The following is a 144179-nucleotide window of genomic DNA, read 5'->3' as shown; positions in this document are numbered from 1 at the left end:
GTTTTTATGACATTTGTCGAGATTTAACTAAAATTCCTATCATTTCATACCCTCCGTTATGAACAGATTGAGACAGAGCTGACAATTCTAATTTTTCTTTTTAAGTTACCTGGTCTTTAACAAAACCAAATCAAAGCCTGTATGCACATCGGCATGAATACAGTTCCAGATAGTCACTTTAACTGGTTGCACGTTTACACGTGGTGCTTGCACGTTATGTGCATATGAACAGCAAAGGTTATCCTTTACTGTTTAATTTGACATATTTGTGTGCTTCATTTATCTGCCTGTCAAAGGTCGGAGCTTAGCTAAAAATTGGGGAAAGCGATGATCTCGCTTTTTTTTAATCCACATGTTGTTCAGGCCGTTCCTACTTTTCGAAGATTGAATCTGAGATTTATATTTCAAGGTTGGTATACCTCCCGTTGAAGGGTAGGACAAGGACTAACGGACCTTGAAGGCTGTTCTTATATTTAATTAGTTGAATAATTCTCGATGCTTTGGTTCCATCAGCTCATCTTCACCGATCAATGGAACTCTCCAACTGCCTAGAAAACTCTCCATCTGTAGCTGTCCGTTTTGTCCGTCTCACGCTTTGAAATGTTTCACTCTAAAATGTTAAACTTCAGTCCGTATCTGCAGCTACACCTCCCGCCATCAATGCTAACTAGCCTTACTTTGAGTCTGTTGTGCTCTTCGGTTTCATGTAATATCCGGACTGGGTTTCTCTCTGCTGAGATTGGTTGCTTGTTGTCGGCTGGCAAACCAACACACACACACGCACACATCTATACACATATATATGTATACAGACATCCCATCCAATTGTCCAACCACCCACTCAAAACGATATGTCGGCAATGCAATGTAAAACTTTTTCTGTCCAGAATTGCGATTGAGCATTTTTTTTCTCCTGCAGATTCTCCAGACACCGTTTCAGGCCTCAGCCAATACCTCTTAAACCTACTTGTACCTTTTGCTCAAAATCTACCAACAGATTTTACTGAGAGGTACATGATTTGAGTTTGTCCATGTGGTAGTGAATTATTTTCTCCCTGTCTTGTCTCTGTCTGTTTCCTCTTGTCCTCTCTATCTTTGTCAATATACATTTGTATATTTTATTTTCTTAATATTTGTTCGGAAATGTGGGCGTTGCTGCCTGGACCCCACACTTATTTCCTATCCGTAGCAGAAATTATGATGCTCAGCGACCTTCTTGAAGTGATGCAGTTCGTGTCTAGTCTTCAATGGTAACCGCTTCAAACCACTCAGCATCACGTTTGCGCAGTGAACATCATTCACTACTAATTTGGCTTACTTCATTCAAATCAAACATTTGGTCCTGCACACGAGTGTTGTCCACTTTACGCTTGGCTTTTTCTGTGAAGTACCTGGAACAGTTTGTCTTCTGGCTCTATTCTGGACCCCCTCATCAACTCCATTTTCTACTCCATCCTTGGCAGAATGATTCTTGTGTTCTTACCTGACAAAGAGAAATGTAATCATGCACTCCTCTGATTTTTGCACTTAAGTCATTTTTAATTAACCATCGTCCCACTTTCCCTTTTCCTTCCTTCATCTCCGTTGTCTCAGTTTTTTTCCAGGCATAGAAAGCAGCTGCACTTTCATCACAAACTCAATGTCTTTCCCTTCATCCCACTGGATTTCAGGAACTTTCACCATGTTTCATTAGTTCCTCATTTTCCATTCCCCGCCATTTCAAACCACTATTGTTGGCATACACAACCTTCCCACACTAATATTTGTCATATTTAAAGCATCACGTCCTTCATTTCCACCACGGGGAAAAAGTGAGGTCTGCAGATGCTGGAGGTCAGAGCTGAAAATGTGTTACTGGAAAAGCGCAGCAGGTCAGGCAGCATCCGTGGAACAGGAAATTCGACGTTTCGGGCATAAACCATGATTCCTGATGAAGGGCTTATGCCCGAAACGTCGAATTTCCTGTTCCTTGGATGCTGCCGGACCTGCTGCGCTTTTCCAGCAACACATTTTCAGCTTTATTTCCACCACCTCGAGCACGATGGCCCGGCCTTCATGAACCATACAATCCTCTTCTCTAATCGTCAAAGACTAGTAAATACTTACACTACAGAAGGAGGTCATTTGATTCATGTCATATTCGCCAGTCAACACGGAAATGACTGTACCGGTCCCATTTATAGCTCTTGGCCCATAAACCTGACAACACAATTGGATATGTGGCGGCATAATGGGCGGCACGGTGGCACAGTGGTTAGCACTGCTGCCTCACAGCGCCTGAGACCCAGGTTCAGTTCCCGACTCAGGCGACTGACTGTGTGGAGTTTGCACGTTCTCCCCGTGTCTGCGTGGGTTTCCTCCGGGTGCTCCAGTTTCCTCCCACAGTCCAAAGATGTGCGGGTCAGGTGAATTGGCCATACTAAAATTTCCCGTAGTGTTTGGTAAGGGGTAAATGTAGGGGAATGGGTGGGTTGCGCTTCGGCGGGTCGGTGTGGACTTGTTGGGCCAAAGGGCCTGTTTCCACACTGTAAGTCTAATCTAATATCCAAAGGCTGTTTCCACGTTGCATGGTTCTGGGAGCGAGTTCCAGATTAAAACTCCTCTTTGTGAAAAAAAAATGATCAACTGCCAGCTGATTTGTTTTCCTGTCACCTTAAATCTTCTTTTCCATGGATGAACGACACATATCAATCCCTTATATATTCCGATAATTACCTTGTAAATTTCTAAAAGATCGCCATCAAGCATCCCTTATTGCAGAAGAAAGGGCAGCTTATCCAACCTTGTCCAGTCGTGCAGGCACTGCAGCCCAGGAACCAACCTGGTAAATCTCCTATGCTGCTTCCCCAAAGCTGATGCATCATTCTGATAATATGGTGTCCAGAACGACACACATAACTCTAGTTGAGGGTGAACAAGATTTATATGGTCACGTCTTAGCCTCCCTGTTCTTGTGCAAAATGTTTCAGATGATAAAGGCAACTATCCCGTATGCCTGCCACACAAAAAAAACTTCTGTACCTAACTTGCTGCTTTCAGGAATCTTTTAATATGTCAGCCATGGTGAGGGTTGGAATTCTAAAAATTAGTTTGTGAAGAATTGGAACATACGTGACAGATAAAAAAAAATCCCTGTTTCCCAATGGGAGTTTTCGTAGTTCTCCATCGGAGGGAGTTGCATCGTTCAACCTCGTTATGTCTAAATGACGAAAATAAATGGCTCTGATGTCATCGGTTCCTGGGATGCTGCCCAACATTATTTAATTACTTGTCTTGTCAACCAACCCCAAACCCAGACCATCGCGTTACTTTTGTCTGCCCAGAAAATATTCTACTCTGCACCACACCAACAGAGCGATACCCTCCTAAAGTTTCTGACTCTCATCATTGTATTCTTATACCGCTCAAGAGTGAGCACCGACTCTCGAAAACGTATCCCATCCAGACCAACTCCGTCCATGTAATCCTGAATTCAGCATGGTAAATGCGTCTATGCTGCACATATTTGGCGTGTGGCAGTAAACCGGAGGACACCTGCAAACCCATACAATCACAGGAGAACATTCAAACTCCAAACGGAATCACTCAATGACTGGAATCGAATTTTGGTTCCTGCTGCTGTGAAACCACCATGCAAACCGCTGCACCATGCTGCTGCCTCAACGCAACGGACTGTACTTCACCCTGCCAAATTGTGTCTCGACAGTGAACGTTTTGATGAAATATTTCAGTTCACATCCCTCTACCATCATTCTCTGTCTCCTGCCTTTCAGCTTTAGTACATAGAACATAGGACAATACAGCACAGTACAGGACCTTCGGCCCTCAATCTTGCGCCGACCAAAGTCTACCTAACCTACACTAGCCCAATAACCTCCATATGCTTATCCAATGCCCGTTTAAATGACTTTGTTTGCCATGAGATCTTACTGTCGTTAGAATGTTGTCCTCACATGATCTGCGTCGAACATTAGTATTTTAAAATTGGTGCAAGGACCCCTGATGTATCCTTTCATGCCTGCCTTAACACCAGGGAAAAATTGCAAACCAAAATAGATATGATTAGATTACTTACAGTGTGGAAACAGGCCCTTCGGCCGAACAAGTCCACACCGACCCGCCGAAGCGCAACCCACCCATACCCCTACATTTACCCCATACCTAATACTACGAGCAATTTAGCATGACCAATTCACATGACCCGCACATCTTTGGACTGTGGGAGGAAACCGGAGCACCCGTAGGAAACCCACGCAGACACGGGGAGAACGTGCAAACTCCACACAGTCAGTCGCCTGAGACGGGAATTGAACCCGGGTCTCAGGCGCTGTGAGACAGCAGTGCTAACCACTGCTAACCACCGTGCTGCCCACGGTGGCACAGTGGTTGGAAAACTTAACTACCCATGCTTGGAAAACGTAACTGCCCCTGCTTGGAAAACTTAACTAGCCTGGCCGCACCTGCATAGGATCTCTCCTTTCTCTTCACAGATGCTGCCAGCTCTCTTGAATCTTGCCAGCATTTGCTGCTCTTGCTTCTGATTTCCAGAATTATTCCTTTTTTTTCAATTATTATTCAGGGCTGCATTATATCCGTGTCTGCACGTTTATCCATTTTTGAATGTAGTGAAGGTACTAGTTCCTCCTTTCTCTATTTTTCCAATAACTTGCAGTCCTCCATTCTGGTGGTTACTGCTGTGTTTTACTTTGATTGCATTGTTGGTATAATACCCAAGACTTCAGGTCCAGCCACAGATTATTTCGACGTTCCCCAATGTGGAAAGCTGTTCCTTTGCGATTTACAGATATTTCAGAATAAAAGCCCACAAACATTGCAACCGCTCCTGGTTAAGTTGAATCCAGCTTTTGTCGTTCAGAGATAGGTGCTCGAGCGCTACACAACAAAAGAAAAACCCTTTCCCCTTTATATTCCCCTTTATGAAGTGTAGTTCTGCAACCAATCTGATAGGAACGACGTGATATCAACGGAAAGTTCACAAAGATGATTTGCCAGCATATTGACTATACTGGAGAGATCCACTTATGAAGAGAGATTGGACGGATTGTGATTATTTTCCTCAGATCAGAGAAGAGTGAGATTGGACATGATTGAGATGTATAAAATTACGAGATGAATCTGTAGGGTACAAAGGAAAGAACCTCTCCGCTTCTAGGAAGAATCAGTTACCAGGGAACTATGCGTGCAACTCAAGGGAAAGAAGATTCAAACATAGGACAAAACTCTTGTTTTTTCAGAATATGTTGTAAATTTGGAATTCATTGCAGTGACTGTGCTCCAGGAAGAAATTTGCATAACATTGAAGTGATACATAGGTATGCAATTCCATGGGAATGCATACACAGTTATTGACGAAATGCGGGAACATTGATTACATTATTTTGCAGCTTGCTTTCACCAACGCGGGCGCTGTGGGCATACGGTGTTTTTCTTTTCTGTGCAGTAGATCTCTGTGATGCTGTGACTCTAATCGTTAGTTGTACCAAGGTTGCCAACGAACGTCTGTCTTTTGTAGTGCATTCATCTCACATATCAAACTTTTCCTAAGTGCTTTCATTCCACACTGAAACCCACCTGACAAAGCGAGTTGTTTAGATACTCAGCAGCAGGTATCGACAGAAAGCAGCAGTGAGCTTTTGGATATGATAATGTGTTGAATCATGAATGTCACAGTTGAAAAGTCTGGTGTTGCAAAATCACAACAAGTCACGCAGCGGCAGAAGAGCAGGAGAATAGACGTTTCGAACATAATTCTTTAATTAAGAGTGCGGCGAGGTGGTGGTGGGGACAATGGGCTCTGAAGTAAATAAGACGTTGGGTGGGGCTGGAAGAATATAGCTGGGAAGGTGATCGGTAGACGCACGAATAGGTGATTGTGTTATATCAGTGGGGAGGGTGGAGCAGGTAGGTGGGAAGGAGGATGAACATGCAGGGCAAGAGGGCGGTGAAGTGTGGAAGGGTAGGATCTGTTTGGCGGACAGAAGTTGGAATCTATTGAGGTCGATGCTGATGGCGTGTCCTTGAAGCACCCCAAGGCTGGAGGTAAAGTTCGCTTCATCCTGCTGTTGGGTGACCTGGATTTGGCATTGGTGAAAGAACAGGGCTTTCAAGCCCTAAGTGAAGTATATTGGGAAGTTGAGGTGCAGTCCTTACTTTCTCCTCATGAATGGCACACGACTTTCAAGGCTCACTCACAGTTTGGCAACTGGGCACTAGTCAGGTCCATGTTATAAGCAATTATTTAACAGATGGACAAACTATCCACAATGACTCGTGTATGTTCCAACTAAGGTAGCCTGGAAGGGATGCAAATTCAATGGTGTACACGGCCAAACGTTTTGCTGACTTGTCTATGAGTCAGTGCAGCTTTACCTTCAGCGAGTTCCTCCCAATTTTTACTCAGTTGGAAACACAATTAACAGCGGAATTTCAGGTTTACTGGAAAGCACCATGCCATTCGGCCGATCGACAACATGCAGCTGGACCACAGTGTGGTATCACAAGGGACAACGTGCAGCCCCTAACTCTGGACAATCTTATGGAGAGTGCTGCAGGCGATCTCAGAGATGTGTAGAGGCCTTGGGAGCGCAAGAGACATAAGAATCGTGAAGCAAAATGCAATAGAAAATCATCGGACAATTTCACACAGCTACCTTTCCTTGGGGTCAACTCTGATGCGACCACTGCATGATTTGTCAACAGACCGACGAGTGGAGAGGACATTTTGGATTTGGTGCTCCGCAACGAGCAAGGACAGGTGTCAGACCTCACGGTGGGAGTGCACTTTGGTGACAGTCATCAAAACTGCCTCACATTTAGCATAACCTTGTAAAGTGAAAGGAGCAATTATCGAAGGAAGATACTTAATTGGGAAAAAAAGGAAATTATGACGCTATCAGACAAGAGTTGGGAAGTATAGTCAGGGAGCAATTGTTCAACAGAAAGGGCACAGCAGACATATGGAGAGTATTTAAGGAGCAGTTCTTTCGAACGATGCACAAATTCGTTCCTCTGGGGTAGGTAAGAAGAGGTAAGATTAAGGAATCTTGGATGACGAGAACAGAGGAACTTCTCATTAAAAGGAAGAAGGAAGCTTACGTAAGGTGGAGGAAGCAAGGATCTAGAACAACCTTATAAGATTACAGGCTTGCTGGAAAGGCGCTCAGAAAAGGCCTGAGGACAACCAGGAGGGGCACGGAAAAGACTTGGCAACAAGGATTAGGGAGAACACAAAGACGCTTTACTCATTGTAAGGAATAAGAGAATGATCAAGGAGAAGATAGGGCCGATCAGGAATAGCGGAGTGAATTTGTGCGTGGAGTCTGAGCAGATAGAGTAAGCCCTAAGTGAGATTTTTGCTTCGGTTTTAACCAAGGAAAGGGAACTTGTTATAAATGAAAACTTAGAGGAACTGGCATACTGTCTTGTCCAGACCAAGATTGATGAAGATGCTATGCTAGAAATTTTGGAAAACATTAAGATTGATAAGTCCCCAGGGCCCGAATGGATTTATCCGGGAAGCGAGAAAGGAGGTTGCTATGCCGTTGGTGAGGATATTAGCCTCCTAACTCTCCACGGGAGTCATACCGGAGGATTGGAAGGAGGCGAATGTTGATCCAGTTTTCAAAAAGGGTAATAGGGAAATCCCTGGCAATTACAGACCAGCCAGTCTGCCGTCAGCAAAGGCGTGGAAAGAATCCTGAGGGATAGGATTTATGACAATTTGCAAAGCACCGTGTAATTAAAGGCAGTCAGCATGGTTTTGTGAGGGGTAGGTCATGCCTCACAAATAATATTGAGTTCTTTAAGGAGGCGTCAAGACAATTCGACGACGGTCGACCAGTGGATGTGGTGAATATGGATTTCAGCAAGGCATTTGATAGGGTTCTCCATTGTATGCTCATTCAAAAAGTAAAGAAGTGTGGGATTCAGAGAAGGCAGAGAGTGGTTGTAGATGGAAGGTATTCTGTCTGGAGGAGAGTGTTGAGTGGGGTCCCGCAGGGCTCTGTACTTGGGCCTCTGATCTTTGTCGTTTTCATAAATGACTTGGATGAGGAGTTTGAGTGATAGGTTAGTAAATTTGCAGATGACAAAAAGGTTGGAGGTGTCGTCAATAATATAGAGTGCTCCTGCCGGCTGCAGTGCGACATATGCAGAATGTAGCGCTGGGCTGAGAAATGGCAGATGGAGTTCAACCTGGATAAATGCGAAGTGATGCATTTGGGAAGGTCGAACTCGAACGCTAAATATAGGATTAAAGACAGGGTTCTTGGCAGCGTGGAGAAACAGAGTCATTGCAAGAAGCCAGGGCTCTCTGGTGGCATTTGCAATGTACTGAACGTCAATGTTCAACTGAATGCATTTCTATTTCCTCCAATTCCTGTTCTGTTATCTGGCTGTACAAGTACATAGATCCCTCAAAGTTGTTACCTAAGTGGATAGGGTGGTCAGGAAAGCATATGGCGTTTTGGCTTTCATTAACAGGGGGATAGAGTTTAAGAACCGTGAGGTTTTGCTGCAACCCTACAAGTCCCTGATGAGTCCACACTTGAGATATTGCATCCAGTTCTGCTCGTTTTACTATAAGAAAAATACAGAGGCTTTGGAGAGGGTGCAAAGAAGCTTCACCAGGATACAGCCTGGACTGGAGGGCTTGCCTTATGAAGAAAGGTTGAATAGGTTCGGACTTTTCTCTCTGGAGAGAAGGAGGAAGAGAGGAGACCTGATAGAGGTGTACAAAATAATGAGAGGAATAGATATATTCAAAAGCCAGAGAGTTTTGCCCAGGGCAGAATTGACTGGTACGAGAAGTCATAGTTTGAATATATTACGAGGAAGATATAAAGGAGATGTCAGAGGTAGGTTTTTTAACCAAGAGTGTTAAGAATACATGGAATGCGTTACCAGCGGTGATGGTGGAAGCAGAGTCATTGGGGACATTTAAGGGTCTGCTGGACATGCACGTGTGGATAGTAGTGAGTTGAGGGGTGCGTAAGTTGTTACTATATTTTACAATAGGATTAAATCTCGGCACAACATCGTGGGCCACGTTCTGTGCGAGAGCGTTCTATGATTTCCACCATGCCAGTGCACACTCCTCTTATTTACGATTTTTACATCACGAACAGCATGAGTTAAACTGATTAGTACTTGTGCCTTTATCGAATCAAAAATTATTCAACTCGGATAAAACCATTTTTCGGCACCTGCTTGTAGCTCCAGAGGATACTGGGTGCCAACTACATTTGCAGACAATGTGCCAATTGTTGATAGCAACTGTGAGTACTGAAATATCAAGCAGCGATTTAAATCCTTCATCGTCATCCAATTCGCACCCCAACACGAAAGCATTTGCTCGTCATTAGTCTTGTCATTCTTCAAGGATTTTCTATAAACCTGCAAGTTCCTATCCAGACTATCCAGGCCTCTCTTCATGTGTGTCTCGGAATTGCACAAAATATTCTAGCTTTGGCATTGCTCTGTGGAAAGTAACGAGAACATCTCCCTGTTCCGCATCTCCGTTGAGAAAGTCAAGTGCTCTCCCTTCAGCTTCACAACGATGTTTTCAATCGACCTCTCCAAATCACTCCTCGGCTTCGTGAGGTCATTACGACCGCAGTTTATAATATCGTCTCTTGTGGCCTGTCATTTTCCATGATTAACTTAAGATAAACCCCATTAATGTTCTCCAACTACTACTCCATCATTGCAAGAAGCCAGGACTCTCTGGTGGCATTTGCAATGTACTGAACGTCAATGTTCAACTGAATGCATTTGTATTCCCTCAAATTCCTTGATGAAATGAGTACCAAACAAATATTTGGATCATTAGTTTTCCTTGATATTATTGCCTTGCTGTTATGCATTGCTTAGATATCAGCTTTTGTATTTGCTCTTCCACTTTCATATTATTGTTTCAGGGTCTAAAGGGCAATGTGGCGCTGCGGAATGACATTTGTCATTTCTGTGCTCAACTCTTATTTGTTCACACGTCTCGCATTGGAACTGCCATTGCTGATAGTAAACTATCAGTAATGTGATAGTTTACATCAGTAATTAATCAGTAACGTGCGAGTAAACTGTGACGAAGCTTGCCGTCTAATCTTCCTCCATTATCAATTTAGCTTTTGCTTTTGTACGCAATGTTCTTCATCAGGATGCGCTCATCTGTCATTTGTCTCCTCTTTCAGCCAGGATTATACTTCAATACAGATTTGCCGGCTCAGGGAAAGACCATTGCGGCTGTTTGGAGGTAGGGACCACATCAGGGGCAGAGCTGAGTAAACGGATGGAAAGATAAGATAAAAGGTCAATCAAATGTTTCAGCAGAAGCCTTGTGATCCTTTGAGAGGAGGCGATGTAGCAGCTCGCGACCTTCAGTGATAAACCTGAGGAAATAGCTTCCTCAATGTTTCGTGAGTTGGGAGTTCCCTGTGATGTTCAAGGGGACTGGAGCATTGACATCTGAAGCCTGCATCAAAATATGAGCAGTGACAATAGACGTGAGTATGAAAACCACGAGATTGTTGGAAAGGCAGGTTCTTTATTTCAATTTGCTCATGGGACAATGCTAAAGCAACATTATTGGTATTGACGAAAAAAGCTTCAAGATGCAACTGCACCCGATAGTAAGTAGAGGCAAGACCATGTTATTGAATACAACGGGACTGGTCATCTGATATGTATTTAATACTAATACAAGGAAAACAACGTGTAAGATATATGTGATTGGTGTCTGAATTAGTACACGAGACAACGTTGTGATAGTCTTTGCAAAAACATGGTAGACAATATGGAAGGATTGGCAGTTCAACTTCCCAGTGTTTGTGCGTTTCACGCAATTTCGAAATCGATGCAACGGTGGTCGGAGAGTTACAGAAACCATTGAAGTGGAATGCCATTGTAAGAGATGACATCTTGCAAGTCTTGTCTAACAAGACCACATGGGTAGAACTCTGGAATAGGAAAGGTACAACACTAATGATGTAGTTATTTCACAGACTCTCAATAATCAGTGCAAGGTAGGGGAACGTGTATATAAGCAGGTCATGCAATGATATAAAAACAAACCTGGTGTTGACCTGGGTAATTTTTACTACCCCAACTTTGACTGAGGCTCCCTTAATGCGACGGATTTTCATAGGCTTTGATTTGATAGACACATACGGGAGGCGGGTTGGGAGTTTGTGGTGGTTCTTGAATCAGCTCGGAGATAGTCTAATTGGGTCAGGTACCACAGTACATCTTGTACTGGAGACTGAAAAGAATCTGATTGTTGGTGTTTCTGTGGTGGGGCCATTTTGAAAACAATTTTGTAAGTTTGAAGCTACTTATGGAATATGATAAGACTGACACTTGTATAGAAGTACTCAGTTTAGGCATTTCACCAAAAACAGCAACAGACAGGACCTCGAGAAATTAGATGGGTGACAACTGTTTAAACGGAGATCACATCAGATAACGTTGAATTCTTGTGAAGGTAATTGATTCCTATTTTCTATAGAAGAAGAACCATTTGATCAGTTCAACAAGCTAAAACAAGGTCATCGCGGCATAAAAAGGAAAGAGAGAGGAAGTTAGGAGGGCTAAAGGGGGCAATGAAATGTTTTTTGCAAATAGGATTAAGAAAGAAATCAAAACATTACATAATACTACAACAAGAAGAGTGAAGCTAGGACTCAAGATAGGTCTACTCAAGGAAAAGGGAGACAATTCCTGTATGTAGCCAGGAAAGTGGGTGATGTTCGTATACAGTATTTTGTGCCAGTATTTAATAATGAGATGAACACGGATTTGTTGGGGGAAGTCAGTTGCTATTAAATGGGAATACTGATGTTCAGAAAGGCACTTTTCGGGTGTATTTGTAAACATTCGGTTGATCAATTAAGATCTATCTTCGAATGCGAAGTGAGGCAAGAATGCAGGGACATTGATCAAGATATTTATATTCCCTTTTTCCGATTGCGATGTCCCAGGATACTGACAAATAGCCAGCGTTGTTCTGTAGTACAAGAAGGGAAAAAGCGGCTAATCCAGGAAACTTTAGGCCAATGAGCGAACCAATGACCATCAGTGGTTGGGAAATTATAAGCGAATATCTTTATGGTCACGATTTATTCGAACATGGAAACTGTTAGATCTATTACAGATAGAATGTACTTATGCATGACAGGATTTGTCACAAATTTGATTGATATTGTTTAAAAAGTGACAAAGATAATTGATGAAGATAGGGCAGAGGATGTTACCGACATGGACTTCACAAAAGCATTTGACAAGATCCCTCATGGCAGACTAGTCTAGAAACTTCAGAAACGTGAGACCTTCTGTTTATTCATCAATTGGATGCAAACTTGGCTTGAACAGGTAGTTGTGGAGGGCTGTTTTTCATTTCTGATTGGAGGTCTGCGGCCAATGGTACGCAGCAAGTGTCAGAGTTGCGACCTCTTGTTTGCTTCACAAGTAGAAAGTAGACAGTAAATCACAGAACTCTCAGAACATTGATCTGCAGAAAATGTTTGTGGCCCAAGTCCACAGCTCCATGAAAATAGAAACATGAGCGAATAAGGTTGTAAAGGGGGCGTATGGTATGCCTGCTTTCTTTGATCAAGGTGTTGAATATCAACAAAGAGAATTCGTGCTGCGTTTGTATAAAACCTTATTTCACGCACATTTGGAGAATTACATGCTGTTCCACTTGCCACGCATCAGAATGGATTGCGAGACTTTGGAGATTATGCAAAAGAGGCTTACAAAAATTGGAGTGAATTAGCTATAAGGAGAGTTGAGACAAACTTGGGTCGTTTTCTTTCTACAGTTGTAGGCTGAGGGGCGACCTGATAGAATTATATGAAATGACCAGAGACATAGATTGGACGCACAGGCAGAGTTTTTCTCCCCAGAGTGAAAATGTGAAATATTAAGGAGACAGAATTTCGAAGTGACACAAAACTAGCACGAAAGAGGGTTATGAGGCAAAATTTCACACAAAAGATGGTATGTGGTGATTATGCTGCCGGATGATTTGGTAGAAGCAGATAGTCCAGCAACGTTGAAGATGCGTTTACACAGATGCATGAACATGCTAGGATTCAGTGACATGGCTGGTTCAGAATAGTATCATAGAAAGCACAGCTACGTTAGGCCAACCCGCCTATTGCTGTGCTGTCCCATGTTTTTAGATCAAACAAAAATTACATATTTCTCCCCCAAACGGATTTAGTGAATTAACGAGTATTTTCGCTGTTTTGTGGCCGCCATGAATATTGTTATGATGCAGAGGTCGAAGGTCTCTGCGAGTAAAGCCTAAAATACCGAGAAATACTCACTGCACTTCGTAAGGTGTTAAAAGTCTGATTGAGCGAAAGAAAACCCCCACTTTTCGCAGTTTAAAGAAAAAAGTACGAATTTATTTTCCAAATTCCAAAAGTGAACATGAAACAAAGGCTATAGAAAAATCCAAGCCCCCCTCTTTTCTTCTTTAGTCACTACCTCACCCCAACACAATAAAATGTTGCTCCAATAACAGAATTGTAAAACATTGAATGAACTGAATCTCTCAACGTCCACAAAGTACTTTATGTTCTCTTCATTCTGGTCTTCTGAATCTTTTGCTTCCTTCCACCCTTCCGAATCTGCTGTCTTCTCCTTCCGTAGTCTTCTTACTTTTTACAACTTTAATGGAAAATATATCTTTCATTACCGATGCTGTCTGAGAGATTTGAGTTTATTTTTAAAGAAGCCTTTAAAATGATGTCCTCTCCAGTCCATTGGACAGTTAGCTCTGGCAAATTTTCAAAACGTCCTGTCTTTTCACATCATGGACAGTGTATCCTATCCTTGATCCGATGATCTGAATCCCATAAAATCAAATTCAATTGGGTGTTGGTATTCTGGGCATGACTTAAATTAATTGGTTAAGTTCAAATGAGGGTGCGCAAACATTAAAACACAACTCCAAACTGATGAGATAGTATCAATCCTCTGCACATTCTGAACCTGTCAGTTCGTCACAGGCACATGTATTGTCACAATCTGTCAGCACAGAAAAGGCACATTTTGCGTAAGCTGACTCTTTCGACTTCGTAACAAAATCATCCCTAGTGAGATTTTAACCCGTGCTCCACAGGTGAAATGCTTGTGATTGGCGATTGCTCATGAGCATTACATTTTCAACACTTCTGTTTACTTGCTCCCTCATTGCTCGTCTCTCAATTCTCACGAAAGGAAATATTTCCTTAAAACCCTGTCTCCCTGTACATGTGAGTCTAGACGGACATCAGACTTGTTTATTCTTCATAGAGTATTGGAGTTGCATTGTAGATCAATCAGATTTTGACATTCATCTCGTGGTAAGGATTAAGAACATCGAAAACATGACCAGAAATTGAGTTAAATGTCAAATTTCATGAAGACACAATCAACAGTGTTGTCTCCTTGAAAATCTAGTTTATTAAAATAAGAAGTTTTGTGCTAAGGTTGGGACTTCGTTTTCTAGTGACAGATTTTGTCACTGACGTTCTTGCTGATTAGACAGCATGCGCCCAATGTCTCAGATTTCCCAGTTTCTCTTGGTGGACGTCTCCTTTAAAATAGTAATTACGAACTCAGCTGACGAGACAAGACACGGTGGGGGAGGTGTTCCCCTTCAAGAACAGTACATCAAGTCCGTATCCACGGAAAGGTCAGATCATCAGGGCTAACGCTAGGAAAGGAAATCCCCACTGAAACATCGTGTGGAATGTCCAGAATATGCATCGTAATCAGTTGCCAAGGCCAATCTGTTTGCACCTTCCAAACTTATGCTTGCTGTATCTCAGCAGCGCAAGGCCAACATGTGAAGAAAGAAAAGATGGGTCCCTCTGAGCTAAGTACCATCTTAATTGGACATGTGTTTTTGTTTCCTTATCAGCCTGGATCAATATTTAAAAATGTCCCTTCCATTCTCTACAATGAGTGAAAGGGCAGTGGTAGTTCGCTTTAAATGAATGCCCGTTCACCTGAGAGGCATTACAAAAGTTAATATTTTGACAAAAACAATTTCAAAATGCCCAGATGACCGTCTCTTCTCATTTCCCGTTGACAAGAAGCATGAATTATGCTTTAGTTCTGAAAAAAGAACTTTCTTTTAAAAAAAATCAAACAGAGATTCACGCTGTAAGCTATAATTGTTAACGTTGGCGTTCACCTCTGCCAGGAAAAATAATAATCCCCTTAACGAGACCATACCCCACCATCATCACAATTTACATGTACAGCCAAAAACTGAGTGCTTGGAGATACGGAAAGCTTTGTAACGCGTTCCGCCGAGTCAATTTCTTCAGCAGTCCCATTGAAAGTCAATATTTCATTGGTTAAACGTCACAGCTTTTAACAGAGCTGGTAAGCGAAAAGAGTTTAGCTTTCTACAGTTTATTTCTTAAACTGCTGAGAAACGGAATCTTTTGCCTTCTGGGATGACTGGCCACTCGTTCACTAATTGTGGAGCTATCCAATAGTTGCAACTTGTCTGTAATGTCGTGCTGTCAGTGCAGTAATAAACAGTAGTGTAAACAGTGTCACAATGAGTACCACGTAACCTGCCTTGAAACGTGTGAGAGAACTTGTGCTTCTCCCTTTTAAAGTTAAACAGTTACTTTCCTAATTCAATCCAAAATAAATAAAGAAAGCTTTCAACAAAGAAAGGATGCAATCTTTACAAATGTCTGTGACTCCTCCATTGATTAATAATTCTTAAAACTTCATCACGTCCGGGTACTCATTGCCCCGCTTTCCTCCATTTGATTGAATTCCAGTTTTTAACTTCTGCCCGATTTCTTCCGATATGTCTCTCTCCCCCATTCGTCTGATATTTTTGTTCACATTTGAGATTTACATCTCACAATTTGTCTGACGTATTTTTGTTTCTGTTTTTGTCTTCATAAGTCCTTATTTCCTGACTTCAACTCGAATGTTGTGTGCGTGTCTGTGTGGTTGAGTTTGCTTGTATGTGTACGAGAGAGAGAGATAAAGGGCGAGAGACGTCATTGACTACATCTATGTGCATGTATTTTTGTGTGAGATAGAAAGTGAGAGACTTTGTGTGTTTTTGTGCGCCTATGAGTAGATTTATGTTTTGGGGGTCTATGCCTTTGTGTGAGTTTGTCCGTGTGTGTGTGTGTGTGTGTGTGTGTGTGGTTGTGTGTTTGGGTGTACATGTGTCTGTTTATGTGCTTGTGTCTGCGTGCATGCCTATCTTACCTCTGTGTATTTACGCATTGCATTTCTTCTGAAAATCTATCGCGACATTTTTTTGTCTAACAACTTGAATCAGAAGCAGAATCACAACAGCGATCATGTTTTGTGGTTTGTCCATATTACCAATACTGTAGTATCGAGCCGAATTTGAAGTGTAGTGTACCTTTGAGAGGCTTTTTGTCTGACGTGAACAGAGTGCCTTTAGTCTCAATTGAAGACATTTATCACTAAATTGATTTCATATCAGAGTGTAGCAATTTTGTACGAAACGTCACGTTTATAACCAGTACTGACTCCTGCATTACCAATCTGAAATTATTGCCCATTGAAGTATTTCAGGAAGGCGACAGACAATTCAAGTAGAGTATAGAATTTCTGAAGTGTATGGACAGAGTTTTGCTTGAAAATGTTTATTTCATTCTATGATTTAATTAATTTCACGATAATTGCAAGTGGATACTTAATTGCATTTTTCAGCTCCTCTCTAAATTTACCCTGGGTTAGGACATAAATGCATGTATTTGTACACGAACTGAGAAGTTGCAGCATATTTGCAGCAGCTTCTATGAAAGAAAGAGGATCTGTGGTTGAGTAAGAATATTGCTTAATAATTCGCTGGTAGATGTGAAATACGACCTGAGTCACCCATAACAACAAAAAACTGCCAGATATACTGAAGAGTAGAATGATGGATTTCCTTCGATTTTTTACCGTTGGGTCATTTTGGTGCGTCCCATTTTGGAAACCTCTGATTCTCCTGCGGATTCGACTGGATGCCAGTATGCGCCTGACGGTCAGGATATTGAGAAACAAAATCAGAAAGAATGGGAGGCATGACGTCAAAATGACATAGAAGAGGACAAACGCTGTCCACCCAGTAGAAGTATAGAAGCTCTTTTTGGTAACACAATGCCAAGGGACATCATTAATTACAGACTCGGATTCATACCTGAAATACCAAGGAACACTACATAAGCATCCCAAAGCACTTATTGCCCCCAGAACGAGATTTGCCATTTTCACTGTGCAATGCTTTTCTTTCAACTGCTCACAACAGATCGCCACAAAACGATCAAAAGTGAATGCAACTGTGAACCATACAGAAGTTTCAGTAGATGCAAAAATCATGACATCAATCAGACTGCACACGGGAGTATAGGAGAGGAATGAATCCACGAAATAAATTTGACCAAACCACTTTAACACTGGTTCAGAGATGACGACCAGAAGATCAGCCACTGCCATTCCCAAAAGATATCGAGTGATACACTTGGAGAGACAGCACCTGCCCCGGAACAGGATGACGATCGCAGTTATATTAACTGGAAAACGAGAAACACAGAAGAGATGAATTATGGAATAACCTTGGGATCAAATCAGCATTTCAACAATTTCAGGGGTGAAAGTGTAAATTTTAGACAGAAAATTTATAGAATTATTGTTATTTTTATTATATGGTGAAAGAACTCTAATAAATAAATGAAAGACATGTGTTGGATATTCTTTTCAAGTTCTCAGAGAAACAACACTTGCCACAGTTAATGGATGTATGGTAAAATATTCTTCAAGGGTAAGTCTCGTTTTAATATTCAACCAATGGCTTTGAAGATGACCGGATGAAATAACTTACAGATAAGAAGCATGAAGATTTTATGTCACCTTCAATGAATCCATTGGGATTTTCATGAAATGACATTAGTAAAGGACAAATTTTGGGCAAAATCCATCGTGCCAAAGTGAGTGTGAGATTTGATAGGGGATCAGGAGTGAGAGAATAACACGAAAGCGTTGGAGCTGGACATAATTCAGGGCAGGATAAATTTGGAATCGAGAAAATGTATGCAGCAGACCATTGAGTACAATGAACAAGGAAACTAGGATTAACATAAAATACTGAAATTAGCCCACAATTAAATGTGCAGCATTTATCTCAGCAAAACACGGTCATTAATTGTCGTGGAACATGCAAAAATACGAAACATTAGAGCCAGCAGAGTCACTGAGTATTACTAATAAGGCACAAAATAACCATTAACTGTTGGCATTCGATGGACTCAGCATCACTGAATCTCAAAGTCTAATAACCAAGTGCCTGTACCAGCTGTATTGCTATCAACAAGAAGTACCGCATAAATTCACCAATGATAATCAGTCACTACATTATAAAACAAAGGGCAACAGATGCATAGGCAAACCAAAATCTGCAGATCTAAGCCACTCCCCACTCTGAGTTAGACATGTAACAGCCATTCACTCAGTGTTCCCGAGTCAAACTCCGAGAATTACCTCCCAAAAGACAATGTTGTGTATCTATCAGACATGGACCACTTCAGTTTAAGGAGGCAGCTTATCATAACATTCTCATAGAGGCAACCAGGGACAGCAAATAATGCTGTCCCAGCTAGTGACATGCATGTCTCACCAATGATCATAAATTCATTGAAGCCGTCAATTCAGCTTTAGACTCTCCATTATGTTAACCTCTTTGTTTCCTGAGATTCATGTTGGAAGCAGATTTCCACACTAAATATAATCAATTAATATGTGTGCGCTAGATTTGACGAATACGCCATTAAACGTTTCTTATATGAAGACAATCAAATGCATTTCAAAAGTGAATTTCACTTCTGTACCTTTCTGTTAAGTTATACTATACCCGGCTGCCAAGGAGATAGAAGTGTGCATGTCTCATTGTTGATGCAATTGTATTTGCTCTTTCAGTTAATTCTCAGAATTGCAAAGCAGTGATTGCATACCGTCTTCCAATTAACTGATTCACTTCTGAGGAACTCAATTTATTTTGAAAAGAGCAGACATGGGATACTTATCTCGATGAGCCAAAAGATAGTGTTTGAGAGCATGGAGCAAACGCTGAAACCTTGTCAAGCATTGTTTAGACCACAGCTGAAGCATGGTGTGCAGTTCTGTAATCCACATAAGAAGACGAATATAATTGCTTTGGAAAGGGTGCAAACGTGATTTGCCAGGTTATTGCTTGGACTGCAAAATATAATTCTTAATAAAAATTGCATTCGAGCAGTGGAAATTGAAATATTTCATGACTGGCCATAATTGCCGGGGTTGCAACTGGAGTATTCAGTGCAGTTCTGATATCCATATTGCAGGAAGAATGCACGGTGATGGAGAGAGTGCAAATATAACATGCCTGCATATTGCCAGCGATGGAACATTTCCATCAAACAGAAAAGGCTGGCAGATGAGCTACATGAAATTTTGTGAGATAGAGTCAGAGTAGAAAGGAAGAACCTGCTTCCCATGGCGAAGATTTCAACAGCCAACTGGTAAAGATTCAGGTTAAGTGGCAGACTGATAAGACGAGACGTGAAGAAAAGCTTTCATATGCAGAGGGTTTTGCGAGTCGTGAATTTACTGCCTGAGCTGGTTATGCTTACCTCCACAACATTGTAATTTAATTTGTCTCCATTTTCAGATTGCAGCTGAATGCAGGTTACAATCTACATTGAAATTGCATCAAGAAAGCCTCATTTTTAAATCTTCAGAAGAGGAAAGTTGAGGAATTTCTTTGACAAAAACAAAGCATACAGCATTCAGGCGCAAGACATTACAAGTAGCTGTATAAAGCAAATTTGCAGTAAATTATTGTCATACACAGAAGCACTCTCCCCGTAGCATCACGTCAGTAACAATGGATGTCATGCCTTACCAAAAACTCCAAAAACAGCAAGAAATGTATAGTAAATACGTTCTATCTGAAAGATGAGTGAAAATTCCATTGCTGAGCGGAGGAGTTACTTCTGCTTCTCTGTAACACGCATTCTGTTTAAAATACTGCACAATCACAATGTATAACAAGACGCTGAAGGGTGAATAATGATAGGAGAGCGTGTTACATGCATGAACTAGTCAAGTGTCCTGAGGCAAAAGCTAAGCTGAAAAACTTGTGTTTATACCTGTAAACGAAGCCTCAATGAAGCATTGGGAAATTATCCAGAGACACAGTTGAACTCCTGATAACAGCTGTTAGTTGAACTCACTAATTGAAGTTCGGAGAAAAAAAACCACAATGCATCATCAGCTTTGAATTTGATGTCAATCACATACGGATTGAGACATTTGACACTTCTGCAATGCCAAATGTAAAGTTAAAATGCCATGAGCTGCAAAACTGGAACTGCGATAAAATAGTGTTCGATTGTTTTTCAGCTGGCAATGGCGCGATGGGCTGAATGGCCTTTTACTCTCCAGCAGCTTTCCCTGACTTTGTAACTCAAAGACATCATTAGATTTCAAAAAGAAATACAAGGGCACTCGCAGAATATATAAAAAAAATTAAAACAATGAAATACAAGGTGTTGATTGTTATGATGTTTTAAAAAAAACAATATTGATTACGGCCAATCATGTTGATGAATTGCTATCTGACACATTTGCATTACTTTTCAGATTGCATTAATAAACAGCATCAAGTTGATATCATCATATTCAACAGTATGATCAAGACTCCTTCAACAGCCAACTCGTCTCCACTTCCATCTCGAAGAACAAGGGTAGCAGATGAATGAATGCACATTGCCTGCAAATCCGCCTCTAAGCAGCTCACCATCTTGACTTGGAAATATGTCACTGTTCATTCAGTGTCGCTTGGTAACTCTTGGAATTCACTACCCATCCCCACTGCGGGTCTTCTCACAGCAGATGGAATACGGAGATTCAACAGTATAGATCACCTACACGTGCTTTACGGGAGAAATTGGGACGGGCAATAAAAGCTGTGCCCAGACAATTACACCTATGTCCCACGTGTAAATTTGAAAAGGAAATGTTCCTAGACGTTGCCTCTTATCTGGCAGTGTGGAAGCCTTGAGTATTTACTTTCAGGTTGGTTCGAAAGAGCCTCAGAATTTCAGTTGATTTTCGCCATATTTGATTCAAGGCTGTGGTGAGACCTGTAGATAACTTGCATTGCAGAAGTAAACTCTGTGACTGCCCGGGCTATTCCTTCCTCTTTCATATTTCAGTAAAAAGTGAGCACAGTTGCGTCACAGTGCCAGAAATGTTGGTTCTATTCCAGCCTTGCCTGACTCTCTTTGTGTAGTTTGTCAAACAGCGTGTTACTGGAAAAGCACAACCGACAATTCAGCATTCAATGAGCAGGAGAATCGACGGTTCGAGTATACACACTTCATCAGGAATGAGGGGGAGACCCAAGGACATTGAGAGATATGTAGGAGGGGATGAGGCTAGAGGGAAGGTGTTGTGGTTCTGTTCGCTGAGCTGGTAATTTGCGTTGCAGACGTTTCCTCCCCGTCAAGTTGATATCCTCAGTGCTTGGGAGCCTCCTGTGAAACTCTTCTGTGATGTTTCCTCCGGCATTTATAGTGGTTTTGTCTCTGCCACTTCCGGTTGTCAGTTCCAGATGTCTCTGCAGATGCCGGTATATAGAGGGAAGGTACCTGAGAATACGATAAGTGGATGAAGTTAAGGGTAAAGTCGTGAGATTAGCGAAAAAGGTGGAGCAGAGAGGTGGGAATGAAGATGGGCAAGTAGGACAGGCCAGAAGGGGTGTCGAATTGAAAGCTTGATTCTGGGGAAAGTCGGGAAAAGGGGTCGTGAGGAAACTGGCGAAATGCATACTGATCCTATGTGGTTAGAGTCCGCCAGGGCAGAGATGAGGCTTTCTTCCTAGAGGCGACGGGCAGTGCACTTTTGGAGGTGACGAAGGCCCAAGACCTATATGTCCTTGGCTGTATGGGTGGAGTGTTAAAGGTTTCGGCCATAGGGCAGTGGGGTTGTTCCAGAGATGTTATCTGAAGTGATTTGCAAATAGGCGTCCTGCCTTCCCAGTGTAGAGGAGACCACATCATCAACAATAGATGCAGTGTCGATGTGGTAGGCACCGTTCTGGCGTCAAATGGAGGGAAGCTGGGAGGTGTGTGCACAGGGTTTAAAATTCTGGTGGTGGCTTGGAAAGGTGTCCGGAGGGGGTGTGTGGGTTAGTGGAGCACGTGGACATCACAAGTGATTGACGGATGTAATGGACTTTACAGAACGCAGATAGGAATGGGGGATATATCCCTAGTGGTGGGGCCTGTTTGTAGGTGGCGGAGGATAATGCGATGTATCCATTGGTGGGGTGACAGGTGAGAACCCGGAATATCTGTTCTTGTTGTGGTTGAAGAGGTAGGGTTCGAGGGCAGATGTCTGGGAAGTGGATGACATGCAGGATAAAGCGTTATCGACCACGTGTGCGGGAAAATTGCACTCTTCAAAGATGGGGGGCTATCTAATGTGTTCTGTGATGGTATTGGTCCTCCTGAGAGCAGTCATTTTATTGGGTGTTTTCTTTCGATCTCACAATATGAGCTGAGAGATGGAAGCATAGAGTAGCCAGCAAATCTTGAGAATGTGCAGATCTAAATGGGCTGTTGTTATGATTAACTTCAACTTCCCCAATATTGATTGCAACCTCCTACGTGCAGATTGTTTAGTTGTAACTGATTCTATCTTGTTGCCCAGGAACGGTCCCTGACTCAATATGCAGTTTGGCCGATTATGGGGGAGGCAATATTGGATTTAGTGCTCATCAACGAGGCAGTCAAGTTCTCCGATCTCTCGGTGGGAGACAATTTCAGTGGCAGTGACCACAACTGCCTCACCATTACTCAGGCCATGGAGATGGAGAGGAACAGGCAGAATGGAAAAGCGTTTTATTGGGGAAAGACATTTATGCTACAATTGAACAGGAACTTTGGATTAGAAATTGGGAGCAATTGTTCTACGGGAAAGGCCAAACAGAAATGTAGCCGCTGCTGAAGGAGCACTTCTTGCGAATGTTGGATAACTTTGTGCCACTGAGGCAGTCAAGGAATATTAAGGTGAAGGAGTATTAGGTGACAGGAGAATCGGAGCTTCTCGTCAAACGAAGGAAGCTTACTAAAGGTTGAGAAGCCAAGTGTCTGGCACAATTTCACTGGATTACAGCGTAGTTAGGAAAGAAATCAAATGTACTAAGGAAAGCGAGGAGGGGAGCATAAAAAAAGGCTTGGCGGGAAGTATTGGGGAAAACTCAAAGGTGTTAAACACGTACGTGCTGTCAGTCACAAGAGTTAAGCAAGTTTCCACATGAGCTTTTTGCTAGAGGGAGAAACCTTTTGATCGAACAACGTGGACCATTTTAATGGAATTGAACAGATTAAAATTACGAAAGTGGATGTTCTGGAAATTTTGAGGATTTCCAAGTATATTATGGGAAGTGAGTAGTGAGTATATTACGCCTCTGGCCCTGATCTTTGCATCCTCAATCTCCACGGGATGATTTCAGGGAGCCGAAAATTGCACCTCTGTTCAAGGAAAGGAATAGGGAAATTTATGGGAATTACATACCAGTCAGTCTTACATCTGTGGTAAGCAAGGTCTTGGAAAGGATTCTGAGATGAAGATTTATGACTATTTGGTAAAAATTATATTTTGATTAAACAGAGTCAGCATGACCTTGTGAGGGGCAGGTCCTGCCTCACAATTCTGACTGAGTACTTTGAGGATGGGATGACGCAAGCTGATGAAGGTTGAGCAGTGGATGCGCTGTATATGGATTTCAGTAAAGCATTTGATATAAAGTTCTCCGAGGTTGGCTCATTCAGAAAGTTAGGAGGTATGGGGTAGAAGGAGACTGGCTGTCTGTGTACAGAATTAGCTGGCTGAAAGAGGGCAGCGCGTGTACCACTTGGAGGTCTGTGAATGGTGGTGTCACACAGGAATCTGTACTTTGACCTCTGCTGTTTGTAGTTTTTAAGAAATGAATTGGTTGATGAAGTTTGAACAGTGGGGTAGTAAATTTGACCATGATATAAAGGTGTTGTAGACAGTGTCGATGGTTGTTGCATGTTACAACAAGACATTGACAGGATGAAGAGTTTGTCTGAAATGTTTCAAATAGATTTCAATCTGGATAAATGCGAAATAACGAATTTCTGAAGATCTAATTCGAATGCAGCAAATGCCGTAAAGACAGGGTTCCAGAAGTGTTGAAGAAAACTGCAGGATCTTGGGATCCACGTACATAGATTCCTTAAAGTTGACATACAAGTGGATAGGCTTTGAAGAAGGCATGTGGTGTTTTGGCTTTCATGAACAGGGGGATTGAATTTAAGAGTCACAATGTTTTGCTGCAGTTTTACATGACCCTTGTTATACCCCACTTGTCTATTGTGCCCAGATCTGGTCGCCTCATTATAGGACCGATGTGGATGCTTGACAGGGGCTGCAGAGGAGATTTGCCAGGATGCTGCCTGGATTGGGGAACACATCTTATGAAGATATGTTGTGTGATATAGGGTATTTAAACTGGAAAAAAATAATGAGCAGAAGTGATTACATCGAGATGTACAAGATAATGGCAGGCAGAGATAAAGTCGTTGGCCAGAGACGTTTCCTCAGGGCAGAAACGGCTGTCACGAGAATTCATAATTTTAAGGTGATTCGATGAAATTATAGGGAAGATGTCATAGGTAGGTTTTGATGCAGAAGAGATGAGTGCGTGCAATGCACATCGCGCAGTGGTAAGAGGTCAGAGAGATTAGGCACATTTATACATCTGCTGGACAAGCACTTAGACTGTAGTAAATTGAGGGATGTGCATGTTAGGTTGATCTTAAATTAAAATAAACACTTGGTGCAATATTGTTGGCTAAAGAGTTATTACTGTGCTGCACTGTTCTATTTTATATGTTGAACATTTGGATGTTCATGAATTTTCTGCTTTTGGTCTCTATGATACTTCATCCCTCATGAGGAGGCAGGACCGAATACCCTCCAAAAACACCAGCAGTAGATTCACGTAGATATTTCTGTTGTCTTTCGCACGAACGTTGTGGGTTCCGTCGGCCTTAGGGAATATATACATTTGGGTACTGTTCCGAATGGCAAATGTTTAATTGTCCACTGCCATTCAGAACTGGATCTGGTAAGAATGCAAAGTCTTAATCTGATCCATGGATAGATTGAAGCTGGGAGCAGGAGTAGGTCATTCCTCCAGTCAAACCTAATCAAACATTCATTGTAATCATTGCTGACCATCCAACTCAGGACCCTGTCAGTGCTGATATACAACAATCTTGCAACCTTGTATCTCTCACTTTCGAAATCAGACTTCAATTTCTTTCAGTGACAGGCTCAAAACACACTGCGTGAAACGATTAATCTTCATCTCCATTCTCAATTATTCACCGTGTCTTTGTTAACTCTGACTGATTTTTCGGGTATGTTCTGTCATCCTTCTTGCGTCTATTCTGTCGAGTCCTGTTTGAATAGTCTTTGGTTTATATGAAATGCACATTATTTTACTCAACTGCATTGAATACTCATAACCGATTCGACCGCATCTCATGCCTCAGTACGACCATTCCAGTCATTAAGTTGATAAATGTTCACAGCACATCCTCCATTTGCACAACACCCGTCTTCATTCAAGGAAATTAGAACTGTGCACAATTCTCTAGGTGTGGCCGCACCAGGACCCTGTATAACTACTGGACGATGTATTTGTTCCTATGCTTCAATAGTCTCACTATTTTCACCCTGCTCAGAGGATGTGTCATGAACGCAAGAGTACAAAATGGTGAGGGTGCCAGCTGAATGTGAATGTCGTTCATCTTATACAGAATTCGCACAGCAGATTACAGGTAGACAGTTCTGAATTTTTGCAGCTGTTTACAAACTGTCCCACTGAGCAAAACAGTACCCTTTCATAAAACAGTGGCAGATATCCTCAAAGTCAAGAAGACTCGTTGTTTCGAAAGGGAATGCGCATTTCCCACTCCTCCAGTTACTTTCATGGATGAGTTCATCTAATAGCTGCTGGTAATAACATCATCCAATAAATGTATCTCTCATGGACTCTTTCCCCCTCACCCATTGTGTACCACAGATTATACCAATAGATCTAACACTATCTTATTGCTTGATCTGATCTCCATCAATTTTCGTTTCGGTTTGTTTCAGAATTACAGGAATTTCTCTTTGCTTTTGTTTGAGACTGTCAACAAATTTTGTTTATGCATGTTTCATACCTCTGCAAATATATTATCCTTCTGTTTATTTCTGGTCTCCATCAATTCTGGTTTCTGTTTGTTTTATGTTTGCAGCAACATCGGTTTGCTTCAGATTTATTGCAATTTCTGATTTGATCGTTTCAATCTGATCTGTTGAGTTTATCCGGTATTTTCTGCTTTTATTAGTTTCAGAAGTCAGGCATCCACAGTTCTTTGTTTTATGATACCGCAGCAGAATAATTTAGCTAAACCTTTGCTGGCGTTGGAAGGGATTTTTCTTATTGATGGACATTGAAGACCCATTCCCAGAATATATTGTGGCTCTTAACGTAAATATACACCGATTTGTATTATGCAGAGTAATGCTCCGTGGCATTCGTTTCACGCGAGTTTTCATGAGGCCAGGGATCAATTTTTTAGATTCCTGGGGAAACTGCCTTCTTTCTGCATCCCGATGTGCCAGGTTCTGATAATTGTCTGTCGCTCAGTTGGTCAGAAAATGTCCAGGCAGAAATTCTGGTGCCAGTGACATTGACTGAATAAGCTGTTTGTTTAAATATAAGTATGTTCACCTGATGTTTGATTGATCGATGGGAAAGCGTTCCCAATTTTAGAATTAGTGATAAGAAGATACTTGATAGTGCTGGCTTAGTGTTGTAATTCTCAGCACCTCGATCAATGTTGGGTGATTAGTGTAAATTTCATACAATATTCAGATTTTCTTAAGAAATAGGAACATGAGTTGTTTCATTGTTTCTACAAGGTCACTCACGCCTGTCCTGCCATTCAATGGATCTTGACTGATCCAAAATTCCTCACGTTCACTTTCCTGCCCATTGCATGCAACTTCGTTTTCCATACTGATCAAGAATCTTCTATTGCAACCTTTAATAAATATAACGGCTCCGTCCTCAAACCTCTACATAGAAACGAGTATCAAAGGCTCCAAACCATCGATGAGAAGAAATTCTTCTCATTTAAGTCGTAATTTGACCCATTTAAATCTGAAGCAATGTCCTTTTGCCTTCATCTGTGCCATGAGTGGTAAGATTCTCTCAGCACTGAACTGCCAACACCCTTAAGAATCCTTTATGTTATAAGAATAATACATCACATTCTTCTCAACTCCAATGATGGAGTCCCAAAATGTTCTCCGTCAATACGTACAGACCAGAGATCTTCCTGATGAACCTCATCTGAACTGCAATCTATTAAATATTGTATTTCCTCAAATAACCCGACAAAAACTCTGAGTACTCCAGATGAGGTCTCATCAGCACCTTCACCAGTTGCAGTCAGCCTTGTCTATTCGTACACTTCATCGTCCTTGAAATAATAACCATTAGGTTCCAGCTTGTCTCCTGCACCAAGTCTGATAGTTTTCGATGTTTAATGCAAACGTGGCATGAATTCATTTTTACGTGCAGTATTTCGTTGTTGCAAGAAGAACAAAGAACAAAGATCCTTGCAGCACAGAAGCAGACATTTTCGACCCTCCAAGCATGCGCTCATTTTCTAAGTAACTTTAATCCTTCACTCCCTGCCCATTCATTTGTCTGTCTCGATACTTCTTCATTGACCCGATCATTCCCGACAACATCTGCTGTCAACGCATTCCAGGCGCACACCAATTTCTGCGTGAAAAGCTTTTCACGTATATCTCCCTTAAACGTGTCCCATCTCACTTTGAACTCCTGACCAGGAGTGATTGAGTCTTCCACGATGGGAAAATCTTTCTTGTAATTCACAGTATCTACACCACTCGTGATTTTGCAGACCACAATCAGGATCCCCTCAACCTCCGCCTTCCCAATGTAAATATCCGAATCAACTCAACCTCCGCTCATATCAAGCAAGCTCCATACCAGGTAACATCCCAGCGAACCTCCTCTGCACCGTCTCCAAAGCATCTGCATCCTTTTCGTAATGTGGTGACCAGAACTGTATGCAATATTCCAAATGTGGCCTTACGAAAGTCTTATACAACTGTAACATGACCTGTCAACTCTTGTACTCCGTCTGATGAAGGAAAGCGTCCCGTATACGTCCTTGACCGTTCGGCTGGCCCGCGTTTCCACCTTCAGTGAACAATGGACCTGAACACCCAAAACTCTCTGTACTTCAAGTTTCTGCAGGACTTTTTCATTCACTGTAGATTTCGGTTTTGAAATTGCATCTTCCTAAATGCATCACCATACATTTGTTTAGATTGAGTTATTTCTCAGCCCAAATCTTCAATCTCCCTGTATTCTGCTCTATTGTCTGTCAGTCCATTTCACTAACAACTGCTTCACTAATCTTAGATCCATCTGCAATGCCTATAGCTTTTGACGTTCACATTGTGTCACAAAAAATGGATGAAATGCTACTGTCAGGCACTACTGAAGTTAATAATGTTTTAAATCTTTGGTTTCTTTATTGTGTTGATGCAATGACATCTCAACAACACTTCATTCATGGAAGTTAAAATCGCAGCTCTTTCACGGCCACTTGTACAATTTCTACTCTAATTTAGACTGCGGCCTAGTACAAAGGCAAGACTAGTTTTGCAATACAGCAACTGGTAACTCACCTCCTGCCTCCACAAAAACTAGACGCTGCCAAAAGCATAATTATCAAGTGTGTGATGGAGTACGCCCTATTTTCCTGGAAGTGTGGAGTTTCACAGCGCACTCAAGGCTTCGACAAATTTATTCCTGTTCCTTCAGCGTGGCTGCATCAAACCCTCAGAATTGCCTCTCTCAGGGCACTGCAGTCTACCTCCGTGAATGCATGGGTGAAGAAGGCAGCTCAGCATCACCTTCTCCCTGGTTCAAGGAGAAGCAGGCAATATTCGGACAGTCATTGCCATCCATGTTCAACTGAATGAAATAAACATATTAACATGCCAGGAGGCAGAGGACCGAAAGATTTAAGGTTCATTTGGCATTGCGCAATTCCAAAAGGGTGTTGCTCGACAAGTCTAACAGAGCAAGCACATCGGGCATGAGCACTTCGTTCCTGGGGAAGGGCTTATGCCCGAAACAGTGAGTCTCATGTCCCTTGGGTGCTGCATGACCTACTGTACTTTTGAAGGGCAATACTTCTCGACTTTCATGAGATCATTTCTGTACTAGTGTTTGAGGAGGTTATAACCGTTACTTCATGGAAAGCAGTTTTGTTTTGTATCTTCAGGAGGCCAGTCCCCATGATAGAGGCAGTGCCTTCTGGGCGTAAAATAAACAGTTTGGGATTCTATTCTCTGCACTGTCGAAGAAAGAGAGGTGATCTCATTTGAAAAGAGAACTTCTGGTGGTTGGTAAATGTCAATAATAAGAATATGTATCGCGTTCATGCAAGAATCTAAGACCAGAGAACGTCGCCTTAGAAGATAAGGAATACTATTTTTGACACAGTAGAGGAGGAATTTCATCTGTCAGAGGAGTGTATGTCTTTTAAACTTCGTACAGAGCTGCAGGAGTAAAGTTCTTGTGTATGTTTAAGGCTGAGATGATTGATTCTTGATTGTGATAGGAAACTGAGACTTGGTTTGAAAGGCTGAGAAAGTGAACCTGAAGTATGTCAGACCATCCGTACTCATATTGAAAGGTGGAGCAGACACAAAAGGCTTTCTGCTCCTATTTCCCATGGTCTTATTAACATGGCTGCTGACTCATTAGAGAGGTGACTCAGTGTTGAGGCTATCTAGAGAGCCATCATATTTCAGATGAGTGGCAATATGGTGACAGAACACTTTGCCAGATAGCCCTAATATCTCTGAACAATTGAACTTGTTCTGCTGCTATCACCCTGCATTGCAAGCCAGCTGTCCAGTCAACTGAGCCAACAAACTCCTCACCCGCAACCCACCGTTTCGCCCTTTACTTCCACCACGGCATTTGTGGTCATAGCAACACGGTCCGGCCGTCTGAGTTAATTAACTGCATTAAGCTTCAAACTGCTTTGCTGCAGAGAGATTTGGGTGGCCATTTGTAAGTATCAAACACAACTTGCATGCTCAGAAATTAGGAAATAAGGAAGACAAATTAGTTTTTGTCATTAACTGAGAAAGGAACAGAGCGTAAAAGTAAGTCAGTCTCACCGCATCTCTGTAAGACATTAGTGAGACTATACTTGGATTATTGCAAAGTTAAAATCACACAACACCAGGTTATAGTCCAACATGTTCAATTGGAAGCACACTAGCTTTCGGAGAGACGTTCCTTCATCAGGTGGTAGTAGAAGGACCATCGCTCCAACAGCTGGTGTGCTTCCAATTAAGCCTGCTGGACAATAACCTGGTGTTGTGTGATTTCTAACTTTGTACACCCCAGTCCAACACTGGCATCTCCAAATCTGGATTATTGCATGTAACCTCTCTCCTCTTATTTGAGCTGGTATGTAATTGTATTGGAGACAGTTCGGAGAAGGTTAATTCGCTTTATTTTAGAGTTAAGAGGTATGGCCTGCATTGTGGAGTATGGCAGAATGCGAGCAGATCACATTAAGATCAGTACGATGCTACAGAGATCGACACAACGATGCTTCACCTTCAGTGGAAATCTAGAATGAGACATCACTGTTTAAGGATAAAGGGTATTAGATTTAAAACAGAATTCAGGAAAAGATATTTCTCTCAAACGGTCGCGACTGTGTCGATTTCATTACCCCAGGGTTCAGTGGATGCTTGCACATTGAATATAAGTATTGGAAAGACGTGCTAATTTCTAAATTGGAAATCTGTTGAAGGGCGTGTGCAAGACACTGGAGTGAAGGATGAGATGACATTAGCCATAGTCACATTACATGGCAGGAGAGGCTCGAGGCCCTGAATGGCTTTCCTCTGTTCCTATTGATTTGGTTCTTAAGCTTTTCCTGAATAAAGGAGGCGATGGTAGGTAGGTGGAATACTAATTGGAGAGTAGAGGCGAGAAAGGGTGGAGGGGACGATTCTAAATCAAGCCTTCTAATATGGAAAGTTAAACTGCACTTCCGCCCCATCTGTCCAACTGATCAAATTGTCAACGCCCATTTCGACATCCATACTGTCATCCGCACAGTTGTAAATAATTCTGCCAAATTTATGGACAGCGAAAAACATTGACGTTGGTGCCTCCGCAGCAACTGCCAGGTCTTTTATGTGAATTGCAATTGTGCATGCAGAAAAGCCAGAATTAGAAGACTGAGTCTTGGCATGGGCAGTAATATAAGGACACAATAGTAGAATGTGGAAGGCGAGCCAATGCTGTTTACAATCAGGAAATCGAATGTGACATTTGTGGAGTCTGATTTCTGATCCAAGGAAAGGTTTATTACTGATGGGAGACACTCCAGGCATCCCTTCTGCACTTCTTTTCAATATTATGTGGGGCAGCACAACTCCCATTTTCTGGTGGACAATTCTTACATGTAGTGTTGGATCAATATCTGTGTTACAACTATTTGTTTTGAAAGCGTATGGGTAAATGCAATGTTCCTCTGGAGGAATTATTAACAAAATGGAAACCCACTCTCAGTTGCATTCTGCACAAATCCTTCCAAATCCTTCTTTCTCTGGTGGACAATCCTTACATTCACTGTTGGATCAATAATCTGTGTTAGACCTAATTCTTTTGAAAGAATTGAGGGTAATAACGAAGTTGCTTTGGTAGAATTGCAAAAAACATCAACCCACCCTCCATCCAAGATGATCAGGGAGCCTGAATTTAAATGGTAATGTGAGATAATGTCCATTCGGTTGTTTGATTTTATTTTTATAACAAATACAGGGAATTACCACAGGACGTAGGAGCAGAAGTAGGCCATTCGGCCCAGCGACATTGCTTCGGCTTTCAATGGAAATGATCTGATCATCTTGAACTCCAAATTCCTGCCTCTCCCCACAGAACATGATTTCAAAGTGAATATACTGCAAAGCTCTGTGGCGTAGTGGGATATGTATGTCCTTGGGTGTGAGTCGCCAATACGTGGAGGCAAAGGAGCCGTTGAGCCACAGATTCAGAGTCCGACAGCATGGCGACTGTGACGTCGACCCAAACTGGTCCACGCCGAATAAAATGACGATCTACACTAATTCTATTTCCCTGCACTTGGCCCATATCCTGCCAAACCTTGCCAAGCCATGTATGCGTCCAAATGCCTTTTAAATTTTGTAAAATACCCGCTTCAACAACTTCCACTATCAGCTTATTCCACATGCAGACCACTTCCTGTGCAAAAAAGTTGCCCCTCAGGTTCCCCTTTATTCTTTCCCCTCTAAACGTCAAGTGATGCTCTCTAGTTCTTGATTCATCACTCAATGGAAAATACTGAGAGCATTCACATTGTCAATGCCTCTCCTGATCATATAACATAGAACGTAAGATTAGATTAGATTACTTACAGTGTGGAAACAGGTCCTTCAACCCAACAAGTCCACACCGACCCGCCGAAGCGCAAACCACCCATACCCCTACATTTGCCCCTTAGCTAACACTACGGGCAATTTAGCATGACCAATTCACCTGACCTGCACTTCTTTGGAGTGTGGGAGAAAACCGGAGCACCCGGAGGAAACCCACGCAGACACTGGGAGAACGTGCAAACTCCACACAATCAGTCACCTGAGGCAGGAGTTGACCCCGGGCGTCTGCGGCTGTGAGGCAGCAGTCCTCACCAGTGTGCCACCGTGCCGCTCACAAGCATAGAACAATACAGCAAAGAACAGGGCCTTCCGCCCACGATGTTGTGTTGAACATTTGTCCTAGCTTCAGCACCTATCCATGTACCTATCCAATTGCTGCTTAAAGGTCACCAATGATTCTGACTCTGCCACTCCCACAGACAACGCATTTCATGCCGCCACCACTCTCTGGGTAGAGAACCTACCCCTGACATCCTCCCGATACCTTCACCTTAAATTTATGTCCCCTTGTAACACTCAGTTGTACCCAGTGAAAAAGTCTCTGACTGTCTACGCTACCTGAAAAGCTGCAACATCACCTCACGACTCTTGATTTCAATCCCTCTGCTAATGAACGCTAATACCCCATAGGCCTTCTTATAAACTCTATCCACCAAAGTGGCAACCTGCAAAGAGTTATGAACATAGACCCCAAGATCCCTTTGCTCCTCCACCTTACTAAAAACCCGACCGTTAACCCTGTATTCTGCATTCTTATTTGTCCTTCCAAAACGGACAACCTCACACTTGACAGGGTTGAATTCCATCTGCCACTCCTCAGCCCAGCTCTGCATCATATCCGAGTCCCTTTGCAGCTGACAAGAGCCATCTTCACTATCCAAAACTCCACCAATCTTCGCATAATCTGCAAATATATTTACCCACCCTTCGACTCCCTCTTGCAAGTCATTAATAAAAAATACAAACAGCAGAGGACCCAGAACTGATCCCTGCGGAATTCCACATTTTACTGGGCTCCAGGCTGAATATTTACCATCTACCACCACTCTCTGACTTTGACCGGTTAGCCAGTTCTCTATCCAACTGGCCAAATTTACCACTATCCCATACCTCCTGACTTTCTGCATATGCCTACCATCGGGAACCTTATCAAATGCCTTACTAAAATCCATGTACACTACATCTACTGCTCTACCCTCATCCACATGCTTGGTCACCTCCTCAAAGAACTCAATAAGACTTGTAATGTAAGACTTACCCCTCACAAATCCGTGCTGGCTGTCCCTCATCAAGCAGTGTCTTTCCAGATACTCATAAATCCTACCCCCAGTACCCTTTGCATTACTTTGCCTACCACTGATGTAAGACTAACTGGCCTGTAATTCCCAGGGTTATCCCTATTCCCATTTTTTAACACGGGCGCAACATTCGCCACTCTCCAGTCCCCTGATACCACCCCCGTCGACAGTGAAGATGAAAAGATCATTGCCAACGGCTCTGCAATTTCCTCTCTTGCTTCCCCTAGGATATACCCCGTCAGGACAGGGGGACTTGTCTATCCTCAAGTTTTTCAAAATGCCCAACACATCTTCCTTCCTAACAAGTATCTCCTCTAGCTTACCAGTCCGTTGCATACTCTCCTCTTCAGCAATACGGTCCCTCTCATTTATAAATACAGAAGAAAAGTACTCATTCAAGAAACATCGCAAAGAACAAAGAACAAAGCAAGTTACTGATCCTCTATCTAAACGTTTTGGCTATTTTCCAAGGGTCCGTTTCTCTTTGTTCCCTGTCCATTCATGTATCTGCCTGGAGACATCATAAAATTATGCTATCGTTTTTCGTTCACTGGCACCACATTCCGGTCAGCAACTGAACTTTGATTAAAGTGCTTTCCCCACATATCTCCACTAATTTTTCGCCTCTCCCCTCATGTTTTTCTGAGATTCCTAGTAATTGCGTCCCCTAAGCTGTGAAAAAACTTCTTGTTTTTCACTATGTTCATAAAACTCGTAGGTTCCTCGACCTTAATCAGGATTCCCCCCCCCCCACCCCCGCAACTCAACATGAATCTTTCTGACGATAATAATCCAAATCTGCTCAACCTGTTTTCGTAGCTAGCACCATCCATACCAGGGAACATCCTTTTGAACTACTTCTGCACCGTCTTTAATTCATCCATGTCCATTTGGTACTGTTGTGACCAGAAATGTATGTGGCATTCCAAACGTGACCAAACCAAATTCTTGTACACCTGCAACATGACCTGCCAACTTTCTAATCATTTCCCCAAATGATGTAGAAAAATATGCTGCATGCCATTTGATCACTCCATTGACCTGCGTTGCCACAATCAAAAGTTTCTGTACATCAATTTTCCACAGGACTTTTCCATTGACTTTATAATCTGCTCTTATTAGATCTTCGAAAATGCATCACCTCGCATTTGCCCAGATTGAACACCATCTGCCATTTCTCTGCTCAGCTCTCTAGTCATTCTATATACTGCTGCATTTTCTGACCGTACCCTTCGTTACCTGCTACTCCACCAATCTTAGGGTGATGTGCAATCTTCCAAATGTTAACACCTAAGCCTTCCTCCAAATCATTTATGCATATCATAAGCCGTAATGGTTTCAGCAGGGATCCCTGTGAAACATCATTGTTCACAGTTCTCCATTTTGACAAACTGCAGATGCTGGAGACAAGAGCTGTTGCTGGAAAAGCGCAGCAGGTCAGGCAGCATCCAAGGAGCAGGAGAATCGACGTTTTGGGCATAAGCCCTTCATCAGGAATTACGAAAGTGTGGCAAGCAGGCTAAGATAAAAGCTAAGGAGGAGCGACTTGGAGTAGGGGCGTTGGAAATGCGATAGGTGGAAGGAGGTTAAGGTGAGGGTGATAGACCAGAGTGAGAGTGGGGGCGGAGAGGCCAGGAAGAAGATTGCAGGTTAGGAAGGTGGTGCTGAGTTCGAGGGTGGGGGGAGGGGAAATGAGGAAACTCGAGAAACCTGAGTTCATCCATTGTGGTTAGAGGCTTCCTAGGCGGAAGATGAGGCGCCCTTCCTCCAGCCATCGTGTTGCTACGGTCTGGCGATGGAGGAGACAAAGGACCTGCATGTCCTTGGTGGATTTCGAGGCGGAGTTAAGTGTTGAGCTACGGAGTGGTAGGGTTGATTGGTCCTGGTGTCCCAGAGGTGTTCTCTGAAACATTCTGCAAGGAGGCGGCCTATCTCTCCACCACATCTCCTCCACTTCCCGCTCCTCCGCCCTTGAGCCCCGCTCCTCCAATCGCCACCAGGACAGAACCCCACTGGTTCTCACCGATTCTCACCCACCCATCTCCATATATATCGTATCATACGTCGTCATTTCCGCCATCTCCAAACGGACCCCACCACCAGGGATATATTTCCCTTCCCTCCCCTATCAGCATTCCAGAAAGACCATTCCCTCTGCGACTCCCTCGTCAGGTCCACACACCCCACCAACCCAACCTCCATTCCCAGCACCTTCCTCTGCAACCACAAGAAATGCAAAACTTGCGCCGATACTACCCCCTCACTTCCCTCCCAGGCCCTAAGGGATTCTTCCATAAACGTCACAAATTCACCTGCACCTCCACATACATCATTTACTGCATCCGCTGCACCCGATGTAGTCGCCTTTACATTGGGGAGACAGGCTGCCTACTTGCCGAACGTTTCAGAGAATACCTCTGGGACACACGCACCAACCACCCCAAACTCCTGTGGCTGAACACTTTTACTCCCCCTCCCACTCTGCCAAGGACATGCAGGTCCTTGGCCTCCGCCAAACCATGGCAACATGACGCCTGGAGGAAGAGCGCCCCATCTTGCGCAGAGGAACCCTCCAACAACAAGGGGTGAATACAGATTTCTCCAGCTTCCTCATTTCACTTCCCCCCACCTTATCTCAGTCCCAACCCTCGGACTCAGCACCGCCCTCTTGATGTGAAATCTTCTTCCTGACCTCTCCACCCTACCCCCTCTCCAGCCTATCACCCTCCCCTTAACCTCCTTCTATTGCATTCCCAATGCCCCGCCCGCAAGACCCTCCTCCCCAACTTTTATCTTAGCCCGCTAGGCATACCTTCCTCATTCCTGAGGAAGGGCTTATGCCCGAAACGTCGATTTTCCTGCTCCTTGGATGCTGCCTGACCTGCTGCACTTTTCTAGCAACACGTGTATCTGCTCTGATCTCCAGCATCTACAGACCTCACTTTCACTTTCTATACTCAGTTCCCTGATTGATGAAGCCCTTTGTGACAATATCCTTCTTCATTGTCCTCTCTCCCTATGATTGCAAATTTCAAAAAATCGTTCACTTTATCTCCGACATCCCTCTGCTCTATTAAACGCTTTCTTATGTTTATCTGTCTCGTCGAATTTTGTGTCCAGTCAGTCTCTTCTTCATGAAGCATGCTTGGAAATTGAATAAGATTAACATTATAATGCCGGTATGATTGAAATGTTGTCAGTGTGGTCCATCTAAATGTGTTGTCCGATATCTGGTGAACATGGCTGTGACGGATCTACTCGTCAACATTCTTGACCTGATACTGAGACATATTCCAATTGTTTATAAGAAAGAATTTCTGTTTGTGAAGTCTCTCCCAGTGTGCAACTTCCATGCCATTTTTGTCCATGCAGCGACGGACTGTTCTGTGTCGTTCACTGTTGCTATCACCTTTGATCGATATGTGGCTATCTGTTGCCAAAAACTGAAGCATAAATATTGCAACGAGAAAGTTGCATCTGTCGTATTGGGAATAGTAGCAATACTGAGCTGTTTAAAGAATATCTTGTGGTATTTTATGTTAACAGGTCAGTATCGGCTAAAGAACATTCCTTGGTTTTGTGAAGTAAGATCACGTTTAAAATTATCTAAGTTCTGGGGAAGACTCGAAATCAGTCATCATCTTCTCACACCATGTTTGGCCATTCTCTTGACTGTGCAGTTGAATGCTTTATGTGTCAGGCATATCCTAATGGCCAACAGAGCGCGCAAACGTCTAAAGGCATTGAGTAAGAAATGTCACAGACTCAAAAATGGAGAGTCGAAGAAAATCCATAAGTTTATTGTTTCTCATTTCAGCCAATTTTGTACTATCATGGGCAGTCATTATGTTCTATTTAATATGGAACCGGGCTTGGCGATTGGGACAGAAGATTATGTTACTACATTATTTTGTCCGGGAAATTGGATATATCTGCCAGCTCACAAGTCATTGCACAAATATTTGTATTTATGCTGGGACACTGACTAAGTTCAGGAATCAGGTGAAGGATGTGTTCAAATATCCAATTACTCTATTGATAAAATTGTTTAAGTAATGAAAAACAGCTTTAAATAGAGAAATTAGTTCCAAATGAAGATCACTGCAATTCACGTATCCATGGTGGCAGAACGAAAGGCCAGAGCAAGCCAATGAATGCGCACTGGCAGGTGATAAACCCATACATTGGGGTCAGTTTATTCTCTCATCGGTATCAGTGATAGACATACATTGGACTCCGTCTACTCTCTGCCAGGGCTTGTTGATACGCCAGTGGGGAGAGGAGTCAGACAGATGAGTCCTGGGATCAGTGACACACACTCGGTGGGGTCTTTCTGCTTCTTCACTGAGTTCAGTAACACACATACAGAATCATTCATCTGTTGTCTCAGTCGTTTACATCATACAGATCAGTTGGGTGAGTCTGCAGACACCATTGGGTCAGTGATACAAAGACAATAGTGTCAGTGATGCATACACAGTGGAGTCGGTCTGCAGTCTCCCCGACGTCAGTGAAATACACATGGTGGACTGAGTGATGCATAGACAATGGGATCAAACTGCTCTCTCCCCAGGGTCATGAAACTCACACAGTGGAGTAAGTCTGCCCACGTTCTGGACTCAGTGATATTGAAACAGTGTGGTAGGGACAGTGGCGGTTGATATCCAATCAGCAGTCTCCCCGGGAGCAATGCTATACATACAAAGCGTTAGTCTGCTCTCTCAGCAGGGTCAGTGCTACACACTCACTGGTGTCATTCAGTACCCGCAACAGGATCCGTGATACAATCACAGTAAGGTTGGTCTGCGACTCGTTGAAGTCAGTTAAGCACACAATGGGGTCATTCGGCTCTCTACCTGTGATCAGAAATCCACAAACAGGGGGGTCAGTCTGTTCTCTAACCATGATCGGCGTTTCACCCACACTGGGATCAGTTGTTCTCTCCCGTAGTCGGTGATACACACACAGTGGGATTTGTCTGATCTCTCGCCGGGATCAGGCATAGAGACAAAGTACGTTCAGTCGGCTTTATCACCAGAGGCAGTTGTAAACATAAAGTATGGTCGGTCTGCTATTTCCCCGCGGTCAGTGATGTGCAGGCAGCAGAATCAGCTTTTTCTCCCCCCGGGCTCAGCAATACCCATCGAGTGAGGCCAGTCTGCATTCTCCACAGTGTCCATGATGCACAGATGGTGGAATCAACCTGCTTTCTCCGCGGGCTCAGTGACCAACACACAGAGGGTTCAGTTTGCTTTCTCCACAAATCCAATCTCACACACACACACACACACACACACACACACACACACACACACACACACACACACACACACACACACACACACAATAGGTCAGGGTGCTCTCTCCCATCGATCAGTAATACAGACTAAGTGCTCTCAGTCTGTTCTCTGCCCAGGATCAGTGAGACAAACACAAATGGGTCATTCTGCCCTCTCCCCATGGTCAGCGACACCGACTTACTGAAATCATTCTGCTATCATCCGGGGACATTGATGCACACAAAGTGATGTCAGTCGGCATGTTCCATGGTCAATAGGACGCACACAATGGTGTTGTTCTGCTGTCTCTCCCCCGGGTCAGTGAAACACGGAAAATGGAGTCGGGGACTGTCTCTCTGGGATCAGTGATATGCAGACATTGGCATAAGCTTGTTCCATCCGGGGTCATTAATGCACATTGATTGAGATCAATCTGCTCTCTCCCCTGGTACCATTCATTCAACTCAACTTGTGGTTAGTCTGCTGTTATCCAGGGATCAATGATGCAGACACAATGGGTTCCTTCTGATTACTCCGTGGGCTCAACGAAACACATATTGACTGGTCAGTCTGTTCTCTCCCAGTGGTTAGTGATATAGACTCAGTGGGATCAGTCTGCAGATGCCACGGGTCAATGGGGAGTTCTTTTTCCCTCCCGGGTCAGCACTGGACGCACAATGACGTCAGCTGCCTGCTACCTGTGGTCTGCAGCAAAGATACATTGGAGTCAAACTGCTCTGTCCCCTGCGAAGCCTCTTCTAAGGCTGGCTACGTTGAAGACATTCTCCTCCTCTCTCGAGAAGGACCTCAGTGAATCCCTCTCTCACTGTATCCCCCAAGCACTGAGTCTTCAGCAACGTCCTAAAGCAGAATCACTACCACAGCCGTAACTCCTTCTTCGATGCCTGCAGACGGAATGGATTGATCCTTTGTGGACTCCAGACTACATCCAAACCAACTGAATTTGGAAGTGAACGAGTCAGCCCTGATGAAGTGTTTTTGCACTAAACGTGGATTCTCCTGCTCCGAAGATGCCACCAGACTTTTTGTACTTTACCAGCACCACACTCTCGACATTCTCTATCCTCATGGTCAGTGATACTGACATAATTGTGTCAGTCTAATGTCTCCCAGGAGATAGTGTTACATATACATTGGTGTCAATCTGGTCAGTGATGCACACACAGAGGGGTCATTCTGCTCTGTCTGTGGCATATTTGATAAAAATTGGAGTGGTCAGTCTGGTCTCTTTCAGGATCACAATTAGAAACAGACAGAGGTGTAAGCGTGCTGGGTCCACAGATTCAGTGATATCCATGCTGTCGGGTCAGTCTGTTCTGTCGCCAGAGTCAGTGACACACACACACAAAGAGGCTAGCCTATTTTCTCCCCAGGGTTAGTGATAAGCGTATAACGGGGTCAACGTGATCAGTGATGCACAAATGGAGGAGTGCGTCTTCTCTCGCCCCTGGACCGTTCATGCACGCACTGTAGCGTCAGATCGCTCTCTCCGTTTCTGAGTGATACACACAGAGTAAGCAGTCTGCTCTCACCCCAGGTTCAGTGACATACTGACAGTGAAGTAAGTGTGATCTCTTCACGGGATTACCGACACACACATTTTAGTTCAGCCTATTCTCTCTTTGCGGCCAGTGACAGACATGCACAGTGGAATCAATTTGTTGTCTGCCAAGGTCCAGAAAAACGGGCACGAAGACGAGTCAGTCTGCTCTGTCCCTGGCGTCCTTGATACCCACATAACGAGTTTTCCTTATGATCTCTGAGATACATATGCAGTGGGGTTAAGTCCGCCCTCGGGCTAGTCACTGTATGCGTGTTTCTGCTCTCTCCCCAGTGTCAGTGATGCACACACAGTAGTATCAATAAGATCTTTCTTCAGGGTCAGTGATGTCATGCAGTTGCGTCATTCTGCTTTGGATATCAAACTGGCTGGCTGAAAGGAGACAGTGAGTGGTAGTGGATGGAAAGTATTCAGCCTGGAGTTCGGTGACGCGTGGTGTCTTGCAGGCATCTGTCCTTGGGGATCTGCTCTTTGTAGGTTTCATAAATGACGTAGATGAAGAGTTTGAAAGGTGGGGTAATATCTGAATAATGACACAAATATTATTGGAACTGCAGATAGTCTCGAGGAATTTTCAGGCTACAACAGCATATTGGCAGGATGCACAGCTCGGCTGAGCAGTGGCACACAGAGTTCAACCCGAATAAATGCGAGGGATTCATTTTGGAACGACGAATTTGAATGATGAATACAGGGTAAAAGATAACATTCTTTGCAGTGCGGAGGAATAGTGGGGTCTTGGACTCGGCGAACATAGATCCCTCAAACTTGCCACCCAAAGTAAAACGGTAATGAAGAAGGGGTATAGAGCTTTGGCTTTCATTAACTGCGGGATCCACTTGCAGATCCATTAGAGGATGCTTTAGAGGGGTGCACAGGAGATTTACCAGGATGCTGACTGGTTTGCAGGACATGCCTGATCGATGGAGGTTGAATGTGCTCGGGCATTTTACGTTGGAGAGAAGGACGAGAGGTGACTTGATAGGCATTAACAAACTAATAAGAGGCACAGACAGACTAGTCAGCCAGATACTTTCCCCAAAACAGAAGTAACTGTCATGAGGGGTCATATTTATATGGTGTTTGGAGGAAGGTGCAGGGGACATGTTAGAAGTAGGTTCTTTTTGCAGAGGGTGGTGTTTGCGTGGTATGTTCTGTAAGAGATGGAAGTTGAGTCAGAGACATTTTGACAACTGCTGGATAAGCACATGGACGTTCTTAAATTGAAGGGTGAATAGGTTCGGTTGATCTTCCGAACCTACTCAACATCCCTTCATCAGGCATGTCCTGCAGTCCAGCCTAAAAAGTTAAAATCCCCTTCCATAACCACCATATTATTCTTACAGATAGCTGAGATCTCCTCACAAGTTTGTTTCTCAAATTCACTCTAATTATTGCGAGCTCTATAATACAATCCCCATAAGGTGAGCATCACTTTCTTATTTCTCAGTTCCACACAAATAAATTGCCTGGAGGTACTTCCAGAAATATTCTCCCTCAGCACAGCTGTAACGCTATCCCTTATCAAAAACGCCACTCTCCCTCCTCTCTATCCTCCCTTTCTGTCCTTCCGAAACTGGGAGTAATCCAGATATTACTACTCTCGAGAACCTCCTTTTTAAATTCATCCGTAATCCCGTGTCTCCTCATTTTCTCCAGAAGCCTACCATGATTGACCTTATCAACGGCTTTACTGAAGTCCATGTACATCACGTTAAGTGCCCTACCCTCATCTATATGATTGGTCATCTTCTCAAAATCCTCCATGAGGTTTGTGACACGCGATCTGCCCTTGACTAAACTGGATTGACTACCTCAAATAAAATTATTGTTTGCTGCATGATTACAAATCCTATCTCTTAAAATTCTGTCCAAAACTTTTCCTACCACAGATGTAAGGCTAACTGGTCTATAATTCTCTGAGTCATCTCGGCTGCACTTCTTGAATTTGGCTACAGCATTTGCAATCTTCCAGTCCTCTGGTACTAAACCTTCATGCAATGACGACTCAAAGAACAAGCCAAAGGCTCCACCATCTAATTCCTAGCATTCCAGAGATTCATCTGATAAATCCTATCTGGCCAAGGGAACTTAGCAACTTCCACTCCTTCTAGAATTGATAACACCTCCTCCTTACTAACCTCAATTCTTTCAAGCCTAACAGCCCGTATCTAAGTCTTTTCCTCGACAATATCCTCCTTTCCCTGAGTGAAAATAAATGAGATATATTGGTTTAGCAGTTCTCTGAACTCCCCAGGGTCCGCAAACAGCGTTACACTTCTGTCTTTGACTGGCCTGATTCCTACCCTTGTCATCTTTTTTTTCCTACATACCTGTAGAAAGCTTTAGAGTTCTCCTTTATTCTGCCTATTGAAGGTTACGCATATCCCCTCCATGCCCTTCTTAACTCTCTCTTTAAATATGTCCAAGCTAATCTGTAAATCTCCATCGCCTCACCCGAATCATCTCGTCTCAACGTCACATAAGCCTCCCTCTTCCACTTAGAATTTCTTTGGTAAACCACGGTTCCCTTACAATATCACTTCCTCCCTGCCTAACAGGGGGACACCTATCAAGGACAAGCAATATGTTTTCCTTCAACCAGCTCCACATTTCGAATGTCCACATTCCCTAAATTTTGCTTCCTAATTCTATTGCTTCCTCAGTCTTGCCCAATCGTATTATAATTGCCCTTCCACTTTCAATAATTCTTCACCGGTGACATGTACCTGCCCCTTCCCATCGATCAATAGATGGAACTGAATTATGGTTACTCTCTCCTAACTGCTCACCTATCACTAAATCAAACATCTGGTCTGGTCCATAACCAAGTATCACATCCAGACGTTATGAACAAACAAATTTCCACTAAAATCTCGTTCACCATAGAATAGTCTGGAAGTGGAGTGATTTTCCTCTCTCCATTAAATTTTGCGTTAATTGATGGTTGACAAATAGAAACATAACCTTTAGAGCCCGGGTGTCCCTGTAGATGTCGAACTCAGTGTCCACCAACACCCTTGAGCTGTTCAGCGAGAATTGGGCGCCACAGGCCGTGGAGTGCATTATTTCCACCTCCAACTCTATTTCAATTTAATCCCTTCACTGTTTGATCATATAGCATTGCCCTTTGATGTGAAGGGCACTGCTTGTCACTGGCCACTTGTGTGCTTTCTTTTCTTGCTGGTGGTGGAAATTTGAATAAAGATTCATGCACTTTCTATCTTTCACGGTGTCTCACACCTCTACACACACAACGTGGGTGCGGGGGAAAAGAAGCACTACCACAGTTAGACAGTAGTGTAGGGAAATGAAGAAAAAGAAACATAACTTCAGACTGCCCCAATAGTAGACAACGGAATTAATTTTCGTCTCACTGATTAATTCTAAATTATTCCCTTTGCGACACCAATCTGTACAGTGGCTCATGAAATGAAACATGAATAGAAATATCAAAGTATGCAGATGAAAATAGATTGAGTGGTCGAATAATGTGTGCAGGAGATACTGAAATTTCACAGAGTTATATAAATAGATTAAGCAAGTGCCAAATGTCTAGCAGATGGAGTCGAATGTTGGTAACTGAGACGTCAACTATTTCGGCAGGAATATCAGCAAAATGGACTATTACTTAAAATGTGGAAAATCGCGGAAAGCTACTGCACAGAGGGACTGGATGGTCATGTGCATGAATCACAATAAAAAGGTTTACAGGTGCAGCAAATAATTAAGAAGACAATTTTCCTTCGTTGCTGGAGAGATGGCATTTAAAGGTAATGAGGTTATTCTATAGCTGTATCGGTTGCATTTTAGGATACACCACAAGTACACAAGTACAAGTTTTGGTCTCCATACTTGAGAAAGCATGTCCTGGCAGTTGAGGGAATGTTGGAGGTGTTCACTCAGTTTATCCAGGAATTGGGAGTTTTGGGTTATGAGGGGTTGAACAGATAAGAATTTTACGAATTGGAATTTCGAAGAATGAGAGGGGACCATTAAAAAAAACTTAGATATCCGATGGGAATAGGTAGAAGCAGAGAGATATCCAGTGGTGGCTGATACTAGGAATCGGGGGCATAGCATCAAGATAAAAGGAAGCGTGGTGCAGATTTAAGACTGAGTTGAGGGAAGAGTTCTTCACCCAAATGGTTGTGAATCTGTGTAAGTCCCTGCGCCGTGTAGACTACCTCTTTGAATGGTCTTAAGGTGAAAGCAGGTTTTTGAACAGTGAAGGAAGTATGTGTTCTGGAAGGCAAACATATAAGTTGAGCTGAGTGCAAGAAAATGTCAGCCATGATCTTATTTAATAGCGCAGGAATGTCAATGGATCAGATGGTTTACTCCTGTTCCTGTTTCTGATGTTCTTCTATTTTTGCTGTTCTCACAGCTGCTGCATCAATACAACTAAACTCACAATGTCCACATAAATTTTGGGATACAATATGCGAGCCTCTTCACAGACTTTTATCAATCCAAAGTCCAACAAATTTGGTCTTTCCTAACAGGCACTTTGATCCAGATAAATTCCAAAGCCTTCTCTCTTCATAAACTGCACTCAGTCGACATTTCCTCCTTCCTTTGCAACACTGACAAGATTGCAAGGATCCCACTCACAATTTCGTTTAGTATAAACTGTAAGAATAAATGTGACTTATTCACTCTCCCTGAAGATTTAGAAATTGAAGTATAAAATTAAATCTGTTCCTGATGTTCATCAAAATTTCAAAACATTGAAGCAGTACAATTTCCCTTTGCACTACACCGTAAATCTCACGTCAACGATCAAAATCACTTACAATGTATACTTCAGCCACACAATTTCTTTTTTTTTTCAAAAATGATGTGGATGAATCCTGATATGTTTCCGCTACCGCATGCCATCTCTTCGGGTCTAACATGAACTTACTGAATGGCAGAAATGACTTGAAAGATGGATTGAACTACTCTCCTCCTATTTCATATTCTTGTGTGCCATGAAAAGAGGCAGCAGATAATAAACCAAATTGCATAACTGCTCCCTAAACCTACTCTGAGTCACGGCATAAATAAAGGCGTTTGTGCAGCAGCTTAAAAGCTGAAACATGTCTCCACTTTCTCGCAGAATGAAGAGTGGACCAGTGACATCACTAATATTATATTTTTTCCTAAATCTGTCGACGAAGAACTGAGCAATATATCTCACCCACAGAAGATCAAAACTGCCAGAGATGGAGAAGAGTAAAATGTAGACTTTCTCTTGTTCTCCACTTCTGGATCACGTTGATTGTGTTGAAAACTCCAAATTTGAAATGTCCTGCGGGCTGTGCTGGCTGCCAGAATGTTCCTGACTGTCAGGGTATTGAGGAAAACTATTAGAAACAAAGGAAGACAAGGAGTAAGAATGCGATCAGTCCATTAAAATGTTCGCCACATTATTGAAGACTAATGGATTTCCTTCGGTCAACATTACCACGGGATATGATCAATTAAGTAAATGGATTCATGCAAGAAATACCATGGCATATTCTTCAAGCAGCCAAGAACACTCACTAATACAGTGATCACTGATGCCATTTTTTGAGTGTAATATTTTACTTTCAGCTTTTGACAGCAATGGCCACAAATCGATCGAAAGTGAATGCAACTGTTAACCAGACAGAGATATCTCTGGCTGCATAGATTAACGTATTGCTGAGACGACTCACAAGGGTAATGGAGAGGAAACTACTTGGAAAATAGATTGCAGGAATCCGGTTCAAGAGAATCGCACTTGTAATCTGCCACTGCCATTGAGACCAGATACTGAGTGATGCACTTGGATAGTCCACATCTTCCTCATTGTTGGACTGCAATCGCCAGTAAGTTAACTCAAACAATGAAAGCGAGAAAAGTTAAGTATCCTTTTCCACATAAATAATGAATGAATTTGAGTAGATAGCAAACTAAGCAAAAAAATGTAGATTTTCAATCACACGCTTCAAATTTTAGATTTTTCTTGCTTTTGAGAGATGCTGGATAACATCAGCCATTGTCAATATTTTCCATTTTCCTGAAAAAGTATTCACGGGGGTCTGTTTATTTTATGACAAACCGATATAATCTATATGGTAGACCGACTCGCCTGCCCTCAGTATAAAGATCAAACAAAAAATATTGCACATGCTGGAATCCAAGGAAGACACATAGGAAGTTTGGAAGAACACAGCAAACCAGGTGGGATCAGGAGTTGGAGCAGGTAACGTTTCTGATATCACCCTTCTTCAGGACTGGTATAAGGAGAGCTGCAGAGAAGCAGGGAGTGGTGGAGGAGGCGGGGTAGTCAGGTAGTTATCTCAGTATAAATGCTAATACTTTGTTAACTACCTAATTTAGATTTCATCATAATTCCTTTTATATAAATATCCATGTCATGCAAAACTCTATCTTTAAGTAAGTTTGAAGAATTGAGAGAGTTTTGCATGGCATGGATATTTTTATAAGAAGAATTATCTTTAACTAAGTTTGAAGAATTGAGAAAGGACATAAATGAGGTGTCGAAATGGTAATTCTTGCTCTGGCAGGTGGAGAATGACTACCATCAGATTAATAAATGTGCAATGTTGACAAGAACGCCCACTGAGATTAATTGCATGACCTTTTTCTGAGCTCTCGGTCGATACTTTAAACATGGCTTTCCAAATACTTGCTTGGAATAGAACCATGTATCATAGATTAAAAAGTGAGGTCTGCAGATGCTGGAGATTAGAGCTAAAAATGTGTTGCTGGTTAAAGCACAGCTGGTCAGGCAGCATCCAAGGAACAGGAAATTCAACGTTTCGGGCTAAAGCCCTTCTTGAGGAAGAGAGCTTCTTCAGGGAAGGCATCCTTGCAAGACTTGTTCAAGGAAGGCATCCTTGCAGGAAGGGCTTTAGCCCGAAACGTCGAATTTCCTGTTCCTTGGATGCTGTCTGACCTGTTGTGCTTTAACCAGCAACACATTTTCAGCTCATAGATGAAATGTTTGGTTTGCAATAGGTAATGTACAGCAACATGGCAATGTCAGACATTTAAAGAAAACTATCTGCTGCAATTGGAATTGAGTTATTACAAGTTTCAGGCTGATTTCAGGATAGGACGGGCACCTGCCGTGAACGGAATTTGTTTTCGACAAAATGGGAATGGCTCAACGATGGAATATGAACAATGTTTATATCATGTCAATCAAAGTAACATCGGGAGCGTCAGATATGCTTATACACCCATTACCTACTAGTACTCCCATAACCCACTAATACCCCATGAGGCTTGGAACTCAGTGTGTCCACAAATGAACTACCAACCCGGTGTCTCACATCCGGGTTCACAAAGTATGATACTTGCTACACAGCAAATGTGATTAGGGGCCATTGGTGTCCATGTTGACTGACAATGATTAATTTATTTTGGATTCTGGATTGATTTAATTAAAAATCATACAACGCCAGGTTATGGTCATTTTAAGGTTCAATTGGAAGCAAGAGCTTTCGCTGCTCCTTCACAGAACTTAGTGCAAACACTGCGGTGTCATGGAACTTTATTGAGACATTGAACAAACCTGGCCTGCTAAGTATTTCATCTTTTAGAATGTGGTGTAAGTCGCAGTTCATTAATATGTAAATCCCAGAACTTCTTTCAAGTCGAGATGCTCTACAGACAACTTTAGATTTTACAACAAAAGGTGACATCATAGCTCAGACAAAGGTCTGAGGTCAGAGACTGTCTGTGTCCCCGTCTTGAGTCAGACTGTTTATTTTCCAAAGTGGCATTTACAAAATATTACATGCAATGACTGAACGCATCTGCAATGATAATTTTATAAAAACACATTCACTCAATCGACTTATACGTATGTGAATGTTAATGAACAAAGACCTGCATCCTATTTTAAAAGAGGAAACAATTAACAATTCAGGTTTGTTCAATTTATCATTTCATTTACATGACATTGTAATCTTTTGCAATAAATTATGTCTCTTCACATCTTAACTTTCACTACCACACGATGAAGGAGCAGCGCTCAGAAAGCTAGTGCCTTTGCACTAAAATCTGATTTTGTGTGATTTTTAAACTTTGCTCACTCCAGTCCAAGTCTGGCATCTCCGCATTTTGTTTTTTTTTGGCAGTCTCTCTCAGTGTCATTGCAATATATATTACACAGATGAAAATAGCCAGAAACTTTTGCACAGGGCAGAATTGGCTGTCACGAGGGTGACATAAATTTAAGGTGATTGAAGCAGATCTCAGAGCTAGGTTCCTTATGCAGAGAGTGCTGGGTGGTAGATTGCAGTGTCATCGGTTGTAGAAGAATCGGAGACATAACGGACATTTCAGCGACTGCTGCACAAGCACTGAACGACATTGAATTGAAGATTATGTCGGTTAGATTGAACTTAGATTAGGATAAATGTTCGACACTACATTGTGGACCGATTGGTCTATACTGTGCTGTACTTTTCTATATTCCATCTTCCATGTTCTATGTCTCATATTCTATTCCTAGCTATTGAATTTGTCGAACATCAGCAGGTCGTATTCATTTCACAATTTCAAATTACCTTATCTCTGGTTTTCTCATCGTTTGAACGAATAAGACAGACGCACCAGCTGTACTGAAGCTGAAATATTAAATATGCTGCTATTCATTGCCTGTTCGAGCAAGCTATTAAGTATCAGCCACGTAATGCCTACAGAATTGTCAGAGTGCACAATAAATTCATGAAATCTATTTATTTAATTCCGATCTTGGCTGCAGGTGTAGGCCATTTGTCCCATCGAGCCTGTTCCACCATTCAATAAGATCATGGAGAATGTTTTCATGGAAACAGCGCCACTTAGATGCCCGCTCACTGTAACTCTCATGTCGTTTACTGTTCCACCTCATTCTTCTAATTTCCAAAGAGTCCAGTCCCAGTCAACTCAATCTCTCCACATAAGCCAATCCTCAATTCGGGAATAATTTTTGTGAAACTCCTCCTGTGTTCATGTAAGCTTTCTTAATTGAGGAAAGTAACACTGTACCTAGTACTCCAGATATAGCCTCAACAGCACCCTAAACAGGTCCAGTATGACCTCCATGTTTTTAAACTCCATACCACGAACAATGAAAGGCAATATTCCACCGGCCAGCGTTCAGGGTCAGAGCTGTAGACAGGGTGGACAGAAGACCTCGTGTTCAACCGTTAAAGTGAGAGAAGGCTAATTGAGCACGAACTTCAGAAATTTCTCAAACTGGCAGTTAGGTAGTAAATCCATATCTGAGAGGTGGAATCTTTCAAAGTCCCTTGATCAGAGTTCAGGAGTTGCGTGTTCCTTGAAGTCAAAGAAAATACTGGTAAAATTCGGGAACATTGAATGATAAGACATTTTGAAAAGTGAGTCAAAAAGCAAAAAAGGAAGCAAATGCAAAGTTTCGAAAATTAAAATCGCATAAAGCCTTGCAGAGTTCCACAGAAAAAAAAACTTTAACAAAAACGAACTTGGCAGGAAAAGATGGAGCCAAGAAATGATTTATTAAATAGGCTTAAGGGTAATTCAAGGTATTTTCTGCATATATTAGGAGCTAGTGTGCAACAAGCGGAAGAGAAGATCAGCTCAAGCACAAGGGACAGAATTCATACAGGAAGTCCGAGGATGTGGCTGAAGTTCTTGATGAATACGTCGCATTTGTATTTACTAAGGAGAAAGACATTGATGATGGTAGGTTTATGGCGGAGTATGTTAATAGTCTGGGGCATGTTAATTTTACGAATGAAATGGTGTTGGGTTTCTTGAATCGCATTAATTTAGATAAGTTCACAGCTCTTGTTCGAATTCATCGCACAATACTGAAGGAGGCAACACGGTGATTGGTGGAACCTTGACAGAGATTCTTCTGTTCTCGTTAAGCCAGGCAAGGTCACAGATGATTGGGGAATAGCCAATGTTGTTCCTTCATTTTAAGAAGGGTAATAGGCATATGGAGGGTATTATATGACGCAAAACATTCATCAGTTGTCGAAAATTTATTGCAGAAGGTTTTTAGACACAGGATTTAAAGAATAAGAATTGACATTACAGCAAAAAAAATGTGGCTTGTTGCAGTGTCGACACAAAATGAGATTTTTGAGAAAGTAACAAAGATGATTAGTGAGGTTGACGCAGTGAAAGTTGTCTTCATGATTTTTACGACCGAATTTGAAACCGTCCCTCATGTCATCCAAAAGATTAAACCGCGTGTGATCCACAGGGCTGACGACATTTCGTTCCAAATTGATTTGGTTCCAAAAAAAAGCACAGCTCTGGAGGAATGTTATTCAGACAGGAGGTTTGTGACCAGTGGTGTTCCCCGCAGGTCAGTGCTGGGATCTCCTCACTGACTTAGGCAGGTAAATGAAGGATGGAGTTTAATCTGGACAAGAGCGTGGTGATGCATTTTGGGAGATCAAAAGGCAAGAGAAAAGTATACAATTAATATTACGACACTCGGGTGCATTGCTGCAGAGAAGGGCATTCTGGTTCATGTTCTAAGCTCTATGAAAGTGGGAACACAAGTGCAAAGGTGATAAAAGTTGTCGACAGCATGTTTCTCTTAATCAGGCAGGAATTTGCGTTTGAAAGGTGTCAAGTCATTTGGCAGCTGAAGAAGTGAGGCCACGTTTAGAGTATTGTGTGCAGTTCTAATCGTCGTACTTTAAGAACGACTTGGGGGCGTTGGTCAGTGTGCAAAACAGGTTTATGCAACCTGATTTGGAGTGGATTAGATTTCAGAAGAGGTTTCCGAAGTTGGATTGATTTCACGAAAGCATTGGAGGCTGAAGGACAACCTGAGAGAAATACATAATAGATGACATGCATGGATAGGCTTAATAACCGGAGGCTTTTCCCCAAGATGGAAACGCTAAACATTCGCTGGTACAGGTTTAAGGTGACAGAGGTAAAGTTTAACGAAGACGAGAGTGGATCGACTTTTTAAAAAGTACACAGAAAGTGAGAGGTGCTTGAAATTGCAACGAGGGGAAGTGGGAGAAGCAAATTAAACAACAATATTTAAGAGGCTTGTCAACAAGCAGAGAGTAGAGGGATATGAACCATGTGCAGGCAGACGGAATCAAATGACAATAACTTCACAATTGGCACAAATATGGCAAGCAGAAGAGCCTGGTTTGGTGCTGCACTGTTATGTGTCCTATTTCCTCAACATTTACTGGAGTGTGTGACAGATTGAAATTTAACTGAGGGTTCAGGATTAGTTTATACATAATAACACATGCTGAAGAGTGAGGTGAAAATGGGAATTTGATTGAGACCTTCATATTTGACAGTTGACCCTTATCCAGCACAACAGTTTTGTTCCAGATTCCAGCCATCCATTCTGCAAAAGATATACAACAGAACATTACGATCACTCCTTCCAAGTGGCTGCGAGACAGAAAACGTAATTGACAGTGATGTCCTGATGTTTGGGTCTTTGCCTTTATGACGCAGGTTTTGCCTGCCACATCCCCACACCCCAGCCTCTCCCAATGGTAATGACCTGGACCAGGTTTCTCTCCACTCCAGATATGCAGGCACACATTTTGTCCTAATGGCCAGCGGGCTGTGTGGGGCATGCAGAAATCATAAAGCGATCTGAAATCAGAGCACACATTCAATTCGGACAGTGAGTGTCTGTACACCCACACACAAATGCATGTGCATGCCTGGCTGACTTTGAACACATAGCTGTTTCCTATCTGACTAGTGTGCGTGCACGCCAATGTCTGCTTGCATAAGTGTGCTCTCACGGCAGGCACGTGACTGGTTTGTGCCAAACACTCACTACAGAAGAGGCCTTTCTGCCCATCAAGACCGTACCATAAAATATACACCACTACCCGCACGACTCCCACTTTTCCGCACTATGCCCTTTTACTAAAATGTTATGACACTTCAGGTGGCTCATCCAATTATATTTTAAAGTTTGTGAGGTCTGCTGTCTCAACCACTCTCTCAGGCAGTGCATGCCAGACCCCTCCCCTCCCTCTGCGTGAATTTGTTTCCTCACATACCCTCTCAACTTCACGCCTATCACTTCAGAGTTATCCCCCTTTTATTCTTATTGACGTTTTGAATAAGGAGAATGTAGCTTTGCAATCATCATGTCTATGCTCCTCATAATGTTAAATACCTCATTAGGTTCCCACTCAATCCACACAATCATGTCCCACCTCTCGTCATAGCTCAACCTTACCATCCCATGCTATACATTGGTGTGTTTCCACTACCGTGCGTTCACATCCTTCCTGCAGTGCAGTGGCCAGAATTGCATTAAGTAATCGAGCTGTGGCCTAATCAGTCCGAGACAAATACAACCTAGCTTCTTGCTATTATAATCTATACCATGACTGTAGTGAGCAAGGTTTGTTCTTAACAACTCTATTAATGTTTTCACTGATCTATAGACGTGTACTTCGAGGACCCTTCGGTTCTCTGAGTTTCCATGTGTAATGCCATTCTTTCAGCACCTTTGCCTATGTACAAGGGGACAGCCTTGTGCGAAAGGTTGTCAACAGGTCATTTCAAAACACTTACCAGTTATCATTTTTGCGCCGCAGCAAGGGGATGATGCGTTTAGTGCTGCTAGAACTGTTTGAAATCTCTCAGAACTGAGCAGAGTGTGATGTATCGCACACCACAGTGAAGGACCTATTCGACTCTGAGATGAGTTCCTGCACCCATCCACACCCAAACCCCACCAACACAACATATCGAAGTAAAGTCGTCCCGTTTAACTCAGTCCATTACCCTCCAATCATTTTTCATTCATGCAATTCTCTAAATTCCCGCAGCCAACAAATCCTCTGGACGTTCATACACACAACAGCTACACTGTGCATAAAGTTTGCCCCATATCATTTTGTACATTTCTCCTGTCCTGTTTACAATATGTCCCCTTGTCTTAAAATCCCCCTCCATAAGGAAAAGACATTTCTCATTTACCTCATTTCAATATTTGCAGATGATACCAAGTTGGGTGGGAAGGTGAACAGTGACGAGGAAATCCTCCAGCTTGATCTGAACAGGCTGGCTGAGTGGGAAAATCAATGGCAGACACAGATTAACTTGAATAAATGTGAAATTATTCACTTTGGACGCAAAGGTGAAAAGGCAGATTCTGATTTCCATGGCTGGAAATTCAGAGAAGACAGTGTGCAGCGGGACCTGGATGTCCTTGTGCACCAATCGCTGCTGGCAAGCATGCAGGTGCAGCAGGCGATAAGAAAATCACATGGTATTCTGGCCTTCATTGTAAATGATTTCGAGTACTGGAACAGTGGTGTGTTATTAAAGTTCATGCCACATCTAGATTATTGTGATATTTTGCTCTTCGGGCGTGGGGCGCGTGTTCAACTAATGCAGCAAGGAATGGGAACCTGAATTTTAATTCCAGTATTCAGAAGGTTGAGGTCAGGGATAGGTGGACAAGGTTGTGATAGGGAACCAGCAATCCAGACGTTGGTTTGATATGTGTGTACTTCAATGACACGGGTATCCGGAAATAGGTAGGTGGATTTGCAGCATGGTTTGGTACCTGGGACTTCAATGTTGTGGCCATTCGAGAGAAATGGCTCGAGTAGAGTCAGCAATGGTTATTGCAGATTCTGTGATTTAGATTCAGATTTTTCAGCAAGAACAGAAAAGATGGCAAAAGAGACGTGGGTGTGGCATTGTGAATCACAGATAGTATTATAGCAGCTAATATAATATTTGAGGACTGGTCCACTAACGGAGATTGGACTGATGTTATAAACACGAAAGGAGAGGTCACCCTGTTGAGAGTTTTCTGTAGGACTCTGAATTGATCCAGGATAACGAGAGTAACAGAGTAGTTGTTATGGGGACTTTGACTTCCCTAATATTGACTGGGAATAATATAGTTCAAGCAGACGGGTCAGTTTTTTTTTCAATGTGTGCAGGAAGGTTTTCTGACTCAGTATGAAGACAGGCCAACAAGGGACCTTGCCATATTGGATTTGGTACTGGGAATCAATACAGCTGTACTGGGGATTCAACCCACCCAGGTGTTAGATTAGGAGGTAGATGAGATGTTGGCGATAGTGACCATAATTTGGTTATGTTTTTAAAAAACATCAATGGGGAGGGATAGTTATAAATACAGAGTAAGAATTATAAATGGGGCATGGCAATTATGATGCGATTAGGCAAGATTGAGGATCCACAGGGAAGGAAAGTGCAGGGCTTGGACACTTTTGAAATGTAGGAGCTAATTGAAGGAACAGCGAGCGTGGGTCCTTCTTAGATGTATAGCTACCATGCAAGGAGGAAGTTGTCGTGGGAGGGAGCCGTGGCTGACTAAAGAAGTTGAAGCCGTTGTCAAGAAATAAAGGCGGCTTATGTGGAGGTGAGGCGTGAATTCGCAGTTAGGGGTCTTGAGGCGTTATAAGTTAGCCAGAAATTATCGAACGAGAGGGCTGAGAAGAGCCAGGAGAGGACATGGGAAGTTTTTGGCGGATAGGACCAAGGAAAACCCTGAGGTCTTCCATAGATATTGAAGAAATAAAAGAATGACGAGAGTAAAATTCGGGCCAATCAAAGGAGGTAGTGAAAAGTTGTGCATGGAATCTGAGGACAGGGTAAGCGCTTAGTGGATATGTTTTGTCAGTATTCATATTGGAAAAGGTGCAAAAATAGTGAGAATGCTAAGATACAGGCTACACGATTAGGTGGAATTGAGATCGTCAAAGTGGAGGTTTTAGCAATTTTGAAAGACCTGAAAGTAGATAAGATCCCGAGGCTGGGCGGGATATATTCTCGAGTTCTCTGGGAAATCTGGGTGGAGATTGCAGAGATTGGCTTTGATTTTTATGATATCAGTGTCGACAGGAGCAGTGAGGAAGACTGGAGGATAGCGCAAGTTTCTCCCTTGTTTAAGAAGTGGAGACAGTTCAACCCAGGTAATTATAGGCCGGAGAGCCTGACTTTGTTTGTAGGTAAGATGTTGGAAATGTTTATAAGATTTATCAACATCTGGCAATGAATAATTTGATTAGGGATAGTCAACAGGGTTCTGTGAAGTGTAGGTTGTGTCTCACTGACGTCATTGATTAATTGGAGAAGATGAAAATACAGATGGATGAAGCTAATCCAGTTATTGTGGTGAATACGGACTTCAGCAAAATATTTGGAAAGATTAAACATGTTACAGCATTCCACAAAATAAGTTTCTGGATAGAAGGCAATATAGCTATTTGGATCAGAATTTCGCTATTTGAAAGAAGACAAAAGATTGTGGTTGATGTGAAATGTTCAACCTGGAGCTCAGTTACCAGTGGAATGCCACAAGGATCTGTTGGGGCCACTGCTGTTTGTCATTTGTATAAATGATCTGAATGCGGGTGTGGAAGAATGGGTTCGTAAATTTGCAAACACAAAAGTAGGCAAAGTTGTGGATAATGCTGAAGGATGTTGTGGGTTACAAAGGGACGTACATAAGATGCAGAGATGGGCTGAGATGTGGCAAATAGAGTTTAATATGAAAAAGTGTGAGATAGCACACTTCAGAAGAAAATTAAAACAGGAATGCAGAGTACTGGGCTAATGGTAATATTCTCCAACGAGTAACCAAACCAGATCCATTCCCCTACCCTACTATTCCACATTTGCTCCTGACAAATATACCTAAAATATACTCCCCTGAACACTTTAGACAAGTTAGCATGGCAAATTCACGGAGACTGCACAACTTTGGATTGTGGAAGTAAACTTGAGCGCCTGGAAGGAACCCATGCAGAGACATGGTGAATGTACATTCTCCACACAGACAGTCGCCCAATGCTGGAATCAAACCCGAATCCATGGAATTGTAAGGCAGCAGTGCTAACGATTGAGCCACCGTGTAATGCCAAATTCAAATAAACTTACAACCTCATTTCGATTTTCTGTCTTTTTTCTGAAGGCATTTCAAGTTTCTGTAAAATATTGCAATCGATCTTTGAAATGGATTTGAGTGAACAATTTTGCAAGAAGAGAATGCCCTTGTGGCTTGTTCAGGGACATTTTCTTGTGCAGCAATATTATTTGCTTCAATAGAGCTTCCTCTTTAGTATAAATACCAGGAGTATGGGTTCATATTGACTTTGAGCAGTCAGCATCACCACTTCCACACCAAAGGTTTTCTATTGAAGAAGATGATGTACCCATTAATATTTCAGATTGAACGTATTTACTATCCAATTCTGGCAGCTATTGGCGTTATTGGTAAGGTTTTAAATCTAATAATTTATCTCAATGTGTAATTGCTGTTGGTGCTCTTGTCTTGTATTGATATCCACTATATGTATTGAATGTACATGTCATATGTTGCTGACAGTGATTGAACCAACGGCTCAATTGATTATAATTCTGAGGTGTCCTTATTTTGAACATAAATTATGTTTCTTTACATATAATGCAATTTTTTTTAAAAACAAGGAAACTTGGTTAAAATATGCAAGACCGTTGTCAGACTTCGTTGGAATATTGTGAGCAGTTGTGGAACTGTTATGTGAGGAAAAATAGATTATCATCTCAGACAGTGTTCATTCGACTGATAGCAGATATGAAGGAGATGTAACATGAAGAAATGCTGAGTAGATTGGTCCTGTATCTGTTTGGGATTGAGAAGAATGAGATCAGATCTTAAAGAAACTCTCAAGATTCTGAGGGAATTTGAACTGAATTCAATGTGTTTCTCCGTGTGAGGGAGTCTACGACAGAAGGCATGATCTCAGAATCAGGGCTCTCACAGTTCAGTCAGAGGTAAGGGCGAATTTCTTCTCTCAGAAGACCGTTCAAGTTGGGACATTGAATAGACTTAAGGCTCAGATTTCAAATCAGAAAGTAACCGAGTGTTATGATGAAAGGGCAGTTAAGTTGGAAGGTGAGTTATTGGATCAGTCAGGTTGATGGACAGAAAGCCTACTGCTGCTTCTATGTTTTATAACCTATAACTTCAATAAATATAAACAATTTGTAAATTTTATTGATGTGACCCTAAAAATATGATTCATGATTGACTTTATAGTTTTTTCGAACTTTTATTTACAATATTTGGCTCCTTCTTTGTTGTTTATTCGGGTTTTTATGTTTCTTGAAGAGAGATAATTACTTTTACATTCGAAGATCTCCCAGCATTGGAAGCAACGGAGAAAATACTAACAAGATGCATTGAGAGATTCATGAATCCCTGCTATGACAAATTGAACTATTGAGAGTTTTAAATATTTTCAGAAAATGTAAAGATTTATATGCCATAGTTGGATAGAAATATGTCTTTGTAATTTTAGCCCTCACATTAGAAGTTGTTATCCTTCACAGATTGACAATGGGAAATTTAAATATCAAACTTAGTTTGTGAAACACTCAAGGAATTATGTTTGTTATGCAATTCAAATCATTACATTTTATTTACATGATATATCACTTCCTCTGATTGTTTAGATTTCGGTTTTGGTTTATTTTGATTCGGTTTGACTTGTTAAATTGACTAGACAATTGTTTTCCACTGGCCAATGTTCGAAAATATTATTACGCTTCATGTTGAAATAAAAACACTTAACAGATGGTCTGCAATTGCAATCCTGAATTTGATAATGCTAACGATATATTCACTTAGAGTTCGCAGCTAAGGTTTGCCGAATTTCTTGCCTTTCTTTCAGTTAATTTAGTGGCGATTGTGATACTTAATCGAGGAAACTGTGGCCTGTCCAAATGCATTACCCGTTACCTGATGGCGATTTCAGCAGCAGATTTACTACTAGTCGTTATTAACATTATACTGAATCGAATTAATAACATTTATTTCCCGCCGAATTTCCTATTCATCACCCCTGTGTGTGCTGTGAGAATTGTCTTGTTGCTTGCAGCTCTCGACTGCTCTGTTTGGTTCACAGTAGCTTTCACGTTTGATCGATTTGTGGCCATTTGTTGCCACAAGCTAAAAACAAGATATTGTACTGAGAAAACTGCAACTGCGGTGATAGCAATCGTGGCGGTCATCAGCTGTTTGAGGTCGTCTGTCTGGTACTTTCTGTATGTTCCATCAATTATCATTGACAATGTCCCATGGTTTTGTGTTCATAGACTAGACTATTATACATCGTCTTTCTGGGCAGCATGGGAGAGGATCGACAGTATACTAACACCATTACTTCCCATTTTCTTGATTATGGTGTTCAATGGTCTGACTGTCAAGAATATTATAAGAGCCAATCAACTACGAAGGGGATTCCGATGTCATGGAAGTGGAAAGGGTAATTTCGATCCAGAGATGGAGAACCGAAAGAAATCTATTATTTTGCTTTTTGCCTTGTCTGCTAACTTTATACTTTTGTGGATGACGTATGTTACACATTCACTGAACTGGCAAGTAATGAATTATAATTATTCAGACAAAACAATTAGTGGTCCAGTATATGTTGCTCAGCAATTTGGATTCATGCTTCGTCTTTTGAGCTCGTGTACCAATACCTGCATTTATGCACTAACACAGTCTAAATTCCGAAAGGAGTTGATGAACGGGATAAAATATCCTTTTAATCTCATTATTACATTGTTTAAATAAAAGCACAGAATTGATCTGCTGTGGGAAATGCACTTCAACGACTGCACAGTACTTTTAGATCAGAATTCATCCTATGACATCACGGTAAATCTTTGGCACTGCAGAATACTGTTGAATTCTTTGACTGCCGTATCTTCAAGCAATCGAATGCTAATCTGTTTTCATTTCACTAACAACTTATCTGCTTACCGCAGTTCCTTACGTTCTCAAAAACATTGCAACTTCAACCCTCATTTGCATTCTGTAGTACTTGATCGTGACCATTATTTGTTGCTTTGTCCTTTCTTCAGTGGTCTTTTCACAGCGAGTTTCCTGAGCTTTCCTCTCAGCCTCACAGCAGTACTTTGTTATTTTATCTGAGGCTTGAAACTGTTTACATCACCAATGGTTAAGACTTCATTCTTCTCAATGTACTTCAAATGGCTTCCTGTAACAAATTGTATTAACTTCCACTCTGCAGGTGAATATCAATGCTTTATTAAAAATTCCACTTTGCTTTGCTTTTTTAAAAAAAATCCTATCTCTTTAAATGAACAAAATGGTCTAACCTTCTAGTACACAAGATATTTCCATGCCACGTCTGGTTAATACGGCAGGGACTAATTGGAATTATATTGCTGACTTGTTAGCATACCTCACCAAAATGCCACGGTTTTTCGCTGTTGAGTCCATGCTACAATGTGTTGCGGGGCAAGATTCCTTGTCTGGATTTAAGGCTGAGATATTGAGATTCTGGATGAACACGGGAATCAAGGATGATCAGGACAACATAGGAATGTGAAAGTGAGGCATGTCTGTTCAGTCATGATCTTATTAAATGGTGGATCTAGCTCGTAGTGAGAAATTGCCTATTCGTGCTCAATTTCTTTGGATTCTGGGTCTGTCAGCTCTTCTGCCTCATTGTTTCATATATAAAAATGAGTTTCCTGCACATTTCTGTGGTTAGAACGGTCATCCATTGTTTTCTTTTAACAACGGGCTTAACTTTATTCCTACATGCAGAAAAATGGTATGGACTGATGCTTTAAATTTATTAAAAAATCATTCCTGGGAGACGGGAGTTACTCACTCGTTAAAATTTATTCTGACCATTGAGATCATGATCGTGAGCTTAATCCCACCTGCTGCAGATTGAGTTAAGTAGGATTTTCAGTCAACAGCACTGCAGGAACCGAGGGATATTTCCTAGTAATGATGGTGAATGCTTCGGAAGCGATCTTCCAAGTGATGGCGTTCCTATTTATCCACTGCCCTTGTCTTTTGGCATGCGATTGGTTGTTGGGTTGGAAGGTACTTTCGAAGGATCATTCGTGAATTTCTGCAGTGTATCTTGGAGATGGTTCACACTGCTGCTGTGGAGTGTCAGTGGAGCCAATCAAGCGAATCTTATGTTCTGCTTGGTGTCAAGTGTTTACGTGTTCTTGGACATACACCCATTCAGGCAAATGTTGCAATAAAATAGCATACCTCAATTCTAGAAATGGATGAAATTTCAAATATATTTAATCAACAAAAATGAACGAATAACCATGAATATTCGATGCATTTTGAATGTTCCCATAAAGTTGTTAATTTTGTACTTCTTAATATTGTTCTACAGAAGAAGAAGAAAGTCCAACCAATGATTGCATTTACTCCGGCATATTCCTGCGTGTATGTGTGTGTCAGGGGCAGAGTATGAGTAGGGATGCTGGTTAGATAAGTATGGGGGAGGGGAGATTTGCATAATCTCTTATCAGGAATATACTCGCACAAACAGCAATATGCTGAAATTATTGTTTTTTTCAATTGTTCTGCTTTTGTTACATCAGAAGTAATAAAATGAACGTCTTCGAGAAATACTAACGGAAGCAAAGAGATCGACAGTACTGAACAAGGTTCTTTAGCTCATTTGTTCCAAACCCTCATCTAATTAAACTCATCCCATTTTAGAACATAGAACATAGAAAAATACAGCGTAGTACAGGCCCTTCGGCCCTCGATGTTGCGCCGACCAAACCCTACCTAACCTACACTAGCCCAATAACCTCCATATGATAATCCAGCGCCCGCTTAAATGACCATAAAGAGGGAGAGTCCACCACTGCTACTGACAGGGAATTCCATTAACTCACAACCCGCTGAGTAAACAATCTACCCCTAACATCTGTCCTATACCTACCACCCCTTAATTTAAAGTTGTGTCCCCTAGAAACAGCTGACTCCATTAGCGGAAAAAAGGTTGTCACTGTCAACCCTATCTAAACCCCTAATCATCTTGTACACCTCTAACAAATCTCCCCTAAACCTTCTTTTCCCCAAGTGCCTCAGCCTTTCCTCATGCGATCTTCCTACCATGCCAGGCAACATCCTGGTAAACCTCCTCTGCACTCGTTCCAATGCCTCCACATCCTTCCTATAGTATGGCGATCAAAACTGCACACAATACTCCAGATGAGGCCGCGCCAGAGTCTTATACAACTGCAACATGACCTCCGGACTCCGGAACTCAATTCCTCTACCAATAAAGCCCAGTACACCATATGCCTTCTTCACAGCACTATTTACCTGGGTGGCAACTTTCAGAGATCTCTGTACATGGACACCCAGATCCCTCTGCTCATCCACACTACCAAGTAGCCTACCATTAGCCCAGTAATCCATCTTCTTGTTACTACTACCAAAGTGAATGACTTCACACTTAGCTACATTGAACTCCATTTGCCACCTTTCTGCCCAGCTCTGCAACTTATCTATATCCCGCTGTAACCTGCCACATCCTTCTTCGCTGTCCACAACTCCACCGACTTTCGTGCCATCCGCAAACTTGCTCTCCCAGCCTTCAAGCCCCTCCTCCAGGTCATTTATAAAAATGACAAACAGCAATGGTCCCAAAACAGATCCTTGTGGAACACCGCTAGTAACTGCACTCCAAGATGAACCTATACGATCAGCTACTACCCTCTGTCTCCTTCCAGCCAGCCAATTCCTAATCCAAACCTCTAATGCTCCCTGAATGCCATACCTCCGTAGTTTTTGCATTAGCCTGCCATGGGGTACCTTATCGAACGCCGTGCTAAAATCCATATACAACACATCTACTGCTTTACCCTCGTCCACTTCCTTGGTCACCTTCTCAAAGAACTCAATAAGGTTTGTGAGGCACTACCTGCCCTTCACAAAACCATGCTGACTATCCTTGATCACATTATTCCTATCCAGATGTTCATAAATCCTATCCCTTAAAATTTTCTCAAAGACTTTGCCAACAACAGACGTGAGACTCACTGGCCAATAGTTACTAGGGCTATCCCTACTCCCCTTCTTGAACAAGGGGACCACATTCGCTATCCTCCAGTCTTCTGGCACTATTCCTGTAGACAACGACGACATAAAAATCAAGGCCAATGGCTCCGCTTATCTCCTCCCTAGTTTCCCAGAGGATCCTAGGATAAATGCCATCAGGCCCAGGGGACTTATCTATTTTCATCCTTTCCAGTATTCCCCAGACCTCTTCCTTACATACCTCAAAGCTATCCATTCTAATCACTTGTGACTCAATATTCACATCAGCAACAGTGTCCTGTTCCTGAGTGAACACTGACGAAAAGTATTGATTTAGTGTCTCTCCAATCTCCTCCGCCTCCACGCACAACTTCCCACTTTCCTGACATACTTATAGAAAGCCTTTGGGTTTTCCCTAATCCTACCAACTAAAGACTTTTCATGTCCCCTTCTCGCTGCTCTTAGCTCTCTCTTTAGATCGTTCCTGGCTATCTTATAACTCTCACTCGCCCCAACTGAACCTTCACGCCTCATCTTTACATAGGCCGCACTCTTCCCTTTCACAAGGGATTCCAATTTCTTATTAAACCACGGATCCCTCACAAGACCCTTTACTCCCTGCCTGACTGGTACATACTTATCAAGGACACCCATTAGCTGTTCCTTGAACAATCTCCACATATCATCTTTGTTCTTCCCTTGAAGCCTATTTTTCCAATCCACGCATCCTAAGTCATGCCTAACCGCATCATAATTTCCCTGCCCCCAGCTATAAGGGAGAGAAAAGATGCGGTGTGATAGAAGAAAAGCAGGGAGTGCTGCTGGGAATGGGACACCGCAGGAAAGGTGCAGAACTAAACAAAGTTACCAACAGCACTTGACAGAATCCCAGGATGTCTCATTGTTGGACAGACATGTAATGACTAACCAGTGTTGTCACTGGATTAATAGTGGATACGGGGCAGCCAATTTTCATGCGATCAACTCCCTATGTAAGCAACTATAATAGGGCTAGTCTACTCGACGGATTGTCACTGGTTCGAGAGCACTGCAGGTGAGCATCTTGAGGTCCTATTACAAGAATTAATCGCGTTTATGGAGGTTTAGTACCTGGTCGAGATACACCAAAGGGAAATGGGAAAAAGCTGAATTGAAAAATCAGGAAAATTGCTTTCCAGGTTGGTTATCTGTAACCTGCCAAGCAAAGGGGAGCTGGAATTTGACTCAGTTGTGACATACAGCGTTTGAAGTAGATTGGCAATTGAAAAGGAAAGTCACAGCTGACGCATTGGGAAATCAGAGGCAATGATGCGGACATAATCTCCCAGCCTGTTTGAAAGATCCAAATGAATCATTCTCTGCAGAATAGCAGTGAGTTTAAAAATACACAGTTGCTGCTTTCACTTATGCCAATCATGGCCTCAAAAAAACAGCAAGCCATTCGTCATCATGAACAAAACATTGCTGCCATTATAAAGTTGGAATTAATCTTTCTAGGTCTGTATAGACAATGGGGTACACGAACTTAGACCTCTTCACTTAAGGATAGGGGCACTGCCATTGCATGTCAAGAGCCCGCAGTAGGTAAATTGTTATTGTTATGCCTTTGAGTAACCTAGTTGGAGAGAATCAACTGGTGACTAATCTATCCTCAGGGATACAAAAACAAAATAAAATCCTGGAAGAGGACATAACTGAGAGAAATAATCCCACTTCAGGAATGTGAGATGAAACAATCCTTGATACTTTAGGACAGTCGATTGACCTGTTGATTATTTGGCTCTAACGCTGTCCTCAATGGCCATGTGGCATTACTCAGTGTGTCAGATTTCTTTGAAAAAGCTTCATTGTTCAACACTAAAGACTGGAAAATATCCAGCATCCATTGTGTGATCGGATGTTCAATACACAGGGTTACTATAGCTGAATGTCCTATTATCAGTTCCTCGTACGGTAGATAGCACATGACGAAAGCCAATACACAGGCTGCTCACTGTGCAGTGTCCACTTATCTCTTGTCCAACCGTCCTCACTTCACATTGTAGGTGTTGTAAACGTTACATTATTGGATACAATACACGGGCTGCACAAATTTGAGTCCAAATACCTACACTTTGGACATTGTATTGCTGTAAACGGTTGATGCATGCACACTGCTAAATGTCCACATATAAGTCCGCATGGTCATGTTATTTGAGATGGTATTCCCACTTCCAATTGTTCTCTTTACATTGGACAGTATTCCCACTTCCACATGTTATATGTGATTTTAGACAATATTCCCAACTTAAAATCTTCTTTGAAATTTCAGAGTCTTCCCATTTCTTGATGTTGCCTTTATTTTAGACTATACTCCAAAAATCAATCGGTCGTGTATTCCTGTGTTAGACAGTATTCACACCTCTATTATTTTGCACAGTATTCCCACTTCCATGCGTTATTTTGCCGACAATCGCAACTTCCACATGTCTCTGTTACTGTGGAGGTATTAAAACGTTCACGTTTTCCTTTTTAATATTCGAAGGTATTCCCACTTCCACGTGTGCCTGATCTTTTAGGATGCATTCCCACATATTCGTAATGCATTCTTCCTGTTGTTTTTGGGAGTATTCCAAACACCTTACATTTTTTAAATTTCATATGGTGTTCTGACATCCACATTTTCCTTTTATTGAATATAGTTGACCCCATTCCACACATTCACATATTGTGCAATATGATCTTCGATATGTCCCAGTTATTTTAGACAATACGCCCAGTTCAACACATTCCTTTCATTTAAACTAGTATTTCCACTTCGATATGTTTCCTGCTCTTTGAGATAGTACTCCCACTTGCACAGGACCATCTTATTTTAGACAATATTCCATTACTGATTCATCCCTCCAATTTGGTACAGTGTTACCACTTCCATACGTTCCCTGCTAGTTTATGCAGTATTCGCATTTCCATATATTCCCTGTCATTTTGGACGGTATTTCCACTTCCTCATGCTCCTGTGCTGTTTGACTCAGTCAGATAGATATTTTAAAGCAGAATCTTGAGACCTGTGCGCAGCAGCATAACTCCTTCTTATTCTGAGCTCCTTACCCATGCAACGTCAAAGAAGATAATGGTGAGAGACTTCAGGTCGCCACCCTTCCCAAGAAGTACTGGACATTTACACATTCCATGATACAATGAGTCTATGCAACATTTCATTCCTAAGTGCCCCCTTACTGTTATTAACCTCTACAGTCATTTAGTAGCTGCATCATACTGAGCGGGTGTTGTCTGTTACTTGGTGAAACTGTGATTGCTTATTTTCTCAAGGTCATAGTGACTCCGAAATGTTTTGCAATTTACAATGCTATCTGTCATCCCATTTATCTTTTCCTGAGGTTAACTGTTTATACCACTCATTGCATTCGTTCTGTCCTTCGTGTTGTTATAGACCAGGCCAGATTCCAAAAAACAATTCAATAAAGTAGGTCAGACCCTAATGTTGGTCATTGTTGTAAGCAGGTGTAAAGCGTGTATTTCAGGAGAGAATCAGCTGGTCAAACCACTTACTGTCGAACAAAAGATAATTTATTTACAAGATTACTGAAAGTAACAGAAAGAACAGAAAATAGAACGCCGAATAATGTATCCTAACTTAATGAGGTTGTTCCAGATAGCTGCACCAATCCACATAAACACCCCTTGGCACAAAAGATAAAATCAAACATGCTCTTACAGAAAATAAGTCAAAGGGATCAGCATGGAACTGCATTCAGGGTCCAGCAGCCTTTCTTCACACGACTGCTAAAACCAAACCAAACCAGAGAGGGCTGAGCTGTGAGAACTGGTCACTCCCCTTTCATTGTACAAGTGTTTTTTTTAACTTGAAAACTTTCTGGCTCATGCAGTAACTGTTAGCTGTAAACAAATTGGCACTAAATCCTTTCACTCTTCAGATTTTTCAGCGTCTGTCATTTACAACAACCTTGAAAAAGAAATGGAAAGGGCAGCATACATAATGAAAGGAACAGATTCGTCACACCCTCTCCACTTAAAAACAATGAACCATCAATATCCAAGGATTCCATCGTTTTAAAACCCTTTAAAAGTTGTTGGCTCTTTAGCACACATATCAATTACATTGGCTAAAAACATGCAGACATGCACAACTACATTCGGTTTCAGTCTGTGTACTCCTGCCACCGAATGTCTCTGTTTCCCATTAAAATCTTGACAATGCGTTGGCAATCACGTTTTCTTGACCTACCACATGCACAATTTTCAAATTGAATACCTGTAACAGTAAGCTACTTCCAAACCATATTCCAAATTTCAAAGGGTTATGATCAGTGCATAGGATTGTCTCAGATGCGTCACTGGTAACATAAACATTGATATGTTATCATGCCAACACCACGCTCAAAGACTGCTTCTCCAAAGTCGAGTCTTTCTGCTGATGAATGTTCATCTCCCTGTAAAAATACCTGACAGGTCTTTCTATCTTCTCCTCATCTTCTTGCAACAGCACAGCACCGACAATCAGATCATTTGCATCGATAGCCACCTTGAATGGTTTTGCACAATCGGTGTGGGGAATGCCGGGGCACAGCTTAACATAGCCATCAGTCTGTCAAATGCCTTGTGACAGTTCACTGTCCACTGAAATCTTTAGCTTTTCTTTAGCAATTCAGTGAGTGAAGCATCCACATTGATAAAGTTTGGTACAGATTTTCGATCAAATTCAGTGCTCTTTTTGTCGATGTTATGGGAAACTGCCCAATTTTCTTTGTTGTTGCATCCTATGGGTTTATTTTTTCGAGTCCAATGCATGGTCCAGGAAGGCGACTTGGAATTTGACAAATTCACTTTTAAACAGGTTTTTCACCAAGCCTCCCTTCCAAAGTAGATCAAACATATCTGATAAGTGTTGTAAATGTTCCTCCCATGTGTGTTAGCGACAAAGTTGAGTACTGCAACAATGACCACATTGGTTTGTCTCTGAAATGTGGCTGGCGCATTTTTCCTATGAAATGTCATGAATTTAAACTGATACGATCCATTCGGTGTTGTGAAAGCCGAAGTTGCCTTCACTCATTCTGAGAAAGGTGCCTGCCAGTATTATCTGACGAAGTCCAACTTAGTCAGATAAGTTGCTTGTCACGCCTCCTCAATACAATCTTCCAAATGCAGATTCGGATATACATAAGTTTTTTGAAACTGCATTGACTGTATGACAGTTCACACATAACCATTGACTACCATCTGGATTTGGCAGAATAACTGTGGCTGAGATCCAGTCGCTGTAGCTCATTTTAAATATGTCATCTTTTAAACCTGTGTGAAGTTTAGTGGGTTACACCGATAAGGATGTTGCTTGATCGGAATAGTGTCTCCGATATCTACATCATGCAGAATTAAGTTAGTAAATCCAAGCTTATCTCCACTTATCGCCCGATGTAAGAGTAATCACTCCTTCAGCTCATTTAGACTTTCCTCTAGAAGTTAGCACAATAAATTAGCCAATTATTTTAAACGTCCTCATTGTCCAATTTAAGTTGAGGAATGCCCAATTCAAAATTCTGTGAGGGAAAGTGAGGACTACGGGTGCTGGGGCTCATGGTCAAGAGTGGAGTGCTGGAAATGCAGAGTTGGTCAGGCAGCTTTCGATGAGCAGAAGAATCGACGTTTTGGGCTTAAACTGCTGAATGTTTCCTGATGAAGGGCTTATGCCTGAAAAGTCAATTCTCCTACTCCTCTGATGCTGCCTGACCTGCTATGATTTTTTCAGTACGACAATCTAGACTCAGAATGCTCGGAACTTGGTTCTTCCCATTATGTTGTAATCAGTAACACATTCTCCTCTTGCTTTCCTTCCCTGTCGAAATACCTTTTGAGTCTTTTCACATGACACACTCTGTGAAATTTCTCTTTCTGTGTGGAGTCCCTATCAAGGAGTAAACCTCATTCAATTTCCTTTCGACTTGGCAAAGTCTATTAAACTTTGCTTTTAAAGGTTCAGGTATCACTGGAAGTATCAGTAATACCTTATCCCTGATAGCAAAAGCACGAACGTTTGGTTTATTGTCTGCTTCTTCTTTTATTGTATGCTGTGATACCTTTAAAATGCCATCTCGCTAACCCCCTAGCTCTAGTTAATCGTTCTCTAAAAACTTACACATGGTCTAGGTATGTGGATTCTGAATTCCCACTTACCAATGTCTCCTTAAACAAGTTTAACAGTCCTCTCACTACATGCCCCAAAATGCATTCAAATGGACTGGATTTGGACAATTCATTTGACACATCTTTGATCGCAAAAAAGCACAAACAGAATTCCCTCCTCCGAATCACCTTGATAGTCTTGAGTATACGCCCTCAACGTGGTCTTTAGTGTCTGATGCCACCTTTCTAAAGCTCGCTGCGATTTCGATGCTGCTCAGTAGATTTGAGTTGTTTCATTCCTAAGCTGTCACAATTTCCTTCAATAATATTGATGTGAATTTAGACCTGTGAACTGATTGTATCTCTGTCAGTAATTCATACCTATTAAAAGAAAATTGAGTAATTCCTCCACATCCTTTTTTCCTGTGGTATTGCGTAATGGAATGGCCTCTGGATTCTCGTCCATACATTCAGTTTGCTGACAACAACCAATTCCCAATTTTTATTTGAAGTATGAGATCTACGCAATCAATTGTGACACTTGAAAAAGGTTCCTCAAAAACAGGAATAGGTATTAAATGTGCATGTTTTATTAACATCGGTGGTTTTCCAATTACCTGACACATATGACAATTCTGGCAAAATTCAATACATACTTGTGCAGTTCAGAGATGTAAAAATGTTGCTGTATTTTAGTTTGTATGTTACTCACTCATAATGATGCCCAAGTTTGTGCACCACTTGCAACACCCCCTTCCTATATCCCACTGACAATACGATTTGATGTTCTTCTGACAATTTTCATTTGTCTGAATATGTGATGGTCTCCATTACCTCATTAAGGCATAATTTTTTAAGGTAATAACATTCGGAGATATACTTAGGTCCCTTTTCTGTGTTATTTGTTTTGATAGAATTGTTTCAAGTTTCATCATTCTGCTGTAACTCAGATAATCTGAGTCAAAGATGTCTGCATTGTCATCTATCTGTTCCTGCTTTGCCTCCACCATCTGATCAACTAGGATCTCTGCCAATTCCACTTCGATTTTCTTACCTGTACTCTTTGATCTCTCCTGTTTTGTGACCTCGTTACCACACAGTCAGAAAACATTCCAGGGTATGTGTCCTGCAACAGTTCTGTTGCCTGAGTTTGTGCTTGCTTTTTAACCACAGTAGGAAGCACTCCTCCTGGTGAATCAAATCCTTAGTTATCAAGTACAGCTTTCTTTCCTGGATTTGAGAGTTTGCCCAATACTCCTACCACGAATTCTCCACTCTTCTCTGGATACTCAAACCTCACTTTATATAATTAAGCGCTTTTTATCATTGCTAATTCCTGTTACCAGTAACATTTCTGGGAACTTTTCTTAGAAGTTCATACCTTCCCATGTTCCAGCATCACAGACTGAGAGGATGCTGTGTCTCTTAATATGTTAACCTCTTTACCTGTTGTTCCAGGTTTCTGCGAAAGAAATTGACCTTCGCAGTTATATGGTTTAAGAAGATCTGGCACTTCCTCCATAACCAAACTCCGACTAGCTTGTATATCGTGGGTGCAGCTTTTTAGCCTCCACTATACTTTGCGTTACCACTCCAACAAAATTCACTGGCTTATCCTTTTTTTCCTACATCTGGCTTCCCAGTGCTTCTTAGAACCTACCAACACTGACTTCATGTGGCCTACTTTATTGCAGTTAAAACACCTGGCTTTTTCACATCTCTGTCCCCTTCAAGGGTTTCTTTTTTATCCTGTGGCAGGTTATCCTTATGATACTAACTGAGATCCAGCTTTGCCTTTCCACGTAATGATTTCTTTTTTTCCCCCGTTTCAATCCTTCATGGATTAAAAGTGATTCTTGAAGAAAATTTGCTTTGAGAAGCCAATTATAATCATCTGCCATTTCAGCTGCTAAACGTGGCGTTTTAACTCCCTGCTCTTCTGCTCGAGGTCTCACTACTTCAAGAAGGGAATTTTTGAACTCCTGTCTCAGTGGCAATTTCTGAAGTTCAAACTCGATTTTTCTCTCTCTCTTCTCTCTCTTTCTTGTTGCTCTGCTTATAAACGTATTTTTTTCATCTAACTCAATCTGCTTCATTTTCAATTGACTTGTAGCCATCTATAAAGGTTCTGATGGTGCTTCCAACACATGTAAATGCTGAGCTATTGCTGAAATTACCTCTCCTTTCCTCACGGAAGTGGACAGCTCCAACTCCAGCATGTCTGCTAATTCTTTCAGCCATAATGACCTTTTGCAAAACCAAAACGTCACTTCTTCCAGCCCCAGAAAACTCTTGGTGCCTGAAAGAGCCACTGCTATTCCAAGTACTGTTTAAGACAAACAAAACCACCCATAACAAAAGAAGCTTACACCTACCACTCGCCCGCTTCGAGTGCAACAACACAAACCCACAACTTGGAACGACAACCAAACGCCGAAAAAAAAACGCAATCTCTTGTGGATCAGGCCAACTCCCTCAAAACATTGCAGAAAGGTAGCCCAGGCTTGATTATGCTGTTTGTTTTAAGCAGGTGAAAAGTGGGTATTGCAGGAGAGAATCAGCTGGCCAAACCAATTGGTTATAAACAAAATAGAATTTATTTTCAAGATTACCGAGTGAAACTTAAAGAGTAGAAAACAGAATACCCGAATAATTTATCCGATCCGAAAATGCAACAGACTACCCCAAATTAATGATGTTGTTCCAGATACTTGCAACAATCCACATAAACACTCCTTGGGACAAAAGGTAAAATCAAACAAGTGATGAAAGCTAGAAGTCAGAGACAGGTCAGCATGGACCTGCTTCTGGGTCCAGCAACCTTTCTTCACTCTGCTGATAAAAAATAACAAACCAGAAAAAAAGCTGAGAGGGGAGTAATGACCATTCCCCGTTCATTGTATAAGGGTTTTTGTTTTCCCAAACTTAGAAGTTTTCCACTTGAGGCAGTATCTGTTAGCTATAAACAAATTGGATCTAAAATCTTTCAGTCCTCCGAATTTTCGGTGTCTATCATTTACAACTTCACTGAAAAAAAGAAGCTAAGGACAGCACAACTTGATAAAGGAGCAGCTTCGTCATTGTTCTTACACCATTCGTCATAAACCTTCCAGTCCTTGCTATTTACACCATTTGCCATTCAATCCCACCAGTCATTGATTGGAGGTTTCTCTCGGCTATGTTTCACTAGTTGTCTCAACGCATTCTGCGAAATTGCTTAACATTAGTTTGTTTGTCACACTCATAATTTCAGCATGCCAACGCGTATAATTTGTAACTCCTTAAAAAGCCGTTGAAATATGGTGAGACCAGACCTTCCTTTTGCTCTTTACAAAACAACAATATCTTCTTCCTCACTAAGATTTGTACGAGGCAGGCACTTCATTATCTCATTTGTTTGTCATGCACATGATGGCCAGGATGCAAACTGAGTAAACTCTTGCTTCAGGTCACAATTCTCTTTCGCCACGGACAACTCCATCAGACTATTCTCACTTCCATATGTTTCCTGTTACTTCAGACAGAATGCCTACTTCCACATGCCAACACCCCCACACCAACATTTTGAAAAATCCATAGTTCCGCATGCCCTGTAATTTAGGGTTTGTACTCAGTTCTACTCCTGCATAATGGGCCTTCAGCCAAGACTACTCACTTCTGCTCTCATCCCTTCCCCTCCATTTCAGAACATGTCATTCATCAATACTGCTGAACATACAATATTTGCACATCTCAGAGAAAGAATTGCACACACTAGAGATCTGAGATAAAATCTCCCCTGCTGAGGAATCACCAGAATTGAAATGACAACTCCTTTCTTCTTACATATGCTGTCAGATTTCTGGAGTTCCATCAGCAATTTCTCTCCTTGGCAGATGAATTTTCTGTTTATAACCTGCATAAACTGCGGTTTTGTCTCCAGTTTATAAATTCAATCAACATTTGCTTCCCGTTGCTGCTTCTAAGCTCCACTCAAACTGTGTGGATTCTGGTCGATGGCAAGTTGTCTGTTGTGTTCGTCGAATCTTAGTTGGTGTCACTGCCTCTTGTTCATTCTTCACAAGTGGAACAGTTCGATTCTCACTCGGAATCCTCTGAACCTAATGGAAGAGTAAGATGAGAAAGGATCACCATAAAGTGAGAAAGGAAACAGGAGTACAATGATCTCATTACCTTATTGAGCATTCCTTCTGATGGTTGAGTCTGTTCTGAATTTGGAAGGCTGTGTCAACCGTTTACAGCAATACAATGTCCAAAGTGTAGGTATTTGGACTCAAATTTGTGCAGCCCGTGTATTGTATCCAATAATGTAACGTTTACAACACCTACAATGTGAAGTGAGGACGGTTGGACAAGAGATAAGTGGACACTGCACAGTGAGCAGCCTGTGTATTGGCTTTCGTCATGTGCTATCTACCGTACGAAGAACTGATAATAGGACATTCAGCTATAGTAACCCTGTGTATTGAACATCCGATCACACAATGGATGCTGGATATTTTCCAGTCTTTAGTGTTGAACAATGAAGCTTTTTCAAAGAAATCTGACACACTGAGTAATGCCACATGGCCATTGAGGACAGCGTTAGAGCCAAATAATCAACTGGTCAATCGACTGTCCAAAAGTATCAAGGATTGTTTCATCTCACATTCCTGAAGTGGGATTATTTCTCTCAGTTATGTCCTCTTCCAGGATTTTATTTTGTTTTTGTATCCTTCACAGATTGACAATGTGAAATTTAAAACATCAAACTTAGTTTGTGAAACATTCAAGGAATTATGTCTGTTGTGCAATTCAAATCATTACATTTAATTTAGATGATTTATCACCTCCTCTGATTGTTCATATTTCGGTTGTGATTTATTTTGATTCGGTTTGACTTGTTTAATTGACTGGACAATGGTGTTCCAATGGCCAATGTACTAAAATATTATTATGCTTCATGTTGAAATGAAAACATTGAACAAATGGTCTACAATAGGAATCCTGAAGTTGATAATGCTAACGATACATTCACTTAGAGTTGGCAGATAAGGTTTGCCCATTTTCTTGCCTTTCAGTTAATTTAGTGGCGATGGTGATCCTTAATCGAGGAAACTGTGGCCTGTCCAAATGCATTACCCGTTACCTGATGGCGATGTCAGCAGCAGATTTACTACTAGTCATTATTAACATCATACTGAATCGAATTAATAACATTTATTTCCCGCCGACTTTCCTATTCATCACCCCTGTATGTGCTGTGAGAGTTGTCTTGTTGGTTGCAGCTCTCGACTGCTCTGTTTGGTACACAGTAGCTTTCACCTTTGATCGATTTGTGGCCATTTGTTGCCAGAAGCTAAAACCAAGATATTGTACTGAGAAAACTGCAACTGCGGTGCTGGCAATAGTGGCGGTCATCAGCTGTTTGAGGTCTACTGTCTGGTACTTTCTGTATGTTCCAGCAATTATCATTGACAATGTCCCATGGTTTTGTGTTGATAGACCAGACTATTATACATTGTCTTTCTGGGCAGCATATGAGTGGATCGACAGTATGCTAACACCATTACTTCCCATTTTCTTGATTTTGGTGTTCAATGGTCTGACTGTCAAGAATATTATAAGAGCCAATCAACTTCGAAGGGGATTCCGATGTCATGGAAGCAGAAAGAGTAATTTCGATCCAGAGATGGAGAATCGAAAGAAATCTATGATTTTGCTTTTTGCCTTGTCTGCTAATTTTATACTTTTGTGGATGACGTATGTTACACATTCACTGAACTGGCAAGTCATCAATTATAATTATTCAGACAAAACCATGAGTGATCCAGTATATGTTCCTCAGCAATTAGGATTCATGCTCCGTCTTTTGAGCTCCTGTACCAATACCTGCATTTATGCACTAACACAGTCTAAATTCCGAAAGGAGTTGCAGAACGGGATAAAATATCCTTTTAATCTCATTATTACGTTGTTTAAATAAAAGCACAGAATTGATCTGCCGTGGGAAATGCACTTCAACGACTGCACAGTACTTTCAGTTCAGAATTCATCCTATGACATCACGGTAAATATTTGACACTGCAGAATATTGTTGAATTCTTTGACTGCCGTGTCTTCGAGCAATCGAATGCTAATCTGTTTTCAGTTCACGAACAACTTCTCTGCTTACCGCAGTTCCTTACGTTCTCAAAGACATTGCAACTTCAACCCTCATTTGCATTATGTAGTACTTGATCGTGACCATTGTTTATTGCTTTGTCCTTTCTTCAGTGGTCTTTTCACAGCGAGTTTCCTGAGCTTTCCTTTCAGCCTCACAGCAGTACTTTGTTATTTTATCTGAGGCTTGAAACTGTTTACATCACCAATGGTTAAGACTTGATTCTTCTCAATATACATCAAATGGCTTCCTGTAACAAATTGTACTAACTTCCACTCTGCAGGTGAATATTAATGCTTTATAAAAATTCCACTTTACTTTGCTTTTTTTTAAAAATTCCTATCTCTTTAAATGAACAAACGGCCTAACCTTCTGTTACACATGATATTTCCATGCCACGTCTGGTTGATAAGGCATTGAATATTTGGGATTATTTTGCTGACTTGTTAGCATACCTCACCAAAATGCCATGGTTTTTCGCTTTTACGTCCGTGCTCCAATGCGTTGTGGGGAAAGATTCCTTGTCTGTATTTCAGGCTGAGAGATTGAGATTCTTGATGAACATGGGAATCAAGGATGAGCTGGACAACATAGGAATGTGAAAGTGAGGTGTGTTTGTTCAGTCATGATCTTATTAAATGGTGGAACCAACTCGTAGTGAGAAATTGCCTGCTAATGCTCCATTTCTTTGGATTCTGGGTCCGTCAGCTCTTCTGTCTCATTGTTTTATATATAAAAATGAATTCCCTCCACATTTCTGAGATGAGAACGGACATCCATTGTTTTCTTTTAACAACGGGCTTAACTTTATTCCTACATGCAGAAAAAGGGTATGGACTGATGCTTTAATATTTTTTAAAATTCATTCGTGGGAGACGGGAGTCACTCACTCGTTAGCATTTAATCTGATCACTGCGATCATGATCGTGAGCTTAATCCCATCTGATGTAGGTTGAGTTAAGTTGGATTTTGAGTCAACAGCACTGCAGGGACCGAGGGATATTTCCTAGTTATGATGGTGAGTGCTTTGGAAGCGATCTTCCAAGTGATGGCGTTCCTATTTATCCACTGCCCTTGTCTTTTGACATGCAATCGATTGTTGGTTTGGAAGGTACCGTCGAAGGATCATTCGTGAATTTCTGCAGTGTATCTTGGAGATGGTTCACACTGCTGCTGTGTAGTGTCAGTGGAACTAATCAATCGAATCTTATGTTCTGCTTGGTGTCAAGTGTTTAAGTGTTCTTGGACATGCACCCATCCAGGCAAATGTTGCAATAAAATAGCATTCCCCAGTTCGAGAAATGGACGAAATTTCAAATAATTTTAATCAACAAAAGTGAACGAATAACTATGAATATTCGATACATTTTGGATGTTCCCATAACGTGGTTGATTTTGTACTTCTTAATGCTATTCTAAAGAGGAACAACATTGATTACATTTACTCTGTCATATTCCGGCGTGTGTGTGTGTGTGTGTGTGTGTGTGTCAGGGGCAGAGTATGAGTAGGGATGCTGGTTAGATAAGTATGTGGAAGAGGAGATTTGTATAACCTCTTATCAGGAATAAACTCGCACAAACAGGAATATGCTGAAATTGTTTTTTTTTTCAACTGTTCTGTTTTTGTTACATCAGAAATAATAAAATGAACCTCTTCGTGAAACACTAACGGATGCAAAGAGATCGACAGTACTGAACAAGGTTCTTTAGCTCATTTGTTCCAACCCCACATCTAATTACTCTCATCTTATTTTGCACTTAATAGGGAGAGACAAAAGACGGTGAGGTAGAAGAAAAGCAGGGAGAGCTACTGGGAATGGGACACCGCAGGAAAGGTGCAGAACTAAACAAAGTAACCAGCAGCACTTGACAGAATCAAAGGATGCCTTAGTGTTGGACAGACATGTAATGACTAACCAGTGTTGTCACTGGATTAATAGTGGAGACGAGGCAGACAATTTTCATGCGATCAGCTCCCAAACTTAGCAACTATAGTAGGGCGAGTCTAGTCGATGGATAGTTATTGGTTACAGAGCACTGCAGATGGGCATCTTGAGGTCCTATTCCAAGAAATAATTGCGTTAATGGAGTTTTAGTAACTGGTAGAGATACACCAAAGGGAAATGGGAAAAGGCTGAATTGAAAAATCAGGAAAATTGCTTTCCAGGTTGGTTATCTGTAACCTGCCAAACAAAGGGGAGCGGGAATTTGACTCGGTTGTGACATACAGTGTTTGAAGTAGATTGGCAACTGAAAAGGAAAGTCACAGCTGACGCATTGGGAAATCAGAGGCGATGATGCAGACATAATCTCCCAGCCTGTTTGAAAGATCCAAATGAATCATTCTCTGCAGAATTGTAGTGAGTTTAAAAATACACAGTTCCTGCTTTCACTTATGCCAATCCTGGCCTCAAAAAACAGCAAGCCATTCGTCATCATGAACAAAACACTGCTGTCATTATAAAGTTGGTATTAATCTTTCTAGTTCTGCATAGACAATGGGGTACACGAACCTAGACCTCTTCACTTTAGTATAGGGGCACTGCCATTGCATCTCAAGAGCCCTCAGTAGGTAACTTGTTATTGTTCTGTCTTTGAGGATAACCGAGTTGGAGAGAATCAACTGGTGACTAATCTATCCTCAGGGATACAAGAACAAGATAAAAGCCTGGAAGTGGACACAACTGAGAGAAATAATCCCACTTCAGGAATGTGAGATGAAACAACCCTTGATCATTTTGGACAGTCGATTGACCTGTTGATTATTTGGCTCTAACGCTATCCTCAATGGCCATGTGGCATTACTCAGTGTGCCAGATTTCTAAAAGAAAAACTTCATTGTTCAAAACTAAAGACTGGAAAATATCCAGCATCTCATTGTGTGAACAGATGTTCAATATACAGGGTTACTAAAGCTGAATGTCCAAATTTCAGTACCTCATACTGTAGATAGCACAACACAACAGCCGGTACACAGGCTGCTCACTGTGCAGTGTCCACTTATCTCTTGTCCAACTGTCACTCACTTCGCATTGCAGATGTTGTAAACGTTACATTATTGTATACAATACACGGGCTGCACAAATCTGAGTCCAAATATCAGTTGTCCTACACTTCGGACATTGCATTGCTGTAGACGGTAGACACATGCACACTGCTAAATGTCCATGTTATTTGAAATCGTATTCCCACTTCCAATTTTTCTTCCAATTTACTCTTTACATTGGACAGCATTCCCACTTCCACATGTTTCCTGTTATTTTAGACAACATTTCCAACTTAAAATCTTCCTTGAAATTTAAGAATATTCCCATTTCTTGATGTTGCCTTTATTTTAGACGATATTCCAAAAATCAATCGATCCTGTATTCCTGCGTTAGACAGTATTCACACCTCTATTATTTTGCACTTCCATGCGTTATTTTGCTGAGAATTGCAACTTCCACATGTCTCTGTTACTGTGTACGTATTGAATCCTTCATGTTTTCCTTTTTAATGTTCGAAGGTATTCCCACTTACATGTGTGCCTGATATTTCAGAATGTATTCCCACATATTTGTAATGCATTCTTCCTGTTGTTTTGGGGAGTATTCCAAACACCTCACGTTCTTTTCATGTCATATGGTGTTCTGACATACATATTTTCCTTTTATTGAATATAGTTAACCCCATTCCACACATTCACATATTGTGCGATATGATCTTCGATGTGTCCCAGTTATTTTAGACAATACGCCCATGTCAATACATTCCTTTTATTTTAACTAATATTTCCACTTCCGTATGTTTCCTACTATTTGAGATAGTATTCCCACTTGCACAGGACCAAATTATTTTAGACAATATTCCATTGTTGATACATCCCTACAATTTGGTACAGTATTAAAACTTCCATATATTCCCTGCTTGTTTATACAGTATTCGCATTTCCATATATTCCATGTCATTTTAGACGGCCTTTCCACTTCCTCATGCTCCTGTGCTGTTTAACTCTGTCAGATAGAGATTTCAAAGCAGAATCTTGAGACCTGTGTACAGCAGCATAAGTCCTCCTTATTCTGAGCTCCTTACCCATGCAGCGTCGAAGAAGATAATGATGACAGACTCCAGGTCGCCACCCTTCCCATGAAGTACTGGATATTTACACATTCCATGATACAATGCAACATTCCATTCGGTACTTCCTAACTGCCCCTCACTGTTATTACCCTCTACAGACATTTACTAGGTGCATCATACTGAGTGGGTGTTGTCTGTTACTTTGTGATGCTGTGATTCCTTATTTTCTCAAGGTCACAGTGACTCCGAAATGTTTTGCAATTTACAATGCTATCTGTCATCCCAGTTATCTTTTCCTAAGGTTAACTGTTTATACCACTCATTGCACTCGTTCTACCCTGAGTGATAGTATAGACCAGGTCAGATTCCAAAAGGAAATTCAAGAAAGTAGGTCAGATCCTAATGTTGCTCACGCTTTTAAGCAGGTGGAAAGTGAGTATTCCAGGAGAGAATCAGTTGGTTAAACCTCTTACTGTCGAACAAAAGATAATTTATTTACAAGATTACTGAAAGTAACAGAAAGAACAGAAAATAGAATGCCGAATAATGTATCCTAACTTAATGATGCTGTTCCAGATACCTGCACCAATCCACATAAACACCCCTTGGCACAAAGGATATAATCAAACATACTCTTCCAGAAGAGAAGTCAAAGAGATCAGCATGGACCTGCATTTTGGGTCCAGCAGCCTTTCTTCACACTACTGCTAAAACCAAACCAAACCAAACCAAACCAGAGATAGCTGAGCTGTGAGAACTGGTCATTCACCTTTCATTGTACAAGTGCTTTTTTTTTAAACTTGAAAATCTTCTGGCTGATGCAGTATCTGTTAGCTATAAACAACTTGGCCCGAAAGCCTTTCACTCTTCAGATTTTTCAGTATCTGTCATTTAAAACCACTCTGAAAAACAAATGGAAAGGGCAGCATACATTATAAAAGGAACAGCTTCGTAACACCCTTCCCACTTTTAAAAAAATGAACCCAAATATCCAAGGATTCCATCGTTTTAAAACCCTTTAAAATCTGTTGGCTCTTTAGTACACATACCTATTACATTGGCAATAAACATGCAGACATGCACAACTACATTCGGTTTCAGTCTGTTGTACTCCTGCAACCGAATGTCTCTGTTTCCCATTATAGTCTTGACAATACGTTGACAATCATGTTTTCTTGTCCTACCACATGCACAAGTTTCAAATTGAATAGCTGTGACAATAAGCTCCATCCAAACAGTCTCCCAAATTTCAATGAGTTATAATCAGTGGATATGCTTGTCTCAGATGCGTCACTGGTAACATAAACATGCCAACACCAAGCTCAAAGACTGCTTCTGAAAAATCGAGTCTTGATGCTGATGAATGTTCAACTCCCTGTAGAAATACCTGACAGGTCTTCCGATCTTCTCCTCATCTTATTGCAACTGCACAGCACCGACAACCAGATCATTTGCATCGATAGCCACCTTGAATGGTCTTGCATAATCGGTGTGGAGAATGCCAGGGCACAGCTTAACACAGCCATCAGCCTGTCAAATGCCTACTGACAGTTCACTGTCCACTGAAATCTTTTGCCTTTCTTTAGCAATTCAGTGACAGAAGCAGCCACATTGATAAAAATTGGTACAAATGTTCGATAAAATTCAGTGCTCTTTTTGTCGATGTTATGGGAAACTGCCCAATTTTCTTTGTTGTTGCATCCTATGGCGGTATTTTTCCAAGTCCAATACATGGTCCAGGAAGGTGACTTGGGATTTGAGAAATTCACTTTTAACCAAGTTGTTAACCAAGCCTCCCTTCCAAACATATCTGATAAGTGTTGTAAATGTTCCTCCCATGTGTGTAAACGACACAGTTGAGAACTGCAACAGTGACCATATTGGTTAGTCTTTGAACTGTGGCTGACGCATTTTTCCTCTGAAATGTCATGACTTTAATCTGATATAATCCATTCGGTGTTAAGAAAGCCGAAGTTGCCTTCACTCTTTCTGACAAAGGTGCCTGCCAGTATTATCTGACGAAGTCCAACTTAGTCAGATAAGTTGCTTGTCACGCCTCCTCAATACAATCTTCCAAATGCAGATTCGGATATGCATAAGTTTTTTGTAACTGCATTGACTGTATGACAGTTCACACATAACCATTGTGTACCATCTGGATTTGGCAGAATTACTGTGGCTGTGATCCTGTCGCTGTAATTCATTTCAAATATGTCATCATTTAAACTTGTATGAACTTTAGACGGTTACACCAAAAAGGATGTTGCTTAATCGGAATAGTGTCTACGATATCTACATCATGCAGAATTAAGTTAGTAAATCCAAGCTTATCTCCACTTATCGCCCGATGTAAGAGTAATCACTCCTTCAGGTTATTTAGACTATTGTCCAATTTAAGTTGAGGAATGCCCAATTCGAAATTCGTTGAGGACTACGGGTTCTCTGGCTCATGGTCAAGAGTGTAGTGTTGGAAAGGCAGAGCTGGTCAGGCAGCATTCGAGGAGCAGGAAAATCGACATTTTGGGCTTAAACTGCTGAATGTTTCCTGATGAAGGGCTTATGCCTGAAAAATCAAATCTGATACTTCTCTGACGCTGCCTGACCTGCTATGTTTTTTTCAGCACGACAATCTAGACTCAGAATGCTCGGAACTTTCTGGGTGGCACGGTGGCACAGTGGTTAGCACTGCTGCCTCACAGCGCCTGGAGACCCCCAGGTTCAATTCCCGACTCAGGCGACTGATTGTGTGGAGTTTGCACGTTCTCCCCGTGTCTGCGTGGGTTTCCTCTGGGTGCTTCGGTTTCCACCCACAGTCCAAAGATGTGCGGGTCAGGTGAATTAGCCATTCTAAATTGCCCATAGTGGTAAGGGGTAAGGGGTAAATGTGGGGGTATGGATGGGTTGCGCTTCGGCGGGTCGGTGTGGACTTGTTGGGCCGAAGGGCCTGTTTCCACACTGTAAGTAATCTAATCTAAACTTGGTTCTTCCTATTATGTTGTAATCAATAACACATTCTCCTCTTTCTTTCCTTCCCTGTCGAAATACCTTTTGAGCCTTTTCACATGACAAACACTTGTGAAATTTCTCTTTCTGTATGGAGTCCCTATCAAGCAGTGAACCTCATTCAATTCCCTTTCGACTTGGCAAAGTGTATTAAAAATTTATTGCTTTTAAAGGTTCATGTATCACTGGAAGTGACAGTAATACCTTCTCCCGGATAGCAAAAGCACGAACTTTTGGTTTCTTGTCTGCTTCCTCTTTCATCGTATGCTGTGATACCTTTAAATGCCAGCTAGCTAACTCCCTAGCTCTAGTTAATCCTTGTCTAAAAACGTATACATTGTCAAATATGTGGATTCTGAATTCCCACTTCCCAATTTCTCCTGAAACAAGTTTAACAGTCCTCTCACTACATGCCCAAAAATGCATTCAAATGGACTGGATTTGGACAACTCATTTGACACATCTTTGATCGCAAAATAGCACAAACAGAATTCCCTTCTCCGAATCATCTTGATAGTCTTGAGTATACGACCTCAACGTGGTCTTGAGTGTCTGATGCCACCTTTCTAAAGCTCGCTGCGATTTCGATGCTGCTCAGTAGATTTGAGTTGTTTCATTCCTAAGCTGTCATAACTTCCTTCAATAATGTTGATGTGAATTTTGACCTGTGAACTGATTGCATCGCTGTCAGTAATCCATACCTATTAAACTAAAATTGAGTAATTCCTCCACATCCTTTTTTCCTGTGGTATTGCATAATGGAACGGCCTCTGGATTCTCGTCCATTCATACATATTGCTAACAATAAGTAATACCCACTTTTCATTTGAAATGTGAGATCTACGCAATCAATTGTGGCACTTGTAAAAGGTTCCTCAAAAGCAGGAATAGCCATTAATTGTGCATGTTTTATTAACATTGGTGGTTTTCCAATGACCTGACACATATGACATTTCTGGCAAAATTCAATACATACTTGTGCAGTCCAGAAATGTAAAAATGTTCCTGTATTTTAGTTTGTATTTTCCTCACTCATAATGATGCCCAAGTTTTTGCGCCATTTGCAACACCCCCTTCCTATATCCCATAGCCAATACGATTTGATGAACTTCTGTCCATTTTTCATTTGTCTGAATATGTGATGGTCTCCATTACCTCATTAAGACATAAATTTTTAAGGTGATAACATTCGGAGACATACTTAGGTCACTTTTCTGTGTTATTTGTTTTCATACAATTGTTTCAAGTTTCATCATTCTGCTGGAACTCAGATAATCTGAGCCAAAGATGTCTGCATTGTCATCTATCTGCTCCTGCTTTGTCTCCACCATCTGATCAAATAGGGTCTCTGCCAATTCTGCTTCGAACTTCTTACCTTTACTCTTTGAGCTCTCCTGTTTCAATTGGCCACTTTGGGACCTTGTTACCACACAGTCAGGAAACATTCCAGGATATGTGTCCTGCAACAGTTCAGTTGCCTGAGTTTCTGCTTGCTTTTTAACCACAGAAGTGTGCACTCGGCCTGTTGAATCAGCTATTTAGTTATCAAGGACAGCTTTCTTTCCTGGCTTTGAGAGTTTGCCCAATACTCCTCCCACGAATTCTCCACTCTTCACTGGACACTCAAACCTCACTTTATATAATTAAGCGCGTGTTGTCTCACTGCTAACTCCTGTTACCAGTAACTTTCCTGGGAACTTTTCTTAGAAGTACATATCTATCAATGTTCCACCATCACAGACTGAGAGGATGCTGTGCCTGTTAATAATTTAACCTCTTTAGCCGTTGTTCCAGGTTTCTGCGAATAAAATTGACCTTCGCAGTTATATGGTTTAAGAAGATCTGGCACTTCCTCCTTAACCAAACTCCGACTAGCTTGTATATCGTGGGTGCAGCTTTTTAGCCTCCACAATACTTTCTCTTACCACTCCAACAAAATTCACAGGCTTATCCTTTTTTTCCTACGTCTGGCTTCCAAGCGCTTCTTATAACCCACCAACACTGACTTCATGTGGTCTACTTTATTGCAGTGAAAACACCTGAGCTTTTGAACATTTCTGTTCCCTTCGAGGGTTTCTTTTTTAATCCTGTGACAGGGTATCCTTATGATACTCACTGAGATCCAGCTTTGCCTTTCCACGTGAGGATTTCTTTTTTCCTTCATGGATTAAAATTGATACTTGAAGAAAACTTTGTTTTGAGAAGCCAGTTATAATCATCTTCTCTTCTGCACGAGGTCTCACTACGTCAAGAAGGGAATTTTTGAACTCCTGTCTAAGTGGCAATTTCTGAAGTTCAAACTCTATTTTTCTCTCTCTTTTCGTTGCTCTGCTTTTAAACATTCTCTTTAGCCATGGACATCTCCAACAGACTATTCCCACTTCGCTTTGATTCCTGTTATTTCAGACAGAATGCCGACTTCCACAAGCCCCCCCTCCTCCCCCCCTTTTGAAAAGTCCATAGTTCTGCATGCCCTGCAATTTAGGGTAGTATTCTCAGTTCTACTCCTGTGTAATGGGCCTTCAGCCAAGATTACTCACTTCTGCTCTCATCCCTTCCCCTCCATTTCAGAACACGTCATTCATTAATACTGATGGACATACAATATTTGCACACCTCAAGGAAAGAATTGCACACACTAGAGATCTGAGATAAAATCTCTCCTGTTGAGGAATCACCAGAATTGAAATGTCAACTCCTTTCTACTTACATGTGCTATCAGGTTTCTTTAATTCCATCAGCAATTTCTCTCCATGGCAGTTGAAGTTTCTGTTTATAACATGCACAAAATGTGGTTTGTCTCCAATTTATAAATTCAATCAACATTTGCTTCTCCTTTTTGCTTCTAAGCTCCACACAATCTGATTGTGTTGTTTCTGGGCTATGGCAAGTTGACTGGTGTGTTCGTCGAATCTTAGTTGATTTCACTGCCTCCTGTTCATTCTTCACAAGTGGAACAGTTAGATTCTCACTCGGTTTCCCTCGAATCTAATGGAAGAGTAAGGTGAGAAAGAATCACAACAAGGTGAGAAAGGAAACAGGAGTACAATGATTTCATTAACTTATTGAGCATTCCTCCAGATGGTTGAGTCTGTCTAACTTTGGCAGGCTGACATATTCTGGCAGCACGCCCTTCATTCCGGGCCCTGGGTGAGATGGAGTTCCTCCCTGTGTGGCTCACTATCGTTAAGGACGTCCATGCAATGCAGGGTGAAAGCGCAAAGTTCTCTCGTTGATGAGATATGACACATTCTGATAAATGTTTTCGTTCAGTCTTTAAACCATTATTCCTTTCCATAATGTAGCCTTAAATTCAAAGTCTGACTGACCAAGAACCAACCTGACATCATCAAACCAACAGAATGACTATGACAGACAATGTCTCCACAAACACTGTAACAATTCCTGTGTATATCCTGTCCAATCGTCAGGACAAGTCCGTTATTGGTGCTTGGTCTGTGGTATTGAGATACACTGGGATTACTCAGGTTGGACACCGGAATTATAACAAGCTCATGGTTACAGTTCAAAGAGTATCATGGAAACTTGCTGCTGATAGATATCAACTACCCGCCCTTGCACCTCTCAGTGATAAATTGGATAATGCACTAAAGTTGACAAGGGCACATACTGTATTCTGGGTGCAATACTCCAAGTTTCATTATTAATAACACAGCGTGGCGGCTAGCATGGCCGCCTGACAATACCAGGGACCAGATGTGATTCCAGCCTTGGGCGTCTGTATATGGAGCTTGCGCATTCCCCCGGCGTCTGTGTGGATTTCATCTGGGTGCTCCGATTCCGTCCCACAGTCCAAAGATGCGCAGGTTAATTGGCCCTGGGAAATTGCCAAGGGTGTTCAGGGATGTGTCGGCGATGTGTAGTGAGAATAGGGGGATGGATCTGGGTGGGATTATCTTCAGAGGGTCGTTGTGGACATGTTAGGCCAAATGGCCTGTTTCCACACCGTTGGGATTCCTCCATTCTATCATCAACAGTGTCTCCACAAGTCAACAATGGACTGAGCAGACAGAGGCATAAAGGGCTCAGCAGGCAGACTGTGGAAAAGGATGAGCGAACCAACAAGATACAAAAATCCTAAATGAAGTGTCTCTGAAACAATCGACCTGTCACAGATGCATTTGTCCATGATACTATCTCGAGCAGTGTCAAACTCATAGACCTGGTGGAAATGAAATGCAAAACATCACAGAAATACCGCCGAGCCCGTTATATGCTACTGCTACTGGTGAAGTATTACATTCTTCTCAAGGATGTAGTGAACTAAAAGTGGACACCCAGGAGGCAAAAGTGGCATTTGTAGCAGAACAATAGTTAACCACAATCCTGTAAGTTAGAGATGTTGAGAATTTTCTTACATTGGAAAGTGTTATCCGGAATCTTTGCTGCAGTAGCTTCTCAAGGCTTGGTCATTGTGGGTGTTCAAGGATGAGAGGCATAATTTTTAAAAACAATGAACTTGGATTCTGAATCTGAGAATTATTGGAATAGTCACGATTTTCTTTACTGACTGGAGAAGAGTTATTGGGTTAAATGGCCTTCATCCAAACATATATCTGTGTGGTGATGTGCCATGTGTTTGACTGTTTCATACAGAAGAGGAGTCAGAATGGAGTAGAGATGCTACTTTTGTCGGAAAGAACGACCAGAAATTCAAGGATTGGTACAAGGTGTGAAAAGAAACAAGAGTGAAGAATTCCAATACAAATCAAGAAAGATTGAGTTCAGGAGTCAAGAGAGTCTGTTGGATTGTTCTGAGCTTTGTCCACATAGACTGTTGAGCTGGTTGTTGTCTTAGCTGCAGGATGGAATTTCTGACTGGCTTCAGAGATGTGGTCCTCCCAGTGTCACTCTTGTCTCACAATTTCCCTCCTTGTTAGTCATTTTGCTCCAGCCCTCCACGTGGCAATCATATTGCAGTCACTATCATGTTTAAGTTCAAATGCAACACCAAATCATCGAAACAGCGGACAGTTGGAGTCATAGAACCATACAGTATGGGAACAGCTTGTTTAGTCCAAAGCGTTCAGTCCCATGAGTTCTCCAAACTAAACTCGTCCCACTTGGTTGCATTTGGCCCATATTCCTCTAAACGCTTCCAATTCATGCAAGTGTCCAATTTAACTATACCTGCAACGACAACGTTCTCCGGTTAATCGGACACGTGAATCATCCTGAATGAGAAAACCTTGTGCGTGAGGTCTCACAGAATTCTTTCCCCTTGTATCTAAAAATAGGCGCCCAATTTTGAACTCATCCACGCTTGTGATTAGACATTGGCTTCGATTTGATCTATGCCCCTCATGATTATACACACTAGTGTAAGGTTACCCCAAAACCCCTGCGCACCAGTGACAAAAAAAGTCCCAGCCTAACCTTAGAACTCAGGTTCCAATCCTGGTAAGACCCAGTTATTTATTTTCTGAACATTTTCCTATTTAATAAACATGCTCCCTACAGCTGGGCAACCAGAACGGGGCAATGTACTCGAAAAATGGCCCCTCCAAATGCTGTACAATCTCAAGAAGACGTTTCAACTCACACTAGTGAGAGCAATGAAGAGAAGCATGCTTAATGCTTTGTTAACTGCCATCTATCTGCAATGCAAATTACAAAGAGAACTACGTACCTGAACCCTTGGCGCAGCCTCGTCGACAACACTATGCTGGGTCCTATGATTAACTGGATAATCTTGCCCTTTTATTTGTGTTTTACCATCTAACATTAAGAAGATTACCACTCAGTACAGGTCCTTCAGCCCTCGATGTTTCACCCAATGTGGAAAAAGTCTGAAAGCTATCACCCAACACTATTTAATTTTCATATATATTCCTTTACACCGGCCATCAACAAAGGGCGAGGCCACATTAGATTTGGTACTCGGTAATGGAAACAGCCAGGTGTTAGATTTAGAAGTAGGTGAGGACTTTGGTGATGGTGACCAGAATTCGGTTCTGTTTACTTTAGTGTTGTACAGGAATAGGTAGGGGCAAGTGGTATAGCTGGGGAAAAGGCAATTATGATGTGATTAGGCAAGATTTAGAATTCATAGGATCGGGAAGGAAACTGCAGGGGATGGGTCTAATTAAAACGTGGAGATTAATCAAAGAATAGCTACTGTAGATCCGTGTTAAGTATGTACCTATCAGGCAGGGAAGAAGTTCTCGAGCACAGGAGATGTGGCTTACCAAGGAAGTTGAATCTCTTGTCAAGAGGAAGAAGGCTTATGTTAGGATGAGATGCGATGGATCAGTTAAGGCGCTTGAGAGTTCCAAGTTAGCTGGGAAAGACCTAAAGAGAGATCCAAGATAAGGGAACAGGGGACATGCGAAGTCGTTGGCAGAATGGATCAAGGAAAATACTGAAGCTTTCTATAGCTTTATTATGAATAAAAAATGACAACAATCAGATTAGGGCCATCAAGGACAATAGAGGGAAGTTGCGTATGGAGTCAGAAAAGATAGGGGAAGCGCTAAATGAATACTTTTCGTCAGTATTGACACTAGAAGAAGAAAATGTTGTCGAGGAGAATACTGAGATAGAGACCACTGGGCTAGATAGGATTAAGGTTTACAAGAATGACAAGTTAGCAATTCTGCTAAGTGTAAGAATAGGAATGTTCCCTGGGCAAGATGGGATTTATCCTAGAATTCTTTAAGAATCCAGGGAAGTGATTGTCAACCCTTTGGCTTTGGTTGTTACGTCGTTATGGTCTACCAGCAAAGTAGCAGAACTTAAGATTATAGCAAATGTTGTCCAAATTGTTCAAGAAGGGGATCAGAGATAATCCTGTTCATGCTAGGCCAGTGAGCCAGACTTCAGTTCTGGTGAAGTGTTGCAAAATGTTATAAGAGTCTGGATTTATCATCATCTGGAAAGGAATAAGTTGATGAGGGATACTGAACAGAGTTTTGAGAAGGGTAGGTGGTGCCTCACATACCTTGCAGGTTCTTTGAGAATGTGACCAAACAGGTTAATGAAGGTAAAGTGGTTGATCTGGTGCACATGGATTTCAGTAAGGCTTTTGATAAGTTTCCCAATGGTACACTGTTGCACAAAACATTGAGGCATTGGATTGACGGTGATTTAGCGGTTTGGATCACAAATTGGTCAGCTGAAAGAAGAAAAGAGTTGGTGGTTGATGGGAAATATGCATCTTGGAGTTCAATTACTATTGGTATACCACAAGGATCTGCTTTGGGTCCATTGTTGTTTGTCATTTTCATAAATGACTTCGATGAGGGCAGAGAAGGATTGGTTAATAAACTTGCAGAGTACATTAAGGTCGGAAGATTTGTGGATAGTAATGAATAATGTCATTGCTTACAGAAGTATATGGATAAGCTGGAGAGAATGGGCTGAGAGGTGGCAAATGAAGCTTAATTCGGAAAAGTGTGAGGTGATTCATTTTGGAAGGAGTAACAGGAATGTATAGTACTTGGTCAATTGTAAGATTCTTCATAGAATAGATGAGCAGGGAGATCGCGGTGTCCATATGCTGAGACCCTTGGAAGTTGCCAAACAGGTTGATAGGATTGTTAAAAAAGCATCCTTTTTTTAATTTTATTGATGAAGGAATTGAGGTCCGGAACCACGAGGTCACGCTGCAGCTGCACAAAACTCTGGTACAGCTGCACTTTGATTTCTGAGCACAGATCTCATCACCACATTGCATGAAGAACAGGGAAGCTTTGGAAAGGGTTGAAGGAGATGTCTTAGTATGTTGCCTGGTTTAGAGGGAAGGTCTTACAAGGAACGGCTGAGGGACTGAAGGCTGTTTTCGTTAGAGAGCAGAAAGTTGGGAGGTGACTTAATTGAGACGTAATACAATCAGACTGTTAGATAGAGCGGACAGTGAGAGCACTTTTCCTCAGATTGCAATGTAACCATATAGTTGCATAAGGAACGAGAATGGAATAATGTAGGTTAGATAGGTTCAGATTGATTTCACAGGTCGGTGAAATATCAGGAGCTGAATGGCCTGTACTGCTTTGTAATCGTTTATGTTCTATTTGTATTCAATGTCAATTTAACTGTCCTTAAAGTTGGTGAGTCGAATACTGTTGCATTCAATGTCACTACTACTCTGAGTAAAACAACTACCTATATACTATATCTATCAGCCCTCAATTTAAAGCTGTGTCCCCTCTTGCCAACCGTCTCCAACCAAGGAAAAAGGCTCTCACTATTCACCCTGTCTCATCCTCTGATTATCTTACATGTCTCAATTAGGTCATCTCGCAACCTTCTTCTCTAATGAAAATAGTCCCAGGGCACTCAGCCTTTACTCATAAGACCTTCCCTCCACAGTAAGCAACATTATCATATATCTTCTCCGAAACCTTTCCAAAGCTTCCACATCCTTGATATAATGTGGTAACCAGAACTGTACAAAATACTCCAAGAGCAGCCTCACCAGAGCTTTGCAGCACTTCAGCGTGATCTCGTGACTCCGAAAATCAATCCCTCCACCAATAAAAGCTAACACATCGTATGCTTTCTTAACAACCCTATCAGATTGGGCTACCAACTTCAGGGATCTATTCACATGGGCACTGAAATCTCTCTGCTCTTCTCCACTCCCAAGAAACTCACCATTCGGCCAGTACTTTGCATTCCTGCTACTCCTTCCAACGTGAATCACCTCATACTTGTCCGCCTTAAACACCACTTGCCACCTTTCAGCCAGACAATATCTGATCGAAACAGCAAAACCACCCTCAATCCCTGCAATATCTTACCGTGGAGAACCGTGTCAAACACTTTACTAAAATCCACATGCACCACGTCAACTGCTTTCTCCTCATCCAACTGTTTCGACACCATCTCAATGAATTCAATAATGTTTTTGAGGCACCACTTACCCTTCCAAAAACCGTGTTGAATGTCCCTTGTTGACTTATTCCTGTCTGGAAGTATTTATTATCAATGCCTTCTAATATTTTCCAAACTTTAGCCACAACCGAAGGAAGGCTCACTGGTCTATAACTCCCGTAAGGATTATAGAACATAGAACACTACAGCGCTGTACAGGCCCTTTGGCCGTCACTGTTGCGCCGATCCAAGCCCTCCTAACCTACAGGAGCCCACTATCCTCCATCTGTCTATCCAATGCATGTTTAAATGCCCATAAAGAGGGAGAGTCCACCACTGCTACTGGCAGGGCAGTCCATGAACTCACGACTCGCTGAGTAAAGAATCTATCCCTAACATCTGTCCTATACCTACCAAGACATTTCTCTATATGAATGAACAATATATTGTGTTGATCAAAGCACTGTGGAATTAATTAGAAGCAGAAGAATTCTGACTGAACGCAACACTTTGGGAGCCAAAGTATGGTTGCCACTTGACTGCAGGAACCATCATAACTGGGACATTATGAGGGTTAGATGTCAATATGTACAATGTTCGCCCCCGTCCCCACTTCCACTGGCAGAGCACCCTTTCTTGATATTGTTCAGGAGGAGCATAACTGGATATTGATCACATCGCTGCTCTCCATCTCACTGTCCTCGAGGGGTGTGCTGCTCTCAAACAGTTTAACACCGTCAATGTTGTTGTGGAACAAGCCTCTCATTTTCAGCCTCCATCAGTGTCTTCAGGCGCTCTGTCTGTGTCAGAACAGTGAGCGAACAGACTCACAAACAGATCTCTGATTGACGGGTTTATATACAAAACATCACAAACTGGGAAACGCATGACAGACTGCACTCTCATCGAGGGGTTTATATGTAAAACAACAGACTGAGGGGTGAGTTGCACATTGAACGCTGATCGAGGGGTTAACATGTAAAATAACAGAGACCTGAGAGCGAGTTGCACACTGCACTGCGATCGAAAACACAACATTCCAGCAATTGAGTGGCAAACAGCATTCTATTCGAAGGATTTGTACATAAAGACAAAATAGACGAACGAGAATAATATACTGTACACTGATGGATGTCGTTAAATATAAAAGCTAAAGAAATGTAGATTCTGGAAAAGAGAAACAAAAATAATAATTGCTGGAAAAGCTCAACAGGCCTGGCATCACCTGTGCAAAGAAGACAGACTTAACGTTTTCGTTCCAGTTCTGTCGGCGGCTCATGGATCTGAAATGGCGACTGTGCTTCCCCCTCACAGACGCTGCCAGACCTGCTAAGAGTTTCCAGCACCTCGTGTTCTTCAAACATATCCAGAAGTGTGCAATACAGACTGTAAGTAGATCGGGGGATTAAATAGCTAGAAAAAGTTCTGTTTGTTTAACGCCGATTGAGGAATTTATCATTAAATCAACAGAGAAGGGGGAGCAATACTTTAATTGACGGATTGATGTTGTAAACAACAGAGTGGCCAGAGCTAGACTCGGTTATGATCAAGGAATTTACATCTAAAACCACTTCTGCTGGGAAGTCTGCTACAGTCTGCTGTGTCTGGAGAGACAGTTACACACCGTAGTCTGTTCTAGTGTTTTATATGTGAAACAACACAGACTGGGGAGTGAGATATATGCTGCACTCTGATCAACGGCTTCAAATATAAAACGAACTAGGCTGAGGAGAGAGTTATACACAGTACTCTGATCGAGAGGTTGACATGTAAATCAACACAGGCTGGGCAGAGTGATACAGATTGCACTCTAATCCAGGGGTTTTCACGTAAACAAAACACAGACTGGGAAGTGGGTTCCACCAGGAAAGAAGGTCCAAGAGCTTACCTGGAAACAAAACATGAGAGCAAGTAAGTTATACTTTGCACGGTATTTGCAGGGTTCATACATATGTCAGCATAGACTTGGGCAGGTCGCACTGTGTTTAACGAAGTTATACAAAACAATCAAAGATCTGCAGATGCTGAAATCTGAACCACCTGTGGAATGAAACCAGGTTTAACATTTTGGCTCCTGAAAGAGGGTCACTGGTCACGAACTGTAAACTGTTTTTGTTTCCTACAAATGCTGCCAGACCTGCTGAGCTTTTCCAGAATTTATGTTTTTATTCTTAAGCATATACTGGAGAATGTGGTACACACTGCACTCAGATCAACGGGTGCATGGAGAATGAATTATACTGACATGTGAAGTACAGACTGCACTCTGATTTAGGGTAATATATCTAAAAGAGTACACTCGGGGAATGGGTTAGAGACTGCACTCCGATCAAGGATTGTTTATTTCAGATATATCAAAACTGAGCAGTCTACTGCAGCTGCCTCAAATGCGTGCTTTATAGAATAACCAAAACCCGGTAATTTTCGACAGCCTGCTCTGAGACGGAAGGGTTTATATCGAACATGTATGAAGAAGTTTGCTAAAAACTGCACTCTGACAGAGGGATTTCTGGATAAAACAACGTATGTCGTGAGTAGTCATGTGCACTGATCAAAGAGATTATGTTTTAAACCACATACACTTGTGAATGCACAACAAGCTGTAATCTAATGTCTTTTTGAAGATAACAGCACACTCTGTCTGCTCCGACCCTCCAACGTAGACCCTGACCATATCCCTGCATGTGTGTCTCTGGCACTGTGAACATCTGTGCAAAATGGTGAGTCACTGTTCCACCCCTGAAGTCTCAGGTGAGTTTACTTTAATTCAAGGAGTGCAACAAGTAAGGGAGAGATAAGCTTTATGAACAGATGAGATGAAAAGATGAGATTACAACGTGGTCGCTATTGCAGAAACAAGGTTGCGTGGGCAGGACGAGCAACTCAACTTCCTTGGTTTAGATGTTTCAGACGAGAAAGGGAGAGTTGTAAAAGCCATGGGAGCGAAGTGTTACCGATTGACGAGAATGTCACAGTTGTACTAAGAGAGGATGTCTTGGATTGCTCATCCGGTGAGGCCATATGGCCAGTAATCAGGAATGTAAAAAAGGTGCAGTCACTATAATAAGATTATACTGTGAGCCTCCCAGTAGCCAGGTGGAAATAGAGGAACAGATACGGAAACAGATCACGGAGAGACGCAAAGAAAACAGCAGAATTGTTGTCGTGGATAATTTTAATATCATAAATATTCACTCGGACTTCTTGAGATTCAGCCTTTCTAATGGTTAGAATTTGTTTTGTGCATCCAGAAGAGTTTTTGAAACAGTATGGAGTTAGTCAAGCCAGTGAAGGTGCTGTACTGGACAGTGTGCTGGGGAATGAGCCTGGTCAGGTGATGGAAGTTTCCCTGGGGAAGAATTTTGGGAACAGTGAGCATAATTCCGTCCGTTTTAAGGTAGTTATAGATAAGGTTAACACGATATTCTCGTGTTAAAGAATTAAAGTGGGAGAAGGCTAATTGGACAGGAACTTCAGAAATTTCTCAAACTGGCAGTTAGGTAGTAAATCCATATCTGAGAGGCGTAATCTTTCAAAGTCCCTTTGATCAGAGTTCAGGAGTTGCGTGTTCCTCAAAGAAAAGGCTGCTAAAAGTCGGGAACATTGCATGACATGACGTATTGAAAAGTGAGTTAAAAAGCAAAAACGGAAGCAAATGCAAAATTTAGAAAATTAAAATCGCATAAAGCCTTGCAGAGTTCCACCAAAAAAATTGACAAAAACGAAATTGGTAGGAAAAGGTGTAATCGAATAGGCTTAAGGATAATTCAAGATGTTTTCTGCAGATATTAGGAGCAAGTGTGTAATGAGCGGAAGAGAAGATCAACTCAAGCACAAGTGACAGAATTCATACAGGAAGTCAGAGGATGTGGGTGAATTTCTTGATGAATACTTCGCATTTGTATTTACTAAGGAGAAAGACATTGATGATGGAAGTTTCATGGAGGAGTATGTTGATATTCCGAGGCATGTTAATTTTAAGAATGAAATGGTGTTGGGTTTCTTGAAACACATTAACTTCGATAAGTTCCCAGCGCCTGATAGAATTCATTGCAGAATACTGAATGAGGCAACACGGTGATTGGTGGAGGCTTGACAGAGATTCTTCAATTCTCTTTAAACCAGGCAAAGTCTCAGATGATTGGGGAATAGCAAATGTTGTTCCTTTATTTTAGGAAGGGTAATAGGTATATGGAGGGTATTATATGTCGGCAAATCATTCATCAATTGTAGAGAAGTTATTGGAGATGTTTCTTAGACACAGGATTTAAAGAATAAGAATAGACGTCACAGCAAAAAATGTGGCTTGTTGCAGTATCGACCCAAATTGAGATTTTTGAGAAAGTAAGAAAGATGATTAGTGAGGATAACGCAGTGAAAGTTGTCTTCATGGTTTTTATGAACGAATTTGACACCGGCCCTCATGTGAGATTGATCCAAAAGATTAAATCGCATGTGATCCACAGGGCCGTCGATATTTGGTCCGAACGTGATTTGGTTACAAAAGAAAGCACAGCTCTGGAGGAATGTTATTCAGACTGGAGGATTGTGACCAGTGGTGTTCCATGCAGGTCAGTGCTGGGATCTCTGCACTGTCTTAGGCAGGTAAATGGAAGGATGGAGTTTAATCTGGACAAGAGCATGGTGATGCATTTTGGGAGATCAAAAGGCAAGAGAAAAATATACATTTAATATTACGACACTGGCGTGCATTGCTGCAGAGAAGGGCATTCTGGTACATGCACAAAGCTCTATGAAAGTGGGAACTCAAGTGCAATTGTGATAAAAGTTGTCGACAGCATGTTTCTCTTAATCAGGCAGGAATTTCCGTTTGAAAGGTGTCAAGTCATTTGGCAGCTGAAGATGTAAGGCCACGTTTAGAGTATTGTGTGCAGTTCTAATCGTCGTACTTTAAGAACGACTTGGGGGCTTTGGTCAGTGTGCAAGACAGGTTTATCAGGGTGCAACCTGAATTGAAGTGGATGAGATTTCAGAATAGGTTTCCGAAGTTGGATTGATTTCACGAAAGCATTGGAGGCTGAAGGACAACCTGAGTTACATACAGAAAATGATGCAATGCATGGATAAGTGTAATAACCGGAGACTTCTCCCCAAGATGGAAACGCTAAACATTCGCTGGTACAGGTTTAAGGTGACAGGCGTAAACGAAGTTGAGAGAGGAACGACTTTTTGTTTATTTACACAGAAAGTGAGAGGTGCATGAACTTGCAACTAGGAGAAGTGGGAGAAGCAAATTAAATAGCAATATTTAAGAGGCATCTGCCCATATGTGTCAACAAGCAGAGAGTAGAGGGATATGAACCATGTCCAGGCAGACGGAATCAGATGACAATAACTTCACAATTGGCACAAACATGGCAGGCAGAAGAGCCTGGTGTGGTGCTGCACTGTTCTATTTTCTATTTCCTCAACATTTACTAGGAGTGTGTGACAGAATGAAGTTTAGTTGAGGGCACAGGAATGGTTTATACAAAATAACACATACTGAAGAGTGAGATGAAAATGGGAATTTGATTGAGACCTTCATATTTGACAGTTGATACTTATCCAGCACAACAGTTTTGTTCCAGATTCCAGCCATCCATCCTACAAAAGATATACAACAGAATGTTATGATCACTCCTTCCAAGTGGCTGCGAGACAGAAAACGTAATTGACAGTGATGCCCTGATGTTTAGATCTTTGCCTTTAAGACGCAGGTTTCGCCTGCCCCATCCCCACACCCCAGCCACTCCCAATGGTAATGACCTGAAACAGATTTTTCTCCACTACAGATCTGCAGGCACACATTTTGTGCTAATAGCCAACGGGCTTTTATGGGCATGCAGACATCATAAAGCAATCTGAAAACAGAGCACTCATTCAATTCGGACAGTGAGTGTCTGTGCGCCCACAGACAAATGCATGTGCATTCCTGGCTGACTTTGAACACATAGCTGTTTTTTATCTGACTCGTGTGCATGCACGCCAATGTCTCTGTGCATCGGTGTGCGCTCAAGGCAGACACGTGACTGTTTCGTGCGAACCATTCACTACAGAAGAGGTCTTTATGCCCATCGAGATTGTGCCATAAATCATACACCACTACCCGCACGAGTCCCACTTTTCTGCACTATGCCCTTTTACTAAAATGATATGACACTTCAGGTGCCTCATCCAATTATATTTTAAAGTTTGTGAGGTCTGCTGTCTCAACCACTTTCTCTGGCAGTGCATCCCAGACCCCTCTGCGTGAATTTGTTTCCTAACATCCCCTCTCAATTTCATGCCTATCACTTCAGAGTTATCTCCCTTTTATTCCTATTGGCGCTTTGTATAAGGCGAATGTAGCTTTGCAATCATCATGTCTATGCTCCTCATAATGTTAAATGCCTCCATTAGGTTCCCACTCAATCCACACAATCTTGTCCCACCTCTCATCATAGCTCAAACTCACCATACCATGCTATACATTGGTGTGTTTCTGGTACCGTGCGTTCTCATCTTTCCTGTAGTGCAGTGGCCAGAATTACATCGAGTACTCAAGCTGTGGCCTAATCAGTCCGAGACAAATACAACCTAGCTTCTTGCTATTCTGACCTATACCATGACTGTAGTGAGCAAGGTTTGTTCTTAACTACTCTATTCACGTTTTCACTGATCTGTAGACGTGTTCTCCAAGGACGCTTTGGTTCTCTGAGTTTCCACGTGTAATGTCATTCATTCTGTACATGTGCCTGTGTACAAGGGGACTGCCTTGTGCGAAAGGTTGTCAAAAGGTCATTTCAAAACACCCACCAGTCATCGTTTTTGCGAAGCGGCAAGGGGGTGATGCGTTTAGTGCTGCTAGAACTGTTTGAAATCTCTCAGCGCTGAGCAGAGTGTGATGTATCACACACCTTAATAAGAACCTATTCGACTCTGAGATGAGTTCCTGCACCCACCCACACCCAAACCCCCACCAACACACCATACCGAAGTAAAGTCGTCCCGTTTAACTCAGTCCATTTCCCTCCAATCATTTCTCATTCATGCAATTCTCTCAATTCCCGCAGACAACAAATCCTCTGGACGTTCATCCACACAACAACTACACTGTGCATAACGGTTGCCCCATATCATTTTATGCATTTCTGCTGTGCTCTTTACAATATGTCCCCTTGTCTTAAAATCCCCCTCCAAAGGGAAAAGACACTTCTCATTCACATCATTTCAATATTTGCAGATGATACCAAGTTGGGTGGTAAGGTGAACAGTGACGAGGAAATCCTCCAGCATGATCTGAACAGGCTGGCTGAGTGGGAAAATCAATGGCAGACGCAGATTAACATGAATAAATATGAAATTATTCACTTTGGACGCAAAGGTGAAAAGGCAGATTATGATTTCCATGACTGGAAATTCAGAGAAGACGATGTGCAGCGGGACGTGGATGTCCTTGTGCACCAATCACTGCTGGTAAGCATGCAGGTGCAGCAAGCAATAAGAAAATCAAATGGTATTCTGGCCTTCATTGTAAGTGATTTCGAGTACAGGAACAGTGGTGTGTTATTAAAGTTCATGTCACATCTAAATTATTGCATGCTTTTGCTCTTCGGGCGTGGGGAGAGTGTTAAACAGGTGCATGAAGCTAATCCAGTTAATGTGGTGTATATGGACTTGAGTAAGATATTTGGAAAGACTCAACACGTTACACTATTCCACACCATAAGTGTCTGGATAGAAGGCAATATTGCTACTTGGATCAGAAATTCGCTCGTTGAAAGAAGACAAAGGATTGTGGTTGATGTGAAATGTTCAATCTGGAGCTCAGTTACCAGTGGTATGCCACAAGGATCTGTTTGGGGCCACTGCTGTTTGTCATTTGTATAAATGATCTGAATGCGGGTGTGGAATAATGGGTTCGTACATTTGCAGAACACAAAAGTAGGCAGAGTTGTGGATAATGCTAAAGGATGTTGTGGGTTACAAAGGGACATACATGAGATGCAGAGATGGGCTGAGAAGTGGCAAATAGATGTTAACATGGAAAAATGTGAGGTAGAACACTTCAGAAGAAAAAGAAACAGGAATGCAGAGTACCGAGCTAATGGTAATATTCTCCAAAGAGCCCAACCAGATCCATTCCCCTCCCCTACTGTTCCACATTTACCCCTGACAAATGTACCTAAAATATCCAACCCTGAACACTTTAGACAAGTTAGCATGGCAAATTCACGGAATCTGCACAACTTTGGATTGTGGGAGTTATCTTGAGCGCCTGGAAGGAACCCACGCAGAGACATGGTGGATGTACATTCTCCACACAGACAGTCGCCCAATGCTGGAATCAAACCCGAATCCATGGAATTGTAAGGCAGCAGTACTAACAATTGAGCTACCGTGTCACGCCAAATTTGAATAAATTTACAACCTCATTTCCATTTTCTGTCTTTCTTCTGAAGGCATTTCAAATTTCTGTCTAATGTTGCAATCGTTCTTTCAAATGGATTTGAGTGAACAATTGTGCAATAACAGAATGCCCTGGTGGTTTGTTCAGGGACCTTTTTTGTGCAGCAATATTATTTGCTACAATAGAGCTTCCTCTTTAGTATAAATACCAGAAGTATGGGTTCGTATTTACTTTGAGCAGTCAGCATCACTACTTCCACACCGAAGGTTTTCTGTTGAAGAAGATGAAGTATCCATTAATATTTCAGATTGAACGTATTTACTATCCAATTCTGGCAGCTATTGGCATTATTGGTAAGGTTTTAAATCTAATATTTTTTTTCTCAATGTGTAATTGCTGTTGGTGCTCTTGTCTTGTATTGATATCCATTATATGTATTGAATGTACACGTCATATGTTGCTGACAGTGATTGAACCAACGGCTCAATTGATTACAATTCTTAAGTGTCCTTATTTTGAACATAAATTATGTTTCTTAACATATAATGCATTTTTTTCTAAAAAAGGAGACTTGGTTAAAATATGCAAGACCGTTGTCAGACTTCCTAGGAAAATTGTGAGCAGTTCTGCATCTGTTATGTGAGGAAAGATAGATTATCATCTCAGACAGTGTTCATTCGACTGACAGCAAGTATGAAGGAGCTGTATCACGAGGAAATTCTGAGTAGATTGGTTCTGTATTTGTTTGGGATTGAGAAGAATGAGATCAGATCTTAAAGAAACTCTCAAGATTCTGAGGGAATTTGAACTGGATACAATGTATTCCTCCTTGTGGGTGAGTCTACGACAGAAGGCATGATCTCAGAATCAGGGCTTTCACAGTTCAGTCAGAGATAAGGGCAAATTTATTCTTTCAGAGGACCGTTAAAGTTGGGGCATTGAATATACTTTAGGCTCAGATTTTAAATCAGAAGGCAACCGAGGGTTATGATGAAAAGGCAGTAAAGTTGGAAGGTGATCTATTGGATCAGTCACATTGATGGATAGAAAGCCTACTGCTGCTTCTATATTTTATGGCCTATAACTTCAGTAAATATGAACAATTTGTAAATTTTATTGACGTGGCTGTAAAAATATGATTAATGATTGAATTCACAGTTTTATCGAATATTTATTTACAATGTTTGCTCCTTCTTTGTTGTTTATTGGAGTTTTTGTGTTTCATGAAGTGAGATAATCACTTTTACATTCAACGATCTCCCAGTATTGGAAGCAACAAAAAAAAGTAACAACATGCATTGAGAGATTCATGAATCCCAACTATGGCAAATTGAAGTATTAAGAGTTTTAAATGTTTTCAGAAAATGTAGAAATTTATATGCCATTGTTGGATAGTAATATTTCTTTGTAATTTAACCCTCACATTAGAAATTGTTATCCTTCACAGATTGACAACGTGAAATTTAAAATATCAAACTTAGTTTGTGATACATTCAAGGAATTATGTTTGTTGAGCAATTCAAATCATGACATTTTATTTAGAGGATTTATCACATCCTCTGATTGTTCATATTTCAGTTGTGACTTATTTTGATTCGGTTTGACTTATTTAATTGACCAGGAAATGGTTTTCCAATGACCAATGTTCTAAAATATTATTACGCTTCATGTTGAAAAGAAAACATTGAACAAATGGTGTACAATTGCAATCCTGAAGTTGATAATGCTAACGATACATTCACTTAGAGTTCGCAGCTAAGGTTTCCCATTTTCTTGCCTTTCTTTCAGTTAATTTAGTGGCGATTGTGATCCTTAATCGAGGAAACTGTGGCCTGTCAAAATGCATTACCCGTTACCTGATGGCGATGTGAGCAGCAGATTTACTACTAGTCATTATCAACATCATACTGAATCGAATTAATAACATTTATTTCCCGCCAACTTTCCTATTCATCACCCCTGTGTGTGCTGTGAGAGTTGTCTTGTCGGTTGCAGCTCTCGACTGCTCTGTTTGGTACACAGTAGTTTTCACGTTTGATCGATTTGTGGCCATTTGTTGCCAGAAGCTAACTCCAAGATATTGTACTGAGAAAACTGCAACTGCGGTGATAGCAATCGTGGCGGTCATCAGCTGTTTGTGGTCGACTGTCTGGTACTTTCTGTATGTTCCAGCAATTATCATTGGCAATGTCCCATGGTATTGTGTTGATAGACCAGACTATTATACATCGTCTTTCTGGGCAGCATGGGAGTGTATCGACAGTATACTAACACCGTTACTTCCCATTTTCTTGATTTTGGTGTTCAATGGTCTGACTGTCAAGAATATAATAACAGCCAATCAACTGCAAAGGGGATTCCGATGTCATGGAAGTGGAAAGGGTAATTTCGATCCAGAGATGGAGAATCGAAAGAAATCTATGATTTTGCTTTTTGCCTTGTCTGCTAATTTTATACTTTTGTGGATGACGTATGTTACACATTCACTGAACTGGCAAGTCATCAATTATAATTATTCAGACAAAACCATTAGTGATCCAATATATGTTGCTCAGCAATTTGGATTCATGCTCCGCCTTTTGAGCTCCTGTACCAATACCTGCATTTATGCACTAACACAGACTAAATTCCGAAAGGAGTTGAAGAACGGGATAAAATATCCTTTTAATCTCATTATTACATTGTTTCAATAAAAGCACAGAATTGATTTGCCGTGGGAAATGCACTTCAACGACTGCACAGTACTTTCAGTTCAGAAGTCATCCTATGACATCACGGTAAATCTTGGCCCTGCGGAATGTTGTTGAATTCTTTGACTGCCGTATTTTCAAGCAATCGAATGCTCACCTGTTTTCATTTCACAAACATCTTCTCTGCTTCCCGCAGTCCCTTACATTCTCAAAGACATTGCAACTTCAACCCTCATTTGCATTATGTAGTATTTGATCTTGACCATTGTTTATTGCTTTGTCCTTTCTTCAGTGGTCTTTTCACAGCGAGTTCCCTGAGATTTCCTTTCAGCCTCACAGCAGGACTTTGTGATTTTATCTGAGGCTTGAAACTGTTTACATCAGCAATGGTTGAGACTTGATTCTTCTCAATATACTTCAAATGGTTTCCTGTAACAAATTGTATTAACTTTCCCTCTGCAGGTGAATATTAATGCTTTGTTAAAAATTCCACTTTGCTTTGTTTAGCTCCACCTTCTGTTACACATGATATTTCCATGCCACGTCTGGTTTATAAAGCATTGACTATTTAGGATTATTTTGCTGACTCGGTAGCATACCTCACCAAATTGCCACGGTTTTTCGCTTTTAATTCCATGCTACAGTGTTTTGCGGGGAAAGATTCCTTGTCTGTATTTAAGGCTGAGATATTGAGATTCTTGATGAATATGAGAATCAAGGATGAGCGGGACAACATAGTAATGTGGAAGTGAGGAGTGTCTGTTCACTCATGATCTCATTAAATGGTGGAGCTAGCTCGTCATGAGAAATTACCTACTCGTGCTTCATTTCTTTGGATTCTGGATATAGGTCAGCTCTTCTGCCCCATTGTTTTATATATAAAATAGTTTCCTCCACATTTCTGTGGTTAGAACAGTCATCCATTGTTTTATTTTAACAACGGGCTTAACTTTATTCCTACATGCAAAAAAGGGGTATGGACTGATGCTTCTAATTTTTTAAAAAATCATTCATGGGAGACTGGAATTACTCGCTCGTTAACATTTAATCTGAACATTGAAATCATGATCATGAGCTTAATCCCATCTGCTGTAAGTAGATTTAAGTTGAATTTTCAGTCAACAGCACTGCAGGAACCGAGAGGTATTTCCTAGTTATGATGGTGAGTGCTTTGGAAGCGATCTTCCAAGTGATGGCGTTCCTATTTATCCACTGCCCTTGTCTTTTGACATGCAATTGGTTGTTGGTTTGGAAGGTACTGTCGAAAGATCATTCGTGAATTTCTGCAGTGTATCTTGGAGATGGTTCACACTGCTGCTGTGGAGCCAATCAAGCGAATCTTATGCTCTGCTTGGTGTCAAGTTTTTAAGTGTTCTTGGACTTGCACCCATCCAGGCAAATGTTGCAATAAAATAGCATACCTCAATTCTAGAAATGGACGAAATTTCAAATAAATTGAATCAACGAAAGTGAACGAATAACCATGAAAATTCGATGCATTTTGAAGGTTCCCATAATGTTGTTGATTTTGTACTTCTTAATACTGTTCTAAAGAGGAAATAGAAAGTCCAACCAATGATTACATTTACTCTGGCATATTCCTGCGTGTGTCTGTGTGTGTCGGGGCAAAGTATAAGTCGGGATGCTGGTTAGATAAGTATGTGGTAGGGGAGATTTGCAGAATCTCTTTTCAGGAATATATTCGGACAAACAGCAATATGCTGAAATTATTGTTTTTTTTCAACTGTTCGGCTTTTGTTACATAAGAAGTAATAAAATGAACCTCTTTGTGAAACACTAACGGATTCAAAGAGATCGACAGACCTGAACAAGTTTCTTTAGCTCATTTGTTCCAACCCCACATCTAATTAATCTCATCCCATTTTCCAGCTAATAGGTAGAGACAAAAGACGGTGTGGTAGAAGAAAAGCAGGGAGAGCTGCTGGGAATAGGCTACCGCAGGAAAGGTGCAGAACTAAACAAAGTAACCAACAGCACTTGACAGAATCCCATGATGTCTCAGTGTTGGACAGACATGTGATGAATAACCAGTGTTGTCACTGGATTAATCGTGTAGACGAAGCAGCCAATTTTCATGTGATCAGCTTCCAATGTTAGCAACTATAGTAGGGCTAGTCTAGTCGACAGATAGTTATTGGTGACAGAGCACTGCAGGTGGGCATCTTGAGGTCCTATTCCAAGAAATAATTGCGTTTATGGAGGTTTAAGTACCTGGTAGTGATACCCCAAAGGGAAATGGGAAAAGGCTGAATTGAAAAATCAAGAAAATTGATTTCCAGGTTGGTTATCTGTAACCTGCCAAGCAAAAGCGTGCTGGAATTTGACTCAGTTGTGACTTACAGTGTTTGAAGTAGATTGGCAATTGAAAAGGAAAGTCACAACTGACGCATTGGGAAATCAGAGGCGGATGATGGAGACATAATCTCCCAGCCTGATTGAAAGATCCAAATGAATCATTCTCTGTGAGTTTAAAAAATACACAATTGCTGCTTTCACTTATGCCAATCATGGTCTCAAAAAACAGCAAGCCATTCGTCATCATGAACAAAACATTGCTGTCATTATAAAGTTGGTATTAATCTTTCCAGTTCTGTATAGACAATGGGGTACACGAACCTAGACCTCTTCACTTAAGGATAGGGGCACATCCATTGCATGTCAAGAGCCCTCAGTAGGTAACTTGTTATTGTTATGCATTTGAGGTTAACCGAGTTGGAGAGAATCAACTGGTGACTAATCTATCCTCAGGGATACAAGAACAAAATAAAAGCCTGGAAGTGGACACAACTGAGAGAAATAATCCCACTTCAGGAATGTGAGATGAAACAATCCTTGATCATTTTGGACAGTCGATTGACCTGTTGATTATTTGGCCCTAACGCTATCCTCAATGGCCATGTGATATTACTCAGTGTGTCAGATTTCTAAAACAAAGCTTCATTTTTCAACATTAAAGACTGGAAAATATCCCGCATTTCATTGTTTGATTGGATGTTCAATACACAATGTTACTATAGCTGAATGTCCACCTGCAAAGATGAAAGTTACTCACATATGTCAGTCTCAGGGAATAAAGTGTTTCCAAATTAAAGAGGTACAGATCCTTTTAAACGGCGATGCTGAAATATGAGGAGACATGTAGCTCAGCGGGATTACCGCCAGTAAAGGTACATGTAACGGGAATTTATGGTGATACAGGAAGCGCTTAATTATGTGAACTGAGTTTTGAGTGTCCAGTGAAATGTGGAGAAATAGTTTTAGGAGTACTGGAAAAACTCTCAGCTCCGGTAATACAGTATGCTTTTGGTAATGATATAGCTGGTTCACGGGTGGGAGCGCAGCCTACTGTGATTGAAAAGCCAGTGGAACCGCAAGTAACTGAACATATGTGCCTTCTGAGAAAGGCACATATCCTAGGACCTTTCTGAGTTTATGATAACCAAATCATAAAATCACCAGTTGAAACTGGAGAGACCAAAGAGTACAGATAAGAACGTTGGCTTGGAATTAGCAGAGACACAGTTTGATCAGGTGCTGGGCTCAACCAAGGAACAGAGAGATGACACAGCAGACGTATTCAGCGGAGATGACTGAGTTACAGGAGAGAGACAAAAATGTACAGCAACTGAACCAAAAGGCAGATCCAGAATAAAATATCGGAATGTATCCCTGGATATTATAATGTTTAAAATGGCGTCTTAATGAGGAAATGGAAACGCATTCTCCAAAACAATACAGTCAAAGAGAGTTCCAGTGAAAGGAGCTCGCCTATAGTCACAGTGCCAAAACCAAGTAGCACCCTAATGTTTTATATTGACTATCGTAATATCAAGTGCTGTTACAAAGACTGATGCAGATCTCTTTCTATGTTTCGAAGAATGTGTTGGAAAGGTGCATAGACTTTCTCAACCAATTTTGGAAAGTCGTCTTGGTGATAAGCCTGCCAAAAACATTATTTGCCAAATCCCAAGACACGTTCATTGGCCGTACTATTGGAGATGGAAATATTGCCCCACGATATGCAAAAGCCAAGTTTATTGGGGAGTATCCCTTTTCATCCACGAAAGTAACAGTGCTGTGATTCCTGGGATTGGTTAGATTTTATTGTAAATTCTTAGCACATTTTAGCAATGTGGCTGCTTCATTACGAATTGTTGAAGAAAGGGTTTCAGTTAATAGCTGACTGTCAGAAGGTATTTGACAACTTGAAAGCCGTCCCAGTATTAGCCATACCTAAATGTGCAAACAATTCAATGTGGCTATTGATGTCGGTGTCGGTGCTGTGATGTTCCAGTAAGATGATGAGAAGATAGACAGACATTTCGGGCAATTCTACAGGCAATGGAACAATCATCAGCAACACTTTAGAAGTAGACTTCAAGTTTAGTGTTGGAGTTGCAACATTTCACTGTTTATTACACCAGGAACATAGCTGAGACAATCATCTACACTGACAGCATCCCACTGCAGTTAGGCGAAAGATGTACAGACAAAAAAGCCAGATTGCTTAGAAGAAGTCTACTACAGTCATTGAATTTGAAAATTATGTATGTGTCAGGACGGGAAAACATGATTACCGATGCATTCGCAAAGCTTGAATGAGAAATAGAGGCATTTGGTTCGGGACTATAGCGGACTGAAACAAACTTTAGTAGCGCGTATTTGTATGAATATTGTCTGTGTAATGTATTCCTGTGGTTTATATTAATAAATGTTTAAATGTTAGGTGTTTTAAACATGAAACTATTAATGGAAAATGATGTTTTTTTTCTAGGGTGGGAGGGATGACGATGCTGCTCCTTTAAGAATGTTATGTTGTCCTTAGAATGTTTTTCAGGAGACCATGGAAGACAGAGTGCGAAAGGTTTGGGCATTAAAGACTTTCATGACGGGTTTGATTATACCTAATAGATACCTCTGATGAACGGCGTTTAAGTTTTAAGGAACAAAAGCGCTTGTACACTGAAAAGAGAATGCCCAGTTCTCTCAATTGAGCATTTTTGGCTATTCTTCACCGAGGTGAGCAAGCAGACTCATTAATGTGGTGTGACCGATGGGTTTTTGGATTGGTTAATTTGTTTGGAATTCTGTTCTCTATTATTTGTGCTTCATTCGGTATTATTGTAAATAAATTCTGTTAATTGCAAACCACTAAGTGGTTTGACCAGCGACATCTCTCCTGGTTCGTCCACGATACACTAATTTAAAAAGCTGGAAAAGTTAGAGTCTGGCGCAATTCCTTGAAATGCTTTGAAGGGATCTGACCTGGTTCCAAACACGACATTGCTCATCAGCAAATGCTCATCAGACCCGATGGTGCAATCAACGACAAGAGCAAACAGGTTGACATTTGGGATTGCAATCAGGCTTACTAATACTTGCTTCGAGCGATATATATTAACATACAGGTTGCTTCCCAACCTCGGAAGCATTAAGAACAGATGAAGCATTATGCTTGCAATAACTAACAAGATTTATGGAGACAGTCGTAGGCCATGACCAACCGGTGTCAACTTGCCTGTATCAATTTGGCTGGTTAAAACTTAAAAAAAAATCATTCTTGCCTAACTGCTTTCCTGATAGGTTATCTGCTGAAAGGTTTCACAGGCTAATTTTCGGATAACTTCGTCAGACATTAAAACTGCCCTCGGCCCAACCATCTTCACCTGTGTCTAACCTAGGGCCTTGTCTGCATCGTTTGCTCATGACTACGCAGCAGTATTCAGATACTGATCAAGATTGCGAAAGGCAACAACACCTGGACCACATCCAGATATGGGTTGACAACTGGCAAGCAGCATTCACCTTTCAAAACTGCCAGGCAATGACTATCTTCGAAAAGAGAGCATCTAAACAAGACCTCGTGACATTGAAAAACGCTGCAGTCACTGAATTCCCCAGTATCTACAGCTTGGGTATACCATTGAACAGAAATTGAAGTACTCCAATGCAGTGGTTAAACGTACAGTTCAGAGGCTTGGAATTCTGCAGCAACTATCTTGCATTCTGTAACTGCATACCCTGTCCACCATGTACATTCCAAATATATGCAGTGCGATGCAACGCTGTTAAACTTTGTTACATGGATGCAGTTCCTGTAATACTCGAAAGGCCTAACAGTATCCATGACAAAGCAGACCATTGATTGGCACTACATCCATAGCCATTCACTCTCTCTAACACTGACGACCAGTCGAAGTGTACTGTCTGCAAGACATTGTTCAGCAATTCATCAAATGTTGTTTGATAGCATTTTGGAAACCCACAACCACTACAATGTAGAAGCACAAGGCAGAAAAGAGACTTATGATCAAACAGGCGACAGAGGGATAGAAACCAGATGCAATAACTTTAGAATAGCATGATGGTTGGTCCAAACATGACTGCCTCAAGGGCATGCTTCTCTGGCGTACTCATGTATGTTCCATGGGAATACAATCCCTTTGGAGTTCCTCATCTATTCGTTCAACTTTCTGAATCGCAACTGTATTGCTGTTCCTTCATTGTCTCTGGATCAAAATCCTGCAATTTCCTCGCTCTTGGTCTACCTATAGCCCGTGGCACTGCAGTGTTCAAGGAAACAGCTCAACCACCACGTTCTCGAGAGACAATTATGGATGAGCAATAAATGCTGGGCCCAGGCAGTTCCACGACTGAACTGACTGAAAGTGCAGCTTTCTGAGGCCTTGCTGTTTGCTAGATGATGTGTGAGCCTTGCAGTCGCGTTTGACATCTCACACGACAATTTGACTGCAACTAGGTTGACAATGAGGTCTTGATATTTACAGACATTCTGCCCTTTCTATCCTTTCTCGTTAAGGAGTAATAAGATTGAAGAGGAGGCCATCGTTCATGCAATAAATTTTATTCAGGTAGTTCAGGAAGCAATCTGCCAGCTCTCATTCAGATAGACGGAAATTCTGTCGCAGAAAATAGATTTTAAAAGATCTGTCTCTTTGATTCTAATTAAAGTTTTCAAACTAGACTAATCTTGCAGCAACTGAAAATTTGCGAGTATTTCCGGGGCATCACATGCGCATCTCAAAGGCAGAAGCATGTTCTGCAGTTTGTGTTTTTGTATTTCACATGCTTCAAATCAAAGAATTAAAATACATATGTGAAAGCTTGCTAATTGATGCCTCCAGTCAATATTCGCTAATGATCAGGTCTGTCCTTGACAGGACTTGCAACCAGAAACACAGCTCGTGCTTCCGTCTGCTCTCTGGGGTAGCAAGCACCGATACGAGTCTAATTACATAGAACATAGAACATACAAAAATACAGCGCAGTACAGGCCTTCGAACTCGATGTTGCGCCGACCGAAGCCTACCTAACCAACACTAGCCCAATAACCTCCATATGCTTGTCCAATGCCCGCTTAAATGACCATAAAGAGGGAGAGTCCACCACTGCTACGAGCAGGGCATTCCATGAACTCACAACCCGCTGAGTAAAAAATCTACCCCTAACATCTGTCCTATACCTACCACCCCTTAATTTAAAGCTGTGTCCCCTAGTAACAGCTGACTCCATTAGCGGAAAAAGGTTCTCACTGTCAACCCTATCTAAACCCCTAATCATCTTGTACACCTCTATCAAATCTCCCCTAAACCTTCTTTTCTCCAATGAGAAAAGCCCCAAGTGACTCAGCCTTTCCTCATATGTTCTTCCTACCATGCCAGGCATGGTAAACCTCCTCTGCACTCGTTTCAATGCCTCCACATCCTTCCTATAATATGTCGATCAAAACTGCACACAATACTCCAGATGAGGCCGGACCAGAGTCTTATACAACTGCAACATGACCTCAGGACTCCGGAACTCAATTCATCTACCAATAAAGCCCAGTACACCATATGCCTTCTTCACAGCACTATTTACCTGGGTGGCAACTTTCAGAGATCTGTGTACATGGACACCAAGATCCCTCTGCTCATCCACACTGCCAAGTAATCTACCATTAGCCCAGTAATCCATCTTCTTGCTACTCCTACCAAAGTGAATGACTTCACACTTAGCTACATTGAACTCCATTTGCCACCTTTCTGCCCAGCTCTGCAGCTTATCTATATCCCGCTGTAACCTGCCACATCCTTCTTCGCTGTCCACAACTCCACCGACTTTCGTGTCATCCGCAAACTTGCTCACCCAGCCTTCAAGCCCCTCCTCCAGATCATTTATAAAAATGACAAACAGCAATGGTCCCAAAACAGATCCTTGTGGAACACCGCTAGTAACTGCACTCCAAGATGAACCTGTACCATCAACTACTACCCTCTGTCTCCTTCCAGCCAGCCAATTCCTAATCCAAACCTCTAATGCTCCCTGAATGCCATACCTCCGTAGTTTTTGCATTAGCCTGCCATGGGGTACCTTATCGAACGCCTTGCTAAAATCCATATACACCACATCTACTGCTTTACCCTCGTCCACTTCCTTGGTCACCTTCTCAAAGAACTCAATAAGGTCTGTGAGGCACGACCTGCCCTTCACAAAACCATGCTGACTATCCTTGATCACATTATTCCTATCCAGATGTTCATAAATCCTATCCCTTACAATTCTCTCTAAGACTTTGTCCACAACAGAAGTGAGACTCACTGGCCAATAGTTACTAAGGCTATCCCTACTCCACTTCTTGAACAAGGTGACCACATTCGCTATCCTCTTCTGGCACTATTCCCGTAGACAATGACGACATAAAAATCAAGGCCAAGGGCTCCGCTATCTCCTCCCTAGCTTCCCAGAGGATCCTAGGATAAATGCCATCAGGCCCAGGGGACCTGTCTATTTTCATCCTTTCCAGTATTCCCCAGACCTCTTCCCTACGTACCTCAAGACCATCCATTCTAATCACTTGTGACTCAATATTCACATCAGCAACAGTGTTCTGTTCCTGAGTGAATACTGACGAAAAGTATTGATTTACTGTCTCTCCAATTTCCTCCCCCTCCACGCACAACTTCCCACTACTATCCTTGACTGGACCGATACCTACTCTAGTCATCCTTTTATTCCTGACATACCTATAGAAAGCCTTTGGGTTTTCCCTAATCCTACCAACTAAGGACTTTTCATGTCCCCTTCTCGCTGCTCTTAGCTCTCTCTTTAGATCCTTCCTGGCTACCTTATAACTCCCAATCGCCCCAACTGAACCTTCACGCCTCATCTTTACATAGGCCGCCCTCTTCCCTTTCACAAGGGATTCCAATTCCTTATTAAACCATGGCTCCTTCACAAGACCCTTTACTCCCCGCCTGACTGGTACATACTTATCAAGGACACCCATTAGCTGTTCCTTGAAAAATCTCCACATATCATTTGTGTTCTTCCCTTGAAGCCTATTTTTCCAATCCACGCATCTTAAGTCATGCCTCACCGCATCATAATTTCCCTGCCCCCAGCTATAACTGTTGCCCTGCAGTGCACACTTATCCCTCTCCATCACTAGAGTAAAGGTCACCGAGTTGTGGTCACTGTCCCCGAAGTGCTCACCTACCTCCAAGTCTAACACCTGGCCTGGTTCATTACCTCGAACCAAATCCAGTATAGCCTCACCTCTTGTTGGCCTGTCTACATATTGTGTCAGGAAACCCTCCTGCACACATTGGACAAACACCGATCCATTTAACGAACTCGAGATATAGCTTTCCCAGTCAATATCTGGGAAGTTAAAGTCCCCCATAACAACCACCCTGCTACTTTCACTCTTCTCCTGAATCATCCTCGCAATACTTTCCTCTACTTCTCTTGGACTATTAGGAGGCCTGTAGAAAACTCCTAACAGGGTGACCTCACCTTTCCTATTTCTAACCTCAGCCCAAACTACCTCAGATGGCAAGTCTTCCTCCATCACCTTTTCCACCGCTTTAATACTATCCTTGACAAGCAATGCCACACCTCCCCCTCTTTTACCCCCATCTGTGACCCTACTAAAACATTTAAACCCTGGAACCTGCAACATGCAATTCCTGTCCCTGTTCTACCCACGTCTCTGTAATGGCCACAACATCGAAGTCCCAGGTACCAACCCATGCTGCAAGCTCACCTACCTTATTTCTTATAATTCTGGCATTGAAGTATATACACTTCAAGCCACCTTCCTGTTTACATGCACCCTCCTTCGAGATCGATGCCATGTTCCTAACCTCCCTACACTCAAGGTCCTGTACCCTAAAGCTACAGTCCAGGTTCCCATGCCCGTGCAGAGTTAGTTTAAACTCTCCCAAATAGGACTAGCAAACCTCCCCCCAAGGATACTGGTGCCCCTCAGGTTCACGTGTAGACCATCCTGTTTATAGAGGTCCCATCTTCCCCAGAAAGAGCCCCAGTTGTCCAGAAACCGAAATCCCTCCCTCCTGCACCATCCCTGTAGCCACGCATTTAACTGTTCTCTCTCCCTATTCCTCGACTCTCTATCACGTGGCACGGGTAACAAACCAGAGACAACAACTCTGTTCGTTCTAGCTCTGAGCTTCCAACCTAGCTCCCTGAAAGCCTGCCTAACATCCTCACCCCTCTTCCTACCTATGTCGTTGGTGCCAACGTGGACCACGATCTGGGGCTTCTCCCCCTCCCCCTTAAGGACCCGGAAAACACGATCAGAGACATCAAGTATCCTTGCACCTGGGTAATCTTGATAATCTCAAAGTTAAACAATTTCCAATTTGAAACAGCAGGCTTTCCCTGTACACGAAGTTGTAAAAGTTACAGAAATAAAAAGTGTTGACAGACTGGTTGGAACTCAAGCAGTCGGCCAGTCAGTGCCCTCAGCATCTTCAACGGTTCAATGAGACATGTATCCATACCCCATAAAATTACTTTAGACATGTATCTCTAAAAATACTTTCTTAACAAAAGAAGAGCTATCAAAGATTTAAGACTAACACCTGCCCAGCAGCCATTGCTAATAGTAGGAATGTTGAGGAATGCCTGCTCTGGTCCTTCCGAAGATTCATATAGATATTTTAACCAGTGAGCATCCCATTTGCATTATATCCCACTCGAGATGTTGTCAACAAATCTAATAATTTAATCCCTTTGAGCTAAAATTCGAACATGAAGTGAAAGTAAGTGCCCTTTGAAATTAATTAAAGAGAAATTGACACGACCGAATTCAGAGATCTCATACCGAGATTACATATCGGATTTGAGGGAGAGATTAATTTGTGTCAGCGAGTTAGTTAAACGGCACCTCAACAGGGCACAACATACAATGAAGCAGGGGGCAGTTCAACTCGGACTCTTCCTGTGGGGATGACCTATGATGATTGTTACCAGTCATCGGATATACCTTAAAAACCAGGTTAAGTTGTCTCTATCGAATTGATAAAGGATTGGGTCAGGTGAACTATCTGGCTAGATAGAAAAATATACTGCATCAGTTACATCATGTGAATATGCTGAAACGTTATTATAATGGAGAGAAAGAACTTGAGAAACTGGTGTTAGTTACTGCCCCACGGAGTAAGGAATCAAATTCAGATGTTGAAGAATTTGATGTGTTTCAAAATATGTTAAAAGATGAGGAAGTCCTTGAGGAGTGGGAGAGGTTAATAAACTATCCGTCGCAGAATCAAAGAACACAGTTGAAAGGTTTGTTACAGCAGTATGAGGACATATACTGGCACACCATGGGAAGGACTAATGCTATGTTGCATGAAATAGTCGTAGGGAATACTGTTCCGATAAAATAAATACCAAAAAAGGCTTAATCAGTTCAAAGTCAAAACGAAATGGAGGCGATGCTCAACGAAGATATTGAACCAAGCCAGAGCGAATGGAGTTCGCCGATCGTGTTATTTTCCAAACCTGACAGGAGGTCCACACTGCAACAAGATCAGACTCATACATAATACAAAGATCGGACAACTGCATGGAAAATGTTGGACAAGCCAGTTACATCACGAAGTTAGATTTACTGTCTGGTTATTAGCAGGTAGCTTTATCAGAGCCAAATGGGCTATAAAGATCCAAACTTATGCACTTTGGAATGAAGAATGCACCTGCGACTTTCCAAAGACTCATGAACAGAGTTGTGGGTGGTTTAACAAACCATGCACTCGATCCGGATGATGTAGTTATCTTTATTGAGTTCGAGGAAGATCACATGATACAGTTGGCAGAGTTCGTTGAACGATTATAGAACATAGAACATAGAACAGTACAGCACAGAACAGCCCTTCACCCCACGATGTTGTGCCGACCGCTGATCCTCATGTATGCACTCTCAAATTTCTGTGACCATATGCATGTTCAGGAGTCTCTAAAATGTCCCCAAAGACCCTGCCTCCACAACTGCTGCTGGCAACGCATTCCATGCTCTCACAACTCTCTGTGTAAAGAACTCGCCTCTGACATCCCCTCTATACTTTCCTCCAACCAGTTTAAAACTATGACGCATCGTGTTAGTCATTTCTGCCCTGGGAAATAGTCTCTGGCTATCGGCTGTATCTATGCCTCTCATTATCTTGTATAGCTCAGTTAGGTCCCCTCTTCTCCTACGTTTCTCCATTGAAAGAAGTCCTAGCTCAGTCAACGTCTCCTCGTAAGATAAGCCCTTCAGTCCAGGCAGCATCCTGGTAAATCTCCTCTAACCCTCTCCAAAGCATCCACATCGTTTTTATAATAGGGCGACCAGAACTGGACGCACTATTGCAAGTGCGGTCTAACCAAAGTTTTATAGAGCTGCAACAAGATCTCACGACTCTTAAACTCAATCCCCCTGTTTACTGAAAGCCAAAACACCATATGCTTTCTGAACAACCCTGTCCACTTGGGTGGCGATTTTAAGCGATCTATCTACCTGCACCACAAGATCCCTCTGTTCCTCCACACTGCCAAGAATCCTATCCTTAATCCTGCACTCAGCTTTCAAATTCGACCTTCTAAAATGCATCACCTCGCATTTATCCAGTTGAACTCCATCTGCCACCTCTCAGTCTATCTCTGCATCCTGTCAATGTCCCTCTGCAGCCTACAGCAGCCCTCTATCATGTCAACGACATCTCCAACCTTTGTGTCATCTGCAACCTTGCTGACCCATCCTTCAATCCCCTCATCCAAGTCATTAATGAAAATTACAAAAGATAGAGGCCCAAGGACAGAGCCCTGTGGAACACCACTCACCACAGACTTCCAGGCAGAATATTTTCCTTCTACGACCACTCGCTGTCTTTTGTTGGCCAGCCAATTCTGTATCCAGACAGCTTTGTTCCCCTAAATCCAATTCCTTCTGACCTTCCGAATAAGCCTACCATGGGGAATCTTATAACATTCCTTGCTGAAGTCCATATACACCACAGCTCGACACTCATCAACTTTTCTAGTGACATCCTCAAAAAACTCAAAGAACAAAGAGGCATGACCTGCCCCTCACAAAGCCGCATTGACTGCATTTAATCAAGCCATGTTCTTCCAGATTGTCCTAAATCCTATCCCTCAGAATCCTTTCTAACACCTTGCAGACGACAGACATTAGATTTACTGTTCCGTAATTTCTGGGGATTTCCTTATTTCCTTTCTTGAAGAGAGGAATTACATTTTCCTCTCTTCAGTTCTCAGGTACGACTCCAGTGGAGAGCGAGGATGAAAGGATCTTCACAAGTGGCGAAGCAATTACATTTCTCAAAGCAGCCGAGGATAAATCTGGTCCGGCCTGGCGACTTATCAATCTTAATGTTTGACAAAATTTTCAGCACATCAGCTTCCTCTATCTCTATCCATATCAACATGCACACCGGCTCTTCAAAGGTTTCATTCACTACAAAGTTCATTTCTTTCGTAAAGACAGAAGCAAAAAACTCAGTTAGGGCTTCCCCTACCTCCTCAGACACCACACACAAATTCCCTATGCTATCCCTGATCGGCCCTACTCTTTCTTTGACCATTCTCTTATTCCTCACATAAGTGTAAAATGCCTTTGAGTTCTCCATAATCCGTTCTGCCAAGCATTCTCGTGCCCCCTCCTGGCTCATCTCAGGCCATTTTTAAGCTCCTCCCTCGCTTGCCTTAAAAAGGTTTTTTCCCCCACACCACAAATTTGGTGTCAGATGAAGTAATTTGGATTGGATTTGAATTACTGATCCAGATCAAGATATCATCCGATAGCAAGTCACAGCACAGACCTATATACACAGTTTGACCTACTAGTCAGCAAAAACCAATCCAACAATGAGCAGTTTATTTACAGTTGGTACATTCCATACTTCAGATTCTATAGATCTCATCCATAGAAAAAACAAACAACAAAGTCTTGCTCCCTGCAGTCAGTTCAGTCACTCTTGCCCAGGCTGAGCCTGTCAACCCGCTACTCTCCCAGGCCATTCTCAGGGGCTCCCAGTATGTTCAAGTTGGTGATGTGATCTCCCAGCTTCTTGATCAACTTCACTTGCTCACCCAAGTCGTGCCTCTCCAGGAAGTCACACAGATGAGGTCCATGTGGCCATAGGAGAGTTTGTGCAGATCCAGCATACTCTGGTTCACATCCTTCTCCATCTGCAGAGCTCTCTGCATTGCCTCCAGACCATTGCCCCACTCATCCTGCTCTGGCTTCTTGACACCCTACAAGAGGACTCGCCCCCACGTTTATTCTGGAATTACATCAGTTTCTTAGCGTGTTCCCGTTCCTCATGGGACTGCTCCTTGAAGAACTCAGCAAAGTGACGCAGGGCAACATCATCCCGCTCAAAGAAAGAGTACATGGAGAGGTAAACATAGGTGGAATAGAGCTGCAAGTTGATCTGCTTGTTGACAGCATCCTCACAGTCCTTGTCGTAGTTCTGACACACCTGGGAGGCCATCTTCACTATTCCCACACCCTATCACCTAGACAACTGATTATGTGAATCAAAACTTGTAATGGAGCTAAACAAAACTGAATTCGCAAAAGTAGAGGTGACGTTATTAGGACATAACAACGATCATGAAAAGTTGACACCAAGCACCAGTCATCGAGAAATTTCCAAAACCAACCTCGAAGAAATAGATGGGCTCTTTCGGACAAAGCAGATTCTACCAGAAGTTTTTTTTCCAAACTTTAGCAGAGCAGTGGCAGAGCAGATTTACAAAAGAACACACAATTTAGGAGGACGGAACAATGCAAGGAGGCATTTGACAACTTAAAAGCAGTAACTCAAAGTTACAATCGATGCCAGTTAGATTGGAGTTGGAGTTGTCCTGTTACAGTTATATGATGATGGAATTGAAGTGCTTTTCAAAGAAACTTAACACCCACCAGAGAAAACACTCTGCGATTGAAAAAGAACTATTGAATTTGGTACTGACCTTACAATATTTTAATGTTTATGTCATGAACAATGTGTCATAGACGGTTTGTGTACACGGTTCGTAATAGTCTTTCATTTTTGGAACAAATTAAAGACAAAAATATGAGACTAGATCATGGCAGTTTTATGTTACAGACTTAATTTACAAATCATACATACGAATGTGATGCCAGATGCATTCTCGCAAATTTTACGGATAAAATATCAATAAGATTGAAAAGGCATCAATCTTTTATTTAGTGCCGTTCCATCGCACCTTTCAGAGAGAGTGAAAGCTGAAAGCTGCAAGCAAGTGTCACGTGACTGTCAGCAATCTCAACATTTGGAAGTATATAACATTTGGCTGTGAACCAAAACTTAACTTGGTTGCTATGTTTTCACAGCAGTTTGAATTTAACAAATCAGTTCAAACTATGCCACAGACGCTAAAAAAAATTGTATTTGAATTTTAGTATTTCAGCAACATCAAAAAAAATGATATGAAAAGCAGGATTTGTGTACTGTAGCCAGAGAAAATGCACCACCTGCCAATATCATACAGACTGCCCACAACCTTTCTCTCTAAAAGGCACCTTTAGGTTTTATCTCACAAGTCTGTGCAGCAGAAATCCTAAGTCGACACATGGATATCTCTGGGGGTGGCTTAATTTGCTGTAAATTTAATATGGTTTCATCTGATCAGTATATTATTATTCGGGGATTGGGATATGAATCGATAAGATACAGGAGGCTTGGAATTGCAAATAGTTGTTCATACTTTAGCAGATTATATGGTGAGATGAGCTTTTCTGTGCCTTTCGTTGAATTAGCAGATGGGGTTACCTTGTATCATAGCACAATATTCTACATCAGAATGCCTCATTTTCTCTCAATCTCTCTCTCTCTCTACGTTTTCTATTACTTTACCCCAGAGTCACGCTAAGAACACACAAAAACCTAGTTGCAGCCCATTTAACTTCTATAGGTTACTCCACAATTTATTATGATCATGATTGATCTAATATTGGCTTCAACTCCAATTCCTTTTCCGTTCCCTCAACTCATTAATAATTAAAACCCTGTCTATTTCCTCCAAAGACTTATTTTGTGCTCTTGCCAAACACCACACTCTGTGAATTCTACATATTTATTGATCTTTGAGAGAAGCAAATCCTCCTCATCTCTGTTTTAAATCTGCTGCTTATTATCCTAAAACTATGGCCTTTCGTTCTAGGTTTCCTCACACGAGGAACCATCTTCTCAACATGTCCTTTTTCAATTCTTGTAGAATCTTGTGCACACATTGTCTTAGTGGTTCGCAACGGATGGAACCCGCTTTCGATTCCAGCTTCGTGCGAAAGAGTGTGTGGAGTTTGTATATTCTCTCCGTTCCTGTGTGGGGTTTCTCCTCATGCTATGCTTTACTCCCACAGTTCAAAAATATGCAAGTTAGATGAATTTGCCATGCTAAATTTCCCATACTACTCAGTGATGTGTAAGCTAGATTAATTAGATTCTGCAACTTTTGGGGAGGGGATTTGGTCTCGGTAAGATACTTTTCCAAAGGTTGATGATCTGTTGTTGAGCCAACTGCCCTGTTTCCACTCTGTAGTGATTCTATGATATTTTGACCTCAATTAGACATTCAAAACGTCAGAGTGAGTGTAGTCAGAAAACACTCATTTTTTATACATAAGGAAAACCCGTCACCTCTGGTACTTATCGACTGCTCATTTCACGTTAATTACACAAACAAACACGATTTTTAGTGAAAAAAAATACAAGGATTATCAGGCGGTATGCGTTAATGAGCTTGACACTTCTCCAACAGGTCATATGATTATTCAACAAATGTGTTTCCTTTGTAAACATCTGCACGGAGATATTACGTGACATTTCTGCTTCATTTTTCTACAGGTTATTTTTGTGCAAATGCTGGCAAGGCTCTGAGTGACAAATTGTGTTAGAGATATTCAAACGCAGATTTGGGGAAATGTTACACAAACAAAGATGCCATCACTGATAACCGTCTAGCTCTGCTGCACTCTGCTGCACTCTGAGTACACTTATGCACAAGTGCACACTCACACGCGTTCACTCTCACACACACATTCATACTCACACAAACACATAGACATAAACTCACGCAATAATTTGCTTCCACACACATCACATACAAGCACAAAATAACACAGAAACACATTAACACACTCCCACAGAAGTATATACACATGCACACCTACACAGAATGTGTACACAATCACATGCAATCACACTGACGTATGTACATGTGCACCTATACACTGATACACGAACACATAGAGGTGCACATTACTGCACACAACAAACACTCAGTGAGACTCACAGACACTGAAACACCCATGCATTCACATTCACACAATCATGCACCACCTGTTCAGTTCTGCTAATGTCTCTCAATCCCAGATCTCATTTCCCCAGACTTTGACAGTTCCAGAAAAAAGATGTCCAGGACTCTATCAGCACTGGAGATCATTTTCCCTTACTGTGTCAATCTACAGTACATGTTCCAAGTTTTATTCTCGGCACCAATGGTCATTGTCCCAGTTTCATTCTCTTTCACAAAGCTGACTGCTTTATTTTCATTTAGTGTAACAGCTCACTGTCCCACTGCGCTCTGGCCAAGTCTATCTCTCAGACGCAGAGATTGTTGTCCGAATCTGTGTCAGGACCTGATCAGGTGCACCCGAGAATTCAGTGGGAAACTAGATAAGTGATTGTTGGACCTCTTACTGAGGCATTTGTATCATCGATAGTCACTGGTGAGGTGCTGGAAGATTGGAGGTTGGCTAACGTCGTGCCACTTTTTAAGAAGGGTGGTAAGAAAAAAACATGGAACTATAGACCAGTGAGCCTGACGTCGGTGGTGTGAAAGTTGTTGGAGGGAATCTTGAGGGATAGGACGTACATGCATTTGGACAGGCAACGACTGATTAGGAATAGTCAACATGGTTTTGTGAGTGGGAAATACTGTCTCACAAACTTGATTGAGTTTTTTTAAGGAAGTAACAAAGAGGATTGATGAGTGAAGAATGGTAGATGTGATCTATATAGACTTCAGTAATGCTTTCGAAAAGGTTCTCCATGGGAGACTGGGTGGAAGATCAGATCTCATTGAGTACAGAGAGAACGAGCCAGGATACATAACTGGCTCAAAGGTAGAAGACATAGAGGGTGGTGGTGGCGGGTTGTTTCCAGACTGGAGTTCTGTGACCAGTGGAGTGCAACAAGGATCGGTGCTGGGTCCTCTACTTGTTGTCATTTACATAAATGATTTGGATGTGAGCATAAGAGGTTCAGTTAGTACGTTTGCAGATGACACCAATATTGGAGGTGTGGAGGACAGCGAAGATGGTTACCTCAGAGTACAATAGGATCTTGACCAGATGGGCCGATGGGCTGAGAGGTGGCAGATGAATTTTAATTCAGATAAATGCGAGGTGCTTCATTTTCGAAAACGCAAATCTTAGCAGGACTTATACACTTAATAATAAGGTCCTAGGGACTGTTGGTGAGCAAAGAGAACTTGGAGTGCAGGTTCATAGTTCCTTGAAAGTGGAGTTACAGGCAGATAGGATAGTGAAGATATGAATCAGAGTACTGAGTACAGGAGTTTGGAGGTCGTGTTGCGGCTGTACAGGATGTTGGTTAGCCACTGTTGGAATGTTGCATGCAATTCCGGTTTCCTTCCTTTCGGAAAGATGTTGTGAAACCTGAAAGGGTTCAGAAAAGATTTACAAAGATGTTGTCAGGGATGGAGGAATTGAGTTATAGGAGAGGTTGAATAGGCGAGGGCTGTTTTCCCTGGGGCGTCAGAGGCTGAGGAACCTTATGGAAGTGTACAAAATTATGTGGGGAATTCATATGGGAAATAGACAAAGTTATTTTCCTGGCATAGGAGAGTGCAGAACTAGAAGGGATAAGATTAGGGTGAGAGGGGAAATATATAAAAGATATCTAATGGGCACCTTTTACACGCAGAGAGTGGTAAGTGCATGGAATGAGCTTCCAGAGGAAGTGGTGGAGGCGTTTTGGAGAAAATATAGAGAGCCACCAGGAGACGCAGAGTGTTCTTCAAGAAGGACATCTTTTATTTGCAAACAAAAAAAAACCGCGACACTGAGAAAGCAGGTTCCTGAATGTCCACGAACCTCAGGGTCTGTGGATTATTACATTTTTAAAATCATGTTTCTATTAGCTTATCAGCATGTACAACTATATTAATCAATGTACCTCACTCTAGCTACACAATAAACAAGTGATGTTAGTTCCCATTATCTCTTTAGTTGTATATTCTACTTAAAGTCAAGGCATCACAGTATCAGGGTATCACGGTAAGATATTAGTGGGCGGCACGGTGGCACGTTCTTCCCGTGTCTGCGTGGGTTTCCTCCGGGTGCTCCAGTTTCCTCCCACAGTCCAAACATGTGCGGGTCAGGTGAATTGGCCATGCTAAATTGCCCGTAGTGTTAGGTGAAGGGGTAAGTGTAGGGGTATGGGTGGGTTACGCTTCGGCGAGTCGTTGTGGACTTGTTGGGCCGAAGGGCCTGTTTCCACACTGTAAGTAATCTAATCTAAAAAAAAAATCATTGTTAACTCTGCTGCAATTCCAGACCGTACTTAATATTTTCTTAATATCATTATTAGATATTTATTATCACTTCTGCTAAAGTGATCTTCCATTGTAGACTATCCTTTGACGATAGATATTTAGTTATCCCATCTATTCCAATAGTCTCCTGTCTCAAGTTGAGTCTACGAACTATTAATTAGATACTTTAATGCCATATCCCAAATATTTATGAAACCAATCTTCTCATAATAACACTTAACAGAGGAACTTGCTTTATTACTTGTGTTATCTCATACCGCCATCATGACCTTACAACCTTAACCCTACTCTACTAATTGGTGCAAGAATGTTCCACAATTCTTATTCCATCTTGCCTTTCACAGATCACAAATTGCCAGTCGTATTCATGCTTTAACCCTTCCCATGCTTTCTTGTTCTTTATTTTCCATATTACCCTCTTTGAGACCTACTGGTCTCAAACAGAGAAAGAAGACAATACTCTCAGCCTCTCTTGTGCCGAATACAATCAATATAGATTCCAACACGGACTACACATCTTTCGGAGTCTGACACTTACAAAATTCTTTTTCCATTCCTGGCCTCCTTTGGGCCAAATACCTGTCATCCCGTAACCAGAACAGGACAAAAGACCCAAGATCCCACACAATCTAGGACCCGCGCATTCTTCAGAATTATCATCGACCTCCCCACGTGGACATGTTCCTTGCACTGTGACAGTTGTTAGATCATAATAGTTGAGTGGTGGGGTTTCATCAGAGGAGTAAGCACTTCCTGCGTTCGCTGAAATTGCCACAAGTTGCCATGTTGTGATGCGGACTTGAAATGACTGAATACAAGGTAAAGTATTACAAAAAAATAAAGGCAGCAATAAGCAAAACCGCATCTACAATAAGACCAATGTTGACAAACCAGGCACTGCAACACCCTAATATATTATCCAGCCAATGAAAAGCCTGATGACCAAACCCTGCATTGTCTTTTAGCTCCCATCTTAGATTCTTGAGTTTTTCCATTGCTTTACTAAAATATCTCCCAGGGTTAGGGTTGTTAGGTATAAAAAGACAACAATGTTCCCCAAACGTCACACCAAGCCAGCCTTTTTTCTCCTCGTATACAATCTAAGGCCTGTCTGCTTTGCCATGTCATTTTAGTAGTAGCATCCGATTGTTCTCTAAAGGCCACAAGGAAATCGTCAGTATAATGGATAAATTAATTCATTCAGTATTCTTCATAACCCCTATGACAAGGATGAGAGCTTCCCAACCCACAGCAATCTCATTGTGGGCCTTCAACTCATTAGGATTACCTCTTGGCTGTCCTATGCTATCAAACCGAATTGTTGGATCAGGGACATACAGTCACTTAGTTTGGCACAAAGCTGACAGGGACGTAGCGTCAAGCTGCGTGTATGGTGATATAACCACCTCATGTAGGAGCATTACACGGGCACAGATGCCACTCAGTCACCCAGCGCAGGGCAAAATCCCCCTTTCGTACCACTCAGCCCGCCGCGTTGAGAATTTAAAACAGCCCCAGATTTGCTGTCCACCTCGTGTTCAATAGTATTCTCGGAAAGACCCTTAAAATAGACAACGGTTGTGGAGTAATTTCGCTTAAAGCTTTCAAAACGCAACCGTTCCCATATCCTGAAAGCAAGCACGGGAACATGTAATTGGTCTTACTGTTTGCCACATCATCGTTGAAGTTTCTGCCAGCCCACATCATCCTACTAATAGAACGTAGTGGTCTGAAGTAGGAGGCACCAAAACCGTCAATGGGATTGCCTGTAAGTTGATGAATCATCCAACTGAGAGGTCGACTAGAGTACCAGAAACGCCACTGAGTACAGATGGTCGAGTTATAGGGCTTAGGTACAATGTAGTATGCCCTATATTGTAGTACAATGTAGAGGGTTGCCTTAGAACACAAGAAACAGTCCTCTGTTCCCATGATTACGGCCGTAGAATTTGCCCATTGGCATCAGTGATTGTCACGGGTGCGTACCAATGTCAGGGCAGCAAGATCTGCACTTCTAATACGTCTTTGCCTCCTAGCCTGAATGACCCTGGCATTAACAGTCCAGGTCTGCCGAAGTAATGGTCGCCAATTAGTGTGTGCAGGTCTGGCATCAGAGAGGGGGATAAAATCCCCCATGTCTTCTCCATCCCCGTTGCTTCGAGAACTATGCTCCAAATGTCCATCACAATCATATCTAGAACGATCAGTATCCCCGTGGACTTCATCTGTACCTTGTCTGAAACCCTACTGCAGGGTACTAGCCTCCTGTGTGGCCTGCCCGTGGCCAAGTTCCTCAGCCTCAGCTCCACTTACCTCAGTGTTAAAGTTAGTTTGTGCTGGTGGCAGAGCTTTAGTACAATGATTAAGGTGGTACTACATGTGTCGTCCTTCCACTTGGATGGCGGTAGGTAATGCCTTAGTCATGATGAAAGGTCCCTCTCTCCTCGGCTCTCTCCAGCGTCTTCGAAAAGCCTGCACATACACCCAATCCCCGGGTGTAATACGTCCTTCCTCGTTGACAGGTGTCGGTTTCATTTGTGTTTCCTGCAGGTAGATAGTCTCATGTTTCATAGTTAGCTGCTGCATATATTGCTTAAGTTCCTTGCTTTCCCGCTCCAAACTAGGCCCTTCGTATGGGCCTCTTCACCTGTGTACTGGCAAAAGCCTACCTATGAGCTTCTCAGTGTTAGATTGGTCATGCGCTGTGTTTGCATGCGATAACTCATTAATACCATCGGCAGCACATCAATGCAATTAAGGTCGGTGCTTGTGGAGATCTTGTTTAATTTGGCTTTCAATTAAACCTTCCCACAGTACCCTGTGACTGCAGATGATCCACGCACCCAAACCTCTGTTTAATTCTCAAAGACTGCAGCACCAACTTAACTAATTTCTAAATGAGACAAAGCCATTGTTTGAACTAATTTCTGATGGTATACCAACCTTGGGATAACTTGATTCATCAGAAATTTCACTACTGCCCCAGGTCCTGGTTTCAACCTTATTTCCACTGGGCTAATTGATTTCACTCTCCACAGATCTGTATCACACTGTGATCACAAAGTGGCTAGTAATGCATCCAATTGCTCATTACAATATTGATCATCTTGCTCCACTCTCAGTGGCATGCTCCGCTGGGGTGTTACCTTGACTTCCATCAGATTCCCGGTCAAGTTGCAGCATGCTAGGATTTTAAAATAGCTGCCATCCCCAGATTCCCAAACTTCTGTCGTGAGCATATTTCATTCCCTGACTGTTTCTGCATGCCTGGCCATAAAGGTATAAAGTCGTTAGATTGATATTCCTTATTACCAGTAAGGTTACATATGGTGCGGCCCCTGGTACTCTTTTCCACTTTTCCAGAAATGCATTTCTCTCTATTTGCAGGTTCACTCCCTGCTCCCCTCGTACTTCTGCTTCACGTCTCAAATGTTGCTGAGCAGTGACTTCCTGCTGCCACTGCCTCTCCAGCACCTAATCCTGAGAGTCGTCAATGATCACTGTGCAGTGCAGCTGAGACTTAACTGGTCTTGTTTTAGTCAACATCGTCAACAGTTCTGCTTCCCACATTTCCAAAATATCTTGAATATCACTGGCGATATCCCCTATATGATAAACACTAACATTTTAACTTCTTGCCTCACTAATTGCTTATTGACCTTTTCTACGACCAAGCCTTGCTGTGTGCACTCCAATCTTACCTCTAACTTTAGTGAAACATCCTACCTAACAAGTTAATTGGCGTCTCTTTAGACACTAATATTGGCAGGAAAATCTCCCAACTTTCCATTTTTAATCTTACTGGAGCTAACTGTGATTATATCGAGTTAACTGTGATTTCCCTGAGAAACATACAGTTTCAACAAATTTACTTAACATGAGAAGGTGAGAGACATACCGCAGCTTTAAACAAGTGAATGTAGCTCTCGTGTCTATCGCCACCGGTGTCTGCTGTCCTTCTATATTAACTTGTATTACTCGTTCTTGATCAGCCTCCCATGCTACTATCGGTTAGTGTCCCTTTCCACCAAGGTTCTCAGGTCATCCCTAAACCTGCCCATACATGTTAACAGGTCCTTCTGGGCCTATAGGTGTCTGGGAAGTGACCACTGTGGATTCCCGCTGCCCAGGCTCACTGTAGGGCAGAGGGTCCCGGGCCAGTTACGGCAATTCCTCCTAAAAGGCCTGACTGATGGCATTCTCAGCATATTATTTCTGGCCACCATTGAGCCTGATTATTTATCATGTACCTTAGTCACCCATTCTTGCGTCCCTGTCCTTGGGGACCCCAGTTCTGTTAAGGCTGTTGGTTAAATCTGCCCTTGCTTGCATATGTCACCTGCGGGAAAGCTTCTCTAAAAACCGCCATTGCTGGCATGTGACTTGCTGGCCCCCGCCTTGCTACTGGATAGGTCAGCCCTTGCGCTGGCACTTGGTTCACGGAAGTCTTAATTGCTGTGTCGGTTCTTACTGGCAACAACTTTTTAGCCTTCTCTTTTTCTTTCTTCCTAAGCTCTTCGAGCTGCATTTGCGCCAGTTTCCGTTGCACCTCCTCTTGCTGTTCAGACAGTTTCTCTTTACCTTTTCAAATCCTTTCAACTGTATGAGCTACCTGATCTCTAAATTCCTGGTGGCTCGTGATGTCAACCCCACCACCTCCTCCAGACTTGACCTGACTTGGGAGGGCATTGCCTCAATGATGAAGTTTGGAACACTGTGGCCAGCAACTCCACTTCTTTAACTGTTTCTCCAAGTAGGCAGCCGTATTTTCACTTTCTTCCAGAGCCTGAGGGCCCATTTTGGTTGGATAACTGTCTATTAAAGCCTGCCATACATTCTGTCTCATTCGATCAAACCCGACCCCATCAATCATTGGATTGACCGCTGCATTTTTCAGACTTGCTCGGACCAGCTCCCTTTAACTCGGGAGCCCTCTCAACTTCACCAGCAGTACCTTCAAGTCTCCTATAGACAGCAATCGCCCTGTGGTTTCATTTTCAAAAGCTCTGATCCACTTCCCCGCTCCCTCATTTAAACTGGGCAGCGCATTCTTCAGCCCTTCCAGATCCTGAATTCCCCAAGAAATGTATCGTGGGGATCTCCCCTCTTCTATAAGGAGTGGTAGCATCCTTCTCTGCTGGCCCTTTTTCCCTTTGTTGACACCACTTTTCAATAAATCCCCCTCGGGTTCTGAGTCCGATGCTACTTCTAATTCCTCCCATTCTTTTGGCACTCGGGCCTTTGTTTTCCTTGTCTCTCATTATCCTTTTCTGCTTACTCTCCGTCACTTTCACTGCTTTTCCCTTCATTCCTCGTTTCGTATTGCAATACGTATTCCTTAATTGCTCTTTGTTCCCTTAGCCGACGCAGCACAATAATGCCACCTTTCTACTTTTCTTGGTCTCGTTGTATGGCCTCTATTTGCTCCTACCTGTCCCCTTTTTCTCATTCTCTTCTTTCCCTCAGTTCATTTTTGCCTCCCGCACTTCCATCTCATTCAATTCATCTATTCATTTCCCTCAATTCGTCTACACCTGGGTGAAGAGGGGGGCTGATTCCTACTTTTCTGTTTCCCGTAACTACTCAACTTATTCTTTTGCAGCTTTCCTAGTCATCACAGGTGCCTGACAAGCTACCTTCAGTTCCTCACCCCTTTCCTGAGAAGTTTCAATATTTCCATCTCCTGGTTCCTCTTTTGGTTTCTATTTTTAGATTTATCTTTCGCCTTATTGTTCTTAATTAGTCCTTCCATCTTATTGCACATATGTATATCAAAGGTACCTTTTCTTGGCCATTTAGTCAATAAATCCTTAGTTTGTTTTCCCATTTGTCAGAAATTTTTGCAATGCCATTTCGTGCCATAGGAAATTTCCTGCTCAGCATCTCAACTGCAGTCCCTTTATCCATTCTACCATTTATTTCAGTCCAACTATTTTTGCTCTCATAAATCACTTTCTCATACCATTCAACTCTTGTAGTAGTTTATTCAATAATATAAGCAATTCCTAACTTTATAACTTGCAATTGCCCTTTTACAATCTCTCAATTTTTAAACGTCGTCAATTGCAGCTCGTTAATATAAACTTTAATATATCATTAATTTAGCCTGAAGCAGTCTAACACTGCACCTTCATAATGCATCAATCACGAACGATTTCTTGAGAAATTTCTCTCTCAAAAAATACTAATATGCATACAAATCAGATCACAATGATTAAACTATAAACTCTCTATCTATCTCTCTCTCTCTCACACAGACACACACACACACACACACACACACGGAAATAAATCGCTGTCAGCCAGAGCCTTACTTAAACGGACCCTTTGTTCAATTCTAAAAATCCTATTATCTAGAGGCCTTATGTAAAACATTTAACAGTCTAGTAACACTATAACACTATAACACTATGACTTTTCTCTGCTATTTTAAATTTAATCATCCACTACCAATCAGCCGGCTTTCTAAACAGGTCTATCAGCGTTTTCAGAAAAAAAAACTGTTTCCCCTTATTCTGCTCTATCTATCTATAGGGTATTATAAAACATTTTCGGCTTATTTATTCTGCCCTATATATCTGTAGGGTATTATATACACCACGTGGAATTTTTACTCCAGAATTGCTACTTTCCATTCTAACTCACCCCTGACTCCACTGCTCAGTTTTCTTGACCAATTCTCCACGTCTCCTCCAGCAGAAACTTAACCTCACCTTTGGACCTTGGATCGAACAGACTCTCCGGCATGTACCCTCACCTCTGATTTCCGAGAGACCACTCGAAGCCAACAGAATATAGGCCAAGTTCAAGGCAAAAATGCTACCTTTTTTGTTGAATACCCTTATTCTGTCAGTCTTGGGAGTGCCCCCGGTGGACCAAGAAGCACCCTGTTACTGCCGCTCTCAGTCCAGGTGGGTCTCTGCACGACCCTGCTTGCAGAGTCAAATTTGTTGTGGTGAAAATATACAGAACCACCAGGAGACGCAGAGAGTTATTCAAGAAGTAGGTCTTGTATTTGCAAACAAAAATCGTGACACTGAGAAAGCAAATTCTCAAATGCCCACGAACCTCAGAGTCTGTGGATTTTTATATATTTTTGTCATGTTTCTGTTAGCTTATCAGCATGACCAACTGTATTAATCAAAGTACCTCATTCTAGCTGCACGATAAACCAATGATGCTGGTTCTCATTATCTCTTTAGTTGTACATCCTACTTAATGCTATTTTAATGTCACGGTTAAATATTTCTTGCTAACTCTGCTGCAATGGTCTTTCATTCCAGATGCTACTGAGTATTTTCCTAATGTCATTATTATATATATATTTTCGCTTCTGCAGACTAACCTATCATGATAGATATTTCGCAATTCCATCTATGACAACAGTCTCCTGTCACAAGCTGACTCTACTAACTATTAATTATATATTTTAACGTCATGTCAATAATATTTATGGACCAAATCGCGTCATAATGACACTTAACAGAACTTGCTTTATTCCTTGTGTTATCTCATCACGTCATCGTGACCTTTCAGCCTTAACCTTACTCTGCTAATTGGTGTAAGAATGTTCCACAATTATTTTTCCATTCTACCTTTCACAGATCAAAAAATGCCAGTGGTCTACTTGCTTTAACCTTTCACATGCTTTCATGGTCTTTATTTTCCACACAGTTTGATACATTTGCAGCATTTAAGAGGCATCTGGATGAGTATATGAATAGAAAGGGTTTGGAGGGATATGGGCCGTGTGCTAGTAGGTGGGACTCGATTCGGTTGGGATATCTGGTCGGCATGGACAGGTTGGACCGAAGGATCTGTTTCCATTCTGTACATCTCTATGACTCTATGACTCATAGCCATCTCTAGTCCAACCTGTTGCAATCTAGAATTCCTGGTCTCAGTCATCGCCAGTCCCAGAACTCACTGTCCCAGCTGATGTCAGTCCTAGAGCTCACTGCCCTAGTCTCACTCGTGGTCACAGATCTCACCTTACAGGATGCCATCAGAGCCAGGAGCTCACTGTCACTTTCCCACTCTCAGTCCCAGGTCACAGGATACTAATCTGTATCAGCGCTACTCTTAACTGTCTCTGTCAGAGTGAGTCCCAGAGGTCAGCATCACAGTCTCCTTCTCCATCCCAGTGCACATTCACTCAGTCCTTTTTCGTCCGGAGTTCGCAGTCTCAGTCTCTGCCAGTCCCGATGTAATCTCTGCCAGTCACTTTAAGTTGCAGTACTCACTTCTCAGTCTATTGTCAGCCTCAGATCTCATTATAGTAATGTCTGTTAGTCGCAGAGCTCACAGCCCCAAGTCTTGCTGTTTAAAAGAACGTTTTCCACGACAATGCCAATCGCAGAGATGTCTGGTCCTGTCTGTAGCATTCTCAGAGCTCACTCTCCCAGTCTATCACTGAGTCTTAGTGCTCACTGTCCCAAACTATGCAAATCTTCGAAGTCATTTTTCCTGAAGCGTGGCGTTGGAGAAATGATAGCAGCTCCGGCAACAACTGAGAAGCAAGAGATTCCAGGTTTCTGGAATGATCTTTTTCCTGCAATGAAGAAGGGTCCTGCCCGAAACATAAAACTGTCTACTTCCTCAGATGCTGCCTGACCTGCTTATACTTTCTCCAGCGCCACGTTTTATCAACTCTGACTCTCCAGCATCTGTGGTTCTGACTTTCTCCAAGAGCTCGCAGTTCCAGTCTTCGTCAGTTCCAGAGCTCTGTGTCCCAGACTCTGTTAGTCCCAGAACTCCCTGACAGAGTTCAGTGTCACGGTCTCACGTTCGGACTCTGTGCCCATTACTTCAAGTCCCAGTGCGCCATCTCCCAGTCTCTGTCAGAGTCAGTGCTGACTCTTCAAGCCCATGTCTTTCCATGTGCCCACACTCCACGTCTCTGTCAGTCCTAGTCCTAGATCTCAATGTCAGTCCCAGTGTTCCCTTTCCGATTCTTGATCAGTCCCACAATCGTGCATTCCTACACGCCGGTAACAGACTGTACAACCAATCTAGTCAATGCCAACTCGATATCCGAAACAGAACTGATTCCATTCATCTGTATTTTTAATGGTAAGCATCTGAACCTTTCCTATTTATGCACTATCTGCGTGTATGTCATTTTTATTGTTGTAGCTGCTCTGCCACGTCTTCCGGCACGTAATTAATTACATCTGATCATTTGTGTGATAAAGTTGTCCCTCAAGTCACTTTTATTTCTTTCCCCTCTAACCTTTAAACGATTCTCTATAGTTTTGGAATCCTGCCTTGAAGAAAAGATCTTGGTTTTTCACATATTGTATACTGTTCGTGAATTTGCAAACATTTGTAAGATCACAACTCATATTCCTACTTCCGGAAGAGAGAGCTGACTCACCACATTGTGTGTAGCATTGACACCGCATCTGACCACTCTGGTCCCACTGCATCTGTTTATTGTACGCCGATGACCATTCGCTGACACCAAACCTCTCTTTCTGAGTCCATTTGATAACTAAGTGTACTGATCCTGAATTGGAACCGATTTCATTTTCTCTTAAAAGTGTTTTTCATCGTTTCCTCAATTTTAGTAAGAGAGTTATCGGATATTTGAACACGTCCTTCATCTGATCCCTGAACTTCCTCAATGCGACGGCATAAATACAAATGTTTGTACAACAACTTGTGAGCTGACAGATGTATCCAATTTCCCGTACAAAATAATGTAGATAGATAGACTTCTGTCCCAATAACCACGCCCGGTTCCATATCAAATAAAACATAAAGACAGCCCATGACAGGAAAAAGTTAGCCGACAGTAGAAACAGTAAAACTATGGATTTTCTTCGACTCACCATTTTTGTGTCTGTGACATTGTTCCCCATGCTGAAAGTCTGGAGTCTCCTGCGCGCTTTGCTGGCCATTAGGATATGTCGAACACAGAAAGCATTAAACAGGACAGTCAAAAGAATTGCCAAACACGGGGTTAGAAGATGGTGAGTGATTTCGATTCTTCCCCAGAATTGAGATAATTCAAAGCCTGATCTTATCTCACAAAACCAAGGAATGTTCTTTAGTCGGTATTGACCAGTTAACATAAAATACCACAGCATATTCTTCAAACAGCTCAGAAATGTCACTCCTCCCAATACCACATTTGCAATTTTCTCATTGCAATATTTACACTTCAATTTCTGGCAACAAATAGCCAAATATCGATCAAAGGTGAAGGCAACAGTAAACCAGACAGAACAATCCGTGGCTGCATTGACAAGAATGGCATGGATGTTGCAAATAGGGAGGGATTTCACAAACTGAAACTTTGACACGTAAACAATTGGAATATGCCTCAGTGTCAAATCAAAGATGTTGACCAATATATCCGCAACTGCCATATTCACCAGATACCAGGTTACACATTTGGATAGACCGCACTTGGCTCGAGACAGGATTCCAATAGCGAGTACGTTAACTGCAAGAAAGGGTGATAAAATTTGAAAATTACACATCAGTTGCAGGTCGCGTATTCTATTTGTGAGGAAGAGAATTATATAGTCTTCGAATTAAGAAGCACTCAATTACGAATGAGATAAATACAAATTGCTTCTCTCAGAGTCTACTGCCTTTGTAACTCAGTGCCACAGAGAGATGTGGGAACAAGTATCCTTGCAGTAATTGGATGAGTATGGGCTTCAAGTGATCTTCCGCTTTCTATATTCAAAGATGCCTGACAGAGAGAGGCATTGGATTTGAAACAGTACTAGACGTGCTAAATGTCGGAAAATGTTCCAGATGACTGGTAAACTCCAGACTTCGGAATGGTGGTTGGAGTGCGTGGGGAGCGGTAATCACTGTCTAATGGTATGGTGCAGGACAATGATAAAATGTGAAGTTGGATCCCTTCTCTTTGCTACCAGATGTGCTGAGCTTCTACAAGGGTGGCCCTAATCTTCTTTGCATCAAAGGCCAGAGAGGAAGATACACTGGAAGTCAGTGCACGTATCATTCGAGGCAATGTGCCAATACCTAGCTGACAATCAAGTGGAGACCGACGAGATAAGGTCGGACAGGAACATAGACTCCAGAGTTTTCGCCATAGAGGGACTGCACTTCTAGTGATGCATCCAGTTGCTTTAGTCCATCTACTCAGTCCCAAAGCCACGATAGATATTGGACACGTGTCATGTGGACTCAATGGAGGACACGGTGAGACAGGCACGTCTCAGTTCTGGCGGAAAAAGGTGACAAATATTTCAGATTGATTCTTGAATCAAGTGATATTTGTCAAGCTCAGTTATTGATTTAATTGCCCTCCAGCATTTACAACTGGGTAATAGAAGAATGTCAAATCCTAAATCTCAAATTTGTTTTACCGATCACTCTTTTCCAACAATGGCACACAAAATATTACAATTAGGTCACAAGTCCCGAATTATAATCTTTTCACCAATTTTTCACCTCTGTAGACACTCTAACGGTTTTATATTTCACTTCTGATTCTTTAAAAATCCAAACGATACATGCCTGACTTAAAATTGAGCATTTTTCCTCTCATTGAATGTCTCTCATCTCCTATTCCTTCCATCTCCCTGTTTTTAACTTTACTGCCCCCCTTTGCCCAGCTGTGAACCTGCAGCTGTAAGCAAAAGAAAATTGTCTCCGTGAAATTGGAGTCGAAAGCAGAAATCGCTGAAGGAACTCAACAGGTCTGGCAACATCTGCAGAGGGAAGAAAAGGGTCAACATTTCCGGTCCAGTGAACATTCCTCAGTTATTCAGACTGTTGTCTCCAGTTCCATTTTTGCTAGGGGGATTCATCTGACATTGCGACTGTCTCAGCTAATGCTGCTGTGAGGCTGCGGTCTGCGCTGAGAAAGTTCTGCCTCATTGTGGAAAAGCTTCTGCCTCCAAATAAACTAAGAATTTCGGACAACATACGGGGACCTTCTCACATTTCGGGAGAACGGACGGATGTTTGAAGTATCACCGACTGAACGGTTCAAGAAGGCGACTGCATTTTCTGATGTATTTATGTGTTGCATCTGCTTTTTGATGGGCTATAGTGTTTAGATGATATCATAATTCAGGCTGACCTAGAAGAGCCTTACAAATGAAATGCCTACAAGAGGTTGGGAATTTAGCAGCGAGTTACTCACGTACTGACGCCCGCCAAAATCTGACAAACCATCATCGAGGTACAAATTCAGGATGATGATCGAATACTCCCCTCTTGCCTGAATGGTGCAGCTCCAACAACGCTCGAGAAGCTCGACACCATCCCGGACAAAACAGCCCACTCAGTTGACAGTACATCTCCACAGATCCAATTCCTTCACAATCAACACTCTGAAGCAGCAGTGAAAATCCATTCCCCAAAATGCACACCAGAAATTCAACATATATCCTTAGACAGTACCTTGCAAAAGATACGACATAGAAGGCCAATGGCAGAAGCTACATAGAACATCACTATGTGAAAGTTTCCTTCTTGGAAATTTGATCAGAAAATCTAACAGCAAGCGGAAGAAGGGGGTTTATGTGTTACTGAGACATGATCGTTCAGATGAGGCGATGGAGGATTACAGATCAACTCGGAAGGATTTAAAGAAAGTGTTCAGAAGAGCGAAGAGAGGACGGGGCAGTCTTTATAAAATAGAATAATGTAGAATCCTAAATCTTCTGTAATTATGTGGTGAATAAAATAATGTCTAAGCTGGGAATATGTACAGTCAAAGAGAGAAGTAGAAAGTTGTGTGTGGATCCAGTGGGGATCGGAGAGGTGCTAAATGAACATTTCTCATCGTTTCTCACTCAGGAAAAGAGAATATTGTAGAGCAGAAGAATGAGATTCGAAATATTAGACTAGAAACGATGGAGGTTAGTTACGAACAGATGTTATCATTTCTAGAAGGATTGAAAGTAGACAAGTTCTCTGGGTCATTTGGGATATTTTCTTGGATTCTCTGGGAAGCTAGGGAGGAGATAGCAGAGCCTTTGATAAGGTGTCCAAGCATGTAGATGACGGTAGGGCAGTTGACGTGGTGCAGATGGACTTCAGTAAAGCTTTAAATAATGGTCCACATGTTCGACTGTTGGAAAAATGCAGAGGCATGGGATTGAGGGCAATTTATCAGTTTGGATGAGAAACTGGTTTCCTGAAAGAAGGCGACGAGTGGTGGTTGATAGAAAGTATTCGGCCTGGAGTCCAGTAATTGGTGGTGTTCCACAAAGATCTGTTTTGTGACCACTGCTGTTTGTCATTTTAATAAACGACTTAGATGCAGGTATAGGTGGACGGATTAGTAAATTTGCAGATGATACTAACGTCGGTGGAGTATTGGACAGTTTGGAAGAATGTTGTGGTTCTGCTCGCCGAGCTGGAAGTTTTTGCTGCAAACGTTTCGTTCCCAGGCTAGGGAACATCATCAGTGCTTTTGGAGCCTCGTGTGAAGCGCTGCTTTGATGTTTCTTCCGGTATTTATATTGGTTTGTTCTTGCCGCTTCCGGGTGTCAGTTTCAGCTGCAGTGATTTGTATATGGGGTCCAGGTCGATGTGTCTGTTGATGGATGCCCATTCATCCCCAAACTCCATCAACAGACACATTGACCTGGACCCCATATACAAACCACTACAGCTGAAACTGACACCCGGAAGCGGCAAGAACATCCATCAACAGACACATCGACATGGACCCCATATACATATCACTGCAGCTGAAACTGACACCCGGAAGCGGCAAGAACAAACCAATATAAATACCGGAAGAAACATCAAAGCAGAGCTTCACACGAGGCTGCAACAGCACTGATGATGTTCCCTAGCCAGGGAACGAAACGTTTGCAGCAAAAACTTCCAGCTTGGCGAGCAGAACCACAACAACGGATACCCGAGCTACAAATCTTCAATCAGATTTTAAGTTTGGAAGAATGTTTCAGGTAGCAGGGCGATTTGGATAAATTGCAGAATTGGGCTGAGAGATGGCAAATGGAGTTCAATGCAGCTAAATGTGATGTGATTCACTTTGGGAAGAATAAGACGAAGGCAGAGTACTGGGTGAATGGAAAGATTCTTGGTAGTGTGAATGTTCAGTGGGATCTTGGAGTTGATGTACATAGATCCTTAAAGGTTACCACCCAGTTTGATAGTGCTGTTAAGATGACATCCTGAGCATTATGTTTCATTGGTCGAGGGATTGATTTCCGGAGTCGCAATATCATGCTGCAACTATACAAAACACTAGTGCGTCCGTACTTCGAATATTGTGTACAGTTCTGATCGCCATATTTCGGGAAGGATGTGGAATCATTGGGAAAGGTGCAGCGGAGATTTGCCAGGATGTTGCCTGATCTGGAGGGAAGGTCTCATGAGGAAAGGCTGTGAGACTTGGGTCTTCTCTCATTGGAAAGAAGAAAGCTAAGAGGTGAGTTGGTAGAGACATGCAATATGCTCAAAGGATTTGATCGGGTCGACAGTGAAAGGCGAGGGGCATAACTACAAATTCAAGGTTGATAGATTTAATACAGATGTGAGAGGCAGTTTCTTTACTCGGAGAGTGGTAAGGTCGTGGAAAGCCTCACCTGCCATTGTAGTTAACTCAGCCACATTTGGGAGATTTAAACCATCCTTGGATAAGCACATGAATGATAATGGGATAGTGTAGGGAGTCTAACTGAGAGTAATTCACAGTTTGGCGCAGCATTGAGGGCTGAAAGGCTGTTCTACGCTGCAATGTTCTATGTTCTATAATGATAAGTATGAACTGCATATGGTCATCTTCCAGGAGACCGGATTTGCTCGCGGTATTGATGATTGTGTTGGTCTTAGATGGATTTAAATGGCAAGGGTAAAGATCGGAATGGCGAGACCATCAAGGGAAGCTGGAACAGACCACCACTGCAGGTATTACTCTGCATCGCAAAACAGTACCTAAGTCAGCCAAACCACTTAAAGACGGCTTAGAGTCAGTACACACTTTAAAACCGTTCAATCTCTCTTCATTTGCCAGACTCCATACCTCCAGCCCATGGACTCAACTCACTGGATAGAGACACTTACCAAAGATACCAACAGCAGCAAGGAAGGGGTAGTAAACGTGCTGAAATAACAGGAGTACATATCGTATTCGGTAGTCGACTGTCATCCAATGCTGATTTCTAATGTAATAAGCAATTTGAGAAGAGAATCTCCTGAGCATTTTTGTGATTCTCCAGTTTGCTGTGCCCAGATTCCGTTCTATTGCTTTATTATCCCAGTCTGTCCTCAGATTGCGATAACTCCTGTCCCTCTCTTTCAGATCACTGTCATGCGAGACCTCACAGCTCCCTCCGGCACCATGAGATCACAGCTTTGAAGATCTCCCTTAAGAAGAGAAGAGTAGGATTCTCCAGCGACATGACGATGACCCTGGAGGCTGACATTAATGCGGATCTCTGAGCAAACAGTTTTCGCTGACATCTCTCAAATTAACATACCCTGTGCTCCGAGTGACTTGAGGGCATTTACTTTCCCCATTGATGTATCGAAAAAGCAAGAACTTTTCTACAGAAAATAAGCACACACGCAAACATCAGTGCATCCTTATTTTAATTTCAATTTATTTCTTCTGGATTTTAGGCAGGATGCTTTCGTGAAATGTGTACCATTTTGTCAAAAGACAGACCTGAGGCAGGCCACTTATTTTGAGATCAGCGGTAGCGTGCAGACAGTGTGAAGGCCACGTGAATCGAATACAAACATTCTCTTCTATTTTGTGTAAAACATACAGTCAGGCCATCACGAGGCACAGACACTGGCCTTTCAGCTCAGCATGGCTTTGCCGAAAAACAAACATCTAACTATGTTCATCACATGTACCTGGCCCAATCGCCCCATGAGCTCCATCATGTTTGTATTCATTGAGATTATTTTTGAATTTTGTGTGAGTAACTGCCTCCTCCACTATCTCAGGTAGCATATTACATGTTTCTAGAAGCTCTCTGGGTTAAACAATTTCAGGCCTCCTCTTATCCATATTGCCCCTTAGCTTAAACTAAGTCCACTGGTCAGAGACAATTGCAACAAATCGAGAATAATGAATGTGTTCAAGACATTTCAATGATTAACAGATTGGATTGTTGAGGGAATTATGGATCCTTTTGAAAGAAGAAGATTAAAGAGAAGCAGTGCAGGCCAGAAGAATGCTGCAGACCCTTTTTTATTAGTGATTCTTCCACTGGTTGAGGGCATTGCTGGGGAGGCCCATGCCGAATTTGTTAGAGCATGATCGAGAGTCAACCACTTTGCTGTCGGTTTGTAATCATATGTAGGCCAGACGAGGGAAGGATGGCCATTTCCTTCCCTGAGGAGCATTAATGAACCAGATAGGACTTTCTTTCCATCGATAATGGATTCATGATCATGGTTGGCATGGGGACACATTGGTTAGCACTGCTGCCTCACAGTACCAGAGACCCAGGTTCAATTCCCGCCTCAGGTAACCGTCTGTGTGGAGTTTGCACATTTTCCCCGTGTCTTCGTGGGTTTCCTCCGGATGCTCTGGTTGCCTCCCACAGTCCAAAAATGTGCAGGTTAGGTGAATTGGCCATGCTAAATTACCTGTAGTGCTAGATGAAGGGGTAAATGTAGGGGAATGCGTATGGGTTGGTTTATCTTCGGAGGGTCAGTGTGGACGTGTTGGACCGAAGGGCCTGTTTCCACACTGTAAGTAACCTAATCTAATTATCATCCTTCAATTCTTAATTCCAGATTTTAGTTTTGTACAGCGAGATTTAAAATGAAGCAAAAATAGCTCTACAACTCGGCATGGCATGGTGGCTCCATGATTGGAACTGCTGCCTCACCGTGATAGTGATTTGGGTTCAAATTCAGGCTGAGGAGACTGCCTGTATGGACTTTGCATATTCTTCCTGTGTCTGCGTCGGTTTCCTCGAGGTATGCCGGTTTCCCCTCACAGCCCAAAAATATATGCAGGCTAGATATCTTGGCTATGCTAAAATGCTCATAGTGGTCAGGGATGCTTTGGTACGGTGCATGAGCCAGGGAAAATGTGAAGTACTACGATAGGGAAATGGGTCTGGTTGGGATAATCTTTAGTGGGTCGGTGTGGACTGTTGCGAAAAATGGCCTGTTTACACACTGTAGAGATTCTATTTCTGTTTCTATTTGAATGAGACTGATGCGACCTGCACATTTTGCAGGGGATAAACTTGACGTAGATGTAATCGCATTGCCGGGAAAGTTTCGACAATTGGGCAGATTTTGAATAATCTTTCCAGGAATGTGGGACTGAATACGAAATGTCAGCGAGAGACACCGAGACGCACTGAATAACTCAATGGGTGGATAAAACTGTATCAAGAAACAATAAGATATGTGCCAGCTCAGAATTAGAGTGAAGAAAGTCAATAACATGGAAAATAAAGAGAAAGACTTGCTATTTTATAGTTTTGTTCAGCTGCTAGATTTTTACCTATTCGTTCAACCTATCTTTGTGAGTCTGTAACCTCCTTGTGCCTTTTCCACCACATGTGAACAGAAAGTAAATAGTAAATAAGATTGGTGAGATACAGCGGCAGATTGTAATCACCAACCAAATATAATGTTGTGAGTGCTTTAATGTCTGGATCTCAAGGAAGAGAAGGACTGAGTGCGACAGATATTTTTGGTTTCCAGATGCTCAGGAAAGCTACGAAACGTTGTGATGGTAAATTTGCAATTACTGGGGAGAGCACGAGAGAGAGAGAACGAGAGAGAGAGAAAGAGACAGACAGAGAGAGAGAAATCACCTTAACAGATAAAACGATTTGAGAATGTGCATTAGCACAGATCATTGCAGGACAATGGGATATGTTGTTAGCATTTGTTTCGAGTTGAAAAAGGAAAGCACAGACCAGTAATAACAGGGACAGGGTCGCGATGAATGGTGCAGGAAGGAAACCTACCAACATGAACATGTTCACATCGTTTAAGAGGTTCAATGGCAACAGAGCCGTAGATATGTTTATGAAAGATCTCGTTCAGACACATTCACGATGGTAGAAGCGTACCAGACAGGAGCAAAATTGACGCTATCTCACGTCTCAATCATACTTAACTAATCAATAAAATCATGGCTGATCGTATTGTAAATCCTTGCCACTGCAAGTACATCCACGTCTCGATCTGGAGTGACACATACCCGGAGACATTCCACGCCTGCCTTGTACAGGTGATTCAGCGCCTTAAAATCTCCAATCAGGTCACCCACCCCACCAACCACCGACTCCGCCCACCCCCACTCTTCAACCTGGCAACAGGAACAAGCCCAAGGTATTCGAGCTTTCCTCAGAAAAATAGCCCATTAATTCCTGGGATCAATCCAAAAACACCCTCTATACCATCTCCAACATATATGTGTTCATCCTTCAATAAGTCGGGCCGAACTACATACAGCATTTTATATATGATCTTTTTAGCATCCTGCATAACTGGAGCATCACATTAGTGTTCACTCCATCTTATCTTAAAAGGCAGCACTCCATTAGCTTCTTTCATTATGTTCTATGTTTAGCCAATAACTTATTGAGACTTGAACGCTTGAAGATGTAAATTCCTCTGTCCCTCAGAATTTTCAAGTTGGACCTTAGCAATAATATACGCTCTACTTTTCAACATTTTGCCCCAAACAGAAAATTTGCTATTTTCTAGTTTTGTTCAGCTGCTGGATTTTTGCCTATTCGTTCAACCTATCTCTGTGAGTCTGTAACCTCCTTGTGCCTTTCACACCACATATGCCTGTGCCTTTCTTGCTGCTGTTTGTTAATGTTCCTTCCACACAATCCTCTCCCGCATCTCAGACCATAATAAAAAAATGCCAGTTTTCTGTTTCCGTGTGCTGTTTGGCTTGCTTCGCCTCTTAACACTTTTTTTCTAAAATTATTTATATCCCAACAGAAGACTTTGCAAGACCCTTGATGTTAGCTACCGGTCTTTTCTCTCTATAATGTTTTGTTTTTCTACAATTCATTTCACCTCGTCTTGACAGTTATGACTATTTCTTGTTTTTCTCTTGAATATCCTACAATGATATCGGTCAAAAACACACGTTTTCAACTTTATCTTCATGCACAGAGGTTTATAAAATCATGAGGGCCATGGATAGGATAAACACACAGAGTCTTTTCCTTGGTGTGGGGGAGTCCAGAAATAGAGGGCATAGGTTTAGGGTGAGAGGAGAAAGATATAAAAGAGACCTAACGGGACAACATTTTGACATAGGGGATGGTACATGTATGGGATGAGCTGCCAGGGGCCGTGGTGGCGGCTAGAACAATTGCAACATTTAAGAGGCATCTGGATTGGTAAATAACTAGGAAGGGTTTGGAGGAACATGGGTCTAAGGGTATGTTTCTGTTTTGTATATCTCTATGATTCTTTGACTCTATGACTTTGGCCAACTATGATGCTCTCCATGCTCGTGCTATCTTTCCAGCACGAGAAAATAAGCCTTGATCGTATCTGGACCATGTTCTTTTTAAACGTAGCATAATGTTTATTTTCAGTATCATCCACCATCTTACTGGATTCTTTCTGAGTCCACCCTTCTTTCTTGCTTCATTGAAGATCTCTTTCCGCCATGTCTTACTCTGGTTTGAGCATTGCCTTTCTCCATCATCATGCTTAGCATTCCGAAATAATGGCCACTATCTCCTGAATGTGCTCCCCCCTAAATAGACATGTCGTACCTTATCTCGAAGAACTGAAATATTTTCTTCTGACCGCCTCCTCTCTTTCCAAAACATCTTGTAGCCTGATTATTTAACACCTTGTATGGACCTTTCTTATGTTTGTCTCGAACAATTTGCACCCTCTCTGTTTATTGAGTTCTCAATTTGTCTGTCATTCTTGCCCACTCTGTCTATCGCTCTCCCTCTCGCTCATTCTCACTCAGTTTATTTGTTCTCACTATGTGTCTCAAACTCTTCCTTTCTCCCTATCTCTCTCTCTCACTTTAGTTGTTTCTCTCTCATTCACTTATTTCTCTTTCCCTCCCCTCTATGTAGATTTTTATTTTTTTCCCTTCTACCTCTGTCGATCACTGTGTTTCTTTTGGTGTCTCACTCCTTCTGCCTGTCTCCCCCTCCTTCTTACCTCTGTATCTTTCTTTCTCTTTCTTATCCTCCTTCGTCAGTGTCACTGTATGTCTGCCTGGGAATGCCTCTTTTTGTCATAACCTCTCTCTGACTCACACATTTCTTTCTCTCCCACTTCGTCTGTCACTGTCTGAGAGATCGCTTAGAACATGAAATAATAGGAGCAAGAGCAGGTCATTCATCCCCTCTCGATGGCTCCGCCATTTAATTCAATCATGGTTGGTCTCATCTTGGCTTCATCTTCATTTCCTTGTCCATTTCCTGCAGTCATTAACAATTAAAAGCCTGTCTATCTCCATCTTGTAGTTAATACGTGTCACTGCCATACACCAAATCCTAGCTATTTATGTCTGTGAGAGAAAGCAAATCTCCCTCATCTCAGTTTCAGACCCGCTGCCTCTTATCGAATACCCATGACCTCTCGTTCTAGATTTCAGCCCACGTGGAACTATCGTCTCTACATCTGCTTTGTCAATTCTTTTAGCATCGCAGAGACCTCAATGAGATCTCCACTCAACCTTCTGAACCTCATGAGTATAAACCAAAGCTGCTCAATCTTTATCGATAAGGCAAAACCTTCAACTCTGGCATTTATCAAACGTTTATTGCGAGTTTATTACACAAAAGGAACACAGGTTTTAGTGAAAATAAAACCATAAGGAATGCCTGGTCGATTGCTTCAATGAACTTGAGATTTCTCAATAGATCATAAGATTTTTCAACAAATATTCTTCATTCACAAGAAACAGTCAGATGATATTATGTGACTTTCCTTCTTTTCTTATTCACGATTTATTTTCTGAGAAAGCTCAGAAGAGTCTGAGTGACAAATTCTGCGAGAGATATTTGAACTCGGGGTCAGTTCAACTCCTGCACAAACATTGACAAGGCGCTCACACTGCCTCCCTCTGTACAGCTGTGCATATTCTCACACAGACGGCCCACATGTGCACACACACACACACACACACACACGCGCACACACACGAACAAATAAGAGCACTGAGACACACGCACTGACGAAGATGTAAACACGCACCGCCATGTAACTTGATGCACACACACTCCAATACAGTCGCACTGATATACGTTCATTCAATGCACATGCACACTGATACACGTACACGTTGAGATGCATATAGATGCACATGACAAAAACTCATTGAGACACACACAGACACCGACACATATTCACACGCAGACAATCACGCACAAGCGTGCACACACAGACATGCAGTTTAGAGGCACACGAACACACTGCTAATAATATTACCTGGGGACATCATTAAAGCACTCTTTTTTTCTTTCACAACCTTATTTCTCCTGTAGTCAGGAAACTGAGGATCCAGGTGCAGACATTGGGGCTTAGTCCAAGATCACTACGTTCAGTAACCAGACTCAAGGAAAGAATACGATTCTTGAGTAACTGTTCTTATTGTCAATATGTTCCAGGGAGGAGTGAAGGGCAAGATATCTGACTTGGATATCTTGCTCTCATAGGGAAATTGGAGTGGGTCAAGAGTAGTGGGGAGGCTGGAGTTGAATCATTCCATGACCTGCATTTCAACGCACTTCATGACCAACGAAATTGGGGTCACTGGGCGGTAGTCATTGAGACATGCTACATGAGCATTCTTCGGTACAGAGATGGTATTGGTCCTCTTGAAACAGGCAGGGACAGTGGGCTACTGCAGGGAGAGGTTGAACATGTCCGAGAAGATCTCTGCCAGTTGATCTGTGCATGTTCTGAGTGCATAGCCTGATACTCCGTCGATCCCATCGTTTTCCTTGGATTCATACAACGGAAAACTGATCTGATCTCTGACGCAGTGACTGCTGGGATAGTTTCGTCAGTACTCGTCGGAATAGGTGTTACCTGTCCGCCGAAATTCTGATGAAAGCGACCGTAGAAGGCGTTGAGACGATCTGAGAGGGATATGTCATTGTCTTCTATCTTGTACTGCCTCTTTTAATAACCTGCAATGTTATTCAGTCCTTGCAAAATTCGTTGAGTGTCTGTCTGGGTCTTTAGTTTGGATCTGTATTGGTCCGTGGCTGCTGGAATAGCTCTGCAAAATTCAAACTTGGATTCCTTATATTTGAGTGGGTCTCCTGAATGCCTCATGCCTGATTTGTAGCACGTTCTGTATATTCTGATTCATGCAGGGTTTGCTGTTGGAGAATAGCTGGAGTGACTTCTT

At 42.0% G+C, this 144179-nt stretch overlaps 1 pseudogene; it reads right to left on the bottom strand.

Moving 5' to 3' along the window:
• Nucleotides 1-116261: 116261 nt before the first annotated feature.
• Nucleotides 116262-116754, bottom strand: LOC132834621 (ferritin, middle subunit-like; annotated as a pseudogene).
• Nucleotides 116755-144179: the final 27425 nt, after the last annotated feature.

The sequence above is a fragment of the Hemiscyllium ocellatum genome, chromosome 41 (genome assembly GCF_020745735.1).
Source record: "Hemiscyllium ocellatum isolate sHemOce1 chromosome 41, sHemOce1.pat.X.cur, whole genome shotgun sequence".
Lineage (NCBI taxonomy): Eukaryota > Metazoa > Chordata > Chondrichthyes > Orectolobiformes > Hemiscylliidae > Hemiscyllium > Hemiscyllium ocellatum.
Note: the sequence above shows the minus strand (reverse complement) of the source record. Positions and strands in the feature narration are given on the sequence as shown.